Source organism: Monodelphis domestica, chromosome 3, assembly GCF_027887165.1.
Source record: "Monodelphis domestica isolate mMonDom1 chromosome 3, mMonDom1.pri, whole genome shotgun sequence".
Lineage (NCBI taxonomy): Eukaryota > Metazoa > Chordata > Mammalia > Didelphimorphia > Didelphidae > Monodelphis > Monodelphis domestica.
Genome location: NC_077229.1, coordinates 78,400,570 through 78,544,748, shown reverse-complemented (window position 1 = coordinate 78,544,748; position 144,179 = coordinate 78,400,570). Strand labels below are relative to the sequence as shown.

Below are 144,179 nucleotides of genomic sequence, written 5' to 3'. Positions count from 1 at the left end.
ATAACAGATTCCTCTTCCCAGACTTTAGAACTTACAAGGTAGCCTCCAACCTGAGCAAGCCCATCTCTTGAATTGAGTTTGACCTCCTACTCAGAAAAGGAAACCCACAGGCAGAGGCCAGCAGGGGCTGAGGCCCAGGCTCACCTAGTTGAGCCACTCATCCCAGGAAAGGGAGAGCCCAAACCAAGAGGATGCTACTTATGGCTAGGGGGGGAGGCTGAGCCTGGAGTTTTGTTTTAATGTGTACAGATGGGATTAACTGTCCCTTGCCCGTTTTTTAGATTTAATCACCAGAAGTGTATATACTCCACTTACACTTGAGTGGGGGAGGTCTGTTACCCAGTGTGCCATAGTGGGTGACAAATCAGAATTGATTGACTGCCCCCTGAGCAATCCTAAGCAAAGCTTTAGCTGTAATTGGCACATGTAAAATGGAAGGAAGTCACAGGAAGTGACAAAAAGGAATGGTCTTTAAAAATGCCAAGAACTTCCTGTGAAGGACTATCTTAGTCTTGGATTTGACTTTGGAGGAGCTTGGGCTTCAGATCTCAGACTGCTTCCCTCTGGACTAACACATGGTGAGTGAAAAGGCTGACTCCCTTTCCTTGGCTTTCTGGAGGCACTGGCCTCAGGAGAGACCTGCCCACTTGAGAGAGGCTCCCTGCATCCCCAGGTCCTCTGCTCAAGGCTAAGGCCCATCCAGCTAAGGACTAACTAGCCCTGCCTGGGTTAAGCCAGGGGCCTGAGCAAAATACTTAGTGTGACATAAATCTCTTATAATCAGAGAGATGCAAATCAAAACAACTCTGAGGTACCACCTCACACCTAGCAGACTGGCTAACATGACAGCAAAGGAAAGTAATGAATGCTGGAGGGGATGTGGCAAAGTTGGGACACTAATTCATTGCTGGTGGAGTTGTGAATTGATCCAACCATTCTGGAGGGCAATTTGGAACTATGTCCAAAGGGTGATAAAAGACTGTCTGCCCTTTGATACAGCCATAGCACTGCTGGGTTTGTATCCCAAAGAGATAATAAGGGAAAAGACTTGTACAAGAATATTCATAGCTGCGCTCTTTGTGGTTGCCAAAAATTAGAAAACGAGGGGATGCCCATCAATTGGGGAATGGCTGAACAAACTGTGGTATATGTTGGTGATGGAATACTATTGTGCTCAAAGGAATAATGAACTGGAGGAATCCCATGTGAACTGGAATGACCTCCAGGAAGTGATGCAGAGTGAAAGGAGCAGAACCAGGAGAACATTGTACACAGAGACTGAGACACTGTGGTACAATCGAACGTAATGGACTTCTCTACTGGCAGCAATGCAATGATCCAGGACAATTCAGAGGGATCTAGGAGAAAGATGCTATCCACATCCAGAGAAAGAAATGGAAGTAGAAACACAGAAGAAAAACAACTGCTTGATCACATGGGTTGATGGGGATATGATTGGGGATGTAGACTCTAAATGATCATCACCCTAGTACAAATATCAATAATAAGGAAATGCATTTTGATCAACGATTCATGTAAAACTCAGTGGAATTATGCATTAGCTATGGGGGGAGGGAAAGAACATGAAACTTGTAACCATGAAAAAAATTCTAAATTAATTAAATACAATTAAAAAAAAATTCTTAGTGTGTAGGTTAGATATCTTACCCTATCCTCTCTCTGATTTTTCTTACTCTCACTCTTTCTTTATTTTATAAATAAATTGCTAAAAAAATAATTTTGGAATTGATTAAATTCCTGGCAACCATATTCTTAAATAATCTAGTCTAATCTTTTATATTAACCCCTTACATTCTGGCCCTTACACACTGATGTAGCATCCTGTGCCTCTGCTGCCACGGCAGAGAAGGGAAGGACCAAGGGACCACACACAAACAGCCTGCTCAGCCAAGTCATGCTAAGACTCCAAACGCTTTTAGTGTTGGGCCAGAACCAGAAAGGGCATCTCTGAACATTTTCCATTGGGAGGGAAGAGAATGGAAATGACCATTCCTCTATGCTTATAAAAAAAGTAAATTAAGAAGCAGAAACTAAGGCAGTTAAGGTCTATGGAAGTAAGATAAGAGAAGATAAAATGAGAAAATAATATTTATATTGGTTAGGTAACATAATAATAGACCTGGAATCAGAAAGAAATTAGTTTAAGTCCTGCCTCAGGCGCTAACCATGTTACTCTGAGCAAGTCATGTCATCTCTCTGCCTCATCTTCTTACTTGTAAAATAGGGGTGATAATAGTACCTATTTCATGGGTTTGTTATGAAGATTAAATCAAATTAATTAGCATATGCAAACTGTGTTATAAATGACAAGGTACTTTTGTTATTATCATCGTGATCATTATATATTATATATATTACAGACAATATTATATATTTACATTGTTATATATGTAATGTGTCTATATTATTACATACCATATAATATACTATATTATATATTTATGTGCGTTTATATAATATATGTTTATATATAATATGTATATATAATATGTTTATATATAATATGTATATATAATATATGTTTATAGATATGTTTCTAGAATATATTATGTGTTTATATATAATATGCTTACATATAATATATATTTATATAATATGCTTACATAGAATATATTCTATGCTTATATCTAATATATATTTATATATTATATTATGTGTTTTTATGTACTAAATTATGTACTAAATTTTATAGAATAAGTTATTTTATGTAATAAATTTATATAATATATTATATAATAAAATATACTAAATTGCTTATATATAATATGTGTTTATATAGGATATATTATAATTTTTGTACCTTTATATGGAGATTCCTGGGAGCTGTCCAGGTTGAGCCACCCTCCATGGCTAAGGGGGGACTGAAGGGACTGAATGTCGGGGTGGGCTTTTTATCTACTGAGAAGCCCAAGTCAGCACAAATACCCTAATTATTTTATGGCCCCAAAGGAAGTCCATTTGACTGACTTCCATCATTGCAGCCCTGGCTTGGCTGGTCATTCCTGGGGACTCATACCCAGCCCTAATGTTAGATCAACTTGGGTGATGCAGGGTAAAGCAGGTCACTTCAATAATTCAGTGGCATTAAAAAAAAAAGTTGTTTCAAAGATCATTTGGGTTCAAAAATCAACTTTGCACCCTTAAGAGGGAGAAGGGGAAGTAAGATGGTCTCAGAAAGTCCTGGGGGTCTTAGTGGACTGCAAGCACACAGAAGCAGTGCTGCAACATGTGTGGCAGCCAAAATAGGTCATGCGATCTTGGGCAGCCTGAAGCTTGGCAGAACTTTGGAGAGTGAGAGCCCCATTGGATTCCGTGTGCCCTGGTTAAGCCACACCTGAAGTATTATATTCGGTTTGGGGCGCCACAGTTTAGCAAGGACACTGATAAGCTGGAGAGTGTCCAGGAAAGGGCAAGGAGGACAGGGCAGGGCCTGGAGTCCCTGATATTTACACAGCTCACATTTCTACAGCACACAGTTCTTCCCAGATGTCTCATTGGATCCTCCCAACAACCCTGGGAGGGAATTACCATTATTATCTCCATTTTACAGAGGAAGAAACTGAGGCAAGCAGAGTTTAAGCAGCTTTCTCAGGGTCACTCAGCTAGTATCTCAGGCGGGGTTCAAATTTAGGTCTTTCTGACTCCAAATCCTCCATTCTATCTACTGCAAAACTTCAATACCTCAGTTTTTGCTTTAATTAATTGTTTTTAAAAGCATGGAAGAGGGAGCAGCTGGGTGGCTCGGTGGATGGAGAGCCAGGCCAGGAGTCAGGGGATCTTGGGTTCAAATCTGACCTCAGACACTTCCTAGTTGTGTGACCCTGGGCAAGTCACTTAAACCCCATGGCCTAGCTCTTACTGCTCTTGGAACACAGTATTGATTCTAGGACAGAAGGTAAGGGTTAAAAAAAGAAAGAAAGCATATGGAGGAGTGGAAAGACAGAAAGGCCAGATTTAAAAGGACTTGAAAAGCTGAGCGGGTGATTTTCTTTTTGATCCTGGGGGTGATAGGGAGCCACAGGAGTTTAATAGGGGAGTAACATGGTCAGATCTGAACTTAAGGAAGATTATTTTGGCAGCTGGCCAGAGGATGGATCAGATATTGCAATAATTCAGGAGGGAGGTGATGATGGTGGTGGCAGTGTCAGAGGGGAAAAGGGTGCATATTGGAGAGATGTGGTGAAACTAGAATCAACAGCACTTGGCAATCAGTTGGATAAAGGGGCCTGAGTGCAAGTGAGGAGATGATGATGGCACTGAGCTAGTGAGCCTGGGGGACTGGAGGATGGAGGAATGTTGAGAAAAACAGGGATGTTCAGAGAGGCTGTCACCATGACTGCACCACACCTCCAGATCTTCTTATTATATAACCTGGCCATGATCTATAATAGAATCAAGGACTCATATCCCCTTACTTTTAAATATATTTTTTATTGATTTCATTAAAGATTTCTCATTACACTAAAAAGTTTTAACATAAATTTAAAATTTTTTGAAAGACCCACATCATTTATTTTGGTTTCATTAAATATTTCCCAATTACCTTTTTAAAAAATTTGCATTCATTTAAAAAAATTTCGGAAGACACATCTTTGTTTACTCTCTCAACAATAGAAGGAAAGGGGGAGAGTTTGAGACTCAACGTTCTTTTAAAAATGGTGGAGGGGCAGCTGGGTAGCTCAGTGGATTGAGAGCCAGGCCTAGAGATGGGAGGTCCTGGGTTCAAATTTGGCCTCAGACACTTCCCAGCTGTGTGACCCTGGGCAAGTCACTTGACTCCCATTGCCTAGCCCTTACCACTCTTCTACCTTGGAGCCAATACATAGCATTGACTCCAAGATGGGAGGTAAGGGTTTTAAATTTTTTTTAAAAAATGGTAGAAACTGTTTTTATATATAATTGGTAAAAATTAAATTAAATTAAAAATTAAAAAGACCAACATCCTCTTATTTTTAAAACATTTTACTTTATTTCATTAAATATTTCCCATTAGGAATAGAAATGCAGAAGAAAACTATATGATCAATTACATGGCTCAAAGAGAACATGATTGGGGTTTTGGCTTTAAAAGATCACTCTATTGCAAATATGAATAATATGTATAATGGTTAAATTGGGATTTTGACTAAATAAGAGAGTTATGAAAAAGTGGTCGCTGATTATTATCCCTTAAGTCAGGAAAACTATTAGCAGCTTTTAGCAATTTTGTTTAATTGGAATATTAGTAAAAAGAAGGAAATGTGGAAGGGAAAGAGGTAAGGAGACAGTCTAGCCTATCCTAAATGCTGATCTGGTGAAATGAAGCTTGCACCCAACAGAGTTCCAATCTCCACGTGGGAATCCTAGTCACTCACCAGCAAGCCAGGCAGGATCCCAGGCAAGGTCCCAATGCAGAAAAACCCTCGGCTCACAGAGGCAGCAGTGAACCCAACAAGAAAGTCCTTGACTCCAAGAAGCTCCAAAGCTTAAAGTCGTTAAGAAGTCCCAAAGCTGAAAGCTTCAGTCAAAAGTCCCAAAGCTCCAAAAGTCCCCAGAACCGCCCTCCAAAGAAGAAGTCCAAAGGAGAAGATCCAAGGAGATTTCTCAAGGAGAAGTCATCCACTTTAGCAAGTGACTTGTAAACTCTCATACTTAGTGACTGGCAAGGTACTAAGTAGGGGTACTCAAAGTTTTGATTCATTAACTTAAAAGTTGCTGATTGATGGACAAAGAGAGTTTGATTCACTCCACATATGGAAATTGGTTTTGAACAATAATACATATAAAACCCAGTGAAATTGCTTGTCAGCTTTGGGATGGGGGAGGGAAGAGGGAGGAAAAAGAACATGAATCATGTAACCATGGAAAATATTCTAAATTAATTAATTAAAAAAAGAAATCAGAAGGAAAAATATTTCCATTATTTTTTTTTAATTTAACGTTAGGGGGCAGCTGGGTAGCTCAGTGGATTGAGAGCCAGGACTAGAGATGGGAGGTTCTAGGTTCACATCTGGCCTCTGACACTTCCCAGCTGTGTGACCTTGAACAAGTCACGTTACCCCCATTGCCTAGCCCTTACCACTCTTCTGCCTTGGAACCAATACACAGTATTGACTCCAAGATAGAAGGTGAGGGTTTAAAAATTTTTTAAACTTTATTTAAAAAAAAACATTTAAGACATCATTTTATTTATATATTTTTTATTTATTTCATTAAATATTTCCCAATTACCTTTTTTAAAATTTACATTCATTTAAAATTTTTGAAAGACATCATCTTTTAATATATTTTATTTTATTAAATATTTCCCAAATATAATTTTACATTTTTAATATTCATTTAAAATTTTTTGAAAGACTCACATCATCTCAGAGTCAGAATAAACTCCAAAAGTCTAACCCCTTCCTAAACAGGAATCCCCTTTACAATATTCTTGACAAGTGGCCATCCATCTATCCATCTTCTGCTCTCCCTAGTAATAGGGAGCTCAGCACTTTCCAGAGCTCTCCATTGAACTTGTGAATAACTCAGTTCTCAGGAAGTGTTTCCTTCTGAAGTTGGAGATTAGCCAGGATCAGATGCTGATTGGAAGAGCCTGAGAGGGAAGAGATGAGGCTTTTGGCCATTGGGAGCTCAGATTCAAAAAGAGGCTGGGGAATTAAGAAGGACATAGAGGGCTGGAAGAGGCAAGATGGCAGGCAGAGAATGTCTGATTCAAGTTTTCTTTTGTGACTAATGCTCTAGGACCAGAGCTGGTTCTAGAGACTAGCAGGGAGGAAGGAGAAGCACGAGTAGAGCAGCCTACAAAAACCAGGGACCATAAGAACTCCTGTTTATGTCTGGAGTTCTCCTGAGTCCATGAGTCCAGCATTAGAAAAATCAATCAAATCTCAACCTAATGATGGATCCTTCTGGATGCTGTGAATCCAACTTCAACAGGGAAATGTGTTTGATTTCCTCCCTTCTTGTAGCAGTCCACCCCTAGATATGGGCAAGGGAAACAGTTAGTATGTACAGATTGTCTTAGAAGAGAGCATGCTCAGTCTTGCGCTTGGCTAGGAAAGCCTCTGACCCTTGACCCCAGTTTCCCCCAGGTTAGGCGGGAAAACAGGTTTCTTTGTGTTCACCTGGCTAAGAGAAACCACACCTATACCTTGTCATTAACCAATGATAATCATCCCTATGTATCGTGTATATTTGCATTTAGCAGCCACAGCAATCTCCGCCCTCTCTCTTCTCTCTCTTCCTCTTGGATCTCAGCTCCCACTGATGTCTGTCCTTGCTGGAGCTTGGCCAGAATCTTTAATTTGGTTCCTTCTCTATCATCTCTCCGACCTGTGTGGTATCAAGTTTGGATCTTTGGACGGGTACAAGCCTTCTGAGTAGTCCACTGATCGGAGTTTTGCTGTGGCTCATTGATAATTAATAAGGCCTGCATTTCTGACTCATTCCTGCCACCTCATATCTCTATTTTGGCTCTGCCACCCCCCTGGCAGTATCCAGAACCTCTATCCTTCCTCTGTCTTCCTACCTTAAAGCTTCTCTCTCCTCGAGAAGCTTTACTTCTTTTGATCAGTCCCAAGAAGAGCAACCATGGGGAGCAATGTGAGGGGGAAGACACTCTAGATTCTTACTTCTAAGGTTCACAGAATAGCTGGTTCCTAAAACTCCTGGGTTTCAGCCAGGGCCATAAATCGTTATTTGGGTAAATTTTTGTGCCTTCAGTATCAATCTGTTTTCTTTTTTTATTTCTTTCCTCCAGAACTCTCATTTCCTTTCTTATTCTTTACTATAGAGCTCTCATCTTATTAGTTTTTTTTTAAACTCTTATTTTCTGTCTTAAAGTAATAACTCTAAGGCAGAAGGGCAAGGGCTAAGCAAACAGAGTTAAGTGACTTGTTTAGGGTCACATAGTTAGGACGGGTCTATGGCCAGGTTTGAATTAGGTCTTCCTGATTCCAAGCTTGGTAATCTATCTACTGTGCTACCTAGCTACGCCTTCTTATGTCATTTATTTATTTATTTTTTAAACCCTTACATTCTGTTTTAGGGCTAATACTAAGTAGTGATTCCAAGGCAAAAGAGTGGCAAGGGATAGGCAATTGAGGTTAAATGACTTGCCCGGAGCCACATAGCTAGAAAGTGTCTGCGACCAGATTTGAAACCAGGACCTCCTATCTCCAGGCCTGGCTCTCTGCCCATTGTGCCATCTAGCTATCCCTTCTTATTTCATTTATTTTAAAACCCTTACCTTCTGTCTTACAACCAATATTAAGTATCAATTCCAAGGTAGAAGAACAGTAATGGCTAAGCAATTGGGGTTAAATGACTTGCCCAAGGTCACTCAACTAGGATATGTCTGAGGTCAGATTTGAAACCAGGACCTCTTGCCTCCAAGTCTGGCTCTCTATCCACTGAGGTAACTAGTTGTCCCTTCTCATTTCATTTAGATGATCACTTTTTAAAAATTCTTATTTCATTTCTTCCAGGGATTCCAGTAACGCTTGGGGTAGATATATGATTTTCTTTGAGGTTTTGTTAATATATAATATGGAATGATTCTCTTCTTCTAGATTTGTGCCTTTAGCTTCTCTGACTCCATAATATTTATCATTTGTATTTTCTTGGACCGCCTCATTTTTCTAGCCTTAATTCCTAAATTGGGGTTGTTTGTTTTTCTGGGTTAGGCTCAGTGCACTTCTGGAAGAAATGATGGGCCTCCCTTGACACCCTTCTGTGTACTTGGGGTCTGGGAAACATGTGCTGTCTTCCTTTTTTTTTTAAGCCCTTATTTCTATCTGAGAATCAATACCAAATCAGAACAGCAGTAGTCAAGTGGGGCTAAATGACTTGTCACACAGCTAGGAAATATGAGGTTAGATTTGAACCCAGGACCTCCTGTCTCTACATCTGGCTCTATTACCCAGCTGCCCCCATGTCCTGTCTTCTGAAAATACAGCCTTTGGAGTGGCTGGCCCATATTGTCAAGGTACAATGCTTGGAGAAGCCTATTTGGATGGTACACTTGGGTACACTTAGGGGATGTACCAGTGGTGGGCTGGGCTGGAGGTGGGGGAGTTCTAGATGAGATGTTCTACACTGAGGCAATCAGATCCACTCCCTCTCATCCCATGTTAGAGAACCATCCATCTCTTGTAACAAATGTGAAGATGGGATTAACTCTTCCCCTGACCATCTTTAGATCTAATCACCAGAAGTGTATACACCCCACTTATCCTTAAGTAGGGAAGGTCTGTGACCAACGTGTGTGAAAGTAGGTGACAAATCAGAATCCAGTGACTGCCCCCTGGGCAGTCCTAAGAAAATTTATAGACTATAATTGGTCCACATAAAGTGGAAGGAAGGTACAGGGAGTGATGAAAGGAAGGGTCTTTAAAAGAGGCAAGAACTTGACTTGAAGGAGCTTGGGAACCTTGGACAGCTCTTGAATTTCTCATTAGGACTACCATGTGGGGTGAGTGAAAAAGGCTGACTCCTTTTACTGGGTTTTCTGGAGATACTGACCTCCAGAGAGGCCCCTCGTCTTGGAGGAGGCCTCAGGGCTAGACCCCTTGCTCGATTTACCTCTGGGCCCCTTTTTCTGGGGCTCTGAAGCCCTGCCTGGTTGGGACCCTGCTGGAGTAAATATCTCCTCTCTCTGATTTTCTTTCACTCTTTCTCTTTTTGTAAATAAACTACCATAAAAAATCGTCTGGAATTGAGTAATAGTTCCTGGCAACCCCACTCTTAAATATCTTACCTAACCCTTTAATTTTAACCCCTTACATTCTGGCCCTTACACAAAGAATCAAAAAAAGAAAGAGGGGGGAAAGGTAGTTCAGCAAAACTAATCAACACTTTGATGAAGTCCTGTGCTATGAATAAATAAATGAATGAATGAGCATTTATTATTTACTATGTACCAACCAATGGGGATACAAATACAAAATTTAGACACTTCCTGTCCTTGAGGAGCTCCTAATGGGGACAATGCCTACATTGTGGCGTCCAGGGAGGATGGCAGAGTCACAGGGATGGCCAATGGAGCCATGGGAGAAAGGAGTGATGCCATTCCAGGAGCAGCAGCAAAACGGTTCCAGAGTGGAAAGAGGGGGTCAGGTGGTTGCGGGGTGAGGTATGCTTGCCTTTGGCAGAATCTGATGATTCAATGGATGGAGCAATGGGCCTCAACAACAAGTAACAGGCATTTATGAAGTGTTTACTATGTAAGCTCTGGAGATAGACAAAAAGCTGAAAAGGGGGAGGAAAGGAGGAGTAGTCCCTCAGGGGCAGAGCAAGGTGGGGAATAGGGGAGAAATAGAGAAGGTGCAGGAGAGTCTGGGGAATAGTCTGGTGATGAATGAAGGTGTAGATGGCTTGGGCCATCTCCTTCTTAAAACAGATTTCGGAAAGGACTAGACAATCAGAGGGAGAGGTGGTAGGGTTAGAGAGGGTAAGAGATACTCATCTACTCCAAACATTTTTTAAACTTTTACATTCAGTCTTAGAATATCAGTTCTAAGTATTGGTTCCAAGGCAGGAGAATGGTAAGGGCTAGGGCCATGTTGACAAGCATGCCAAAAGCGAGGAAACCCTTCCCCTTCTCCCCATGCACCTGAGGACACTTTTCCCATCACCTGCTCCTCTGCCCATTATCATGTCCTCGATTCCTCGATCCCCTCTCTGGGTCTGGGTGGGATGGGCTTACTCAGTCTCTAAAAGATTCAACATCATTGAGTTAGGCTAGACAATGGGATTAAGTGACTTGCCCAGGGTCACACATCTAGGAAGTATATATGGTCAAATTTGAACCCAGGACCTCCCAACTCTAAACTTGGTGTTCTATCCACTGAGCCATCAAGCTGCCCACCTACTGTATTCATTTTAAAGCCTTCTGAAAAGTGACTCTATCTGAGTTTTATCTTGGTGAACAGATTCAGTTCTATTCAGTTTGACAAACATGTGAAAGCCCCATCCCAAAGCCCATCAGTCTGAGACTTTCCTTACTATTGGAGAGCAGTGCCTGGTGCCTGTGTAATGGGCAGGTTGAATATGGAGAGAGACAGACAGACAGAGAAAGAGACAGAGACAGAGAGAGAAAGAGAAATAGACACAGAGAGAGGCAGAGACAGAGACAGAGACAGAGAGAGACAAAGAGAACATTTTCAGTTTTCTTTAGATCCTTTTCCAGTTATAGATTCAGGCACTTCTGGCTTCCAGCTTCAAGAAAGAAAATGGAAAATGTCAACCTAAGTTCCATTTGCTGAAGGAAGCACAAGACTCTGGAAGTAAGCTGACATGAGAGGAGACAATCATCTCCATCATGTCCTTGTCCCCAGATTGCTACATTAGACATTGGGGAGTTTTCCTTTGGGTGAGATCCAGGACTCTCTCTCTTGGCTGAGCTGACTTCCCTTGCTCCCAGTGGGAGAGCTCCTTCACTCTGTATTGTCTGGTATATATTCTCCTATGTATACCTTCTCTGATTTCTGTTATGCTATTGACTTGGATAAATGGGTTGCCAAGTGCTTTGTGTGTTCATTGAGGACCTGGTATTTGGTAGGATATAAAGCCGGGGGCCCCCAATAATGAGATAGTAATCAGAACTTGGACTGAATTAAAAAACCACATCCCCCAGACTAACAATATTTAAGGTGTGGATAGATACAGCTCTAGCTTGTACACCCTTTCTCTGGGGAGAGCAGAATGGCCTCCAGCCCCAACCTCCTGCTTTTCCTTTTGGCAGGAATGAAAGTCTCCTATGGAGAAGAATGGTGAGAAAAGAGTCTATAGGTACTTATTCTGCCTTCCACTAAGCCACAATGACACCGTCATACTACACGTGGAAGGACAGCACCTTTTTACACATGTATAATTACTAGTATTTTTGAAATCTTTACTTTCTATCTTAGAATTCTATTATTCTAAGAGCCTTTTCTTGCTCACATAGATAAGACATATTCAATTTTCCCATGGACACTGTATTTTTGGCAAATGTTTCCTCTGGGCTTTTGGGAGAATGTTGTATGCAGTCCGTTCTTATTAAACATTTTAGCTAGTTGTCTACTACCTGATTGTTCATGTTCAATGCTCAGAGTTCGAACTCACCATCATGAACACTGTGTTCAGAATGACGAACAAATATAAAACAACGTGGATGCACCCAAGATCAAAACAGTGGCATCTCATTGACTACATCATTGTATGCTGGCGAGACATCCAGGATGTACAGATCACCAGAGCCATGAGAGGAGCTGAATGCTGGACAGACCACTGATTGGTTACAGCGACTCTTCAAATGCACATTGCGCCTCACCATCCAAAACACGCCCAAACAGTTCGCGCATTTTACAACGTGACTCTTAGAGATCCACTTTATCTGCAAACATTCCAGTCCTGTCTGGACAACAAGCTGTCTGTCAAGGGACCACTCACTGGAAGCTCAACCGAGAGATGGAACCAGTTCAGAGACACAGTGAAGGAAACATCAAAGGCAGTCCTAGGCCCCAAACAATGCAACCACTGGGACTGGTTTGACGAGAACAACACTGCTATTGAAGACCTATTGAGCAAAAAGAACAAAGCCTTTATGGAGTGGCAAAATAAGACAAACTCTGCTCCTAAAAAGGACATATTCAAGTCTCTCCAAGCCACGGTGCAGTGTGAGATCAGGAAAATGCAAGAACGATGGTGGGGAAAAAAAGGCAGAAGAAATCCAGCGCTTTGCTGACATGAAAAACTACAAACAATTTTTCAGTCCCCTCAAGACTGTCTATGGGCCATTAAAACCCACCACCACTCCCTTGCTATCCTCTGACGGTAAAGGCATCAGCAACAGGTGGAAAGAACACTTCAGTCAGCTTCTCAACTGACCCTCTTCAGTCGACCAAAGCACCCTTGACCAGATCCCCCAAAACCGCACCATTGAACAACTTGACATCCCTCCTTCAATAGAGGAAGTCCAAAAACTCATTAAACAAATGAGTGCAGGCAAGGCACCCGGTAAAGATGGGATCCCAACTGAGGTGCACAAGGCCTTAAATGGAAAGGCACTTCAGGCATTCCGCATAGTGCTAACCAGCATATGGGAAGAGGAAGACATGCCCCCAGAACTCAGAGATGCCTCCATCATAGCCCTATACAAGAACAAAGGTGAATGAGCAGCCTGTGACAACTACAGAGGCATCTCACTACTCTCCACTGCTGGAAAGATCCTCGCCTGTGTTATACTCAACAGATTCCTATCATCTCTTTCAGAGCAGAATCTGCCTGAATCATAATGTGGCTTCTGACCAGATCACAGCACCATCGACATGGTCTTCACGGTGAGGCAAATGCAGGAAAAATGCCTTGAGCAGAACCTGAGTCTCTACATTGTCTTCATAGACCTGACGAAAGCGTTCGACACAGTGAACAGGGACGCATTGTGGGTGATCCTTAGCAAGCTCAGTTGCCCCGCAAAATTCGTCAAACTGATCCAGCTCTTTCATGTCGACATGACAGGGGAAGTCCTATCTGGTGGAGAGACTTCCGATCGCTTCAACATCTCCAATGGCGTGAAACAAGGCTATGTCCTTGCTCTGGTGCTATTCAACCTATCCTTCACCCAAGTATTACGACATGCTGTGATGGATCTAGACCTGGGTGTCTACATCAAATACTGACTGGATGGCTCACTATTCGACCTTCACTGCCTGACTGCAAAAACAAAGACAACAGAGAGACTCATCCTGGAAGCTCTCTTCGCAGATGACTGTGCTCTCATGGCCCACCAAGAAAATCATCTCCAAACCATTGTGGACAGGTTCTCTACTGCAACAAAACTGTTTGGCCTGACTATCAGCCTCAGCAAAACAGAGGTGCTGTTTCAACCTGCACCAGGGAGGCCAACTAACCAGCCATGCATTACAATCGATAGCACGCAGCTTTCTAACGTCAACACTTTCAAGTACCTGGGCAGCACCATCACCAACAACAGGTCCCTAGACCACGAGATTAATGCCAGGAACCAAAAGGCCAGCCAGGCACTCGGGCGGCTGCGCTCCAAAGTCCTCCAACACAGCGGTGTAAGCACTGCGACAAAACTCAAAGTGTTCAATGCAGTGGTCCTCAGCTCGCTCCTGTATGGTTGTGAGACATGGACACTGTACCGGAAGCACATGAAACAGCTGGAGCAATTCCACCAACGCTCTCTCCTGTCAATCATGAGGATCCGATGGCAGGACCGAATCACCAACCAGGAAGTCCTCGACAGAGCCAACTCCACCAGCATCAAAGTCCTGGTCCTCAAAACCCAGCTACAATGGTCTGGACACGTGATCCGCATGGACCCACAGCGAATACCAAGACAGGTATTCTACGCTGAACTGTCAGCTGGACTCAGAAACAAGGCCGACCAAAGAGAAGATTCAAGGATCAGCTAAAGTCCAACTTGAAGTGGGCTGGCATTACACCAAAGCAACTAGAACTCGCTGCCTCTGACAGAAGCAGCTGGCGAACCCACATTAACCATGCCGCCACCACCTTTGAAGATGAGCGACATCGACGTCTTGCCGCTGCACGTGAACGCCGACACCAGGCCACAACCACACCTCCTGTAACAACTGGAGTCCCATGCCCCAAGTGCCACAAACTCTGCGCCTCAGCCTTTGGACTCCAAAGCCACATGAGGGTACAGCAATAGATGAAAATGCACAAAGACAATTGTCATTCTCGGTCACCGAGAGACTACTACTAATTGATTGTTCATGTGATGCACCACTAGTGGGTCCCATGAGCTCTAAGCAGTAGGAGTAGCTATCCAAAAAGTGAACTCTGGAACCTGAGGATTGTTGTTGCCTTAGGGATCCAAACCAAGAAGTCAAGTGCAAGTGATGAGGAAATAATGTACAACCCTTTCCCATCCTTAAACATTAACAACAACAACAACAACTCAAGAGGAAGCAAGGTGGCTCAGTGGATAGAGAACCAGAACTGGAGATAGGAGGTTCTGGATTCAGATCTGGCCTCAGATATTACTTTGGGACCCTAGGCTAGTCACTTAACCTCAGTTGTCTGTCTCTTGACACTTTTCTGCCTTGCAACCAATACTTAATACTTATTCTAAGTCAGAAGGTAAGGGTTTAAAAAAACTAACTCAGTAGATTTCTCAGAGGGATGTAGTACCTTTACAAAAACTGATCATATATTAGGGCACGAGAACTATTGTTAAATGTAGAAATGTGGAAATGAAAAATGCATCCTTTTCAGATCAAAATACAATAAAATTATATTTAATAAGGGACCCTAGAAACACAGAGTAAAAATTATTTGGAGACTAACTTATCTTAAAGAATGAGTGGGCTAAAGAATACATGTAGAAACAAATCATTTTATTAAAGAGAATGATAATAATAATGAGATAACATACCAAAACCTATTCAATTCAGTGAAAGCAGTAATTAGAAGAAAATTTATATCTCTAAATACTATATTAATAAAATGGAGAAACAGATAATGAATATGGAATACAATTTAAAAAACTAGAAAACAACAAATTAAAAATTCCCAACTAAACATCAAATTGGAAATCCTAAAAATTAAAGATGAATAAAATTGTAAGAAAACCACTGAATTAATAAATAAAAGTAAGAGTTGGTTTTGTGAAGAAAAAAAAGCAACAAAATAGATAAGCCACTGGATAATATGATTTAGAAAGGAGGGAAGAAAACCAAATTACTAGCATCAAAAATGAGAAAGGTGAATATGCCACTAATGAAGATGAGAGCAAAACAATTATTAGGAGTTGTTTTGCCCAATATATACCAACAAAATTTAATAATTTAAGTAAAATGAATGAATACTTACAAAAATGTAAACTGCCTAGACTAACAGAGAAGGAAATAGAATATCTAAATAAGCTTATTTTAGAAAAGAAAATTGAGTCATAGCTAAATAGCACAGTGAGTAGAATGCCTGGCCTGGAATTGGGGACCTGAGTTCAAATCTATCTTAGACACTTCCTAGCTGTGTGACCCTGGGCATCTCATTTAACCCTATTTGCCTAGCCCTTATGCTTCTCTCTTAGAATTGTTACTGTCTTTAGAGTTGTTAAGGGTTAAAAAAAAAAGAAAAAGAAAAAAATTGAACAGGACTTAAATGAACTTCCTTAACAAAAAGCATCAGGACCAGATGGATTTACAAATGAATTCTACCAAACATTTAAAGACTGACAAAATCCAATATTAAATAAATTATTTGGAGTAATAGGTAAAGGAGTCCTACCAAATTCCTTTTATGAAACAAATATATTGCTGATAACTAAACCAGGAAAAGCAAAAACAGAAATAGAAAATTATAGACCAATTTCACTAACAAATATGGATGGAAAATTTCTAAATAAAATACTTGCTAGAAGATTGTACATTGTAACCAAACAAGATTCATACCAGGAATGCAGAGATACTGTGCCAGGATTTTGAAAGCCCAGGGTCCCTCTTGCCTAGGTGTGGCGGTTCAGGCAAATAATGAATGGGAGACAACTCAGTGCTCAGACCCTTGTGCTCAGGTGTCATCAAGCTGTTCTTTCTGGCTCAGGGTTCCTGTTTATTATATAGTTCAGTGAGTACAGGCTTTTCTGGCACACAGTCATTTTTCAACATATATGATCTTCTACAGATAACTGGATATGTCACACATTAACAAATTGCTTAATCAACATTCTATCATTATATACCATGTTGCTACAACAGAAAAATTACGTGATAGAGATAAATGACATAGACAAGGTAGCCAAGGGGTCAGTTCCCCCTGACCTGTGGGATCACCAGCTAAGAGAATCATTGTTGCTTTTGATCAGCTTTCACAATCAATCACAATTACTTAGGAGATGGGTAACAAAACATTTCATAGCTAGGAACAGGGTTAAAGGGTAATTTAATACAGACCAGAATCAGGTATCTTTTTTTCTTTATGTTTCACTCAGGTACTTAGTGATGTTGCTCTGGTTATTGTAAACATAACAAACTAGAGAAGTGTGTCAGTAGCTTGTGCTTCAGAGGAGTGATTGATGTGCCTGTGTATTTGGCTTGCAATGGGTGTGGGGCATCTAAGTGTAGCTCTGTTAAGAGGGAAAAGGGAGGGGTAGTGGGTAATGATCTTTGGGTTTTAATTTTGTGAATGTAATCTTTTTGGGATAATAATCTGGGGGGATTAAAGAGGGACATATGTTTGTTAACTCTATAAGTATTTGCTCTCATATTATTTCTCCTGTACTGGGGAGAGAACAATAGTCATAACAATTTCATTAGTAAGGGAAGTTAGTGGGAGAAGTCACATAGAGGGGGGCTGAATGGATGCCTCAACTTTTTCTGAAGGCTGCTCTGCAGCCTTCATTCCCCAAACTGCGACTCTGTCAGACACCGTGGGTATGATGACTCTCCTCAGAGAGATAGCTTAATGTAAGGAAAACTATTAGCATAATTGTTATTATAGCAAGAGTAACCAAAATCAATGATTATATCAATAGATGCTGAAAAAGCTTTTAACCAAATGCAACACTTATTCCTATTAAAAACACTTGAAAGCATAGGAATAAACAAATTTTTCCTTAAAATGATAAAAAGCATTATTCTAAAATGATCTAAAAGCATTAGCAAGCATTATTTGTAATAGTGATAAGCTAGAAGCCTTCCCAATGAGATGAAGAATGAAACAAGAATGTCCATTATAACCAATGTTATTCAATATTATGTTAGAAATGCTAATACTAGCAATGAGAAGAAAAAGAAATGGAAGGAATCTGAATAGGCAAAGATGTAATAAAACGATCTCTTTTTTGTAGACAACATGGTGGTATATGTAGAAAATCCTAGATATTCAACTAAAATTAATTCAACTAAGTAAAATGAAATTTTAAAAAATTTAAAAAGAAATTCAACTAAAAAGTTAGTTGAAACAATAATTTTAGCAAAGCAGCAGGATATAAAATAAATCCACATAAATCATCAACATTCCTATATATAACTAACAAAGTCCTCTAATAAAAGATAGAAAGAGATATCTCATTTAAAATAACCATAGACAGAATAAAATACCTGTGAATATAGATAAACTCAGTACTACATGACCATAATTATGAAACACTTTTTATACAAATAAATTCAGATTTAACTAACTGGAGAGATATTGATTGTTCATGGGTGGGCAGAGCCAAGATACTTAAAATTATAATCTTGCCTAACCTAATCTACTTATTCAATGCTATCCCAATTAAAATATCAAAAAAAAACTGTTTTACTGAGCTAAAAAATAATAACAAAGTCCATTTGGAAGAACAGAAGGTCAAGAATATTAAAGGAAATAATTTCTTAACTATTAAGGAAGGAGGCCTAGCAGTACCAGATTTCAAACTGTATTTTAAACTAAAACTGTACTTAACAAAACCATCTGGTACTGGCTGAGAAATAGTGGAACAGAACAGGAATGCAACAAATAGTAATAAAAGATTATAGTAACCTTGTGTTTGGCAAACATAAAGATAATAACCTTTTGGCATAATAATTCAGTATTCAGTAAAAATTGTTAGGAAAACTGGAAAGCAGTCTGGCAGAAATTAGGTATAGGTCAGTATCTTACACCATTTACCAAGATAAGATCAAAATACACATGACCCAGAATAAAGAGATATATCATAAGCAAATTAGAAGAACATGGGCTACATTACCTTTCAGATCTATAGCTATGAAAAGGATTTATGAATAAACAAGAGATAGCATTGTGGGATATAAAATGGATAATTTTGATTACATTAAGTTAAAAAGTGTTGTACAAATAAGACACATGTAACCAAGATTAGAAGGAAAGCAGAAAACTAGAAGGGAAAATTTAAAGACAGTTTCTCAGATAGAGATCTCTTCTAAAATATATAGAGAACTTTGTCAAATTTATAAGAATACAAGCCATTTCCCCATTGATAAATGATCAAAAGACATGAACAGATAGTTTCGGATAAAGAAATCAAAGCTAAAGATAGCCATATGAAAAAATAAATCCTTCCTGATTAGAGAAATGCAAATCAAAATAATTCTGAGATATCATCCCACACCCATCTGATTGGCTAAGACAATAAAAGGACAAAATGACAGATATTGGAAGGGATGTGGAAAAATGGGGACATTAATACACTGTGAACTGATCCAACCATTTTGGAGAGAAATTTGGAATCATGCCCAAAGAGTTAGAAAACTGTGTATACCTTTTGATACAGCGATATCACTATTAGGCTTGCCGTTCAAGGTGTTCAGGGGAAAAAGAGAAAGAACCTATATGGCTTAAAATATAGCAGCTCTCTTTGTGGAAGCAAAGAACTAGAAATTGAGAGGAGGCCCATCAGTTGGGGAATGACTAAACAAGTGGTGGCAGATGATTGTGATGGAATACTTACTAACTGTGCAGTAAGAAATGATAAACAGGTTAATTTTTTTTAATTTAAATAATTAAAAAATTAAAATTAGCAAATAATAAAATAATAAATGGAAATTAAATTAAGAATAATTTAATAATTAAATTTAAATTATCAAATAAGAAAATAAAAATAAAATAATAAATCAATGGAAATTAATTAATTAATTAAAATTAACAAATAATGAATAGTAAAATAAGATAAAATAAAATAAGAAAAGAAATCAACAGAAATTACATTCTGGGCCCTTTTCTCATCTCTCTCTCCTCTGGCTCCTCAGCTCCTGTGGATTTAATGATCATTTCCCTGTGCTTGCCTCTTTCTCAGTGATCTCATCATTTCCCCTGGGTTCAATTATCACGGATACGCAGATGATTCTCAGATCCATATATCCAGACCTAGTATTTCTCCTGAGCTCTAGAATATGATAACTATCACAGTGGAGCTTCTCTCCCCTCACCCCCAAATCCATTTCTCTTTTGCACTTCCCCGCTTCCATCCAGGGCACCGTTATCCTTCCTTTACTATCTTGAAGTCACTCTCATCCAATCGGTTGTTAAATCTTGTCTCATAGCCATCCTTTGACTCTACTCCAAAGACGCCCTAGTTTAAGCCTCCCCATCATCTCTGCCTGGACAGTCTCCTAATTGTTCTTCCTGTCTCAAGTTTCTTGTCTGTCCAGTCCATCTTTCACAGACCTGCCAAAATGATGATCCTAAATGCAAGGCTGACCCTGTCAGTCCCCCATTCAATAAGCTTCAGCAGCTCCCAGAGTCCTCTAGGATCAAATCCAAACTCCTCTGTTTAGTATTTGAGTCCTTCTCAAGCTGGCTCCTACCAGCCTTGCACATCGCTCTCCATGCATGCTCTGGACCAATAAACTGACCCTCTTCATGTGCCCTACCCAACCCTCTCTCTCCCACCTCCAGGTTTTTGGACTGGCTGTTCTCCGTGAATAGAATGCACTCCTCTCTCACTTCTGCCTCTTAAAATCTCTTTGTTGTTCTGTCATTTTTCAGTCATGTCCCGCTCTTGAGTTTCCTTGGCAAATGCTACTGGAGAGGTTTGCCATTTCCTTCTCCAGCTCATTTGACAAATGAGGCAAAAAGGGTTAAGTGACTTCTCCAGGGTCACACAGCTAGTATCTGAATCCAGATTTGAACGCAGGAAGATTGTCAGCGTGGCTGACGAGGGTTTGACCCAAGAGACAAATGAGTCCAGAGCAGGTCCATGGTCTGTCAAAGATGAGTCTTCCTGACTTCAGGTCCCCCACTCTCCACTGTTGATCAACCTCTATCAGCTTCACTTGCTGCCCTAGTTAGAATCCCTCGTTTCTTCCATCATTCAGCTCAAGGACCATCTTCCCCAGAAATCCCTCCCTATGCCTGTGCCTCCTTCTCCCATACCCATTACCTTGTGTGCATTTGCAAACTTCAAGGCCCCCAGGAACATAAGCTATTATTATTTTGTGTATAATTATATGTGCATGTTGTCCCCTTCATAGACTGTAAAGTCCTTGAGGTCAGGGACTCTTTTGTTTACGTCTTTTTATTGTTTATTTATTTATTTACCTTCTGTCTTAGAATCAATGCTATGTATTGGAGGAAAAAATTAATGATGCAGATTAAACTCAAAAGAGCATTGTAGGCTGTAGCTAGATAGCAGAGTGGATAGAGTGCCAAGCCTGGAGTCCCGGGGAACTGGCTTCAAATCAGACTTCAAACACTTCCTAGCTGTGTGACCTTGGGCAAGTCACTTAACCTCCATTGTCTAGTCCTTGCCCTTCTGTCTTAGAATTATTATGAGGACAGAAAGTGAGGGTTCATAATTTTTTTAAACCCTTAACTTCCATCTTAGAATCAATCCTATGTATTGGTTCCAAGACAGAAGAGTGGTAAGGGCGAGGCAATGAGGGTGAAGTGACTGGCCCAGGGTCACACAGCCAGGAAGTGTCTGAAGTCAAATTTGAACCCTGGACTTCCCATCTCTAGGCCTGGCTCACCATCCAGCTATCCCCTTTTTAGAGTGAAACAAACTCCTCACACCATGGCTGCCATATAGTAGTGGTTTAATAAATGCTTGGTGATTGCTTGAGCTGTGGGAGGATGAGGTAGAGGGAATGGTGTGAATATGTCAGCCATGGTAGAAATTTGGAGATGAGAAGGTTTGGAGTGAGAGGAAAGAGAGGATCTAATCCCATTATTTAGGCTTCCTGTTTGGCCCCAGAGAACAGGACAAGTTCAAAGGAGGAGTCTTCAGGGAAGCAAATTGTGGCTTAATCTGCAGAACTTTGTAACAAAAATGCCACCCCACAATGGCATTGATGGCCTTGGAAGATGGTGTGTTCCTGTGCGTTGGAAGTCTTCAAGGACAGGCTAAATGACTGATGCTGGGGGTTTCTCCTCCAGCACAGGCTCTACCAGATGACCTTTGAGACTCCTTCTGTAGCATCCCAAGCATATTCACATCTATGAAATATAGATGACTGTATTACTACTGTGTCTCCAAGCATGAGGCTTTACCGATAAGCTTTGTGAAGGTAACCTTGACCTGATCACGAGACCTATTGCCCAACACAAGTCCATTAACATGTTCGGAGACTTGCCCGGGAAAGTGTGGTTATGTCCTACACGCCCAAAGGTGTTCCCTCTACCTTGCCACCCAATCTTAATTGTCTATACTTTGTGATGTGGCTACTACGTGCTTGGGAGTACCGCCCAAGCAGGACATGAATAAATTCAGAGGCAAACCCATGAACTTCCTCTTGGCCTTTCTCTCTTCCATGGAGCTCCACTGGGCTCCTCAATGACTCTGTCTCTCTCTCTTCTTGACCTTCTCCTTCCCCGAGGCTGTAACCATCTCGGCCTGCATTCTCTATCTTAATCTCCTCAAACACCTTGTATTCCATTATCCTCATTTTCCGCCTTAAGGAAATTCATAGGGGTTGCCTGCCCTATCCAATCACTGATTTGTCCATGTCTTTCATTCTCCACCCTGGTTCTCGGTTCCTACCTCTCCTCGGGTCCCATCACAAAGGTGAGCCCCTTCCCTTGTGGACCCTGCTGGTCAGGGAAGTCCATTAAGGAAAACCCCACACCTTCCACCTCTGAGACTGTGGGATTGTCTAGACCGGACTGAAGAAGGCATAGAACTAGGAGCTTTCAGAGGCTTTCTTGCCTTCTCTGTTCCTTCCCTTCCCGCCTGAGCCTCTGCCCAGGGACCAGGGTGGGGACAGAGTCTGTGCAGCTCTTCCTAATTTAATTCCTCCCACCTTCTTCCAAGTGCCTCGGTTTCCCCTAACTCAGAGGAAAGAGAGAATTAAAGTGGACTGAGCACAGGACAAGTGGGTGGAATTGGCAAGGTAATGTTGGATCCCTGGCTGGGGCATTAGTGGCCTGGCCTTTCTTTCTCTTAGCCTATGGGCTCTTGGTCAATGAGCACGGATTGAGTGACTACTGTTTCCTCAGTCCTGCTATGGGGGAGGCAGGGGATATGAACAGAGGGAGAAAAAGGGGACTCACTGGAGGTGGAGGAGAGCCGGAAGTTTTCTGGTGGGCCAGGGGGGAGAGGACTGGTAATCAAACAGAGGACAGATGGACTGAGGGGCAGGACAGAGAAACAGACAGATGGAGGGGGAGGGATAGAACAGAAGAATAAGCAGCCAAGTAGGACAGACAGACAACTCCGGAGGATCAGGGCAGGATGCTCAGGGGGTGACAGACAAATGGACACAGGGAAGGGATCGCAAGATGAAACGGCTGCGAGCGGCGGAGGGAGCCAGGCTGAGGATAGTGGGAAACAGACAGACTGACAGACGCACTGATTGACAGAAGGGAGGGTCGGAGCAGAAGACCAGCCCATCGCAGGTTCGGGCTGATTCCTGGGGGGCCTTAAGGGGGCTTCTCCTGGCCTTGGTCCCGCCTTGGCCACCCTGGGGCTCAGCCGCTCCCTCCCTCTCCTGCCCTCTGGCGCCCCTGCGTACGCACGGCTGCACTGGGGGAGGCTGCGGCGGGGGAGGAGGAGCGCCTGGGCAGCCGGGCGGGCGGGCACGGCAGGCGCCGGAGGATGCGGTCTCCATGGGGCTGCTGTGGTTTCTCTCCTTCCTTCATTCTGCCTTCTTCGGGGACGAGGTAGGAATTGCTGAGGCTTGGGGTGGGTGATCACCAGATGGGGAGGGGATTTCCTGCCCTGCCCTGCAGGATCGGGAAGGGGGCAGGGAGGGGGAGAAAGGGAGGGGAGAGAGGCTTGGAGGCCCAGGGGATGGGGGCCAAGGATTAGAGGAGGGGGAGAGGGGAAGAGGATGGAGACGAAGGACTGAGGGGAAGGAAACAGGGACAGGAAGGGTGCGGAGGACCGGAATGGAGTCTAGGGCGGAGGCAGCCGGTGCCCTTCACACCTGACAGAGTACAGATTTGGGGGAGAACCTTCTTTGGGGGGCGCTGCGGTGAGAGTCCCATGGATCGAGGGCGAGGCCCAAGTGCTGAGAGATCTGGTGGGGAAGGAAGGGCTCATTCTGTGGGATGGTTCGGGGAAGAATGTGAGTGAGGGGGGCACTTGAGGTTCCAGGGCCAGAATGTGGGGGCAGAGTTTGAAGGGCTCTGCGGGAGAATGGGACATGGTTTCAGGGAATCGGACTTGGGCAGATCTTGGAGAGGATTCTAAGGGGAACAATGTGAAGGAGGGCAGAGGGGGGATTTTAGGGGGAAAGAGGGGGATATTTTCCAGGACTGGGTTAGAGAGGTCGAAGCTCAGTGTGTGTATTTCTTTTACAAAGAATTCTATGGCCTTTCCTGGTCCTTCCACATTGAGAGATTTGGGAGTGGTGGGTAGGAAGGAAAACAAGACTGCGGCAGAGGTGAGGCTTCACAGGAACTTGCCTCTAGGATGGAGCTGGAATGGACATCTGGCCCTCCCCACCCCCGAGCCAGAGGCTGGCACTAAAGGCTGGCCCCACGGCCTGGCACCGGCCATGGGAGAGTCTGTCCCCAGGAGGCCTGGTTCTCTATTACTCCTCTAACCATCCCCCTCCCTGCTTCTCAATCCCTGGTCCTGGCACTTCCCCAGCCAATTGGCAAGAGAGCCTTCATCCCCATGGTGACCGTTGCCAGGGAGCTGCTTCCTATGTCTTTTGATTCTAAGTCAAAGGCCCTTTGCCTTGTGAAAAGGAGATGTGGTAGGGGCTGATGCCCCCCCCCCCCCCACCAAGTGCTCCTTTCTCCCCAAACCCAGGCCAGACTGCAGAGCATCACTTTCTCAAAAACATCCTCCTGTATCCCTGAATCTTACTTAGCCATCCAGCTTCTTTCCCTCCTCCATCACATCCTTTACACTACTTTCTGAGTCCTGACTGCTCTCTGTACCCCTAGCACAGAGAGGCCAGAGCATTTCCCCAGAGTCACACAGCCCAGTTTGGGAAAAAGTCTCAGGAAGTTCCCAAGAGTGACCTTCTTATATTAATGGATCATTCCCTGGTGTGGAGGCCTCCTTGGGAGGGGCATGAAGTGGGCTGGGCTCCTAGGAGGAAATTCTGGGTCCCAGGGGAGGGGACAGCCAAGCACCTCTATGACTTCTCATCAGTTCCCTCCTTAAGGGAAGGATGAGTTGGAAAAGACATTTCACCTTAAAGAAGGCACCTGTAACAATCACATTTCTTCCCATGGTTACTGTGTGAGGTAGGGGAAGCACTGGGAAACCAGCTAGTCCAAACTCCATATTCTATGGAATATGGGGAAACTGGGACCCGGGAAGTCTGACAAGACTTCTGAATCACACGGGGAGTGAGGACTAGAATCTGACCTGCAGCCCAGCTTCTGTTGTATCTCTCTCTCTCTCCTCTCAGTCCTTCTAGTTCTTCATTTTTGCCTCTCCTGGAGCAATAATGATGACTTCTATGTGGCCTTTCAGGATTACAAAGTGCTTTGAATACATTATCTTATTGGATTATCAACATTCTTCTGAGATTTATATTGTGCAATTGTTATCATACCCATTTTACAGAAGAGAAAACTGACCCTAAACCACTTACCTAAGCCTACATAGATAAAAAATGGTGGAGTCAGGAAATGAACCCAGGTTGTTTGATTCCCAGGCCTGGGCTTTTTCCACAAGGGTTGTTGCGTGCCTTTATGATACTGTGTGGCTTTGCTTTCCCTATTTGGTTGTAATGTGAGCTCTGTTAGGGCAGGAACCTAAATTTTCTTCTCTGGATAATTATGTCATCAGACTAGATGATCTATCTTTAATATACTTTCCAGCTCTGACCTTCTGGGTTCTAAGGGCCCACTCATCTCTGATATTCCATGTTCTAAGGTCCCTCCCAGCCCTGATATTCTATGTTCTAAAGACCTTCTCAGCTCTGATATTCCCTGTTCTAAGGTCCCTCCCAGCTCTAACATTTCATGTTCTAAACTTTCCCAGCTCTGACATTCCATGTTCTAATGGCCCTACTAGTTCTGACATTTTGTGTTTTAAGGTCCCCCCTGATGCTAATGTTCTATATCCTCTCTGCAAGCAAGTTCATTATTTTTGTCTCAAAAATTGGGCAGAAAAACATCATCCTGAGTAGTCTTATAGCCAGCCTTAATCCCATCCTTTGGTAAAGCAGCTACAGATGAAACACCAGGAAGGGATTTTCCTCTTGTTTGGAGGCATCTCTCAGACTCTCCTCAGTCTATAACCTTGGGTCTAGAGACAAGGAGATGGACTAGACTCGTTGCCAGAGACCCTACTGCCTTGATCCTCTGAGTCCCCAATAACTTCTCTTTAAACTTCTGGGAGTAGGTGAGAAGGAAAGTCCAATAGTATATAAGCTCCTTGAGGGCAAAGATTTTTGTTTTATTTCTGTGCCTCCATCCCCTAGCACAGTACCCTGCACATAGTAGGTCTATATAATAGTTTTAAAACTGATTTGAAGACCAAATCATGGGTTCATAGACTTCCAAAAAAATCCCCCAAACAACCAAAAAAACCAACTCTTTTGTCTTAATATCATAAGAGAGAAGAGTGGTAAAGGCTAAGCAACTGGGGAGTAAGTGACTTGCATAGGGTCATACAGCTAGGAAGTGCCTGAGGTCAGATTTAAATGCCTGGAGGCCTGGCACTCTATCCATTGTGTTGACTAATTAACTACTGCTTGTTCCTAGACTTTTAACTAGAAGGAACCACAGAGATTACTCAATCCCAATTTTACAAATAGGGAAATCGAGGCCCTGAGAGATCTAAGTGTTTGTTCTCCATGATACAGTAGAGCTGGAAGAACTCAGATCTTCTAACTGGAGATCCAATACTTTTCCATTCAATCAGTCTGTTTGGAAGACTTAACCATCCTACCCCTGCCATTAAATGTGTTTAGTCCCATGCTTAGTCATCTACTCTGAACATGGGTGTCACTGCTCCCCCATGAATATAAACTACTCAAGTAGGAAAGGAATTATACATACATAATATATAGATGTGTGTGTGTGTGTATTTAGTCATTGTGTCACCAATGTCTTGCCCAGTATTTGGCACATGGGGGTGGGATGGGGAGAAGAAGGAAGAAAAGGGAAGGGAAGAAACATTTATATTGTGCCTACTATGTGTCAGGAACTGCACTGAATATTTAACAAATATTATCTCATTTGACATTCACAATGACCCTGAAAGGTAAGTGCTATTATTTTCTCCATTTTATAGCTGAGGAAACTGAGGCAGAGATTAAGTGACTTGCCCAAAGTCATACAACTAGTAAGTGTCCTCAGAGATACTTGAGTGCCACATCTTCACTTCACAAATTAGGAGACTGGAGCGTAGAAAAATTAATTGATTTGCTCAAGGTCACACAGGTAGTGACAAAAATGGGATCTGAATCAAGGATATCAAGGAAAATAAGGAAAAAATGCGAAGGAAGGTGGCCTAGTAGTACCAGATTTTAAACTATACTATAAAGCAGTGGTCATCAAAACAATATGGTACTGGCTAAGAGACAGGAAGGAGGATCAGTTGAATAAACTAGGGGTATATGACCTCAGTAAGATAGTGTACAATAAACCCAAAGATCCCAGCTTTTGGGACAAGAACCCATCATTTGACAAAAACTGCTAGGAAAATTGGAAAACAGTATGGAAGATATTAGGTTTAGATCAACATCTCACACCTTACACCAAGCTAAATTCAGAATGGGTAAATGACTTAAATAAAAAGGGAAACTAAGTAAATTAGGGGAATATAGAATAGTATATCTGTAGGATCTATAGAAAAGAAAGAACTTAAGACTAAGCAAGAGATGGAGAACATTACAAAAAATTAAATTAATAATTTTTATTACATTAAATTAAAAAGGTTTTGTACAAACAAAACTAATGCAACCAAAATTAGAGGGGAAACAACAAATTGGGAAAAAATCTTTATAACAAAAACCTCTGACAAAGTTCTCATTTCTCAGATTTACAAAAAATCAAGTCATTCCCCAATTGACAAATGGTCAAGGGACACGAATAGGAAATTTTTATATAAAGGAATAAAAACCATCAAAAAACACATGAAAAAAGTGTTCTAAATCTTTCATAATTAGAAAAACACAAATTCAAACAGCACTGAGGTACCACCTCACACCTAGAAGATTGGCCAATATGACAGTGAAGGAAAATAGATGTTGGAGGGGATGTAGCAAAATTGGGACACTAATGCATTTCTGGTGGAGTTGTGAATTGATCCAACCATTCTGAAAGGTAATTTGGAACTATGCTCAAAGGGCTTTAAAAGAATACCTACCCTTTGATCCAGAAATACCACTACTAGGTTTGTAACCTAAAGAGATAATAATGAAAAATATTTGTACAAAAATGGGATTTGAACTCAGGTTTTCCTGACTCTAGGCTCATTGCACTATATCCACTGTTCTACTTAGCTGCATTTATTTAACATCTCTTGAATTGAATTGAATTGTTTCTCAGTAGGAGGCACTGCCATACAGTGGAAAGAGTACTGGTTCTGGAGGCAGAAGACCTGGGTTCATATCCTACCTCTGTCTCTTTCTACCTGTGTAACCTTGGGCAAATCAGTTAACTTCTCTCTCTCTGTCACTTTCTGTCTCTCTCTGAATCCTTACTTACCTTGTTTCTTAGAATACTAAGTATTGGTATAAAAACAGAAGAGCAGTAAGGGCTAGGAAATTGGTGTCAAGTGACTTGCCCAGGGTCACACAGTTAGGAAGTATCTGAGGACAGATTTGAACCCAGGTCCACCTGACTCTAGACCTAGTGCTCTATCCACTGTGCTATCTAGCTGCTCCAAGCTAGCTAACTTTTCTAGACCTTAGTCACCTCCCCCATAAAATGAGGACATTGGACTCAAGGACCTCTGAGGACCCTTCCAGCTCTTAGTCTCTCTATAATACTACAGTCCTTTCCAGGCTCACAGTCTGGCTACAGAGAAAAGCCCCCACATGAATGACGGAGTGGGGAGACAAACAAACATTGAATCAGATGAAGAGGTGTGGGTGGACTGTTATTTGCACCCCTGAAGGGAGAACCCACATAGATGAGATAAAAAATCCATCAGAACTTGGAAATAACTGATATTTCTATAGTGTTTGATGGTTTCCCAAGTCCTCTCAACCCATTACCTTCTCTCTTAGAATCAATACTGTGTGGTGGTTCTAAGGCAGAAAAGCAGTAAGGGTTAGGCAATGGGGGTTAAGTGACTTGCCCAAAGTCACAGAGCTAAGAAGTGTCTGAGATCAGATTGGAACCCAGGCCTTCCCATGTCTAAACCTGGCTCTCAATCCACTGAGCCACCCAGCTGCCCCTCCAGAGTTGTATCTTATACCAAGTTGGCATTTATGAAATGTTTGTTTGTTGATCCTTACACCAAAAAATGATTGTCCCTATTTTTCAGAGGAAAAAACCGAGGCACTGAGTTATGAAGTGACCTATCCAAAGTCACACATGTAACAAAGCTCAAATGGAAGGCCAGAGGCTACAAATATGTTTCTGGGTCTGTGAAATCCAGCAGCTTTCCCCATATATGTGATAATGAGACATATGCTTTATCTTGAAAATTGCTCAAGATGGAGCTAGGATAGTTAAGGAGGGTTTTCTGGAAGAGGTCATGAACCATAAAGGTACTTCTGCTCATTCTAAGCCTCTCCTACCCTGACTCCTGCTGAAGGAAGGACAGGTCTGATTGCCATATTTCTGGGGTTGCCACATCTCTGGGATGTCATATCTCTGGGATTGCCACATCTCTGTGAGAAAGGAGGCTGGACTATGATGCTCTTTCAAGGACAGGGGCCCAGGGGTGCAGCTTGAGAGCAATAACCCCAAGAAGCAGGAATGGTCACCATTCTCACCACTCTTCTCCAGGATGCATGAATTTTAGATTAAAATGGACTTCTCCATAAGCGGGCACTGGGGACTGTAAAGGCTCTGTCCACGGTGCTGATCTCTTCCTATTTAGCTGGAATCCTGAAATCCTAGGCTATAGATTCTAGAATGGCAGAAGCGGAAGAGACCTCAGGACACAAATCACAGGTCTACAGAGGACCCTAGAAAATAGAATAGAGACTATCAGCATTAGAAAGGGCCCTTGGAATAGAGATCAGAGAGTATCACAAGTGGGAGTATCTTTAGAACACAAAATGTCAGAGGTGGCCAAGTCCTTAGGATATAAAGCAGACAATATCCATGCTGGAAAAGTCCATTAGACATAGAACATCACATGGAAAGAATAAGGAGAAGAAAGAACTTGGAACCAGAAAACCCAAGTTTAAATCCTATCTCTGCCACCTACTGGATGACCCTAGCTCTTCTCTGGGAAATCAAAATGGAGGAAATAATACTTCTCTTATCTACTTCATAAGATTATTATGGGGAAAACATTTAACACATTATAACTCACCACAGATATATGAATTAATATTATAACAGAAAAATCTCAGAACTGGAAGGGGTTGTAGCATTTAGAACATAGGTAGTCAGAGCCTGTCAAATAAATGAATGGACCTTAGTGCATGGAACTGGGATGTTGGATCTGGGAGGGATTTTAGAAGATGGAACTCCATGATTTAAAGGGATCACAGAAACAATTTGATCCAACCCTCATATTTTACAGAGGGGTAAATCAAGGTCCAGAGAGGAGGTAGGACTTAACTCCAAGATTGTAGAGTGATTTGTTGGCAGAGCTGGAAATAAAGCTCAAACCAGTTCTCTTTCTGCTTCCTCAGACTGCCCAGTCTGCCCATGGGGAAATCTGGGAAAAGGAACAGCAAGGAGGAAATCACACTGAGGCATCAAGGGCCCCTTAGGGAGGGCCTGGTCAAAATGTGTCATTCCCCTCACAGGCTGGAGTGAGAGGGTGACTGGTTTCAGATTCATTAATCCCTCAACCAGCCCCAGGTGGCCCATATCTGAGCCCCAGACATGATGGATTTGCTGGGAGGTGGCATCTGTCAGGAAATGTTTATTCCTCTCTATCCATCATTTTACTTATCAGAATGGGTTGGGGGCTGAGGTGAAGCTCCCAAGAAGGGGATGGATTTTAAAGCCTTTCCAATTCAGTTAGAGACAAAGGCCTCAGGAAGAGTCAATAAGAACTGATGTCATCTTTGAGGTCTGCCCTTGAGGAGAAATAGTATGGTGTGTTGGAATGAACCTAAAAGTCAGGAGACCTAGGTGCAGACTCCACTTCTCCTGCTCTAGGTCCTCACTTTCCCCATCTATAAAATGAAAGGAGGATGGATTTGAAAATATCTAAAGTCTCCTCCAGCTCTCATGGCCCTGATTATAGAATTCTGATTTCAAGTCTCCATAACTTCTTTTTTTTTTTTGGTGGCATTTTATTTTCCTCCAATTATCTAAATAACAATTTTGGACATTTGTTTTCCAAAATTATGAGTTCCAAAATCTTTCCCTCCCCTCCCTAAGAAATGTATGCACAATGCTTTAAAAAAAATTAAAGGGGGGCAGCTGGTTGGCTCAGTGGATTGAGAGCTAGACCCAGAGATGGGAGGTCCTGGGTTCAAATCTGACCTCAGACACTTCCTAACTGTGTGACCCTGGGCAAGTCACTTAACCCCCATTGCCTAACCCTTACTATTATTCTGCCTTGATGAAAGGGTAAGAGTTATAAAAAAAAAGAATAAAAACTCAGTTTCCCTCATCCATGGAGCACCATTGGTATTTCCTCTTGTTGTGATTTACAGATTCTCTCATCATCTAGCATATTCACTAGGAACCTGTGGAGATAATCCTAAATCTTCTGCCTTCCCTATCCAGCCTTAGAGAACCTGGATAGAGGCCCCGACTTATGAAATCTTAGAATTTTTATTTTCTTTTTCTAAGGTTCTGTGAATCGAAGATTTTTATGGCTCTAAGATCCTATAACTGCCTTCTCTGAATATTTTATTTAAAAAAATCTAAAATTTGATGATAGTAAGGTTCTATTCATCTTACATTTAGATTCTATGATTCTAAGAGTCTGATCCTCAAATCTATGATATGATCCTGTGCTTCTAAGATTCTCTGCCTCTAAGCTGAGAATCTAAGTTTTAACTGTATAATCTTGTGATTCTAAGATTTTGATTCTGAGATTTCTAAGATCTTATGATTCTAAGATTGCCATTCTGTGAATCCATTTTGCCAGGGACTCGAGTTTATCCTGGTCTCTGACCCCAGCAGTCTTACAAGGGGATATTTTATCTGCAAATGAATAATTTCAGCACTGCCCCTGTCCCTCCTCCCGCCCCCCACCCCCCACGCAGGTCTCAGGGCTGGTACCATCATCGGATTCACAGCGGTGGGGCCATAGTACCCAGAACAGAGGCAGCAGCGACTTCTCTCGATGATGGTGGGAGCGATGGGGTAGGTCCCCCCTCCCCAGAGCTACCATTGGCTGTTGCCATGGTTTCAGACAGTCTTCTCAGGTCTGCCATTGGCTAGGAGCAGCCAGCATCCCCGCATCCCTCCTCCTCCTCCCCCCTCTGCTGAGATTCCATCCAGCACTGGGGATGTGGCTGACAAGCTGATGGGCCCCAAACCCAGGCCCTGAGCAAGGCTTTGTTTCCGGGCTGAGCCTACAGCAGAGCAACTGGCCCCAGGGAACCCAGCATCCATCTCGGAGTTTTGTTGACTGGCCTCGGGCTCGGGGCTCGGAGCTTGGGCCCAGGACTTGGGATTTGGGGCCGCTCGTTGGGAGCTGGCTCTGGGCCTGGCTCTGCCCCTTCTTCGCCATCCTGGGGATGAGCTCAGGGAGACTGAGGCAGCCACAGGCGACCCGGCAAGTGAAGTAAGCGGAGACTCTTCATTTCTCTGTCTCTTGCTACTGTCTCTGTCTCTATTTCTATCTGTTTCTGTCTCTCTGCCTTTGTCGCTGTCCCTGCCTTTGTCAGTGTCTGTCTCTGTCATGCCTTTGTCACACATATAATCCATGCACAGCTTGATGGCTAGACATGCAGTCTATTGCACACCTGGACATAGATAGGCACCAAGACACAAACACAGAGATCGTGTACACATGGATGGACGTGGCCACACACACACACCCACCATCTCTATTTCTCCAGCACTTACTTTCAGATCAAAAGCCCTTTTTATCCATTGTGCTGATAAAGCAACTGAGGCATAAGAAGATGGGAATTTTTGCTTTCACAGAGCCATGAGGAAAGGACTTGTCTTACACACACACACACACACACACACACACACACGCACACACGCACACACGCACACACGCACATACACACACACACACACACATACCATCTCTATTTCTTCAGTACTTGCTTTCAGATCAAAAGCTTTTTTTATCCATTGTGCTGATGGAGAAACTGAGGTACAAGAAGATGGGAATTTTTGCTTTCACAGAGCCATGAGGAAAGGATTTTCTCTCTCTCTCTCTCTCTCTCTCTCTCTCTCTCTCTCTCTCACACACACACACACACACACACACACACACACACACACACCTTTTTAGAAGACACCACCAGCACTTTCTCAGATCCCACCTGGCCCATCCCAACTCCAACCTGTTTTCTTTTTCTGTCTTCTGCTGAGTTCAGATGTAAGTTCAGACTGAAAACTTGCCCTTCTTCTGTCTGTGTGTACGGGGGTAGGAATCTCTCTAGAGAGAGACCAGAACCTGGGATGGGCAGGATGAGGCCCATGGGGCTCTTGAGGCTGGGAACTGGCACTGGAAATGAAGGTTCTAAAGAGGACTGCCTTCTACATGGCTGCTTGCCTGGGCTGGACACTCAATGAATCGAGGCAAGCCATTAGCAATGGGAGTGGCTCTTATGGAGGAAAGGGATGAAGTAGCATGAAGCAAGCTGGTCCTTTCAGGTCCCTGTTGCAAGGCTGTGCCCAGGGAGGCCCAGGGGGCAGAACGGGCCCCTCTGGAAATTCTTAGGCATCCAGCCAGGAAGAAATAAGAAGCCCCTTGATATAAAAAAGAGGCTCCTGAATGTGATCTCTGCCCCGTGTGGGCTGTGAGCCATGCCCTGATCTTGGGACGTAGGCTGACCTGTCTGACTTTAGAAACTTGACTAGGGCTCCAGAATGAAGCCTAATGATCTTATCAAGGTACAGCCCAAGTGAGAAGGCACGGGTGACTCTGCACAGCCTACCCCAGCCAGGGGTGCTGGGAGGATGCCATGCCACCTCGGTGCCTGTGCCATGGTAGAGGGGCAGTGGGCACTGTGGCCTGGGGCTGGCCAAAGGGCAATGATCTGCTTTCTCACTGAGAGAGGCCCAAGTGGGCTCAGGGAGCACCTTGGGATCTGGGAGAAGGGAGAGCCCTGACCCCCCAGGCTGGACCTCACTTCTCTTCCCACCCACCTGACCCATTCTGGTCTCCAAGCTCTCCTACCTTCACCTGGACAATCCTCCCAAATAACAGCTAGTTTTTATAGAGTACCTGCCATGGACCATGGATCTCAGTTGATCCCCATAACAACCCTGGGAGATAGATTCTATTATCATCCTCATTTTATAGTTAAAGAAACTAAGGTAGGCAGAGGTTAAATGACTCACCCAGGGTCACACTAAGTGTCTGAGGCTGTATTTGAACTCACATCTTCCTGACTCTGGGTCCAGTGTTCTAGAAACAGATATCTGTCCCTAACATCCTCCTGCATGTTCTAGACTAGACTCAGGGGCCACCTCTTCCAGAAAGTCTCCCTGATTTCTACCAGCCCTCCTCTCTCTCTTTTTCCCCCTTCCCTCACTATCTTTCTCTCTCTCCTTCCTCCCAATTCTCCTTTCTGTCTCTCTTTGTCTTTCTGTCTTTGTCCTCGTCTATCTCTCTTTCTCCTCTTTGATCCCATCCCACCTAGCATTATATGATGTGTATGTACCCCCTTGTCTTCTCTTGTTCATCTGCCCAGTCCCCAATGTTTATACCTTTCTTGTGATATCAGGGCTTGGCATAGTGCCTGGAATGGGCTTAATAAGTGGTGACTGACCAACTGACCATGTCATAGCACTGGTGGGAGGGCCAAAGGAATGGGAGTCAATATTCATTTCAAATAGTAACAGCACCTAGCACCTAGCACCTCGGGTTTGGAAAGACCTTTCTGAACTGCACCCTGTAGGGTAGATGATACAAGCATGTGAATATTCTCATTTTACATCCAGGGAAACTGAGGCCAAGAGAGAGGGAGGGGTTTCCTCAAAGTAGTGCAGCTTGGAAGTGTCAGGGCCAGGACTTGAACCCGAGGTACCTGACTTCCTACGGGTTGGAGCTGCCCCAAGAGCGGCGAGGGCTGGCCCTTCATGGAGGGTTCCGGATGGAAGCGAGAGGACTTCTTGGTGGGGAAGGGGTTGGAGGAGATGTCCACTGAGGTCCTTTGTGATTCTGAGGCACCAGATCGAGGACACTTTGCCCTCTGCTGAGCTGCTTCTCATCCTCGTCCAACACCAGAGGCGTCACTCGCTGTCTGCTGGCTGACTGGCTGATGGATTCATGGGAGTGGGGCAGGGAAGGCCAGGGTCCCTGGGGCCCCAGAGGAGCCAAGGCTGAGGGAAGGCTCATGTGAACCGGTGGGTCATAGCATAGCCTGAGCTTAACTGGCTGGGGCAGGGCTGCCACTGGAGACTGGGACAGAGGCAGAGTTCTTGGAGTCAAAAACAAAGGCAGAGAGAGAGAAAGTCTGAGCAGGGAACAAAGAGGGAGATGGAGAGGGAGCCATGGAGGGAGGGAGGCAGGGAGGGAGGGAAAGAGGGAAGAAGAGAGGGAGGGAGGAGAAAGGAAGGAAGGAAGGAAGGAAAGAAGGAAGGAAGGAAGGAAGGAAGGAAGCAAGGAAGGAAGCAAGGAAGGAAGGAAGGAGAGGAGCTTGGAGGCTAGGGGGAGAAAAGCTCAAAGGGGAGATGAGAAGGCTGAGAGACAAGCAGGGAAGAAGCGACAGAAACAGAGAGGGAAAGTGGGGGGAGAAGCAGAGGGGTTCTGAGACCCACGGAGAGAGGGAGGCTGACTGAGACAGACACTGAGAAACAGAAGAATGGGGAGAGACAAAGAGATACTGAACCAGAGCTAAGGACAGACAGAGATGGGGGGGGGGCAGCTCTGGGAAATGAAAGAAACAGTGAGTGGGAGAATGAGGTCAGAGGGAACCAGGGAAGAAGGGAAGAGGACTGAGTGATGATTATCTAGAATGGAGAAGAGGGAATTAGGAATGAAAACAAAGAGAGCCAGGAGGAGAATCAAGAAATGAGGAACCTGAAGGAAACAAAGGCATCAGATGAGGTTGTGGGGGCAGGTGTAGGCAACCTGCAGTTGGGCCAGGATAACCAAGACAGCAAATTCTGGGCTTGAGGGGGCAGCTGGACAGCAACCCCACATCTCCCCCACAGGGATCTAGGACCATCTGTCTACCAATGCTATGGGTCTAGCTACCTGTCATATTATTGGTCCATATCTCTGTCAGGTTGCCCATCTCTGGCTGTCAAGCTGTTGGTCCCCGACTCTCTCCTTCCCTGTCATCCCAGGCAAGCTGCCTCTCCAGTGGGGGTCCTCAGAGGCTGCCAGCCTTGCATCCCAGATCCTGGGTCTTGCCTACACTCCCAGATCCCCTCCCAGGCCGGTGGCTATTATGAGAAGACCAAAGAATTTTAGAGTGGGAAGGGCCCATAGGAGCTATCTATTTCCAGCCCATATCTAAGGGCAATCCCACGATAATGCATCCATTTGAGACAGCTCAAATCACGAGGAAGTTTTCCCTTGGACCAGCCTTCCTCCAGCTTCCACTCATCTTCCCTAATTCTGTTCTCTAAAGCCAAATGAAACAAATCAAATCTCCTGTCACTTAATGGACCTTCAGACCCTTCAGTCAGCCAGGCAATTAGCCTACAAGCTTTTATTGAGTGATTGCTATGTGCAACATACTGGAGATAAAACAAATCCTGCCCTCAAAGAGCCTGAGCGGAGATAACATTGTGCAAATATATAAAACATATATACCAAAAGAAAATAAGGTAAGTGGTGTGGCAGCAGGAGAGGCTAGGGTATCAGGAGAAACTTCATGTAGGAAATGGCAATTGAGATGATTTTTTAAAAAAAATGCTTATCTTCTATAAGCACCAGTTCTAAGGCAGAAAAGCAGTAAGGATTAGACAACTAGGGTTAAGAGACTTGCCCAGGGTCATACAGGCAGGAAGTACCTGAGGTCAGATTTGAACCCATAACCTCTCTTATCCGGGCCTAGATCTCTATCACCCAACTACCCCTAACTGAGCTGATTTTTGATGGAATATAGGGATGTTAATGGGAAGGGGTGAAGAGACAGTGCATTGCAGGTATGGCAGACAGCCTAACCAAAGGTCCAGAGAGGTGGGAGATGCAATGCCATAAATAAGGAGCTACAAGAATGTCAGACTGACTAGACCATAGATGGTATGAGTGAGTAATGAGAAGCCTAGGAAGGTTGGATGGAGCCAGGTTGTGTAGGGCTTTATGTATCAGGTAGAGGAGTCCTTTTTAGTCCAAAATATAATGGGGAGTTACTGGAGTTTATTGATCGAGGAAGTAAGATGGTCATATTTATTATGCTTGGGAGATATTGCTTTGGTAGCTGAGTGGAGGATGGATGGAAAAGGGGAAAAGGTCAAGGCAAAGAGGACAGTTAGGAGGCTATTGCAATAGTCCAGGCAAGATGTAATAAGGGCCCAGGGAGTTTAAGTGATGGGACTTAAATCACAGATTGTATCAAAGCGGGGATTTGAACCCAGGTTTTTGACTCTAGACCCAATGCTCTTGCAACTCTACCAATCTTTCTCTCTTTCTCTCTCTCTCTCTTCCTCTCTCTTCTCTCTCCCTCTTTTTTCTCTCTTCTCTCTCCCTTCCTCTCTCTCTCTCTCTCTTCTCTCTCTCTCCCTCCCTCTCTTCTCTCTCTCCCCCTTCCTCTCTCTCTGTACCTCTGTCTCTGTGTCTCTCTGTGTCTCTCTGTCTCTCTCTGTCTCTGTCTCTCTCTGTCTCTGTCTCTGTCTCTGTCTCTCTGTCTCTCTCTCTCTGTCTCTCTCTCTCTTTCCCCCTCTCTCAGAGATCAATGTTATAAAAACTCAGAGAGGGGGAAGCTGGGTGGCATAGTTCATAAAGCTCCAGGCTTGGAGGTGGGAGGAAATAGGTTCAGATCTGACCTCAAGTACTTCCTAATTGTGTGGTTTTGGGCAAATCCCTTAACTTAGTTTGCCTAGCCCTTGTCCTTCTGTCTTAAAGTTGTTACTAGTATACAAAGTAATGATTGATGTTTCTTTAATTATTTTTATAATTTTATTCAAAGATACTTTATTTTCCCAATTACATGTAATAACAATTTTCAACATACATTTTCTGAAATTATATGATCCAAATTGTCTCCCTCACTCCCTTCTTTCTTTCTTCCCCTCTTGGAGCTGGTAAGCAATTTGATCTGGATTATACATGTATTATCATGCAAAACACACTTTCATGTTGGTCATTGTTATAAGAGAATATTCATATAAAACCAAAACTATAAGGGTTTTTTAAAAATAATATTTTATTTGATCATTTCCAAGCATTATTCATTAAAGGCAAAGATCATTTTCTTTTCCTCCCCCCCCCCCATAGCTGACACGCGATTCCACTGGGTATCACATGTGTTCTTGATTCGAACCCATTGTCATGTTGTTAGTATTTGCATTAGAGTGTTCGTTTAGAGTCTCTCCTCTGTCATGTCCTATAAGGGTTTTTTTTTAACTCTTACATAGAATCAGTACTGTGTATTGATTCCAAGACAGAAGAAGATTAAGGGCTCAGCAATGGGAGTTTAGTGACTTGCCCAGAATGGCAGTTAGGAGTGTCTGAAGCCACATTTGAACCCAGGACCTCCTGTCTCTAGGCTAGGCTCTCAATCAACTGAGCCATCAAACTGTCCCCAAAAGTAAGAGTTAAGAAAAAACCCTTAGAGAAAAGAAATAGTATCCAGAAGAAGCAGAAAAAAGCAGGTTCTGGTGATGTAAGTGTAGAGAAGGGAATAAATGGGAGAGATGCTTCTGAAGTAGAATGGATACATCTTGGCATCTGGTTGGATCTGGGAGGTGGGAAGTGTTGAGGCTGCCTCTGAGGTTGTGAATGGGGATGACTGGAAAGCTTCTGGTGCCCTGGACAAAAAAAGGAAAGTTCAGAAGAAAAGTGATCTTGAGAGGGAAAGAATACATTTTTGTTTTAGATGAAGTGGTCTGAGATGTCTGTAGGATGTCCAGTTGGAAATACCTAATAGACAGTGGTATGCTGGCAAATGTTTAACTATCAGTTCTCTGAAAAAAGAAAGTATACACAATGCTTTAAAAAAATTAAAGTGGGGGGGGCAGCTGGGTGGCTCAGTGGATTGAGATCCAGGCCTAGAGACAAGAGGTCTTAGGTTCCAATTTTGCCTCAGACACTTCCTGGCTGTGTGACCCTGGGCAAGTCACTTCACCCCCATTGCCCAGCCCTTATCACTCTTCTGTCTTGGAACCAATAAACAGTATTGATTCTAAGATGGAAGGTAAAGGTTTAAAAAAATTATGAACCCTACTTTCTGTCCTCATAATAATTCTAAGACAGAAGGGCAAGGGCTAGGCAATGGAGGTTAAGTGACTTGCCCAAGGTCACACAGCTTGGAAGTGTTTGAAGCCTGATTTGAACCTAGTTCCCCAGGGATTCCAGACTTGGCACTCTATCTACTCTGTTATCTAACTGCAGCCTATAATGCTCTTTTGAGTTTAATCTGCATCATTAATATTTTTTTCTCCTTGAGACTAGAAATAAAATTATATAGCAAGTCTTTATTTGTAGTTGTTTTGATGACTTCCAAGTGTAAATATTCATCCTGAAATTCTAACAATCGGGAGGTGGAGCCAAGATGGCAGCATAGTAGCAGGGAAATCCTAAAGCTCCTCTGAATATTCTTCCAAACCAATCTTTAAAAAGTGTCTCATGTGGCAATAAATATGGCAATCTAGGAGATATGGATGAATATCTACAAAAAATAAATTGCCTAGATTAACAGAACAAGAAATAGACTACCTAAACAACCCCATATCAGAAAAAGAAATTGAACAAGCCATCAAAGAACTCCCTAAGAAAAAATTCCCAGGACCTGATGGATCCACAAGTAAATTCTATCAAACATTCAAAGAACAACTAATCCCAATACTATACAAACTATTTGACAGAATAAGCAAAGAAGGAATTCTACCAAATTCCTTTTACGACACAAATATGGTTCTGATTCTAAAGCCAAGTAGATAAAAAACAGAGAAAGAAAACTACAAACCAATCTCCTTAATGAACATAGATGCAAAAATCTTAAATAGAATACTAGCAAAAAGACTCCAGCAAGTGATCACGAGGGTTATTCACTATGACCAGGTAGGATTTATACAAGGAATGCAAGGATGGTTCAATATTAGGAAAACCATCCACATAACTGACCATATCAACAAGCAAACCAACAAAAATCACATGATTATCTCAATAGATGCAGAAAAAGCCTTTGATAAAATACAACACTCATTCCTATTGAAAACACTAGAAAGCATAGGAATAGAAGGACCTTTCCTAAAAATAATAAACAGTATATATCTAAAACCATCAGCAAGTATCATCTGCAAAGGAGATAAATTAGAATCATTCCCAATAAGATCAGGAGTGAAACAAGGATGCCCATTATCACCTCTATTATTTAACACTGTACTAGAAACACTAGCAGTAACAATTAGAGAAGAAAAAGGAATTGAAGGTATTAAAACAGGCAATGAGGAGACAAAGCCATCACTCTTTGTGGATGACATGATGGTCTACTTAAAAAATCCTAGAGAATCAACCAAAAAGCTAGTGGAAATAATCAACAACTTTAGCAAAGTTGCAGGTAACAAAATAAACCCACACAAGTCATCAGCATTTCTATATATCTCCAACACATCTCAGCAGCAAGAATTAGAAAGAGAAATTCCATTTAAAATCACCCTAGACAATGTAAAATACTTAGGAATCTATCTTCTGAGACAAACACAGGAACTATATGAACACATCTACAAAACACTCTCCACACAATTAAAACTAGATCTAAACAATTAGAAAAACACTGATTGCTCATGGGTGGGATGAGCTAACATAATTAAAATGGCAATCCTACCTAAATTAATTTACTTATTTAGTGCCATACCCATCAAACTACCAAAAAACTTTTTTACTGAATTAGAAAAAACTCATAACAAAGTTTTTTTTGAGAAACAAAAAATCAAGGATATCCAGGGAAATAACAAAAAGCATCTCGAATGGACAGAAGTCAAATCAGGATGAAATTTTAATAATCAGCTCTCACAAGCTAGCCCAAGCTGGCTCCAGTATATAGACCATTGGTAATGAAGGGATGGAGCTCCCTAGAGAAACTAGGGATGGATATATAGATCCATGAGTTATTTGCATTGAGATGATAAATAAACCCAAGGGAGCTGATGAGGTTACCAATGAGGTAGAGAGAGGGAAGAGAGCCCAAGACAGAGCCTTGGGGTATATCCACAGTCAGGAGGCAGCATGATGGTCCAGTGAAGAAGAAGCCTGGGAAGGAGCTATCAGATTAGGTAGGAAGGGCCACCTAATTGAATCTCCTAATTTTACAGATGAAAAACTGAGGCCCAGGGAGATTAGGTGACAGATGTCAAATCACACAGATAGAGTCAAAAGTGACATTTGAACCCAGGCCCTTTGACTCCAGACCCAATGTTATTTCTTCTGCTCCACCTTCTCCTCTTAGGACAGCCAGGAGAGGTCATTGCCATAAAAACTCAGAGAGGAGATAGTATCTAGGAGAAGATGGTGATTAACAGTGTCCTGAGCTGCAAAGAGGTCAAGAAGAATGAATTTATGAGAGTCAGGTCTAGTGATGGGAGGCCCTAGGTTTAAATCTGCCCATAGACACTTCTTAGTTCTGTGACTTTGGGCAAGTCATTTAACCTCCATTGCCTAGCCCTTACCACTCTTCTTCAGTATTGATTCCAACACAGAAGGTAAGGGTTTAGAAAAGGAGGAAGAGGAAGAGGATGAGGATTGAGAAAAGGTCAATAGATTTGAGAATTAAGAGATCACAGATAACTTTGGAGGGAGCAATTTCAGTTGAGGAGTTCTGAAGTTAGTTGACTTCAGATAGCTTTTCTTCCCAATTCTTTTCTTTAGTTCTAATGAATTTTCTCTAATTTTCTCCAGTTCTTTCTTTCTTTCCCTTACTTTCTGTCTCAGTAATAACTCTAAGATGGCAAAAAGGGACCAAGTGACTTTGTCAAGGGTCACATAGTCAGAAAGTGCCTGAGGCAGATTTGAACCCAGAGCCTCCCAACTCCAGGCAAGATGGTCTATCCACAGTGCTACTTGGCTGCCCCAATGACCAGTTCTTGATCACATCTGGCTGGTTCTTCATAATCATGACTCCCCTTTTGATATTTTTGCCAACCATCTCTTTAACAATCCCTTTTCAGTATTTCCCAGGAATCAAAGTGCAACTGTCTGGCCTAGAGTTTGCTGACTCTGTTCTTTGCCTTTTTTTGCACATTGGGTCCACATCTGTCCTATTCCTGTGCTGAGGGACCATGCGCTCTCAGTGGTCACTGACAATGGGTCAGCTGTCACACCTGCCTGCTCTTTCAGGATCCAAGGATGTTGCTCATCTGGGTCAAGTAACTTGACCTCATGGACTGCACCTAGGTGCTCCCTTATCATTTCCTTCAATATTTGGGGGCACCAAAATGATGAGGTTGGACCCTATCAAGTCCAATGTCCCTGCTAGCTTGGATTCGATGATGCTGTGATAGTCATCAGGAGACACTGGCTGCTCCCCTCACTCCCAAACTCATCCTCAACCTGTATCTTCTCCCCCTCTTCCTGCCCCAGGTGCTGGAAGAACTAAAGATGTCGGGGCCAGGCCCAACTGCTTCCTATGAGCAGCTGGTTCGGCAGGTGGAGGCCCTGAGCAGGGAGAACACTCACCTGCGGAGAGAACTCCAGGATAACTCCAGTCACTTGTCGAAACTGGAGAATGAGACCTCAGACATGAAGGTATGCCTAGGACAAGAGCAGGGGTGTGAAACCTAGGGAAGCAGAGGCATTAGGATACAAGATAAGGGGGACACAAAGACCTAGAGGCAGGACATGGACCATCGAGATCCAGGAACACAGGGAGATGGGCTAGGGTTGGTGTGTGGGGACCAGACCACAGGACTGAAGGGCTTTAGAGACAGATTATGGCTGAGCGGTGGGAGGCAGAGAAGTGCAAGACTGGTGTTTGGGAAGAAGAAACTAGGGGAGGACATGGGGTGGATCTGTTGAGGCAGAAGGCCAGAGATGGAGGGGTAAGGAAATATAGGTTGAGCTGAGATAGAAAGAAGATGGTTCTGGGAGCTCAGCAATGGGAAGATGAAGTGGGGGAAAAGATAGGAGGATGGAATCCATTACTGTCCTGGCCCTGTAATCCCCAGCCATATTCCAAACTGCCGGAATCTCAGGCAATTGTGTTGGAAAGAATAAGCCATCCTTTCTTCTATTGGGCCTCAGTTTCCCCATATGTAAAATGGGGACGATCCTGAGTAGCAATCTTCCTTGCTTTCAGGGCCTGTGATGGTGGGAGGGCAGTGAGGACTAGAAGTGAGTCCTCATTCTGGAGGTTGGAACCCAATATAGCTGAGGTTTGCTTTCCTTCCTAGGAGGTGCTGAAGCATCTTCAGGGGAAGCTGGAGCAAGAAGCCCGAGCAATGGTATCTTCTGGGAGAACTGAGTTGTTGGAACAACTGAAAGGTAAGGGGGAGGGGGAGAGATCCCTGGGCTCCACATCTGGGGAAACAGCTACAACCAAGGCTTCTGCCACCCTGGAGCATCCATAAGGGCTCAAGACAGTGGACCAAGCTGGGAAGTGGGCACAAAATGGAGAGCTTCAGGTTGGCTTTAAGGACACACTGACTGACTGCTAATTCACCTACTTACCTTAGAGAAAACATTTCCCTCTGTGGGCCTCAGTTTCCCTATCTGTACAATGAGAGTTTGGAAATAGGTAGTGTCTAGTTCCAGTTCTAGAGTCTATGATTTTGTGACTATGAATAGACAGGGTGACCAATTAACAAACTTTGATTAAACACCTACTGTGTGCCAGGCACTGGGCTAGATACTGGGCACACAAAGACAAGAACAAAACAGTTTCTGTTCTCCAGAAGCCTACATTCTCCTCGAGGGAAACAGGTTCACATAGTTAGGTAAATATAAAATATATCCAAGCCAAATACAACCTGTTTTTTTTTGGAGGGAAGAGGCACCAGCCACTAGGAGGAGGGCAGGTTGGAAGTAGGAGGTGGTGGGTAAGCTGAGTTTTGAAGTAAGGGGAATTTTCAAAGTGGGGACAAGTAGATGGGAGGTTCATGCCAGGCATGGGAGATAACTTGGATGGAATGTTGTGTGACAAGGTGACCAAATTGGGCAGTGACGTGGCCAGAGGATAGAGAGCCAGGAGTTCAAATCTTGCCTCAAACACTTCCTAGCTGTGTGACCCTGAGCAAGTTACTTCACTCCAGTTGCCTAGCCTTTAGATCAGGGATCCCCAAACTTTTTACACAGGGGGCCAGTTCACTGTCCCTCAAACCGTTGAAGGGCCAGACTATAAAAAAACAACTATGAACAAATCTGTATACTGCTGTCTGGGATAGCGGAGGCTGCAGTGGTGGCAGTGATGGGCCTGTGCAAAGTATGACAGGCCCATCACCGCTACCACTATACTGGACAGCAGTATACATAGTGCGGAATCCCCTCCCCCCAGATCGCCACTCACCATGCTGAAGTCTTCCATTGTGCAGCCACATAATCCTTTGCATGGCACCTCGTTCTCATTCAGTTACTCTCAGAACAAGGTGCCATGCAAAGGATTATGTCACCAGAAGTAGTACTGTACGTGAGGGACGCTGTGCTTTGCAGCACCACCACATGAGGATGCATCCTGTGCTCCTCTCACTGACCACCAATGAAAGAGGTGCCCCTTTTGGAAGTGTGGTGGGGGCCAGATAAATGGCCTCAGGGGATGCATGTGGCCCCTGGGCCATAGTTTGGGGACCCCTGCTTTAAATCTTCTGCCTTAGAACTGATACTGCCCAGAGATGATAATTAAACCCAGAGATGCTGATGAGATCATTGAGAAAGGAAGTGCAAAGAGAGAAAAGGTCCTGGGAGAGCACTTGGGATATACCCACAGTTAGTGTGGATACAGATCCAGCAAAGGATCCTGAGAAGGAGCAGATAGACAGGTTAGGTAGGAAGAGAACCAAGTTGAGACAATGGTGTTTTAATAATCCAGAGAAGAGAGAGAATTCAGAAGAAGGTAGTCAACAGTGTCAAATGCCACATAGATCAAGAAGGAAGACTGAGATACAAGTGTAAGGGAGGGATCTGAAGACCTATAGGATGGGATAAATTCTGCTGGTGGCTTGGTATGGTTCCCCCAAGTGTAATGTCAGGGGATTTGGCAATTCCATCTTGAAGACATTGAATCTGAGTACTTTGGAGAGTAATTGTGCTGAGGTGAGGTGCTGCGTTTCCAGGGTTTGAGAAGTAAATATTATTGCACTAACAAAAACAATCCAACGAAGAGAAGTGAAGTTATGGACTGGGAAAAAGAAATATTTGTACTGAGTATCTCTCACAAAAGTCTGATATCCAATATGTCGGGAACAAAAGTGAATTTATGAGACTAAGAGCCATTCCCCAATAGATTCGAGGTTAAGTGCTTATTGGGTGCCAGTGCTGTGTTGGCAATACAATAGCTCTCAAAAGAAGTACAACTTTAGCAACTATATAAAACATTGCCCCAAATCCCTAATAATAAGAAACTTTCAAATCAAAAACTACTCTGAGTGAAATGAAACAAATCAGAAGTTGTAGAAACAATGAATGTAGACAGCTTTTTCTATGAACTAGACTATGTAAGGAAAAAGACATCTAGGACCATAACCTGAGGGTATGGTAGGGTCTATTGAAGGACTTTTAAGAATTGAGACGTCTGGCCATGGATGTAGACAACAGGGTGGCAAGAAGTAGACAGAAAGATATTAGAGAGATATTTGTGAGAACATTGGATAGAAAGATTTAGTTTTAGTCCTAGTCCTACTGTTTATTAGTCATTTAAGTTATCTAGAGCTCAATTTCTTCATATGTCAATTCAAAGCATTTGACTACATATCTAAAATTTCTTCCAGTTCTCAGTCCTGTGACACTTATTATGTGTCCCTGAACAAGTCCTTTTCTCCTCTGGGCCTCTGTTTTTCCATCTGTCCAATGGGGAGAATGATCCTTATTCTCCCTACTTCCTAGAGTTAAAATGAGTTTCAAGAAAGAAGTCACTACTTAGACCTTGGGTGCAAGAAGCTCACAATTCCTGCTTACCTGCTGTCCTGGCCTTTCTACCCTCTTCCTTTCCTTCCCAGCCTTGCAGATGGATATCACCAACCTGTACAACCTCAAGTTTCAGCCACCAGCTCTGGCTACAGAGCCGGTCAGTCAGAGCCACAGTCGGAGCAGGAGCCCTGAAGGGAGCCCCCTGCACTGTGTTGCCCCCACAGCCACTGCTGCAGGGCTATCCAAGAAGAGAGAAGAAGTGGGAGAATTGAGCAGGGCCACTGTCCGATTGCTGGAGGAACTAGACAAAGAGAGGTAAGAGGGAGCAAGTAACATGAGGTCTCTCAAGTCTTGACCCATCTGAATCAGGAGACCCAGGCATGAGTCCTGGCTCTTCAGGTAACTTGTTATACTACCTTGAGCAAATCCCTTCCTCTCTCTGAGCCTCTTTGCTGTGTGGCCTTGGATAGGTCACATACCTGTCTCTCCATTCAGACAATGGAGTGGGTAGCACCATCTTTGTCCCCTCTTAGTGTTGTCGTGGGCAAGTTCCAAGGCTCTGTGAACATGCCAGAGGTCTGGGAGAAAGATGAGTCAAGCTCCTGCTTTTTGTCTCTTCTTCCTCTGGCCTTAAACAGTAGGATGGGAATGAGTCAGGAACCTCTCTGGAATTTTGTAGAACTTCTGCATCGACCTAGAATATCACAGGGACTGTTTTTTTTTTTTCACTTTAATTCTTGGTTCCACCTCCTCCTTCCCTGTGTCTAACATCATTTACTCTGTGTCTTATTTTTTGTCTCTCTGCCCCATGAGTTTTTTGCCAAGTCAATTCAATTCAACCCTCCACCATTTCTTACATGTGTCTGCTAGTGCCCCAAAACTGGTGTGGGGGGAAGATATGTAAGCAAGGCAAGATCTCAGACCTTGAACATTGTGCAAGGAGCCCTAGGCTTAGAGCCAAAGATTCCACTCCTTTACTAGCTATATGATCTTGAGTAAGTGAAACTGAGCCTCAGTTTCTCTATCTGCTAAGTGGAGTTCAGGTCATTTAGACTAAAACTCACTTTCTCTGGTTTGTTAAAAGGAACACCCTTTGCAAACCATCATAGTGATAAAGAGAGCTAGGGTTGTTCCTGAGGTATTAGTGAGGGAGAGAATCCTGGTGGCACCCCCTGAACTCTGCCCCTTCCATCTCCCACCAGGTGCTTCCTGCTAGCAGAGATTGAGAAGGAGGAACAGGAGAAACTGTGGTATTATGGGCAGCTCCAGGGCTTGTCTCAGAGGCTGGATGAGCTGCCTCGATCAGAGACGGTGAGGGGGAATGGGGCAAGGTGGAGGGTCCAATGGTTTGAATCCCATCTCTGGGGAAATGGCAGGGGGGATTGGGGAGGCTTGTATGGCCTGGTACTGTTCACTTGTCCTCTCTGGGAGGGAGAGGGAGTCCCCTCCAACCCTGTGATTCACTCCTAAGCTCCATCCAGGTTTATTTAATTTTTTTTGGCACTTTTAATTCTATTTTATTTTATTATTCAGTTTCAAATTATCTTTCTTCCCCTATCTCCACCTCTATCCATTGAAAAGGCAAGAAAATTAAAACCCCTTGAATATGTAGTCATGTGGGGGGTTTTAAATTAATAATCAATAACTAAATATTATAATAACTAAAGCAAAAGAACTGCCTGACTTCAGTCCAGTCACAGGTCCAAAAGAGGAAGAGGGAGGAGTTACTGCCACTTAAATATAATCACACAAAATGTGGGGACACAGGAAAATGGAATTTTGAGAAATATTAAGGGATTTCTGGGGGATGAAGTCCAAAAGCTCAAAATCTCCATTTATACACATGCAAAATAAATTCCCATAGTATGATATCCAAAAATTAAAAAAGAAGAAAATTATGCTTCAATCTGACCTCTGAGTCCACCTCTGAGTCTGAGGTGGATAGCACATTTTATCATGTCCTTTGGAATTGTGGTTGGTCATTGTATCGATCAGTTACTGTCTATCACAGTTATTGACCTTTACAATATTGCTTTTGCTGTATAAATTGTTCTTCTGATTCTGCTCATTTCCTCTGCATCAGTTCATACAGGTATTCCTAGGTTTCTCTGAATTGTACCCTTCATTATTTCTTATAGCATAATAGTTTTCCATCATATTCATATAGCATAACTTATTCAGCTATTCTCCCATTGATAGACATTCCCTCAATTTCCATTTCCTACTAACAGAGCTGCTATAAATATCTTTGTACTTAGGAGTCCTTTCCCTCTTTCTTTAATCTCTTTGGGGTGTAGACCTAGCAAGAGAATTCTTGAGTCAAAAGGTATATATAGTTTAATAGCTTTGGGGGCATAGTTCCAAATTGCTTTTCCAAATGGTAGGACACAGCTCCACTTTTAAAAGTGCATTAAAACTATTGTGCTGAAAGGAATAATGAACTGGAGGGATTCCATGTGAACTGGAACGACCTCCAGGAATTGATGCAGAGTGAAAGGAGCAGAACCAGGAGAACTTTGTACACAGAGATGAATACACTGTGGCACAATTGAATGTAATGGACTTCTCTACTAGCAACAATGCAATGATCCAGGACAATTCTAAGGAACTTATGAGAAAGAACATTATCCCTATCCAGAGAAAGAATTGTGGGAGCGGAAATCCAGAAGAAAAACAACTGCTTGATCACATGACTCTATGGGGATATGATTGGGATTGTAGACTCTAAACAACCACCCTAGTACAAATATCAATAATAAGGAAATAGGTCTTGATCAATGACACTTATAAAATCCAGTGGAACTGCTCATTGGCTACAGGAGGTGGTTGGAGGGAGGGGAAGGAAAGAACATGAATCTTGTAACCATGGAAGAACTTAAATTCTTTTTAAAAAGTACATTAAAGAACCCATTTTCCCACAGACCCTCCAGCATTTGTCATTTTTCTTTTTGGATATATCCCTTCCAGTTTTCCATGCAGACAGACCTGATCCGGCAGCAGCTGGAGTTTGAAGGTCAGCACATTCGAGCCCTGATGGAAGAGCGATTCGGGACTTCAGATGAGATGGTGCAGAGGGCTCAGGTGAGAACAGGAGACCCTACATGGGAAAGACCTCCCTCTGCCACCAGGGCTGAGAGCAGAACTAAGGACTAGGACTAGAGGAGGAGTGGAGGCTAGGAGGGAAGACAAAGGGCAGAAAGGAGGACTGGGGCTAGACCAAGGGCTGTGATGGAGCTAGAAGTTGGGGCAGAGACTGTGCTTGAGGTCCTGGGCATCGCCTAGCTATGAGATGAGGGCTAGGCATAAAGCCAGGGAGGCAGAATCCAAGTGCAGGGTCTTCCTAGGGGGCAGCTGGGTGGCTCAGTGGATGGAGCACCGATCTTGAGATGGGAGATCCTGGGTTCAAATTTGACCACAGACACTTCCCAGCTGTGTGATCTTGGGCAAGTCACTTAACTCCCATTGCCTAGCCTTTAGTATTGATTCCAAGACAGAAGGTAAGGGTTTAGAAAAGAAGGAGGAAGAGGAGGAGGAGGAGGAGGAGGATTGAGAAAAGGTCAATAGATTTGAGAATTAAGAGATCACTGAAAAGAAGGTAAGGGGTCAAAAAAAAAAAGAATCCAGGTGGAGGGTCATCCTCATTTGGAGTCAAACTCTAGCCCAATCTTTTAATGTTGTAGATCCGAGCCTCTCGCCTGGAACAGATTGAAAAGGAGCTTGCTGAAGCTCAGGCTCAGACCCAGACCCGGGAGCGGGCTCAGCAGCCCCAGCCAGAGACCCAGGTACCTAGGGGTGGTGACGTTGGAGCTCAGGAGACCCCTGGCTCATCTCCCCACTCCATTGTGGTCATCAGTGTGCTCTGGGTGGTCCTGAGGCTGCGGGGGTGGGGGGGGTGGGGGGGGAGAGGAGGGGACATGGGCCAACCCCAGCATGACTACCTCCCAACTTCCCTAGAGGACAGGTCTAAGAGGGAGACACATATGGATGAACTCTAATGGTGGAACTGTTGGCATCATGGGGGCTGAAAGGAGAGGGGAGACCCTTTGGGGCAGGAACCATAGGCAGAGAGGACCACATCCAGTAAGTGGGACCTCCTCGCCCTGTGCAGGGGGTGGGTGGGTGTCCTCGGGGAGCTTACACTCTACTGGGGAGAAACAACAGAAACTCACCATGGAGGTAAATATGAAATAATATAGAGCGGTGTTTGGGGAAGCCAGTCCTAACCAGCGGGGAAATCGGCAACGGGAAGCCCACGGAGGTTTGAGGCAGGCTTTGAAGGGGGCTGGCGACTCCCAAAGAAAGCGCTCCTGAATCGGGGGCCAACCTGTGCAAAGGAACGGAGGAAGGAGGTGGCATGTACGGGGAGCCGCAAGTGGGTGAATCTGACGCCAGTGTTTATGAGGGGGAGTAATGTGAAATAAGGCTATAAATATAGCTTGAAACCAGACGCACTGGGCTTTAAATGCCAAACAGGAATTTGCATTTTCTCCCAGAACCTACCGGAAACCACTGAAGTTTCTGGAACAGGGCAGCGAGCGATAGGGTCGGGTATGCTTCTGCAGAGGTTGGCCAGGCGTCAGCTAGATCTTGAGAGCCGGTTGTTAAATTTTCAGTGCGAGCAAAAAATCAGCAACTCCCCCCCCCCCCCCCAATCAAGTCCTGCCCGATTGTGTTGTTGATTATCTAGACTTAAGAAAGAGTTGATAATTAAAGAATTAGACTTCAAATTCTGTCCGTAGGTCCATGGCTTTTCTTCTAGAGAGTGGTGAGCAAACTCCTGGCTTTAGGAACAAGTTTGGGCCAGCAGGGACGGCACATGCCTGTAATCTCTGCTAACAGGGGGAGGCTGAGGCTGGTCCATCACTTGGGAGTTCTGAGTGGCTACAGAAGGGGCTAAAGCCGATGGGGTATCACCCCCAAATTGTAGTATCAATTGAGCCAGCCACATGAGCACAGAGGGTTTGGGAGGGACAAATCTGTCTAGGTTAGAAGCAGAGCACATTGAAGCTTCCCTGCCAGCCAGTAGTAGGACTTTGGCTAGTCACTGTACTTCCAGCCTGGGTAAGAGAGGGAGACCGAATTAGAAATATGAATACAGATATATTATATATACACATACGTATATGTAATTAGAGACGACTAGATCTGCATCTGACTCCCATGGTTCTTCCTCTGGAGGTGGACAGCGTTCTTTGTCATAAATCCCTCAGAATTGTCCTGGATCATTGTATGCTGAGAGTAGCTAAATCTTTCTTAGTCAATCATCCCACAATATTGCTGTTACTGTGAACAGTGTTCTCCTAGTTCTGCTTATTTCACTCTGCATCAGTTCATGGAGGTCTTTTTAGCTCTTTTTAAATTTTAAAATATTTTTCCATGTTTCCATGATTCCTTTTCTTTCCCTCCCCCTTCCCTTCCTGCTCCCAGAGCCAATAAGCAATTTCACTGGGTTGTACAAATGTTGTCACTTGATACCTATTTCCATATTATTCATTTGTGCTATAGAGTGATTTTTTTAAGACCTAAACCTCAAATCACATACATATATGTGTGTGTGTGTGTGTGTGTGTGTGTGTGTGATCAGTGATGTCCTATGTTCTGCTTTTGCATTTCTATTCCCATAGTTCTTTCTCCCAATATGGTTAGCATTCTTTCCCATAAGTCCTTCAGGAGTGTCCTGGCTTGTTGCATTGCTACTAGTATCAAAGTTCATTACATTGGATTGTGCCACAGGGTATCAGTCTCTGTGTACAATGTTCTCCTGGTTCTGCTCATTTCATTCTGCATCATTTCATTGAGGTTCTTCCAGTTCACATGGAATTCCTCCAGATCATCAATCCTTACAGCACAATAGTATACCATCACTATCATATACTACAATTTGTTCAGCCATTCCCCAACTGAGGGACAACCCTTCATTTTCCAGTTTTTGTCACCACAAATAGTGTGGCTATGAGTATTTTTGTACAAGTATTTTTCCTTATTATCTCTTTGGGGTACAAACCTAGTGGTGGTATTGCTGGATCAAAGGATATGCATTCTTTTAAAGCCCTTTGAGCATAATTTCATATTGACTTCCAAGCTAGATTAATTCACAACTCCATCAGCAATGCATTAGTGTCCCAATTTTGCTACATCCCCTCCCAACATTTATTATGGTACCTCAGCATTGTTTTGATCTGCATTTCTCTAATTATGAGAGATTTAGAACACTTTTTCATTAGTTTTGATTTCTTTATCTGAAAACTGCCTAGTCATGTCCCTTGACCATTTGTCAATTAGAGAATGGCTTGATTTTTTGTACAATTGACTTAGCTCCTTATAAATTTGAGAAATAAGACCTTTGTTAGAGGTTTTTGTTAATATTTCCCCCCTAATTTGTTGCTTCCCTTCTAATTTTGGTTGCATTGGTTTTGTTTGTAAAGAAACTTTTTAATTTAATATAATCAAAAGTATTCATTTTACATTTTGTAGTGTTCTCTATCTCCTGCTTGGTCATAAATTCCTTCCTTTCCCATAGAATGTGGCAGGTATATTATTTTTTGTTTGCCTAATTTGTTTATGATTTCCCTCTTTATAATTAAGTCATTTACCCACTCTAAGTTAATCTTGGTACAGGTAGAAGATGTTATTCTAAACCTAATTTCTCTCATACTGTTTTCCAATTCTCCCAGCAGTTTTTGTCAAATAGTGGGTCCTTGTCCCAAAAGCTGGGATGTTTGGGTTTGTGTCAAGGAAGTTTATTCCCTACCCCTCCTGAGTAGTTTGACCTGTATGCCAGGTTTGTGTCCATGTACGTGTTGTACATCAATAAGAGTGAGGGGGGAAGTCCTGAAGGGGCTTCTTGCTTTGGGAACAAATATGGGGAGAGAGGAGGCAAGTAAGAAGGAAAGGGGAAGAGACTTTCAGGCTAGGCACCTCGTAGTCAGGTTACTTAGAAGAATGATTGTCTCCCCTTTCTAATAAACATTATAAAATATATATCTCGGTAGAAATATTAATTCAATCCTTACATGTTTATCAAACATTATCTTGCTGAGGTCATTTACCCCAAGTCAGTTATTCCATTCATCTACCCTTCTATCTAAGCCAGTACCATATAGTTTTGATGATCACTGCTTTATACTATAGTTTGAGATCTGATAATGCTAGGTCTCCCTCCTTCACATTTTTTTATTAGTTCCCTTGATATTCTTGATCTTTTGTTCTTCCAGATGAACTTTGTAATGATTTTTTCTAATTCTATAAAAAAGTATTTTGGTAGTTTGATATGGATATGACACTGAATAAGTAAATTAATTTAGGTAGGATTGTCACTTTTATTATATTAGCTCATCCTACCCATGAGCAATTAATGCTTTTCCAATTGTTTAGATCTAGTTTTATTTGTGTGAAGAGTGTTTTGTAGTTATGTTCATATAATTCCTGAATTTGTCTTGGAAAGTAGATTCCCAAGTATTTTGTCTTATCTAGAATGATTTTAAATGGAGTTTCTCTTTCTACCTCTTATTGCTGAGTTTTGTTGGAAACATATAGGAATGTTGATGATTTATGTGGGTTCATTTGTTACCCTGCAACTTTGCGAAAGTTATTGATTATTTACACTAGCTTTTTAGTTGATTTTCTTGGATTCTCTAGATATACCATCATGTCATCTGTAAAGAGTGATAGTTTATTTTCCTCATTGCCTACTCTGATCCCTTCAATTTTTTTTTCTTCTCCAATTGCTAAAGCTAGCATTTATAGTCGTGATAATGGGCATCCCAGCTTCACTCCTAATCTTACTGAGAAACTATCAAACTTAACCCCATTACAGATGGTACTTGCTCATGATTTTAAATAAATGCTGTTTATTATTTTGAAGAACGGCCCTTTAATTCCTATATTTTCTAGCGTTTTCTATAGGAATGGGTATTGTGTTTTATCAAAGGTTTTTTCTGCATCTATTTTTCAACTCTCCTGAAATCATCTTGTGCATTATTCCTTACAGCACAATAGTATTTCATCACCATCATATACCACAATTTGTTCAGCCATTCTTCAATTGATGGACAACCCTTTAATTTCCAATTCTTTGCCATCACTAAAAGAGCAGCTATAAATGTTTTTGTACAAGTAGGTCTCCCCCCACCCCTTTTTTAATCTCTTTGAGATATAGGCCTAATAGTTGTATTACTGGATCAAAGGGTATGCATTGATTTATAGCCCTTTGGGCATAGTTCCAAATTGTGATAACCCAGTCTAAAGGGATACCTTTTATGAGGGAAAAGGAGGGAATGGGAATTAGAAGTATTATAAAGGGAGAATTTGGCAACTGGTTGAATGTGAGGGCTGAGGGAGAGCTAGGAGTGTAAGATGATTCATAGGTTGCAAACCTGTGTGACTGGAGGGATAGAGGTGCCTTTGATAGAAACAAGGAAATTAAGAAGGGGAATGGGAGGTCCTGCGTTCAAATCAGGCTTCAAAAACTTACCAGCTATGTGACTCTGGGCAAGTCACTTAACCTCCATTGCATAGCCCTTACTGCTCTTCTACCTTGGAATCAATACATAGTTTTGATTCTAAGATAGAAGGTAAGGGAGGAGGAGGAGGAAGAAAAAGAAGGAGGAGGAGAATGAGAAGAAAGAGAAGAAGGAGGAGAAGAAGAAGGAAGAAAAAGAAGAAGAAGAAGAAGAAGAAGAAGAAGAAGAAGAAGAAGAAGAAGAAGAAGAAGAAGAAGGAGGAGGAGGAGGAGGAGGAGGAGGAGGAGGAGGAGGAGGAGGAGGAGGAGGAGGAGGAGGAGGAGGAGGAGGAGGAGGAGGAGGAGGAGGAGGAGGAGGAGGAGGAGGAGGAGGAGGAGGAGGAGGAGGAGGAGAAGGTTTAGTTTTTGATGGGGAGAGACAATGAATTCTCTTTCAGATAGGCTGTTTCAGATGCAATTGGGACATTGAGGTGGAGATGTCCATCAGGCAAATCTAGAACTCAGGAGAGGGATGAGAGCTGGGTATATGGGTTTGGTAGTCATCTGTGTAGAGGTGACAACTGAACCCATGAGACCTGATGTGATCACAGAGTATAAAGAGAGAGAAGAGACAAGGGCCCAGGAAAGAGCTCCATGGAATACTCACATGGTATCAGAGGGCAGAACAAGAAACATAAGGCCCCTTCTTCCCACAGACCCTCCTAGGGACAAAGTCAACAGGCTCAGAGGGTGATGGAGAGGCAGAAGCTCCCACACACCCAGAGGATGGGACCAGCCAACTCAGCAACAACAAGGTAATAATTGAAAAGTCCCAAGAGCTGGGACAAGTAGGGCCTGGGGGGCATTGTACTGTGTGGGTTGGTCTCAGGATGGTTCCCTCGGGAAGCAGGGGATGATTCCAGGCAGAATTGTCCCAAGATGGGGGACAGGATGGATTCTCAGAGGATCTGGAAGGGGTGCAGAGCAAGGTTTGGGCATCTAGTTGGGGATAGAGAACAAGAGTCATCCGGGAAGACTGAGCCTGTTTGTCACCCCTACAGGTGGAGGTGGTGTTCTGGTTACTGTCCATGCTGGCCACAAGGGATAAGGAGGACATGGCCCGGACACTATTGGCCATGTCGAGCTCCCAGGAGAGCTGTGTGGCCATGCGCCGCTCCGGCTGCCTGCCACTCCTGCTGCAGATCCTCCATGATGCTGACCGTGAGGCCGGCCCCTCTGAGGGGGCCAAGGATGCCCGCATGCGGGCCAATGCGGCCCTGCACAATATCATCTTCTCCCAGCCTGATGAGGGCCAGGCCAAGAAGGAAATGAGAGTCCTCCATGTGTTGGAGCAGATCCGCTCCTACTCTGAGACCTGCTGGGACTGGCTACGGATGCAGGCCCAAGATGGGGGCCAGGGCCCTGAGGGGGGTGCTGGTGAGTGAGTGGGGTGGGATAGGAAGGTTGTGGAGGACTGGGAAGGGGAAGTACCTGCTGGAAACAGCCAAGAGACCTGGGTGCCTTACCCTGACCTTGTCACTCACTTGTCCTACCTTAGACATGCCCTTGCTGGGGGACCATGGGCGAAAGCCTCTGTTTTCGCATCAATCAAATGGGAATAATGATACTTTCCCTTATCCTCCCGCCAGGATCACTTTGGAGAAAGCATTTTGCAAAGCTTCTTGTGCTTTAGAAATATCAGAAATTATCACAACTATTGCCCTGTATGACTTTGCAAGAGTCATCCCATCTCTGTAGGCCTCAGATTCCATACCTGCCTCTGGGCATTGAGTGACCTTCTCCTTTTCTCAGGGCCCGTCCCCATTGAACCACAGATCTGCCAGGCCACGTGTGCAGTGATGAAACTCTCTTTTGATGAGGAATACCGTCGGGCCATGAATGAACTCGGTAGGTATCTGTACTGAGGAGAGAGGGAGGGAGGAAAAAGGGGAAGATGGGAAGGAGGGATGAAGAGAGGGAAGGAAGAAAGAAAGGAGGGGAGGAGGGAGGAAAGAAGGGAAGGAGGGAGAGGGGGAAGAAGAGAGGATAGAAGGAAGGAAGGAGGGAGGGAGGAAGTCAGGGAGGGAAAGAGGGAAGAAAGAACAGATCCACTGTTGGGTGCTGTCAATTCTTCTTTGGAAGGGTCCTTGCTACCTGCTTGGTGGAAGGGAGGGAGATCACAGGAAAGGAAGGAAGGAAGGAAGGAAGGAAGGAAGGAAGGAAGGAAAAGAAAAGAAAACCAGGTCTAGAGATATATATGTATATATGTACCTATATCAATATAAATGTATGTCATTTGCATTAAGATTATAATAAATCCATAATCCATTGAGATTACCAAAAGGAACCATTTGATAGGGAAAAGTTGAAGATTAGAGAGACAGGGTTACTATGGAGAGACAGGTCTGATGGAGAAGTCCAGAGAAGAGAGGAGCCAGCACATTTGTGGAGGGACTGATCTTAGCTAAGAGAAGTCTTTGTTTGATACATACTAGGGGAAATGTTGTCAAGGGATCTGAAATGAAGAGAACAGGAGAAAAGGGAGCTCATGGTCAAATGATCTCAGTTATTTTTTCAGGAAAGCCAAAGCAAGGCCGTTAGCTAGATATGTGTCCAGGGGGAGGGTTTGAGGAGGGAAGAGAAGGGTTGGAATAGCTTCTGTGGAGAGGAAATAGATTATCAAATAGGGAGGAAGAAAAGAACTTCCTTGCGGAAATGAAGACTCAGCTGAAGTGGGCTAACAGGGATGTGCCCAGCTGGTACCGCTGTGAAGTTGTGTTCGGCTCAGCCTATGAGATCAGGGCAGTTTGGGAGGAAGGGCCGACTTGGGAGCCAGATGAGGACCAGTTTGGGCCGTGCTGACTGAGAGGGGAGCTGTCCAGCACACGATTCTGCTTTGCAGCTGAGTAGAGCCCAGAAATCCTATTGGCTGACTATGTGTCCATGCTTTGAGACTTGCCTTCTGCTCTGGGATTCTCTAGGGAGCACAGGTGTGAGGGGGAGTGGGGAGAAAAAGTGGCTTTGCCCCTGGCTGGCAGGCACCATTACTGGGATGTGCTGTGGGGTTGCCATTGACATCCTGAAAACATGCACCTGAGGGTGGTCCTTGTGAAGAAGGGGGGAGGGAAGCCTCGGAGGGCACAACTGTGTTGTTGTGCCACAGCATTTTGGGGGAGATCTTTAAATATAGGCTGGGGGTCAATGCTGAAAGCAAAGCTATTTCTACCTCAGCTTTGGACTGATGAAAAATGTGGGTTTCCCTTGAGGCAAGATATCTGTGAAAAGGAAGAATTTAGGTAGCCCAGGAATGCCATGATGGTAGCAGCAAAGACCAAAGGGGATGGTCCCTTATGCATCCAGTACGACCCTATGTAATGGTAGATTAAGGCAAAAAAGGTGGAATAATACAGGGGAAGCACACTAAGTTCAAGTCCCAATTTTATTACTAATTAGCTGTGTGACCTTAGACAAGAGGCTTAGTCTGAGCCTCAGTTTCCTGATTTGTAAAATGAGGATAATAGTTACAGAATGCTCTTGGAGTTCTAGGCCCTCAAAGACCTAGACTAAAGCCCAACTTTAGTCTAGATCCTAAGCTAGAACCCAAGCTCTGGTGTTGTTGTTTTTAAGTAATGATGATAGAAGATTGCAGACAGAATGGGACAGTGGAAATGGCCCTGAGTGGAGGAGTCAACCTGCCTGGGTCTCATCTCAGTTCTATGTGACCTCATTGAACAAGTCACTTTTCTGAGCCTCACCTTCCTGATCTATAAAATGGGAATAATAATGCATGTCTACCTCAGAATTCCATTAGGTTGTAAGCTCATAGAGGGCAGGGACTGCCATTTGCTTCTTTTTGTATCTCTAGCACCTAGCACAGTGCCTGGCACATAGAAGATGCTGAATAAATGTTTATCACTTGACTTTTTGGAGTCTCACCCTGATGTGGAGATGACTCTGGCCTCTCAGAGGCTGTCAGGAGAATTGGGTATATCTGCCTAAACTCCCACCTGAGTAAAGCATCTTTGTAGAGGGCAGCCCCTTGTTGTATGGGACCTGCTGCCATCTTTAGTGAGGAAAACTCCAGAGGAGGTTGGGGGGGGGTATCAGATGGGCTGCGATGGCTCTTGTCTCACAGGTGGGCTCCAGGCGGTGGCAGAGTTGCTGCAGGTGGATTATGAGATGCATAAGATGACCAACGACCCCCTGAACCTGGCCCTTCGGCGATACGCGGGCATGGCCCTCACCAATCTCACCTTTGGGGATGTCGTCAACAAGGTGTGTGTGTGCTGGGCTGGGAGGGGGATGCCTGACCTTCTTGTGCTTCCCCATCCTCAACCCAGGACAGGATCATTCATTTGGGAGAGGGTGAAGGGTCCAGTCCTGGCAGAGGTGAGGGGCACCCTTTGGGACTTCCTCATGGGTTAGCATTTGTCCTAAAAAGCCAACCAGCAAAGTGACTTTGGACGAGTCCCTTCCCCAGGATGAGCCTGTGTCCTCAGTAAAATGAAAAAAATGTTGCACACTGGATATTCTCTAATGTTTCTAAGGCATTCCACATACTTTGTGCATCCAGTAAAATGTAAGCTCCTGGAGGGCAAGGACTGGATTTTGTCTTTGATTTCCCAGCACCTAATGTGATACCCTGATTGGAGTAGACTCCCCAGGAATTTGCTCGCTGAATTCTACAGCTCTTCCTTCTAAGAAGGCAGCCATTGCCATACGGATTGGCAGTGGGGGGACCTTTCTGTGGCCCCTTTTCCCCATAACCTGAATTTTTTCCAAACTCTCTCATCTAGCCTCTATTCCATAGAGGACGAGAGGCTTCGACAGGGGAGGTGACCCATTCAGGGTCCTGTAGAGATCCATTACAGAGTCATGACTAGATCCCAGGGCACTCCTCAGGTGCCTCATGCTTGAGGGGGAATTCAGATCCCTGGGTGCACCTACATGGGATAGTAAAGGGAGATGCTCCAAGATGAGCCATTCTCTAACGTTGGAGTCCTCCATTTAATGTCCATCTCCTCTCCTTGGCAGGCCACACTGTGTGCCCGGAGGGGCTGTATGCAGGCCATCGTGGCCCAGTTGGCCTCAGATAGTGAAGAGCTCCACCAGGTAGGTTGGATAAAGTCTCAGAGAGAGAGCATGGGGTGGGCCCAGAGCCAGAACCCAACAGAAGGTGCAGACTTTGTCTGCCACCGGCAACAGGCAGCTGTGGAGACTGTAGGACAGGATTGGATGGCGTCCAGGTGTAGGAGGTGGGTGTCAGCCCCACACTAGGTCCTATCCTCATCCTTGGCACTCTTTGTTGGCCTGGTTTCCAGGTCCATTCTCTAGAGGTGCTACAGTTTGTCATGCTCATCCTTAAATTGGAGAGAGCCCCAGAACAGAACATAATACTGTCAATCCTTATCAAGACATTAGCTATCAACTCTCATTTATTCTGGACACGACTCTTATGCTTGCATTCACTTTTTTGACTGCTGCTTCATACTGTTGTAGTCTAAACTTGCAGTCCACCTAGATCCCCAAGTCTTCTTTTAGAAGAATTGTTTTCTAGGGGTCAGCTGGATAGCTCAATGGATAGAGAGTCAGGTCTGAAGTTGGAAGAAAGTGGATTCAAATCTGGCCTTCCACATTTCCTACCTATGTGGCCCTGGGCAAATCACTTCACCCTTTTTGCCTAACCCATGCCTTTCTGTCTTAGAGTAGTTACAAAGCAGAAAAGCAGGGTTTTATCTATAAATAATAAATAATAATTATTAATTTAATGATATAAAATATTATATTGGGAATAGAATAGAATTAAATCTAGTTTATATAATATATAAATAGAACTTAAATAGATTAATAATATAAAATATGATATAAACAAGTAAAAGCATAGGTCTTTTTATATTCTTTGGTTTATGATATAATTTTATATGATATTTTATAGTTTATATAAATTTTATATCATATTTATTTTATATAAATATATAATTTTATATATTAATATATTTTATAATATAATTGTTTTATATAAATTTTTATATGTTAATATATTTATATTTGTTTTATATAAAGCATATAACATGTTATATAATAATTTATTTATATTATTTATAATACATTTAAACAAAAATAAGTAAAAAAGATCAATATGCAGATTTTTTCCCCATGTAAACTAATCAGCCACAGATCCCCCATCCCGTTTTTTGCACTATGGATTCATTTTCCTTTAACACATGAGATTAAGATGTTACACTTTTCCCTCTCGAATCTCCATCGTTCTCTATCCCTCTCCTCTAGGTGGTGTCCAGCATCCTTCGGAACCTGTCCTGGAGGGCGGACATCAACAGCAAGAAGGTCCTTCGGGAGGTGGGCAGTATGACCGGGCTCATGCAGTGTGCCCTTCGAGCGACCAAGGTGAGCCCTGGGACAATGCTATCCAGGTGGTACACATGGAGTCAGGAGGACTCACATTCAAACCCAGCCTCAGACTCTTCTTGGTTGGGCAGCCCTCAGCAAATTGGTCCACTTCTGTTAGCCTCAGTTTCCTCCACTGCAAGATGGGGATAACAATGGTGTCTGCCTCCTAGGGTGATTTTGAGGCTCAGACGAGATATTTATAAAGCACAGAGCACAGTGACTGGCCTGTAGCAGGTGCTCTAGTGTGCCTCTGCCCTCTGGGTCCTGAGCTGGGCTAGGGATGGTCTATCCTGGTCTCTCCCCCTCCCCAGATTAAAGAGGAAGACCTGAGGAGGAGAACCCCTTTGGAATGACAAAAATGTCATTCTTCACCCCACATATACTCCCACGAGAGGAGCTATAGGATGAGTGTCCGGTGACTGATAAAATAATGCTTTGGGGGGTCCCAACCACATCTCTCTCCATTTGAAAAAGTCCTTCTTTATGGATGAGAGAAAGAGAGATGGAAGCCCACCAGGCCCTGAAGAAAATGGCTTGATTTCCAGCCTGATCTCGCTCCTCAGCCCATCAAGCATGGAGTTTTCTGAGGGCCGGAGGGTACACTGACTGATGGAGTGTCCTGGGGAGCAGGAGGGGGCAGTGGGTCACTGAGGGTCATTGGCTCTCAGGAAGCTTCGGGCTTCCAGGAAGTCAGACCAGAAAAGGGCTTGGGGGGGGGGAGGGAAGCTTCAGAGATCAGAGGATCGGCCCATCTTGGGCCTAAGATGAGAAGAAACTTTTGAGACCCTCCAGGCGAGCTGGCTGGTGATGATGGACCTCTGTGAGCTTGGCAGAGATTCTGTGAAAACTTTTTGAGAAAGAGGACCTCTTTTTACTGAGAAAAATAGTGCTCTTTTCTGTGGATAGAGTATCAGGTTTGGACTCTAGAAAATAGAAGAAAGACCTCAAAGAAATAAACCTTCCATTTTACAGAAAGGAAAACCAAGTCCAAAAAAAGCAAAAGAATGGGGGCAACTGGGTGGCTCAGTAGTTGGAGAGCCAGCCCTAGAGACTGGAGGTCCTGGGTTCAAATCTGCCCTCAGACACTTCCTAGCTGGGTGACCCTGGACAAGTCACTTAACTCCCATGGCCTAGCCCTTACCACTCTTCTGCCTTGGAACAGATACACAGTATTGATTCCAAGATGGAAGGTAAGGGTTTGAAAAAGAAGAGAAAAATACACGATGACAAAAAACTACTGCACATTCTGTAATGCTTTTGGACAGATGCATATTTTGTTAGACACAACAGCATCTGCATACATTTGAGAAATAGGAATGCTCTGAGATGTGTGAGACTCACTATTTATTCAGTCTGCAGAAGAAATGCATGCTTGTTTTTTTATACGATGACGCTGAATATTTTCCTGCTGCTAATTAAAAGTCAAAAAAGAGTCTGACACATATGTGGATAAGCTTACATACATATATATATATATATATATATATATATAGAGAGAGAGAGAGAGAGAGAGAGAGAGATGTAGATATAGATATGCAAATACATATGCACACCCCTTGCAATAAAGAGGGGATCCTTAGTTTGGGAGCTACCAATCAAGCCAAAATTCCTTATCTCAGTTCTTTATTTGTAAACTCTTTTCTTCCATCTTAGATTCAATATTGTCTATCGGTTCCAAGGCAGAAAAGTGGTAAGGGATAGGCAAAGGGGATAGTGACTTGCCCAGGGTCACAGAGCTAGGAAGTGTCTGAGGCCACATTTGAACCCAGGACCTCCCATTTTTGGGTCTGGCTTTCAATTCACTGACCTACTCAGTCATCCCCCAAACTTCCTTATTTTACAGATTAGTAATCTAAGATTCAGAGAAAGCAAAAAGAACTTGTCCAGGGTCACCCAGCTAGTTTGGGGCAGAATGAGACTGGAACCTGGATCTTTGCCTTTCCTGTCCCCAGTTCCTACTACTGCATCACTCTGACCTTATGGTCCTCCTCTAATTCTCTCAATCCACAAACATTTCCCAAACACTTACTGTGCCTTGGGTGCTAAGGGACATTTATAAAATCCCTATTTATCCTGAGTGTGTCTTGTATATCCATACGTGCTTAGATATTGTGTCCCTTCCTCCCCCCTCCATTAAACAATGAGCTCCTTAAGGATGGGTGCCATATTGTTTTCCTCTTTCTATCCCTAGTCCTTAGCCCAGTGCCTAGCACATAGTGAATGCTTGCTAAAAATCTTTCTTGATGAAGATGATGAAGGGGAGGACCACAGGTTGTGCCCTCAAGGAACTTCTACAATCTTCTTCCCTGTTTCTGCCATTTCTAACCACTTCTTCTAACCTCATCTTGAATATTGTCTGGGGTTAGAGAAGACCCAGAGTCACATAGAGCAGGAGAGAAAGGAATGGGCCAAGGAAAAGGATAAGGAGAAATTGGTTTCAGGGAAGCTTGGAGAGGCAGGTAGAAGGGAGGACTGGGAGGGAAGGAGAGAGGAAGCTATCAGCCCTTGGGAGCAGGATCCTTTCTCTCCAGAAGCCAAGCAGGGAGGAAGACTGGAGGTTGGTGTGGCTGGAAGGGGATGGGCTTGGGTATGACCAGGCTGGTGGAGTCTCAAAGGTCGGAGACCATGGCCCCAGATGAACAAGGAATGACTTCAATTTTCCCTCTCTCATGTCTGCCCAGGAGTCCACCCTAAAGAGCGTCCTCAGTGCCCTATGGAACTTGTCGGCCCACAGCACGGAGAACAAGGCCGCCATATGCTTAGTGGATGGAGCCCTGGGCTTCCTGGTCAGCACGCTCACTTATAAGTGCCAGAGTAACTCACTGGCCATCATTGAGAGCGGAGGGGGCATCCTCCGGAACGTGTCCAGCCTCATTGCCACCCGAGAGGACTACAGGTCAGCCGAGTCTCTCCCTCTACTCTTGCTCTCCCCTAGACCCTAAAATTCTAGGAAAGTAAGCTGCTGTTCATTTGGAAACAAATGCTGACCTTGCTTAGAAACAGTTTTTATTCTCTTAAGTGGAAAAGAACCCTTTTCCGTGTTCAATCTGGTTCCCATTTCACCAGGTGAGCTGCTGATAGCTGGCCCAGTCCATCCCCAGGCAGTGTCCCCTTTAACAGTATCCTCCATAAAGGAACATCTACCTTCTGGCCTCTGCTTGGAGAGCTCCAGTGAAGGGAGTGATCATGACCTCCTGGCCTTCAGTGATTAATCTGCCTTCCTCTAAATTCTGTCCCCATTGCTCTACCTCCCTGGGGCTCAGCAGAGAAAGTCAGGCTCCTCTTACTCCTCCAATCTCTGCTGGTTTGCATTAAAATAAAAAAAATTGAGTTAAAAAACCCCTTTACATTCTATCTCAGAACCAATTGGTTCTAAGACAGAAGAGCAGTAAGGGTCAGGCAATGAGGGGTTAAATGACTCGCCCAGGGTCACCCAGAGAGGAAGTGTCTAAAGCCAGACTGGAACCCAGGACTGCTCAGGAGTCTCCAGAGCCTCCTGGCTCTATCCACTGAGCCACCTCACTGCCCCCTACTTCACATTTAAAGAAACCCCTCTTTCTGGAGCCATCCCAATGGGCATGGACTCATGGCATTTGGAGATCATCAGGTCGAGCCTAAACTTTAAATAGAATATGTTTATTTATAGTCTAGGATAATGTGCCCTCCCTTACAGGCAGACTAACTATAAATGCCCAGCACTGTAGAATCTGCATCCGGGATATCAAAATTGAAAATTTTTACATTAAAGTGCATTAGAAAATTGAAAAAGAAGGGGGGGGGATGAAGGCCTTTGGAGAGCCCCCTTGCCCTCCCCACAAGCCTGAAGCAGGGGAGCTCTGATTTAACGGAGGTCCCCTCCCCTCTCTCCCTTCTAGGCAGGTGCTGCGGGACCATAACTGCCTTCAGACCCTCCTGCAGCACCTGCGGTCCCACAGCCTGACCATCGTGAGCAACGCCTGCGGGACCCTGTGGAACCTCTCAGCCCGCAGCCCCCGGGACCAGGAGCTGCTCTGGGATCTGGGCGCTGTGAGCATGCTGCGAAACCTCATCCACTCTAAGCACAAGATGATCGCCATGGGCAGCGCTGCCGCCCTGCGCAACCTGCTCACCCACCGGCCCCTCAAGTACAAGGACACTGCGGCCGTGGTCTCCCCGGGCTCCTGCATGCCCAGCCTCTACGTCCGCAAGCAGAAGGCCCTGGAGGCTGAGCTGGACGCCAGGCACCTGGCCGAAGCACTGGACACCATGGAGAAGCAGAGCCTGAAGGGCCAGGTGGCCAAGAAGCCACCGCTCCGCCACCTGGACAGCCTAGTCAAGGACTATGCATCGGACTCGGGCTGTTTCGATGACGAGGATGTGCCGACCCTGGCCCCAGGCGTGGAGGTGGGGAATCCCTCGGTCCTGTCCATGTTCCTCAACAGCTCCTTCCTGCAGGGCCAGGCCCTGCCCCGCACGCCGGCCTCACGGCGGGGCCTTGAAGCAGAGAAGGAAGATGGCAGCAGCGGCAGGGGCAGCATGGACGTCAAGAAGGGGGCTATGGAAGGGACAGCGGCAGCGGCCGAGAAGCTGGCCACCAAACTGTCTGTGGCCGTGGCCAAGATCGACAAACTGGTGGAGGACATCTCGGCCCTGCACACGTCCTCCGAGGACAGCTTCAGCCTAAGCTCCGGCGATCACGGGCTAGACTGGCCGTCGGGGCCCGGGGAGGCCCGCGAGGCCAGGGCCCAGTCTTGCTCGCCATGCAGGCTGCCAGAGGCAGGGAGGAGGGAAGGGGCAGGAAGAGCCCACCCACTCCTGAGGCTGAAGGCAGCCTACACCAGCCTGTCCAATGACAGCCTCAACAGCAGCAGCACCAGCGACGGCTACTGCCCCCGAGAGCACATGAAGCCCTCCCCTCGGGCCTCCTTTGCGGATTACCGGGAGGAGCTGCAAAGGTACCAGCAGCGCCCCAGCCGGCTGGACCTCAAGAACATCCTGGCGGCCCAACCGGACAGGGCAGAGCCGCTGGCTCAGGGGTCCGCCGTCCTGCCCGGGCCAGACCCCCAGGACGGGCTGCAGAGGTCCTCGGCCTTCCCTGGGGAGTGGCCCCATGAGCGGGAGGGCAAGCTTGCCGCAGATGCCCACGTGCATACCATTAAGCTGTCGCCCTCGTATCAGCACGTGCCCCTGCTGGAGGGCATGGCCAAGGTGGCCGCAGTGCCCTTCCCCAGCGGCGGGACGGGTCTGACAGCCAGGAAGCAGGCTTGGCTGCCCACCGGGGAGGGCCTGAGCAAGATCCCGGAGAAGCTCTCGGCCTCGGCCCCGCCAGCTCCGGCAGCGGAAACACTGCAGAAGTACTCGGTGGAAGACACCCCCATCTGCTTCTCCCGCTGCAGCTCCCTCTCCTCCCTGTCCTCCGCCGACCACGGCTTAGACGCCAGAAGCCGCAGTGAAGATCACGAGCTGGACAGCGACTCTTCCCTGGAGATCCTGGAGGAGCCTGGGCCCGGGGAGGCCGAAGAGGAGGACTGGAGGCCCAGGGGCACCGCCTCGCTCCCGGTGGCCATCCCTGCCCCGCGGTGTGACCAGACCTTCCTGCCCCAGACCCGGGAGGAAGAGGGCGCCTCTCCCTCCCGGCAGGAAGACATGACCCCCTCCAGCTCTTCGGAGAATTACATCCAGGAGACGCCCCTGGTCATGAGCCGCTGCAGCTCGGTCAGCTCCCTGGGCAGCTTTGAGAGCCCCTCCATCGCCAGCTCCATCCAGAGCGACCCCTGCAGCGAGATGGTGAGCGGCACGGTGAGCCCCAGCGAGCTCCCCGACAGCCCTGGGCAGACCATGCCCCCCAGCCGGAGCAAGACGCCCCTCCCCGAGCGGGAGACCAGCCAGTTCAACTTGCAGTGGGAGAACAACGTCAAAAAGTTCATGGACATCACGGACTTCAAGGAGCGCTTCCAGCTGCCCCCCGACCTCGACAGCACCATCTACTTCACCGTGGAGAAGCCCGATGAGAACTTCTCGTGCGCCTCCAGCCTCAGCGCCCTCCCCCTCCACGAACACTACGTCCAGAAGGACGTGGAGCTCAAGCTCCTGCCCCCCTTCCCCGAGCGTGGAGGCGGACTCCACTTTGTGGGACACGAAAAGCGGGAGGAGCCCAGGAGGGAGGAGCGAGTGGACGGAACCCACGGAGGCCGGCCCCGGCTGGAGACCCACTCGGAGGATGACCTGGAGATCTTGAAAGAGTGCATCAGCTCGGCGATGCCCTCTCGCTTCCGAAAGGTCAAGACAGCCCTGGTGCCAGGCTTGCCCACAGGAAAGAAGGCCCTACACGTGCCCGTCTATATGCTGGTGCCTGCCCATGCCCATCCCAGCATGGCGGCCAGGACCCCACGGCCTTCCCGCAGCCCGTATAAAGAGGAAGATTCCTTTACGGATTCGGCGGAGGGGACGCCAGTCAACTTCTCCAGCGCCACGTCACTCAGCGATGAAACCCTTCAGTATCCGTCCAAGGATGGTCAGGGGCAGCGGGCCGAGAAGAGGGAGCCGATCCCTCGGCGGGTCACCTCCAGCCACTCTACTCCCACCAAGATGGCGGCTACCTCCAAGCACAAAGCAGGAGGGGCGTGCCGGGGCACCGAGCCCCTCAGAGGCTCTCTCAAGAACCTGCCCAACCTGAACCTGCCCATCAGCCGGCCCAGGAGCGCCCACTCTGAGAGGGACGGCTCGCATCCAAACGGGGGTCACGGGGATGTCGCTTTCCAGTCATTCTGTCACACTACGCCCACCGAAGAGGCAGTTTACTGCTTTTACGAGAACGATTCCGATGATGCCCCCGAAGCGCCAGCCCGGAAGGCACCAGCAGGAGCCCGGGCTCCAAAGAAGGAGCATCGAGGGGGCAAGAAAGAGGCGGAGCCCAAGCCCAAAGTGGTGCCATCATCTACCATGAGGTCCCGAATGCCCACCAAATCCCAGCATAAACTGATCGCGGATGAGACCCCACCGTGTTACTCCCTGAGCTCCTCTGTGAGCTCCCTCAGTGATCTAGACCTTTCCGATAAAGACGGTGGGCAGCTGCACGGCAAAGGGGGCCTGCCCCACGCGCAGGCTCGCAAGCCTGGACTGACCAAGCCCCCTCCACCAGCTCCTGGTCGGGACAGTTCTCCTAGTTCCCCCAGCCTCAACTCGGATGAAGACCTACTGCAAAGGTGTATTGGGTCGGCCATGCCCAAGAGACAGCGCCACACAGCCCGGCACCGGAAGGTCGAGCGCAAGCCCAAGCAAGGAGTCCCCAAGGCAGCTGGCAGCAAAGAGCGAAAGGCAGAGTTACGGAGGGAGCTGGGGGAGGAGGTGGGCTCAGACCGAGCTTCAGACCTGGACAGCGTGGAGTGGCAGGCTATTCAAGACGGCGCCAATTCCATCGTGACCTGGCTGCACCAGGCGGCAGCGGCGGCAACATCCTTCTCCAGGGAACCCTCCTCTGAGTCTGACTCCATCCTCTCCTTTATGTCTGGCCTGTCAGTGGGGTCCACCCTACCGCTAACCCTTGGAAGAGGAGAGCAGAAGCGACGGGGAAAGGATGCTGGAGGAGAGGTAGAAAAGAAGGAACAAAATAAGACCGCGGATGAGTGCAAAAAAGGAGGGGAGGCCCGGACCCTCAACCGCCGGATGTCCCGGGGGCCAGAAAAGCCAAACAGTGCCCAGAAGCCCGTGTCCAACCTGCCAGCCGTGTTCCGTGGCCGGACAGTCATCTACATGCCCACCCTGGCCAAGGGCACCCCCAAGCCTCGATCTCCCCCAAAGAAAACCGTTCCCAAGACGGAGCCCCCTGCCAAACCCCTCACTCTCAGTCAGCAGAGGTCCCGGAGCCTCCACCGGCCGGGGAAGATCTCTGAGATGGCCGAGTTGACACTACCCAAGAGGAGTGCCACACCCCCTGCCCGAATGGCCAAGACCCCCTCCTCAGGCTCTTCCCAAACCTCCACCCCATCCCAGACATCCTCCAAGAAGTCCCCACCTTCTTCCCAGCTAAGTAAGCCAGTGCCGGCCATTGGGGGTAAAGCAGGCACCAGCAGCCCCCAGGTCAAGGCCCCAGTGAAGGCTCTGATCTCCAGACAGCACAAAACGCAGAAATCTCCCGTCCGGATCCCGTTCATGCAGAAGCCCGCGAAGAAGACGTTCCCGGCGAGGAACGGCATGCCTGTCCCCGAGGAGCCGGGTGCTGGAGTCAAGGCGGGCGGCAGGCTCAATCTGGTCCGTGTGGCGTCCACCCGATCCAGCGGCAGCGAGTCAGACCGGTCTGGCTTCCTGCGACAGCTGACCTTCATCAAGGAGTCTTCCAACCTCCTCCTCCGGCACCGCTCTGATTCCGCCGCTCCCCTGTCCCAGAGCAACTCTCCCCGCCGAAGTCGGCCAGGCGTCCCTGCCGTCTTCCTCTGTTCCTCTCGTTGTGAAGAGCTCAAAGCAGACAAAGGCAGGCCCCAGCCTGGCCCCAGAGCCTCCTCAGGGGAGCGTCTCCCCCGCCGGACCAGCTCAGAGAGTCCATCCCGCTTGCCTGTCAAGATAGCTACGCCCCCACCGGAACCCTTCAAACGCTATTCCTCCTCCCCCCACATCAATGTGGTCAAGCGGTCCGGCAGTCCCGCCCCCAGTCTTCCCCCCGGAGCTGAGGCCGGAGGTGGGAGGAGAAGGAGTGATGGAGAAGCCAAGCCCCTCCCCCAGATAGGTGCCGGGGAGGGCCAGGACGCGCAACTGACAGCTGCCAAGGGCACATGGCGGAGGATTCGAGATGAAGACATTCCGCACATCCTGAAGAGCACGCTCCCCTCCACGGCCCTGCCCCTTGTTGGCACAGTCCAGCAGGACAGTCCAAGTCCCCAGAGGAAGACCAGTGATGCTGTGGTCCAGACAGAAGACTTCTCAACCTCTAAAACCAACTCCAGCACCTCGCCAACCCTGGAGAATCGGGAGCCCCCCAAGAACACAGCCAGTGGCCCTGCCAGTGGTACATCGGCCCCCTACTTTGGCAGTGACGTGGACGGACCGAGCTCCAAGGTGGCTGCCGCTATCTCCTTTGCCCATGAGGGGCTGACGGCCCCAGCAGGGGCCTTCCCTTCTAGCCGCCATAGCTCTCCCAGCCGGGCTGCCCGAGTTACCCCCTTCAATTATATCCCCAGTCCCATGGTGGTGCCAGCCATGACCGACAAAGCTGTGGAGAAAGCTGCCGGCCTCCTGGGTGAATAGAACCTTGTCCTCCGGTCTCTCTCCACCTCTCCCCGTCTCTACCCTCCAACTGCAGCCCGCCTGGCCTGCTTGGGCCTCCCTCCACTAATACCCTCATGGCAGCAAGCTGCAGTCTTATCCAAGATGCCCCGTGTACAAAAGACCGAAGTTCGAGAAGCTGCTTTCTTATTTCATACTCAGCCAAGTACAAGAGAAAACTAGCTTTCAAAGATCGGTGGCTCAGACCTGGGCTCTGGGGGGGGGGAGGAAGAGAGAGACTGGCTGAGGGTTCACTAACCATAACCTCAGACCTGGAACTGGTCATCTCCTTCCTGATGAGAGTTTCCTCCTCCCTCTCCATCTCTGATCAGAGCTCATGGCCAGAAAATTGTCCTTCCTGAAGGTGGAAGTAATGAATGGCATTTGTTTTTGACCCACAAGGCCTAGGGCACTATGAAGAAGAGTCCAAAGTTGGGTATGGGAGGGCTCCCTTTCTCCATATAATGATGTCATTGGGAGTCCTCCCCCCACCACGAGGAGAGAGACATAGGCAGGGAAAAAGAGACCAGTTCTTTGGAACCCAGGAAAGAGCGAGGAGAGAAGGGCAGTTGGGTCTAGAGCCAATAGGTTCAGGGAGAGGGGAGAGAGAGAGAGAGAGAGAGAGAGAGAGAGAGAGAGAGAGAGAGAGAGAGAGAGAGAGAGAGAGAGGTCTCTGAGGAAACATGGAGCTTGCGGAAGGGCCTTCCTCTGGGGGACTGTTCACTGGCTGCCCTCTAGCACCTCAATGCCCCAAACAGAGTCATCCTGGCTGAGACAGCTGCTTTCCTATGCCCAAGTGAAAAGCCACCTTCTAGCCAAGCCTTAATGCAGATTTCTCTGCTGCATGCTTTCTCTCACATATCCAGCACTAATAACCAGTTATAAACATCATATAGATGAATTACAGCTTGTCAACACCACAGGAAGCCCAGGAAGGAGACTTCCAGTTAGGGGGAAGCCCTGGGGAGGGCAGCAGACAGGGCAGGCATCGAGCCCACCAGATGCAGAAGAGCTGTTAGTGGCAGGGCCAAATGCCTGTAATTAATGCAACCCAGTAATTCAGTAATGACTAATTTGCTGAGCTTTGTCTGCGTTATGTAAACCAGCTTGGGGGTGGAGGTAAGAGGGATGGGAGACAGAAAGAGAACTGCACCTTATTTCTTAGGGAAGTGAGGCTGTTAGTCCAGAAGCCCAGGGCCGACAGTGACGCCACTTCCTTGATGGCCCCCCCCCACCCAGGACTGACCGGTGGGAGCCAAAGGGGTTGCCAGGATAGGAAGGAAGACAGATCCGTATTCGTTTTGGCATTCTGGCTTTGATCTCTTTTTACCTGGGCAGCTGCTTTTAGACCAAGAAACCACAGGCAGCTCTTTTCCCTTAGCTGGCATGGGGGGGCTCACCTCCAGGGTGAGGTGGTGACTGTCCTCATTGAAGGCTCACATTGTCCTTGGCAGGAAGACTTTGAGAAACACCCAGAATAACACTGACTGTCCTCGTAGCAGGTGGATGATGCTACAATTCACCTGTCGTTGGAATAGTTTGTTGGCACTTTTCAGGGGGCAATAGGTTTATACTGAGCCATTCATCATCTCTTGCCTAGTCCCCGACATGGCCTGTTGCTGAGATATCTAGCTGTGTAGACAACAACTAGCAAGACGGTCAAGCTTTCTCCTTGGCAACTGCCACATGCTAACTGGGCAACTAACCAGCCGATGGATCCTCTCAGAAACTGAGCTGCAGAAGGGACCAAAGAATGCCAGAGTGTATGACAGAAAACAGAGAAACAGAGAGGAGAGGGACTGGAAAGTGAGGGTCTCTTGAGCTGTTTTAAAGGCAAGCTCTTTCTGTTATGAAACCGCACTTTAAAAGGACTGTACAGAGCAGAGCCAATGCTCTTATGTGATAGTTTGGGGGATATGTGGGGTATGGAACCATCTGTTTGGGGTTTTTTTTTATGATTTTTTGGTGAAAAATGCAAAATGGCAGGAGTCTCCCAGCAGGTATCTTTAGGGGAGGAAGCAACCCTCCTTGAGGTGATCCACTGTTTTCTCTAGAAAGTCAAATTGGAGTGTCACAGGCAGAAGGAGACAAACTGCCCCCTGGACTTTGGCCAAGCCAAGACTCTGGGAAGAACATACTGGTGAGGCTGGAGAATAATTGGTTTCCATTTGGCCCTTGAAGGTAGGTTTAAGAGACTCTGGAAGGTACATTAGAACTGCCTACAAGAGGAATGGCCTACCTCAGAAGGTGGAGTCTATCACTGCAATCTTTGAAGAGGGTGGATGACCATCTATCAGGGAAGCAATTGAGATTCCTTTTTAGTGATGGTTTAGATCCTAGCTGAGATTCTGTGAAGGAATTTGAAGGGCCAAACAATTAGCAGAACTCCTGAGGGAGTCATCTCCTCCTGTGGCTAGTGTCAGTTTGCTATTGGGCTGAAGGTCCACAGAGGGGGAAAGAAATCAGTATCAGAAAACAGTATCGACCTATACTGTGCCATATGGTGGGTGTGGGAAGGGTCAGATGCAAGAACGGGAAGAAGGGAAAGAACCAAAGTAACCGGAGACATTAGCCTGATTCTGCTAACTGAACTGTGGCTTTGTAGGGTAGTGACTCATCCATCAGGAACTGGACTGAGGTCACAACTTACTTCCTACAGAAGCCCTGGAACAGCTAACTGCCCACATTAACCAGGGTTGGATTCTTCTTGAGCCAGGGTGTATCCTATTTGTCCCTCTCTGCATCTCTCTCCTCCTTTGCTTTGAAAAAGCTTGCTCTATCTGCTCATTGTGTATTCCAGAGGTAGGGCTCCTGGAAGAGACACTTTCAAATATTTCAGATCGAAAGCCCTCAGGAAGGACAGTGTGTCCTTAGACACTCATTTAGTCTCTGAACTAGAATGTTTCCCGTCCAAGTATTTCCATTGCAAAGAGCCAGTAACCTCTTTCCCTGTGGAATCTTGGGCTCAAGAAACAGCTGCCCTTTGCAAACTCTTTTCCAGCTGTTTTTGCAAAGAATCACTCTTGGTGGGTAGAGAGGCTTAATCTATGTGAGACCCCTAGCTTCAGTTTTCTCAGTACAATGAGGTGGCTGGACTAGATCATTTCTAGGGCTCCTTCTAGTCTGAATGTTTTGTGATTCCAGGAAGAAAAGAATACATAGAGCACATAGAGCAGTACAAATTGGGCCAGTAGTAGGGCAAATGGATTCAATTCATTCTATTAACCCTGATCCCCTGGGGGAAGGAAAGCAGCCTCCCATTGGATTTGATCGGTTTAGGGTCTTTTCTTGCCAAGTCTACAAAAGGAAAATTTAAATTCGGAAGCTGGGAAACTCACCCCACTCCTCTTTCTAGCTGACACCTCTTCAGTCTTCCCATGCTCAGCCACCTAGCCAAATTCACCCATGGCCACCATTTTGAGGGACCATATAGAAGAGTCAATTGCCAGGAGTCTTGGGAATGTACCTGAAAAGCCATCTCCCAACCTGGAGTTTATTTATTGGGAGGATGCATCTCCAACATCTCAGATGGGGAGTCGAGTCGATGTTCTCTTTTGCCAGGAAGGCCCTTGTTCAGTGAGGAGCCTACTAAAAAGGCTCTAACACAGATGATGGGTTGACCCAATTCCAATGGCTTTGTGGGGTCCCTCCCACTGGAGATTTCTACCCCTTCCATGCCAATATTGCAGGAGATGTAACCTGTATGTCTGCCACCAACGTCTGGAATTGGAACCCAAACCCAAGGACTGATTTCATCCTCATTTCCCTTTCACACAATACTGGATGCTTCAGCCTCAGAGAAATAAAAGGGGAGGATTCTTCCACTGGGATCCTCCAAGCCTGACCCATGAAATTAGACTGTCCTCCAAAGACACTCCAATTCTGTCTCCACTTTAACAGAGAATATGGCGAAGGGACAGGCTTGTTTCTCATTTTTCAACATGGCCAAATCAGCTGGGTGTGTAGAACCCGTCCTGTAGCCAACGATTAAAGAGAAGGTGATGAGCAAGTCTGGTGGAGAGAGGATGCCTGATCTTAGTGAATGTTAGAGCTTATATCTGCCTATTATTGGAAGTAACAGTCAAAGAGAAGATGTGACTGAGAGCAAGTTTGCAGACTGAAAAAGGTGGAGAGACAGTTAGATTTTCATCAGTCTAACAGGTAAACTAGATGGGAAAGAGCTAGAGTCTCAGGTGCTCACCGCAGGCAGTTAGCCCAACCCACAACCTTTTGTCCTCCTAGGAAAGCCATTTAGAGGTTACTGAAGGAGGGGCCTCAGCTCAGAGATCAGAGCTGTGCCTGGCCCCCCGCCACCAACTCGCTGGGTGAACTGGGCAAGTTGCTTCACCTCTCTGTGCCTGTTTCCCCCACCTGTGAAATGGGGAGAATCTCTGCTAGATCTACCTCCCAAGGGAGTGAGGGTTGGCTGATCCGATGGACACACGCTGGAGCGTAGGGAGATTTACACAAGAATGGTATTATATAGCGTACCTGGTGCTACACTTAAGGACATGCGTTCGGTTCTAACCTCTTTTGAGCAAAGGCTAAGGAACCTTCTGCTCCACACCACTTGCCCTAGGAGCTGCACTGAAGCCAGCCAGGGCACGGTCCCTCCCTTCCCAGCCTCTGGGGAAGGCGACCAGCCTGAAACTCCAGGCCATCCTGGAAGCCATCAGGAGTGAATCAGGCCAATTCAACGTGGTCTTTGGAGGGAGCGTGTGGATATGTAAGAGTTGGCCGCTGCTCCCTCGCAGGGGCCGAGGGGATAGTTTCCTTCATCTCTGGGCCGGATCAAGAGCACCCAGATATTTGGGCTCTTTTTTCCTATGTGATCTACAGAGGCCGGTGCCAAAAGCAGGGGCTGAAGCTCTGAGAGTAGCGAGACAGCCAGGCCTCCCAAGCTAGCGGCCAGCCCCGTGGCTTCTCCAGCTGCCTCCCCTTCACAGCCCTCATCCTCACACTCATCAGCTTTGTTCACGCCATTCCCACCTCCATCCCCAAACCAGAGGGGAAAGGGGGAGGGCAGGAAGTGTCACAGGTAGAGAAGGGGGCAGTTTGTGTGGTCACTGAACAGTGGACATCCATACACTGGTCAGCTGGGTCAGAGGAACCAAATTGTCATATACCAAACATAACTATCACTTAAAGCCTTTATCCCACCATAGGGATGCTACCAGTACCACTCAGCTGTTAACCTGGTTCGCTGCTTTGTGCTCTCAGTGCCAGTGGATATGTGTGTGTGTTCCTGCTTATGCACCGCCGTCACCAAATGATCCGGGCTGGGGACTCGGAGGGGCAGGAAGCCTGCCTCCTCACAAGGGATTGATTCCATCAGGCAAGTCTTCTCCAGAGTTCAGCCCGTCTATGATCTTCCTTCTGGGTTCATCTGTTGGTGGAACAAACAACCCAAAGGGGGAGGACTTAACCTTTGGGAGAAATGACCCCTCGGGCAGCCAGGATGCCCGCTATCTCCCAGCTGCTCAGGAGCTGGTGTGTCATACCTGGTAGAACTGTGTGCTCGGCAAAGTTCAAAGAAAAGACAGCCCTGCCCCATCCATCCACAGCAAGGTCCTGGATGTAGGGCAACACACACGTTCCTGAAGCAACAGGAGCGGACAGCATTACCTCACACCTCTGATCTGTCACCATGTCCATTAAACACATGCCACCCCGGTTCTTCTCCCCAGACCCTGGCTCTGTTCTCATCCGGTTTGTGTGATGCTCACTTTCAGCCCCAAGAAGGAAGCTGCCTTCGCCCATCTCATCCAACTGCTTTCCAGTCCATCCTCTCTAGACTATTCACTTCCTGCTCTCCCTCACCTCCCTACCATCAGTACTGAGGGTCATTTTACTGGGACTCTGGACAGTATTAAAATGAAGTGTGTAAATATTAAATGTTCTCCCCCCACCTTCCTTTTTTTTTTCCACTAAAATAAAACAGAGCCATTTGTCTGATTGAAAGGGGAAATGGGAAGATCAGGCAATTGACTTGTAGGGCACCTTTAGCATCTTCACTTAATAAACTAAGCTGTTGAATTGCCCTCTGGGACTGGCCCAGACTTTGTTTCTTTTCTTTCCATTTGGGTGGGCAGTCTCAATTCCTGGGAAAATTGGTGCAATCTGCAACAAAGGGCGAGATCTCTGAACACACGCAATCATAACCCTATCCTCCAAGGGACATTGGACTTGTTCTACCGGAGCAGAGAGATCAATTAAGTGGACAAAGGGGAAACCAGATGATGTCATTTAGCTGTCATTAGCAGAGGACGGCAGAAAAGAACACTGGATTTAAAATCAGGAAAAATCCAATTCAGTTCCAGCTCTGACACCTTCTAGCTCATTTTCCTCATCTTTAAAATGAGCACTTACTTACACTGCCAACCTCAGAGTTGTTTTGGAAGGTGCTACACTTTGTCTTCATGTAGTTTCCCACTCAGAAAAGTTCCAATAAATTCACAGATCCAAAATGACTACTAAAGAGCATAGGATATTCACTCAACGAATATTTGTCTGTTTACATGACTTATAAGGTACTACAATCCATAAATTTGTGATAATAACATTATAGAGCCAACAATTCCCTTCCATATCTTGGCCATGAAGCCCTCTCTCCCAGGCTGGACCCAGCACTCTAAGCCCATCTAAAGAGAAAAAGCTGGTGGTCACAGTACTTAATACTGGAAGGGACTCCAAAAACCAACTGGCTGTTAGTCCTAGAAAGTTCTGATACCTTGTACAAAGTCAGAAATATCTGCTGTATAAAGCTTAACTGCTGGGGAAGACCTCTTAACACTAGGAATAAAATTTTAGAGCCAGAAGGGTAACCTTAGGAAGGAAAGAAGCATTCATTAAGTGCCTACTAGGGCACACCATGTATTCAGGGAACAGTAGCACCTCTGGGGTGAGGGCTCACCAAGACCTCCTTGATGTCTGTCTACCTGCAGATGGGATAAACTAGGTTGAGGGCAGCCAACAGGTCTCAAACGTGTTGGTGACTTAAAGGGGTAAAGGAGTAGATGAGAACAAGGTGTTCCAACAGCCATGGATGCCATGAAGCAGGCAACATGGAGTGCCCAGGACCTGGGCAGATCAAAAATGCCAAGGCCATCCATGGCACCCAGAACCATCATTAGATATCCTGACTTTTGTCATACCATTGGACTTCAATGACTCCAGAAGAGTGTGTGAGGTTTTTGTGCAATGATTTTGTGCAAATCTGCCTCACTTAAATCCCATTTATACTGGAGTCAAAAGACATTACACTGATGTAATTTTGGTCTTCTTTGAGTATGAAGGACAACAACCAACCAACCATGGTCCAAGTACTCTGCTAAGCCCTTTATAAATATCATCTCCTTTGCTCTTCACAACCATCCTGGAAGGTAGGTGCCTGCCCCACTCCAATCCATCCTTCATTCAACCCAAAGGAATTTTTCCTCAAGCACAGGTCTGAGCATGTCTCCTCCACTCAATGATTAACTCCAGGGGCTCTCTCCCAATTGCCTCATGGATCAAATATGAAATGCTTTGTTTGACATTCCAGTCTCTTTCACCTTACTCCCTAACATTTACTCCAGTGACACTGGCCTCCTTGCTTCTCCCCAACACTCCAATCTTTTGCCTCTGGGCATTTTCTCTGGTTGTCTCCCTAGGTCTAGAACTCTTTCCTTCCTCTTTTCTAACCACTAACCCCACTCCCGGCTTTCTTTAAGTCTCAATTAAAAATCTTCCCTTCTACAGGAAGCCTTTCCTGAACCCTCTCAATTCCACGGCCTGTCCTCTTTGTATCTGTTTGTCTGCATGTTGTCTCTTCCACTAGATTGTGAGCTCCTCACAAGTAGTAATCATAACTTTGAATGTGAATGTGATGAACTCACATGTAAAGCGGAAGCAAATAGCAGAGTGGATCAGAAACCAAAGTCCTACCATATGTTGTCTACAAGAAACACACATGAGGAAGGTAGATATGCATAGGGTAAAAGCAAGCAGATGGCAAAAAATCTATTGGGCATCAACTGATAAAAAGAAGGCAGGAGTTGCAATCGTGATATCTGACAAAGTCAAAGTAAAAATAGATCTAGTTAAAAGAGACAGGGAAGGTAATTACATCCTGATAAAAGGCAGTATAGATTATGAGGAAATATCAGCACTCAACATGTATTCACCAAATGATATAGCATCCAAATTTTTAAAGGAGAAACTAGTGAAGCTTAAGGATGAAATAGATAGAAAAACTATACTAGTGGGAGACCTGAACCTTCCTCCATCAGAACTAGATAAATTGAACCAAAAAATAAATAAGAAGTAAGAGAAGTGAATGAGATCTTAGAAAAATTAGAGTTAGTAGATTTGTGGAGGAAAATAAATAGGGTTTATTAAAATAAATAGGACAAAAAAGAATACACCTTCTTTTCAGCAGCACATTCAGCAGTACATTCACAAAGATTGGCCATGTACTAGGGCATAAAAACATTGCAAACAAGTGCAAAAGAGCAGAAATAATAAATGCAACCTTTTCATACCACAATGCAATAAAAATAATAATTAGTAAGGGTATAGGGAGAGGCTAATAAAAAATTAATTGGAAATTAAATAATACAATTCTCCAAAATCAGTTAAAGAACAAATCATAGAAACAATTAATAATTTCACTGAATTAAATGATAGGGAAGATACATCCTTTCAAAATCTATGGGATGCAGCTAAAGCAGTACTTAGGGGGAAATTTATATCCTTGAGTTCAAATATTAATAAATTAGAGAGGGCAGAGGTCAATGAATTGGGCATGCAAATTAAAAAATTAAAAAGTGAACAAATTAAAAATTCCCAGATGAAAACTAAATTAGAGAGATCCTAAAAATTAAAGGAGAAATTAATAAAATTGAAAGTAAAAGAACTATTGAATTAATAAACAACACTAGAAGCTGGTACTCTGAAAAAACAAATAAAATGGACAAAGTACTGATTAGTCTAATAGATTGTGAGCTCCTTGGGGCAGGGACTACAGTCCCTGATAAATAGTAGGTCCTTCATGTTTATGTTAGCAGACCCACTTTATAGTTGAGGAAAATGAGGCAGAGGTTAACTGACCAGCCTAGGACCACACAGCTGTTAAGTGTCTGAGGACAAATTTGAATTCAGGTCTTCCTGATCCTATGCCCAGTGGTCTATCTACTTTGCTACCTAGCTCAGCTCTACTTCCCTATTTTACCAAGGGAATTGAGGCCCATAGAAATTAAGTGATTAGCCTAAGAATTTGAACATAGGTCTTCTGAGGTGGCTAGTTGGGAACAATGGACACTCGCTGTATGACCCTGGACAAGTCACATAACTTCTTTTGGCCTGAATTTCCTCAATGAGAATCATAATAGCAACTCCCTCCCAAGTAAAATGAGAATCATAATAGCACCTCCCTCCCAAGATTGTGTGAAGATAAAATGAGAGGATCTTTGTAAAGTGCTGACACATAATAGGGCTTCATAAATGCTTGTTCCCTCCCCAATCCAGCCTCTTCACTACTCATGCATTCCCAGGCTCTGTTCTTTTCAAACTGAGGAGCTTGCTGTCTCCTTGTCCTTGGGAGGCTCTGACCTCATTTCTGTCCCTTTAGAAAGTCCTCCCTGAGTCCAGATCCCTGTCCCTCGGGCTGGAAATGGTCTTGGCCTATCTCATCCTGACGCTTCAGACTCCTCAGGGGCACTTGGGAAGGCAGCACAGCCTCCTGGCAATTATAGCAGTAGGACTCGAATCCTGGCTTGGTTGCTTATCCCCTGTGCAATGATGAATGAGTCACACATCATTTTCTCCAGAGGTTTGTGCCAGAAATCACTTTGTAAGCCTTAACTCACTACAAAGCTCTGAGTTATTGTATTGACTATGCATGAATTTATCCATACCCCTACAAAACCAGTTACATTTATCCTGTATCCCACCCCCTTTCCATCAGAGTTAACAAATGGTTGTTGAATGACTACCAAATACAAGACAGAATTTTGCACTAGAGCTGGAGCAAGATGCCTCCCCTCCTGGTCCAACAAGATTCAGAGTACTTCTTTTCACTTATTAATTTGCAGGTCAATTCATCGCTCAGCTCCTAAGGGACTACAGTTTCAGGCAAAACATTCCTTTGAATTGAATTAATTCAGTTTCAAAGAAACAACTAAGAAGTGCCAGTTACAAAGAAAAGGGTTTTATCTATGTGGAGCTCTCTGAGCTCTAAATGATAGGCATCAAAATGGCCCTGGGGCTCTGGATTACCTCTTCACAGCCATTTTATTATCATTTATTTTAAAGAAGATGAAAAGGAATTTTCAGGTGTACCCTACAAAAAAGGGCAAGATGAAGCAAAGAGAGGTGGTGAGTTTTTAACTATTTGCCAGATCTGAGGTTATATGTGAGAGAAATCTCTGATGTTTTAGCTGTTAAAGTTGATCCCAAGTTCCAGCTGCTGCCTTCCTGAAAGAGAAGCAAGCAATGAACTCCAAGCTACATTCCAGACCTTCAAAGAGGGGAGAAAAGCATTCATTGGATCTGAGATCAGAAACTCCAGGTTAGAAGCCAGCCCCAACACTTGGGGACTCTGTGAACTACGAATAATTCATTTAACCTTACTTTCCTCATCTATAAAATGGGGATGAAAATACTTAACTACTTAGCTCAGAGCTGTTTTAAGCAGTGTGCATTGTGTATAGGAGGCATTTTTAAAATGTTTGTTGAGGAAGACAGCTAGGTGGCTTGGTGGATTGAAAGTCAGGCCTAGAAATGGGAAATCCTGGGCTCAAATCTGGCCTCAGACACTTCCTAGCTGTGTGACCCTGGGCAAGTCACTTAATTGCCTAGCCCCTACCATTCTTCTGCCTTGGAACCAATATTCAGTATAGATTCTAAGACAGAAGGTGAGGGTTTAAAAAATGTTTCTTAAATCAATGTTTGGTTGAATATATGCTGAGGCATTGTGGTGTAAGTAAAGACGACTTAACTTGGAGTCACAAATCTGAATTCAGATCTTAATTCTCATTTGTAAAATGAAGAGGATTGGATGAGGTGGCTTCCAAAACACCTCCTCATTCTAGGTCTGTGATCCTTTGAATTGAATGTCTAAGTAGTAAGGAAATTTTAACATAGAGAAGCTAGTAAAAGCAGGAGATTCTGGGTCAATTGGCAATGAAATGGTCTAACACAGAGAAGAGTCAGAATAAAAATCCTCCTCAAACTCCTCCTGGCCTTTAGGGGGTAGGGCCCAAGATAAAGGATGGGCCAAGCCAGTGTTTGGACAATTTTGATTTAATGAGGGCAACAAAATCAACAAGACCACCAGAGGCAGCATGCATAAACATGACCAACTTTTGAAAAGTAAAAGGCATGGATATAATAGGACTTAGAGGCCTGCATATAGAGAACAGGAAGACACTGTGCTGGAAGCACGAGATAATCCTTCTGGGAGCTATGACAATGAAATGAATGTGTTCCTGGAGTCAGCATTCTTCTCTGGTGATCGAGCAGTGTCTCTCGGAAGATTCATCCTTGGAGATAGCAGCTAATGACTTGGTTTCCAAGTTCCATGGTCTGGTTTAGATTCTGTTCTGGATACCATGAAGCACTCAAACTGGCCCAGGTCAGTCCTGACCTCCCCGGGTGACTCCAAGGCGGGGGTAATGACTGTCTTCAGATCCTGACACTAGCATCCGTGCCCTCTTTATAGGGCCAGGAGTAGATGTCCTGCTACGATATTTCTCTGTCCCTCCCCCAGCCAGGAATGTACTCTGAAAGGGATGTTGGACTGAAGAATAGAAAAGCATGGAGGAAAATCAACCCACTAAGCTTTGGAAAAGCCATTTCCAGAAAAGCTTTTTTGTCTCTGTAGACACTGAAGTCCTGAATTTCACTTCCAAAAATAAATCCAAAAGCATGACATCAACCTGAGGAATCCATACTGGGAAGACAGCTGGAACCTTGTGCACCCAAGAGGGCCCTCTGCTTCATCTCTAAGATGTCCTGCTCAAGGTTGTCCCCAGCCTGCCGCAGCTCCTCACACTTCTGTTTCAGCAGGCCACAGGCCAACTGGAGCCGATGGTTCATGGCCACATAGGAACGACTTTGCTGGTACTGCCGTTCCCTTTCTGCCTCTGGGTCCTCAATCTCCTGAGGGGCCGAAATCTCTGAGAAGAGAAAGGGAAAGGGGCAGAAAAGAGCACAAGTCTAGTTTTATCTTGGTTACCTGCATACTGAAAATGGGCACAGGATGACAAAAACTCTTCCTGTGTTTAACCCTGGAATATGTCATGGAAGGGAGGCCCTGAGGACTCAGGACGTCAGAGGTGGGAGGACCTTTATGACACAGAATGTGAAAGCTAAGAGGGACCTTATAACAAAGACTAGTATAGCAGAAAAGACCTAAGAACACTGAATGACAGAGCTGGAGACTTTGGAGATCAGTCCATCCTCCTTTTACAAACAGAGAAATTAAGTTCCTCAACCTTAAAGAGATCAGCCTGATATGATGAATAAGATATACTCAACTATAGTAGTAGTAGGCCCAATGTGATATCAGCCATAAAGCAATGTGGGACAGTCAACAGAACAATAAAGTGTGAGTCAGAGCTGGATTCAAATTCTACCCCAACAGACTGATTTTGTGTAAATTATTTCCCTTCTCTGAGATGTTTCCTCATTTATGCAAAGATGATATTTGTAGTCCCTATATCATTAGTGCTCTGAGGAAAGTGCTCTGGAAATGGGAACAGATTATTATCTTCAAAATCATAGATTTTACCTCCCCATAAGTATTTAAAGTGAAGTTAATGTTAAATTGAGTCAGTGTTCTGAAGTGAGTGAGCAGGAAGAAACTAGCATGGGATCAATAAAGAAATACATATATGTAAATATAAATGTATACTTATACATGCATAGAAATGGGCAAATCACAAAGTGGATAATTGGACTAACAAAGTGATACTAGTCAATTTGGAATGTTCAGACACTCCTGGGATCAAGCCAGGCTGCAAAGAACTGGGTTGTGAGAGTAATAGAGACTTACCTTCCAGGGATTGTGGAGTAAAGGAGGTGAAAACTGGATCAGAGGGCAGAGCACCTTGAACATCCTCAAGGATTTGTTCAACTGTGGGTGGAGCTGGTCTTGTGGGAAGGACCACTCGCTTTCTGGCCTTAGAGGTCATCAGGCAGAGAAGGCTGAAGTAGGAATAGAGATAAGAAATTAGGGGAAGCTATACAAGGAGTAAGAAAGTAAACAGGGTAAGGGGACAGGATGGGAGGGAAGGACCATGATCCAGAGCCTCAGTGGGCCCCTCACGCTGGTGTCAGGCAGCATGCAATCTTTTTTCCCATTTGGACTTCCTATGAGGCAATATTAAATATTAAATGATAGAAAAAGCCCTGGGCTTGAAATCGGAAGACCTGGGAGATTTCACTTTCTTAAACGGATTTAATTGAAGCTGATATTCAACAATGCATTCTTTAATCTGTGCCCAAGTTTGGTGACATTCTTTTTTGCCAAAGACAAGCCTCTATATATGTTCTATCCATGTCCCCTCCAATTTCCCTCTCCACTCCCTTCTCTTCCTTCTACTCACAAATATGTTCAAATATACCCAATTTTAAATAGAAAAAAATCCACTTCCCTATTCTATTTCCTCCAGCTACCATCCCTTTTCTTCATCTTGACTACAATAAAGTATCCCAGCAGGTCTGCGCAAGGTTTTTACCATCATTCTCCTAAGGCCCAGCTCTTGTCTACTCAATCACTTGCTTGTACTTTCAGTGAATTTCAGTGCCAAAAGTCCAGCTTCAGACTAACATTGAGGATGTCCACAGTCTAAACCCAAGCTACCTTTCCCATGTCACCTTCCATTGTTCCTACTAACCAGTATCTACCAAACATGACTGCTGCAATTTAGCTAAAACCAAGCATTTATTAAGCACTTATCATATGCTCAGCCCTATACACTCATTCACATTATTCCTGACCAGATGACCTTTTCTAATCTCTTCACTTCTATTCATTTTGTTCCAGGTCTGCAATTCCTTCATATATCCCCATCTAGCAGGTAACTAATCTAAAAGTAATTTTATAAGATTATTCACTTACAAAAATGAATATGGACATTTTTTGCATGATATTATGTGTATAACCCAGGAAAAAGAAATTAAAACAAACAACTTGGCCAGGAGGGAAGGGGGTAGGGGGTGGGGCAGCAGCTAGGTGGCTCAGTGGATTGAGAGCCAACTCTGGAGATGGGAGGTCCTGGGTTCAAATTTGACCTCAGACACTTCTTAGCTGCATGTCCCTGAGCAAATCATGTAAACCCATAGCCTAGCCCTTATCACTTTTCTACCTTGGAACTAATACTTCATATTTATTCTAAATCAGAAGGTAAGGGTTTAAAAAAAAAAAGACCAAAAAAAGTCTTAATCAGCGAACTTAATGCCAAACAAAAAGAGCTATACATGAAACTGCAAATCTCCATTATATGCCACTTGCTTTTCTTTCAAAATACATGATGTCACACATCATTTGCAAAGTTCTCATACCTAAGCTGATAAGGCCTACCCTGGCTCTACATTTAGTGCTCTTTCCATCATTCCAGTCAGGTTCTCCAATTCCCTTATTTCACAGAAAAGGAAACCTGCCCAACCCACCTGTATTTCTACAATAGCTTAGTCTCACAAAGGATCCTGCACATGGAATATCCTCAATAAATGTTAGCTGAATGAAAATGAGGTAGATAAGAAAAGTAGGGGAAAGTGGCAGATGGGAAGACAGGGAAAATGTGGGAATTGGTCAGAGGAAGAAAAATATGGGGAAATGAGGGAAGTCAAAGTGCCACCAACCTACTAGTAGGAGCTTATTAAATGCTTTTTGGATTAGACTGGGACTTGAAGTGTTCCCTACTGTCTACCCAGTCTCCCTAAGCTGTCCTACACACTGCTCCCTAAACAATATGACTTGTGTATAGGCAGGGGTGTGTCATTACTCCCCTGAAAAATCTTCAGTGGCTCCTGAATAAAGTTTAAATTACTCTGTCTCAAATTCAAAATCTGGCACCACTAGACCTTTCCAGTTTTATCCTATCAAGAGCGATTTATTTCACGATTATCTTATGTACCCAGCACTTAATACAATGTCAGGCAGTCACCTATTATTTATTAAGTAAACACCTACTATGTGCCAGGCACTGAGTTTCATGCTGGGGATATAAGGAAAGGTAAAAAGGAGTATTTGCTCACCAGGAACTCAAAAACAAGATACATACAGGGTAAATTGGAAGGAAAAGCACGATTCTAACATTCAGAACTAGGAAAGGATCCTTGCAAAAGGGAAGATTTTAACTGGGATTTAAAGAAAGCCAGGACAGATGAGAATCAGGGTTTGAATACCTTGAGGCAGGGACTCTATCTTATATAAACTTCTCTTATATATAAACCCTAAGTCTCTGCACACAGTAGGGAAAAGACTGGATCTGCATTAGTTGGGGATGAGCCCCGGAAAGCTCTGCTAGGGGGAGGGGAAAGATGGAGGTATACCGGTGAGGAAGGTGGAAGAGGAAGGGTCTCCCACACCACGCCTCACTTCACTAACATTATTGAGGTGACGTTAAATGCAGTTCATCCTCCTCCCTATTCCAGCAGCTGATCTACAGGAGCCCACCCCAAGACCCGGGGAAGGTCTAAGGAGGCCATTTCCCTCCCCTCATTCTGATATTATGAAGGAGAGACCTAAGACAGAGCTAACCGAGTGCCTCACCTGAAGCTTGCGCTACAGTGACAAGGAAACTGTCAGAGCAATTGCCACGACGACTGCTTCCGCTTCCGTTTCCACCCCCTTCTCCCTCCTCCCCGATCCTGCCCACTGCTGCGCAGGCGGCCTTCTCCTTCCTTTCCAGGCCCGCCCACCGCCGCGCACGCGTCCTTTACCTCCTCTCTGGCCTCTCCCACCACCGAGCACGCGTCCTTTTCCCTCCTTTCCGGTCCCGCCCACCGCCGAGCACGAGTCTCTGGGCGCAGGGTACGAGCTCGTTCGTTCTGGCCCCGCCTCTTCTTCTCTTCGCCTCTCCTCTAACAAGCTGCAGATATGGGCCTAAAGGCCTTCTGACCTCGCCGCCTCCTTTTTCCTCCTCTAACCCCTCCCTTCGGGGCGGGGGTGGTGGTGTGTGAATCACGTGATAGTAAGGGGTGGGGCAGAGTAGAAGGTAAGCTTCTTGAGGATAGGAACCTCGAAGTAGATTCCTAGGATTATAAAACTGGAAAAAAGGACGCTATCTCAGGAATCATAAGCCAAGGCCTGTATTTTACAGGTTAAGGGAGACCTAGCCCCAAAGAAGGTGCCACTTAATAAATTCCAACCTCCCAGCCTCAGTTTCCTCATCTGCAAAATCAGGACAATAATAGCATATGCTATGGTGCTCAGTTGTATTAACATGTAAAGCACTTTGCAACCCATAAAGTGATATAGAAAGATTGTTATTGCTACATTATTAATCCTTTTTCATTATTAATTATTCATGAAAGGTGGCGTGTGTGATAGTGAGCAATACAGAATAAGTTTGTCTTTTTTCTTAATTTAAGGACAAGCTAGAATCAGTTTATGAAGCAAGAGTTTGTATTTTATCTAGGGACAATAGAGAGTCTCTGAAGACCTGGAATAGGGGAGTGACATGAATAAATAAAAAAGCAGAACATGGACTTGGAACAGAAGCAGGAAGACAGCAGTTATTCTGCTCTGGCCATTATGAACCAGCTTCAGAAGAAACACCCAACCTTCTCAGCAACCTCCCTCTGAGTGACTATGGCTGGAAGTTCAGACTAAGTGAGAACCTGTACTGTCACTGAAGGGCCTTCTATGGAGCAGGGGCTAAATGAAGTCTACTGGAATTGCCAACAGAAGCAAGACCACAGTGTTATTGCCCAGGTCAGGTCCTTGCAAAGAGTGAGCAGACTCCTAACTGTGGATGAACTGAAAGCTTGCAGATCACCATTCTGAAACTGCTCCTGAAATCCTTCAACACAACCCTCCGGAAGAAAGCTGAAGCAGGACCCTAGAGGATACAAAATGGGACCAAACAATCCCTGTAAAAGTATACAGACCCATGCTCTAACACAAAGTCTCAATTTGGAAAGTAAGGCTGGGGGGCAGTTAGGTGGCTTCGATGATTGAAAGCCAGGCATGGAGACAGGGAATCCTGGATTCAAATTTGAATTTAGAGACACTTCCTAGGTATGTGACCCGGGGCAAGTCACTTAACCCTAATTGCCTAGTCTTTACTGCTCTTTTGCCTTGAAACTGACACTTAGTATTGATTGGAAGATGGAAAGTAAGGGGTTAAAAAATATGGCTGAAAGAATGAGTAAACACAAACAAAAAAGGAATCACCCTATAAAAATATTGACAGACACCCAAGATACAAATCTAGAAGAGAATGATTGAAACACAAAAGCTCAAAGAGAAACAAATTAAACTAGAAATCCTGGGAGAAATAAAGCTAAAGTTTTTGTTTTTTTTTTTTAATTAAGAAATCACTTAATTCCTTTATCTCACAAATTGGCGAACAGATCCAGGAGGGGAATAACTCTTCCTAGTAGCCAGTCAGTAACAGAGCCAAAACAAAAACTCAGGTATCTTGACTCTTAGTCCTGAGCTTTCTCCCATTTGGATCCCTTCTGCTTTCATAAAGATTTCACCTTCTAAATGCCTCCTCCCTGCACACACACACACACACACACACACACCCAGCTGCAAACTCTTTAAATAATCCCCAGTACTTGATTAAGGATGAGGTGCTGAGCTGAGTTTTCAAGGACTTTCCAGTCAAATCTGCAAAGGAGGTTTCTTCTTTCTTGTTTTATAACTAGCTACTATGACTGTCCCTATCTCTTCTTCCTCTCCCATTCTTCCTTGGCTAAAATCTGAATGCTGGGGACAGGGCTAGCCTGCAGTGAGTATTAGAATAGCCTGTTTAGGATACCTAGTTCTCCTTTCCCTGGGTTCTGGTATCTAGCTGAGGCTGCCTCCTAGAAACAAATTGCCCCCAAGAGATGGATAATGATAGTTATTTAAATGATATAGTGCATAAATTACCAGAAGAAAAGGCAGGACTTCTACCACCCAGTCTTGACTTTGCTATTAAGTGGCAATGTTTTCCCATCTATAAAATAAGGGTGGGGGGATGAATTCCAGCTCTCTAATGATCTTCCTCTTCTGCCACTTTATTTTAAGGTTTCTTCTTGCTTTAAGAGTCTGTCAAACATCCTTGGAGCCAAGGGGCTCCCGCTCTTCTAGACCCTTCAAGTCCCCTCTAATTGCCCTTCTGCTACTAGGACCACCTGACTAATCCAGACCCATGATTCTGCGTTCTGGGAAAGTAACACTCATGTCACCCCAACCATTGGGAGACTCTGATGTCCTGGGGGAAGATAGATGGCCCTATGTCAGTCCATGCTGTCAACTCCAAAAGACAACGGAAGCTTCAAGGCTGCTAGAGAGAAGCTGGACATATGAGGACAATACACAAGCGGCCAGAAATAAGGTCCAGCTCTCCAGACCGGGGCAGTGCCAGGCATTGAGTTTGGCCCAGGAGTCATTAAGCAGGAAAAAGTGGGCAAAAGCATTTGAAGAAGGTAAGGAGTCAGTTTGGAGATGAGGTAGAGGAATGGGGGTTTTGACTAAAAGTCGGGACTCCTGGAGAGGGAGGCTGGATTATCAAAGAAAAGGTACACTCTGGGCTCCCCCTTCCTTTTCCACAAAGGCCTCCTTTCCCTTTAGAGCCCCAAGTCTCTTGCAGTCGGCCTACAACCCCAACCTCCTATTTCTCTGCTCTACCTTTGGATGAGACCTTCTCCTACCCACTGTGAGTACGCTACACACCACCTCAGACCTGAGCTGGGCATGGAATGGAAGAAGGGATTGCTTATGTCCCCTAGACCAGAACAAATGGAAGGAATGTAACCTAGGATGTCTTTTCATTTAACTTTTATTCATGTGGTTTTTTACTTTATTGATACATTTTGTTGTGACAACAGATTTCTCTACAAATGGCCTTACAAAGGACTTTCCCCGAGTGATAGTTTCTCAGTTAACAGAAAAGAGCTGTATTCTTTCACTGTGAGCATGATGCTAACACTGACCATTGGAACTGACAAGGGTTTTGTTTTCTGCTTTTTTCTCTTTGCGGAAACATCACTTACTTTTCTGAATTTATTGTGTGAGTGTATTGTTCTTTCAGCCCTACTTTTCCATCCCATGCTTCTATTCTTAGGATAGAGACAAAGATTGGGCCTGTGATGTAGGGAGCTCCCGGGTGAGGTAACTCCTTCCACCAATATCAGTCGTCACCGTCTCTGCAACTTATGATCTTAGAGAATTGCCTACAGCCCTAAGAGATTAGAATTAGGGTTAGTTACTTATCCAGGGTCACATAGCCAGTGTGATTCAGCACTAAGATTTGAATTCAGGTCTTCCTAGATCCAAGGCCCATTCTCTATCCACTACATAACCTCTCTAGTCATTCCTTTCTACACATTCATAGCCCAATTAATGTTCATCTTCTATATGGAAGATGCTGGGCTTAGAAGCAAGAAGTCCTTCCTCTGCTACATACTAGCTGTATGACCTTGGGTAAGTCACTTAAACACCATATGCCTCCCTAGGAAAATTCTTTAGGACTTAGGAAGTCATTTGTAATGATGTAGGAATTCCCATGTCAAGGAATGCCCAATGATTCCTAAATCATAGGTCATTAGCTTTTCCACGCACTATAATTTATACAGATATTCCCCAGTCATTGAGCACACAATTTATTCCCAGTTTTTTCACCATAAAGCCATTATGAGACTTGGATCATGGAAATTTAATTACTGACAGCTGACTTAATGTGTGATGCCTATAATTTGTATTCTAATAGGTTATTGTTTTAACCTAAATAATAATAGGGCCCTAATGGTGGAATTTCAGTCAGAGTGACTTGATCATTAAAGAAGGCATTTTGGAATTGGATGGTCTTCCCAGCACAAAAGCACTGCCCAGCCTTTCTAAGGCTAGAACTAGAAGAGACTCACTGAACTTCTGTCTCTCCCCTAGCAGCAACCTCACCCCCTGTCCCCTATACCGAAGGAGACTCTGGCCTCGGAGGCTAAAACTCCCTCCAAAGACTCGGAGCATGCCAGATAGCACATTGGTCCTGGAGTTGGTATGTGAACCAGGGCCTCTTCTCTTCCCCTTGACCCTATCCTAGCCAACTGTTGTCTCTTCCTTGTCACTGGCTAGAGCTTAGGGGGACCCGTTGGGGTGAGGGGGAGAAGGGCAGACTTCATTCCCTTCCTCCAGCCCAGTTCCCTCCTCAGGATGGTATCCTGGTCTCTTGTTCCCTTCGGGCCCAGTCCGGGGCCCATTTCTCCTTCCCTGTGAGATTCCAAGGTATGTATTATAAGGTGAGTAGTTTAATCCCAGAGTGATGGTTAGGGGAGAGTTGGAGAAAAACTCTTTGGTTGTTGATCCCTGAAACCTAGACTGTCTGAGCTAGAAGGGACCTGAGGGCTTCTATTAGGTGACATGTGGCTAGCTGAGCTTAGCCACTATCTTTGTTTGGCAAGACACCCTAACCCCATGGTGGCGAACCTATGACACGTGTGCCAAAGATGGCTCAAAGACTCTCTTTGGGCACCCATGCCCAGCCTTGTCTCTGAACACAGGGTCTCTGAGCCACCTCCCTACCTAGGCTTCCCTCACTTTCCCTGCTGGACTTGGGCAGCAGTCCCCTAATTCTGCCCACTCCTGGGGTAGCTGGGTGCAGAGGCAAGGGTCCCCATGGCTATAGGAGGTGGCTCTCCCCAAAGCTGGCTGGGAGCCAGGCCCTACCCTCAGGCATGGCACACAATCTGGGAGGGCAGGGCATGGTACACAGTGAGGGAGGGACATGGGAAAATGGGGTCTCCAAAAGGTTCCAAAGGGTTTGCCATCCCTGTTCTAGCCATTGCTTCCAATGGGCACCTGCTGTCCATCCCCAGGTGCAAAGCTGGCTGCGGCCCCATGCCTTGGAGTTCCTGGAGATCCTAAGTCAGTCCTTCCAGGTACCATCTTTCTTTTTGTTCCCCTCTCCGCTCACACCCTGTGGGTCACACAGCTCTACCTAGAGCCCAGTTTGACAGCTAGAGGGAGAGTGGAGTGGGACTGGTCAGTGGATTCTGCCTTCTCCTGGAAGGGAAAATCTGAAGGATCACTGTACCTTCCTAAGGATTACATCTCCTTGTGCATTTCTAGCCCATCCCCCTCATAATTCCTGATCCCCCCCCACTCTAGATCATCATCTTCACCACAGCTAAAAGGGATTTTGCAGAACCAATGGCAGATCTCCTGGATCCCCACAAGAAGTGGATTAGGTGAAACTTCCATTTCCCCACCCTATTCTTTGACCCTTTACCCACATAGTCCAGAAATGATACCAGACAAGGAATTCAGGCAGGAGACTAAGGCTCTTAGCTTGGCCACTGACTGACTGGCTATGTGACCTAGAGCAAGTGACCGCCCTATTCTGACCCTCCATTTCCCCCATTTGTAATAGGGGAACAATCATGTCCCCTCTCCCTGCCCAGGGTGAGGTTGTCAGAGATCTTATGCTTGCTCAGTAAGAAAAGCTTAGGAAGGAATAAAGAGGTATCCAGACAGAGGGACCTTTGAAAGGAAAAGGGGCATGATAAGGGTTTGTTTGGATCCCAGGGGCCGCCTTTTCCAGGAGGACTGCATCTGCCTCTGGGGTCACTACGTGAGGGATCTGAGAGTGCTGGGGCAGGACCTTGCCCGAACGGTGGTCTTGACTGATTCCCCCGAGGCCTTCCCCTACCAGGTAACAGCAACCTTTACCCCTCTCCACTGTGGGTACCTCACATGTAGAGCAATGAACGGCAGAGGAAAGAACCCTGGATTTGGAACAAATCACAGGATTTTAGAGTTAGGAGGGCCCTCAGGTTATTATTTCACTCGTAAAGAAATAGATCCACAGAGGAAGAGTGGCCTCTGGATTTAAACCCGGCTCTTCACACTAAAGTCAGTGTTCTTACTACTATCCAAAAGAAATGAATTGGAATGCTGGCTTAGCCACTTGTCCCTGTTATCACCTTGAATAAATCAATTCCTCTCCTTGGGACTCAGTTTCCTTTTTTAAAACAAGCAGGCTGATAGGAGGTCAATGACAAGGGGAAAGAGTGGTTTCATACTAAATGATTCAGTATCAGTATAATAAGAAGTCATCTGTAGAGGGCCCCAGGGATCTGGGCTGGGCCCTGAGTCCTATCAATCAGGAAGCATTTATTTTTTTTTTTAAGGTTTTTAACCCTTACCTTCTGTCTTATTACTAATTCTAAGTCAGAAAAGCAGCAAGGGTTAAACAACTGAGGTTAAGTGACTTGCCCAAGTTCACAAAGCTAGGAGGTGTCTAAGGTCAGATTTGAACCCAGCTCTTCCCAACCCCAGGCCTGACTCTACTGAGCTGTCCCTCAGGAAGTATTTTGTATTGTGCTAATCACTAGGGAATTAAAAAAGAAGGCATGCTAGCCCTAGAGACGGGAGGTCCTAGGTTCAAATGTGGCCTCAGACACTTCCCAGCTGTGTGACCCTGGGCAAGTCACTTGACCCCCATTGCCTAGCCCTTACCACTCTTCTGCCTTGAAGCCAATACACAGTATTGACTCCAAGACGGAAGGTAAGGGTTTAAAAAAAAAAGGCAAAAGCCAGTCAAAGGAAGAAACAAAAGGCAACTAGGTATGTACAAAAAGATACACAACCCCCAGGCCGTTTGACAGTTTTTTATCAGTGATTTGCATAAAGGCCTACATGGCATCTGTCAAAGTTTAGATGATGTAAAATTGGGAGGGATCCCATCACATTGGAAGATAGAGTAAGGCTCCAAAAAGACTTTTTGCAGTTGAATCTAATACAACAACATTCAGTAGGAATAAATATAAAGTCTAACACACTGGTACAAGATAGAGGAGGCCTGCCCAAGCAGCACTGGCTAAGCAAAGGATCTGGAGGGGTTTAGTGGGCTGTCAGTCATGCAATTATTAAGTACCTACGACAAGTCAGGCACTATGCTAAGTAATAGGGCTACAAAGCGAGGCAAAAGACAGTGTCTGCCTTTGAGGAACTCACCATCTAATGGAAACTCACTAAGAGGCAACAGCGTGATATGTGGCAGCCAAATAAATTCCTGTCACTTTGAACTATATATTCTGCCTTAATCAGAGCTCATCTGCAGTATTGCGTTCAGTTCTGGGCGCCACAAGTTAAGCTGGAGAGAGTCTAGAGGAGGACAGACAGAGAATGAGAAAGAGTATTAAAGTAATCTCTTAACAGTTGAAGAAACTGGGTGTATATCGTGTGTAATTAGAATCTGCTCCCCAGGACTTCAGTTCCCCGCATCCCACTTTCCTTCTCCCATTATATCCTTATGTTTTGGAGATAAAGTTTCTGTGTGACCCCACCTCTTGCTCTTCTCCACCTAATGCAGTTGGGAAAACTTCTCTTTTGTCTTTTTATTTCTCCTACTTCAAGTGATTATTAATAAATATTATAAAATATAATACTTGGAGTTATTGGATATTAATTTTAATCTTACAATAGCCTGGAGAATAGAAGATTGAAAAGGCACAGAGGAATTGTCTTCAAGTATTTGGAGGCTGTCATGTAAAGGAAGGACTAGCTTTGTCCTATTTGTCCCCAGAGGGTATAATCAGGAAGAATGAACAGAAATTGCAAAGAGAACAATTAAGTCTTGATATCACTGGGAGGTGTCTGAAATGGAAGGTGACCTGGCTCCTCCTTGAAGGTCTGCAATGTGCCTTTAGTAGGTGAGTCAGACTGCACAACTGCAGACATCCCTCCCAACTCTCAAATTCTGTGATTCTATGATAGACAGAAGCTGTCCCCAAAGGGCAGTTGTTCTAAGACTTTAGACCATCATGGAAAAACTCCAGAAAACAAATATTCCCTGCAAAACAGTGCAGTAGCAAAAAACAACAACAACAACAACAACAAACAAACTGGAAACAGAGAAAATGTCCATCAAAAGGGAGATGAGTGAACAAACGACAATATAAATGTCAACGGAATATCAAGATGCTATAAGAAACTACAAATATAAGGAATTCAGAGAAACATGAGAAGACCTAAATGAACCAATGTCAAGGGAAGGAAGAAGAACCAGAAGAACAATGCTCATGATGCTGATGCTAATGAAAACACTAAAACACTGTCGAATTCAAATTAATTTCAGTGACCAATCTTTGTCCCAAAGAAAAGATGGGAAAGCATACCTCTGGCCTCTTGGCAGAAGGGTGGGAGGCATAGACTGTTAGCCTTTTCACGGGAAGGATCTCTCTTGCCATCATTGACCCATCCACCTCCATGCAGAGGGTAGAGCTTGGCCTTTGCTGTCCTCTAGTGGTCATAAGGGAAACTCAGTAAGCTAGGAGATTCTTCCCCTGAACAGTGGGAATTATTAGATGGGAGAAAGAGGTTCCATCCTTTGTGTGTCTTCCAGATAGACAATCAGCTCCTGATCCCCCCGTGGCAAGGGCACACTGAGGACCAGGAGTTGTCTAAGCTTCTGCCTCTCCTGGAACATCTAAGTCACTTGGTAAGGAAATAGTGGAGAATGGGACAGAAAGGCCCCATTCCTCAGATCCACTCCTCTAATCTAATTGTCCTCTCACTTATTCCCCAGCCCTCTGGGGGGGGGGGGAGCACTCTGCCATGACCCCCCCCCCCAGTCCTTCCCCTCCATTATCACTGTCTCTCCTCTCTTCTCTGTCACGTAGGATGATGTCCGACCAGAGCTTCGGAACCTCTGCTCTACCCTGAGCCCAGAGGAGAAAAGCAGGCCTCCCCTCCCTGAGAAGCCAGATGTTCCTCTGAAGACCCCCCAGCCCCCCACTCCCAGCACATCTATGCTGAGGAGGTAGAGAGAAAACAACTTTCTCCAAGGTCTTATTGAGCTCAGCCTAGCTTCGGGTCCAGGGTTCCAGTGCAGGCAGGTGTTGAGACTAAAGGAAATCAGACACCTGGGCTAAAAACTGGACTATAGTGCCTTACCTTCTGTCTTCCTCCTTGTATTTTCTTAGGGGAACAAAGACTGAGGCAAAGGAGGCCTGGTGCATGGTGGTGGGGGCTGAGCCAATGCTGGGATTTTCACAGGATCGGGAGTATTCCTCTACTAACCATTTTACCTAATCTAGCAAATGGGGAGAGTAAGGGGCTCTTGGACAGCCAGGTAGCACAGCGGATAGAGCACCAAGCTTGAAGTTGAGAGGACCTGGGCTCAAATCTGGTCTCAGACCCTGAGCAAGTCACTTAATTCCAATTGTCTAGCCTTTGCTATTCTTCTACATTCGAATTAATACTAAGACAGACGGTAAGGCTTTTTAGAGAGAGAAAGAGAGGAGAGAGCATCCTTACTCTCGGCCTTTCCTTTCAGTTGGCTGTGGGCCATAGGATATATTACTGGGGCCAAGTTATGCCCCTTCTGGTGAGACAGGAATTCTCCGAATGGAAGGGCCTATAGAAATGTAGAACAGTATCAGAGGTGAAAGGGAACTTAGTTTAACCAAAAAGCACTGTCCAGTGTCACCAAGCTCGTCCGTGAAGAAGCTAGGATCTGAGCTCAGGTCTTCAAAGTCCCAGGCCAGGGTTTTCTCAAGGGACACATTTTCTCAGACAGGGTTGGGGAACGACACCTGAACCAGTCTTGGCCTCTGACCTCAGCCATGGTTTGTGTTGTCCACTGCAGGTAGATGCTGAGCCCTTGGGGCTTTCAGTGCTTGGAGAGAGCAACAGGATCTCCCTGAGAGAAGGCGTCTGCTGCATTTCATGTGTGAAGAGACTGCGAAACTTTAATAAAGTGATTTTACCCCACCAATGGCCAAGGTGGACCAGGGGCTGATGGCAAAAGAGAGCATTCGCTGGCCTTTCTGGGTGCAGAGAGGCAGTAAGAATCATCATAACAGATAGTTCACATGCACGATCTCATCTAAGTCAATCCCCACCAGAAGCTCTCCATTGACGACCCATTTTATTGAGGAGGACACCAGAGAACGGAGAACTCCTGCCTTGCCCCTTCAGGTGTCCAAGAGGATTTGAACTGATGTCTTCCTGACTCCCAAGCTACTTTGGGAGGGCAGGTGCCTTAGAGCCAAGTCAATAAAAATATATTTCAAGGGGCAGCTAGGTAGCTGTGAATAGAGAGCTGGGCCTGGAGCCAGAAGGACCTGTGCGCATTTTGGCAGGGGCAAGGTAATGGAGAGCTACCTGGAAGAGGTAGCATTAGCGCCCAGTTCCAAAGGGACAAGTGGGCTTTGACAAACCAGGAGGCGTGGGGTAAGAGGCCCAGAGAATATCACAAAGGAATTAAGATGCCGGTGGTTCATTCTGACTGAAGCACAGGCTGCTAGAAGGCAGGTCATAACTAGTGCAAGGTGACTCGGACCTTGTCCTGCAGGATGAAATGTAGAGGGCTTGGGCAGCTGCTAAAAGGGTGCAGTAGAGTTTAGCACTGAAGTAGCAAGAATAATTAGTTAAAGTAGATGGAGAGCCCACTGCTGGGCAGTCCCATTCCCGGAGAGTACCGGCTTTGTCCTTCATACTTCTTCCCCGAGATGCATCAGAATAGTCTCTGCTCATGGCTGTTAGTGCCTTGGTCTCTCTCTTTACCTGCCCCTCCTCCCCTCCAATAAGACACTGTACCCTGAAATCTAAGGCCTCTCTAACAATCACAAAATTTGTCATTGGGATGGAGCCTCAGCAGCCCAACCTATACATAAAAACAATCCCCACTAACGGCCACTCAGCATCTACTTGAAGCCCTCTGGGAAGGGGAACGCACCACCTGTCAGGGAAGCGTGTTCTTTTGGAGAGACCTATAAAGGGCTAGAAGTTTGTTAGGGCATCAAGCCTCAGTTGCAGCTTCTGCCCACTGTTCCTGGTTCTGCCTTCTTGGGCCTAGAACAAGTCCACTTCTTTCTCCACATAACAACTCTTCAAATAATCAAAGACGACCTAGATGGACAACTCACTCATTCCGGAAGCCAGGGTATTTCCAGAAATGGGACATGGGACATCTGATATTAACCCCCTTTTCAAGAGCCCAAGAAGGTGATCTCTCTGCTTCCCTGACCTGGATGCCTTATGGATTTAACTATATTCCCGCCTAAGAGTTCCAGAGCTGCCTTTTTGGCTCCTCCAGGAGAGAGAAGAGTCTTGGAGTTGGTAATAGTGGGTTTGGGGAGGTAGGATCAGATGGGAGAGCAATGATTTGCTTTGGGCAGTAACAGGGTTTCCAACTGTAGGTTAGAGCCTGACCTGGGACCAGCACACAGATTTACTCAGTCACCAAAAATGGAAGGCGGAATTTATTTCCAGAGAGAGAGGGGGTTGAAGGGTTAGGGGAATCCCTGTCACTAAATCACTAGCTGTAAAACCCAGATCTAAACCTCTTCACAGAGGGGCCTCATAGATTTAATAGACTACACTTATCACCTTCTCTCTAATCTACAAACCCGGTCCCCGTTCTAAATAACCTGCACTAAACCCTGTGACAGATTTGGTAGGTCCCTGGTCCAAATGGCCCCAGACCTCAGCTTACTGACAGTGCAGGATCCAAGTTCTTTTCTCAAGGAAACACAGCAACAAGATAACAAGAAAGATAGGAAAAGCAGGATAGGATCAGCAACCTCAGGACAGGCAGCCACACTCCTCATGTTACACCCAGAGAGACACAGGCAACCCCTCTGAGTTCCAACATTCCAGAATCTTTCTCTGCAGGTCTCATGCATCTGTCATCTGCAAACCATCATTTTCCTACTAAACTTATCTTTTCCTCATAACGAGTCCAATAAATGATAGTCCCAGTGGGACTAGGCAAGAGGCAGAAAAGCAATTGGATATAGAGAAGCTTTGAGCTCACTCAGTCAATAAAGCTCCTATGATGTGCCAAACACTATGCTAAGTGCTGGAGATACAAAGAAAGGGGAAAAGCTTTCAAAGAGCTTACAATAGAGTGGGGTACTGAGAAGAAGGGAATTCCAGAGCTGATGTGATTGGCCAGGATAAAGACATTATAGTAGCATTCTGGAGAAGTCCAGAGGAGTGCCTTGGGGTTGGATTTGAAGAGTTATCCTTTTGCTAAAAGTAGTCTCTAAGCTTTAGCCCACTTTCCCCTGTACTCTACTCTATGTGTATTTGTAGGAGAGTGTGCCCAGTGTTTTAGAGGGATGCTTTTACTACCTTAGTAAATTCTCCTTTCAAAAAATCCACTTAAGGCTGGCTGCTAAGTGATTCTCAGCTGATAATCTTTAGAAAGGAAGCATGTCAGTGGGGGCTCAAGTTAATGTCTAAAGACTAAAATAATTCCCCACAGCTCCTCATGGGTACCTCCAAAACCCCTGATGGGGAGACATAGCTAAAATCTGGGAATTGGAGACTCATCTGTGAGCGTGGGAGTCAGGATGAAGCTCTTCAGAGCTTTTACTGGCTACAGCAGTAATAATAGTTACAAGAGCTGAAAATTATGTAGCACTCACTTCAGGGTTTCTGGAGTCCATTACCTACTTTGTTCTTCAAAGCAGCCCTGGAAAGCAGGTTGTCCTGTAGGTATTATCAGCCCAATTTTGTAGTTTAGGAAACTAAGGCTTAATCAAATTAAAAAAATAAAAAAATCAAGGTCAGAGAATCACAGAATCTCAGATATAGGAGAGTCTTAGAGAAGTTATATGGTCCTACCTATATTTGTACAGGAATCTCTTCTACAACACATCCCACAGGTGTTCTAGGCTGTGATCCAAGAACTTTAGTGAGAGGGAACTCGTTACTCCCAAGGTGTCCATTTCACCTTGATATACTTATAATTATTAGGAAGTTTTTCCTTTACATCAAACCTGAATCTGTCTCTGAAACTTTCCCCCTCTGTTTTCATTTCTGCTCCCTTCTCCTGAAGCCATTCAGAACAAGACTAATCTTTCTTTCACATGTTAGCCCATCCAAATACATGGGCCGCTGTCATGTTCCACCCCACCCCACATCCCAAATCTTCTCCTAAATAAACATCCCCAGTCCCTACAACTGCTCTTTGTAAAGCATAGTCCCCAGGTACTTCACCATCCTAATTATCTTCTGACTGCTTTCCAGCTGGTCAATATCCTTCCTAAAATATGGCCTTCAGAACTGAACAAAAATAGTTTAGTCAGACAGAAACTGAGGACTATCAAGGCTTTCATTGTGGCCATGAGGGACCCTCTCAATGTAGCCTAAAACCACAGCAGTCTTTTTGGCCCCTACATTGCTCAGTTCATCACAATGAGCTTGTAGGTTACTAACGTAGTCAGATCTTTTTCTTTGAAAGGTTTTCTTATTATTCACTTAATAGTCATCAATAAAATTTTGAGCAGCTCTTTTGGTGGTGGCAAAGAATTGGAAATTGAAGGGATGCCCATCACTTGGGGAATGGCTGAACAAGTTGTGGTATATAAAGTGATGGAATACTATTGTACTTTAAGATGATGAGCAGGATGCTTTCAGAAAAACCTAAAAAGACTTACATGATTGCTACAAAGGGAAGCGAACAGAACCAGGAAAACATTGTACAAGTAACAATAATCTTGTGTGATGATCAACTGTGAATCACTTAGCTATTCTCAGCAATTCAAAATCCAACAATTCTTTTTTTGTTTTATCCTTATTTTATTTTAATAACAAATTTACACATAAGTTTTCCAAATTTGTATGATTCATGCTTTCTCCTTCCCTTCTTTTCTCGCTCCTCCTAAAGTTGATAAGCAATTCAATCTAAGTTGCACATATATTATCAGACAAAACATATTTCCATTTTACTCATTTTTGTAAACGAATAATCTTATGAAACCAAAGCCCCCAGATCATATACCCAAATAAAGAAGTGATAAATGTTTTCATCTACATTTCTATTCCAATGGTTCTTTCTCTGGAGGTGGCTAGCATTCTTTTCTTTTTTCACTTTATTTATTTTTAACCCTTACTTTCCATCTTAGAATCAATACTATGTGTTTGTTCTAAGACAGAAGAGTGGTAAGGGCTAGGCAATGGGGATCAAATGACTTGCCCAGGGTCACACAGCTAGGAAGTGTCTGAGGCCAGATATGAACCTAGGTCCTCCCATCTCTAGGCCTGGCTAACAACCCACTAAGCCACCCAGCTGCCCCTGGCTAGGATTTTTTAAAAATTTTATTTAATTGGTTAATTAAGAGAATTTTTCAATGGTTACATGATTTATGTTCTTTCCCTCCCTTTTTCTCACCCCAAACCCCTCCCATAGCCAACACACAATTCCACTGGATTTTATATGTGGCATTGATCAAGACCTATTTCCATATTATTGATATTTGCACTAGGGTGATTATTTATAGAGTCTACATCCCCAATCATATCCCCATCCACCCATGTGATCAAGCAGTTATTTTTCTTCTATGTTTCTACTCCCACAGTTCTTTCTCTGGATATGGATAGCAATCTTTCTCATAAGTCCCTCAGAAATGTCCTGGGTCATTGCATTGCTGCTAGTAGAGAAGTCCATTACATTTGATTATACCACAGTGTATCCATCTCTGTGTACAACATTCTCCTGGTTCTTGTGAATTTTAGATTTGCTCCACCTTGCTTAGTCTTTAGGATTTTAGCAACCAAGGAATGTATACACCCCCACTTAAGGATTGTTTGGGAGGATGGCTTATGACTAACATGTGCTAGCAAGTGAAAATCAGAAACAACTGACTGATCCCCTGCCTATGTATTTCGCATCACTTCCTGTGAGTGCTCTCTTGGCAGCATTGGGAGCTTTTGGTGGTGTTTGGTATTTTGCAGCTTGGCAGTGAGATTACTGGGCGTAGCTCTGTAGCATGGTTTAGGGAATGCGTCGTCCCTGAATTGGCCTTGGTGAGCGATAAGGCTGACTCCCCCTTTCCTTCTTTTCCTTCTTCATAATTTCTTCCTTCTATTGTAATTAAACCACCATAAAATCACAAACTGACTTGAGTATTTCATTGGGAATGAATTTTAATCCCTGGCGGCCACTAATATTATATATTCAGTCAACAACCCCTAATTTTACCCTTAACAGTCTGCTCCTTTCACTCTGCATTAATTCCTGGGGGTCATTCCAGTTCACATGGGATTTCTCCAGTTCATTATTCTTTTTAGCACAATAGTATTCTATCACCAACAGATACCACAATTTGTTCAGCCATTCCCCAATCGAAGGGCATCCCCTCATTTTCCAATTTTTTGCCACCAGAAAGAATGTGGCTATAAATGTTTTTGTACAAGTCTTTTTCCTTATTATCTCTTTGGGGTATAAACCCAGCAATGGTAGGGTTGCATAAATAAGAATTAATAAAGCAAAGTCAAAAGAATGACAAAATAGAAGGAAACATGAAATATCTCACTGAGAAAATGGTGGACCTAGAAAACCAATCTAGAAGAGACAATTTGAGAATCATTGGTCTACCTGAAAACCCAGAAATAAACAGAAACTTTGACTTCATACTACAAGAAATTATCCAAGAAAACTTCCCTGATGTTCTTCAACAAGAGGGCAAAAAAGACATTGAAAGAATCCATAGATCATCCTCTACATTAAATCTTCAAAAGACAACTCCAAGGAATGTAATTGCCAAATTCAAGAGCTTCCAAGCTAAGGAGAAAATATTACAAGAAGCCAGAAAAAGACAATTCAGATATCAAGGAGCACCAATAAGGATCTATCAGCCTTCATACTAAAGGACCTCAAGACTTGGAATATGATATTCAGAAAGGCAAGAAAATTGGGTCTACAACCAAGGATCACCTACCCATCAAAATTGACTATATACTTCCTGGGGAAAGTATGGGAATTCAACAAAATAGAAATTCCCAAATGTTTGTAAAGAAAAGACCAGAACTAAATGGAAAAATTGATATCTAGATATAAAAATCAAGAGAAACATGAAAAGTCAAATAAGAGAGGGGGTAAATTTTTATTTTTATTTTTAAGGGCTTCAATAAGGTCAACTTGTTTATATTCCTATATGGAAAAATGCTATTTGTAACTATCAAAAATTATATTCACTATTATAGTAGTTAGAAGAATTATTCATAGGTAGAGGTTGGGATACTAAGTGGTTTAAGATGATATGCAAAAAAAGAAAATGGAGGGGATAGAAGATGGCACCAAGAGAAACTTAAAGGAATAAAAAAAATAGGATAACCTATACCTATACCACACGAAGAGTTGCATGGGACAGGGAGGGGGAAAATACTATTATAAGAAATAGAGGAAGAGAGTACTAATAGGTAATACTCAAACCTTACTCTCAGTGGAATCAGTTCTGAGAGGGAAGATCATCTAGATCCATTGGGACTTCAAATTCTATCTTACCCTACAGGGAAGTTGAGAGGGAAAAACCAAGTGGGGAGTTGGATGGGGAGTACAAAAAGGGAGGGAAAGGGAGGGGGGAATTTAATAGACCCTAAAAAATAAGAGGGGAATAAAAAGGGAGGAGTGGAAAGAGAAGTAAAATCAGGGTGGGGATTAGTGGGACTGATTAAAAGCAAACCACTGGTGTAGAAGGAAATAGCGAAAGAAGAAAGGGCAGAACTAGGAAAGGAAATCAAAATGTTGGGGAATACACAGGTGGTAATCATAACTCTGAATGTGAATGGGATGAACTCACCCATAAAATGGAAGCAAATAGAAGAGTGGATTAGAAACCAAAATCCTACCATATGTTGTCTACAAGAAATACTCATGAGTCAGGTAGACACATAGAGGGTAAAGATAAAAGGCTGGAGCAAAATCTATTAGGCATCAACTGAGAAAAAGAAGGTAAGAGTCAAAATCATATCTGACAAAGCCAAAGTAAAAATAGATCTGATTAAAAGAGCTAGGGAAGGTAATTACATCCTGATAAAAGGCAGTATTGACAATGAGAAAATATAAGTACTCAACATGTATGCACCAAATGGCATAGCATCCAAATTTCTAAAGGAGAAACTAGTATTCTTTTTCATAGGTTTCTCTGAATTATCCTAAATCAATATGACAGTAAAGAAAAATAAATGTTGGAGGGGATGTGGCAAAATTGGGACACTAATGCATTATTGGTTGTGAGTTGTGAATTGATCCAACCATTCTGAAAGGCAATTATGGAATTATGCCCAAAGGGCTTTATAAGAATGCATACCCTTCAATTTGGAACTATGCCCAAAGGGTGACAAAAGAATATCTACCCTTTGATCCAGCCATAGCACTGCTGGGTCTGTACCCCAAAGAGATAATGGACAAAAAGACTTGTACAAAAATATTCATAGCTGCGCTCTTTGTGGTGGCCAAAAACTGGAAAACGAGGGGATGCCCATCAATTGGGGAATGGCTGAGCAAATTGTGGTATATGTTGGTGATGGAATACTATTGTGCTCAAAGGAATAATAAAGTGGAGGAGTTCCATGGAGACTGGAACAACCTCCAGGAAGTGATGCAGAGCGAGAGGAGCAGAACCAGGAGAACATTGTACACAGAGACTAATACACTGTGGTATAATCGAACGTAATGGACTTCTCCATTAATGGCGGGGAACCGAGGAAACACCGAGGAAAAGCAACTGCCTGAATACAGCGGTTGAGGGGACATGACAGAGGAGAGACTCTAAATGAACACTCTAATGCAAATATTATCAACAAAGCAATGGGTTCAAATCATTATTATCCTTGGACCAGCCTTTAGATTTGAGATGGAAATAGAGATGCACCTCCAGGCTATACCTTGATACCATTGGGCTGTATCTCAGACATCCATCTGTCCCCTAAACTGTGAGGGGGTCACCAGGAGGACACTGGCCAGATAACCAACCCCCCCCCACTACCAAATGCCTGAGTGTTTACCACTCTAGAATCAGGTCCTCACCATAATACACCATATCCTCACTGTTGTAAAGAGTATATAATCCCCAGAATTGATGGATTCTGGGAAAAGACTTTCATCTTGCTATTCCACCTATACTATCCTCCTGGCCAGATTCAACATTATTTTCTAAATTAATAAATTTCTCTTTTTATTTATTTTTTAAACCCTTACCTTCTGTATATTGGCTCCAAGGCAGAAGAGCAGTAAGGGCTAGGCAATGGGTTAAGTGACTTGCCCAGGGTCACACAGCTGGGAAGTGTCTGAGGCCAGATTTGAACCTATGACCTCCCATCTCTAGGCCTGATTCTCAATCCACTGAGCCACCCAGCTGCCCTTTCTCTTTTTATTTTTAAGCTAAGCTTTGGAGTCTTTCATTCTTGCAAAAGGTACTCTTCCTGAACTCCAGGGGTTCACCTCAAGCCCCCCCCCAATAATTTCTTATCTGTATGACCCTGGGCAAGTCACTTAACCTCTATTGCCTAGTCAATACCACTCTTTCTGCTTTGAAACCAAAATATAGTATTTATTCTTAATTTTCTTTAATCTCTCTTAATTGTTTTTTGAATTGTGTTTTGAGTTCTTCCAGTGTCTGGGTCCAATTTGCTGGAGTTCCTGAGTTTCTGCTTGGTGTTCCTTGGTCTTCCTCTGTTCCATTTGTTCTTTGTTCATTACCTGAATAGAAGCTATGGATTGTAATTTCTTTTTCTATTGTTTACTCATATTTTTTCCTTCTTTCCCCCTCCTTATTGGCTGTATTCTTATTCCTCTGTTTATCTGCTGGATCTGTGAATTTGGGCTTTTCTACCCTGAAGGGGCTTCTTCTGACTCAGTTGATTAACTGGATTAGGTTGATGGAGCTGACCAGTTGTATTAATGTGCCCTGAGGAGAGATCTTCCCCAGCTACCAGCAGAGGGTGAAGGTGAAGGTGAAGGTAAAGGTGTGGAGACTGAAGGTAGTTATCCTACTCCTCTTCTCTTCTCCTTTGTCAGCCACCTCCCTGCCAGCTGCCCAGTCAGAGCCCCAAACTTCCTGGGGAGGTAGTGGTACCAAGGTACTTTGTCACAATTGCATTCTTTGCCCTGGGATCCCAGTCAGCCAGATTCCTACCAAAGTAGGTGGGGAAGGGGTGTTGGATCTTTCCCTTATACCCCATTATTCAACTTTATCTGGGTACATTTCAGGTTGGCTCAAGCAGGAGAGACCTGTGGCTCTGTCCCACTGGTGAGTCTGGTTCTCTGTCCACTCTGCACCCTTGGCTCCTCTGGTTTTCTGCCAGCCCCAATGAGTCTGAGCCCCTCTTCCCTTTACAGGCTTCTTCTCTGAACTATTGATAAACTGAATTAAACCAGTTGAGCTGATCTGCAGAGCTGAAAAACATTAATTGCTCATGGCTAGGATGAGCTAACATAAAAATGACAATCCTATCCAAATTAATTTACTTATTCAGTGCCATACCTATCAAACTACCAAGAAACTTTTTTACTGAATTAGAAAAAAAAAAGTATAACAAAGTCCATTTGGAAGAACAAAAGATCAAGAATATCAAGGGAAATAATGGAAAAAAATGTGGAGAGGGGTCTAGCATACCAGATCTTAAACTGTACTATAAAGCAGTGGTCATCAAAACAATATGGTACTGGTTAAGAGACAGAAGGGAGGATCAGTGGAATAGACTTGGGGGTAAATGACCTAAATGACCTCAGCAAGACAATGTATGATAAACCCAAAGGTCCCAACTTTTGGGACCAAAATCCACTATTTGACTGGGAAAATTAGAAAACAGTATGGGAGAGATTGGGTTTAGCTCAACATCTCACTCCCTACACCAAGATAAATTCAGAATGGGTGAATCACTTGAATATAAAGAAGAAAACTATGAGTAAATTAGGTGAATACAGAATAAGTCAGATCTTTGGGAAAGGAAAGATTTCAAGACAAAGCAAGAGTTAGAAAAAATTACAAAATGTAAAATAAATAATTTTGACTACATTAAATTAAAAAGGTTTGTACAAACAAAATCAATGCAACTGAAATTAGAAGGGAAGCAACAAATTGGGGGGAAATCTTTAAAACAAAAACCTCTATCTTTGTCTCCAATGAATAATGTTCAGAAATGACCAAATAAAATAATGTTTTAAAAAAAAAGCCTCTGACAAAGGTCTAATTACTCAAACATATAAGGAGCTAAATCAATTGTATAAAAAAAAAAATCAAGCCATTCCCCAGTTGATAAATGGGCAAGGGACATGAATAGGCAATTTTCAGATAAATAAATCAAAACTATCAACAAGCACATGAAAAAGTGGTCTAAATCTCTTACAATTAGAAAAATGCAAATCAAAACAGCTCTGAGGTACCATATAACACCTAGCAGATTGGCTAAAATGACAGCAAAGGAAAGTAATAAATGTTGGAGGGGATATGGCAAAATTGGAACACTAATGCATTGCTGGTGGAGTTATGAATTGGTCCAACCATTCTGGATTGCAGTTTGGAACTATGCCCAAAAGGCTTTAAAAGACTGTCAGCCCTTTGATCCAGCTATAACACTGCTAGGTTTATACCACAAAGAGATAAGGAAAGAGACTTGTACCAAAATATTAATATCTGTGCTCTTTGTGGTGGCAAAAAACTGGAAAATGAGGGGATGCCCTTCAATTGGGGAATGGCTGAACAAATTGTGGTATATATTGGTGACGGAATATTATTCTGCACAAAGTAATAATAAACTGGAGGAATTCCATGTGAACCTGGATGACCTCCAGGAATTGATGCAGGGTGAAAAGAGCAGAACCAGGAGAACATTGTACACAGAGACGGATACACTATGGCACAATTGAATGTAATAGACTTCTCTATTAGCAGTAATTCAATGATCCAGGACAATTCTGAGGGACTCATGAGGAAGAATGCTATCCACATCCAGAGAAAGAACTGTGGGAATAGAAACACAGAAGAAAAACAACTGCTTGATCACATGGTTCAATGGGGATATGATTGGGGATGTAGAATCTAAATGATCATCCTAGTGCAAATATCAATAATATGGAAATAGGTCTTGATCAATGTTACATGTAAAACCCAGTAGAATTGCATGTTGGCTATTTGAGGGGGTAGCAGGAGGGGAGAGAAAGAGCATGAATCATATAACCATGGAAAATTTTTCTTAATCAATTAAATAAAAAATAAAAAAGATTGTGGGACTTCCGAGTAAACATGGCTGCCTAGACGTGAATTGCTTCCTCTCCCCCAACACCCACTGAAATAGACTACCTCAAAAGAGCATAAAAATCATCTTTGGAAGAACAGAGGGACTCTAAAGTAGGGCACAGCAATGAAGGTATGCGGGGTTTGAGCACTTCCACACTATAAGAAGGAAAAAAAACTCGCACCCAAACGTGAGCTGAACTACCCTCTCCCACCTAACCTACGGAACCAGAGTAGGGATCAATGAGCTCACCAGAGACAGTGAGTAAGTGAGGAATGTCTGTAGTGACTGGGGGGGGGGCACACCAGGGTCCTTGGTATCTAACAAGGACTCCCAGGGAACTACCCCTCAGAGTGGTTTCATAGGAGACCCCAGCACACTGGAGAGCTCACAGACCGCAGGGGTTCTTGCAAACTACAAATGCCGTGGAGACTCTAGAAACTGCCTGAGGCAAAAGCTCTGCTCCTCACGGTAGTGAGGGCGGGGCACACCAGGGTCCTTGGGAACTGACAAGGTCTACCAGGGAATTACTCCTCAGAGCGGTTTCACAGGAGACTCCTGCACAAGGGAGAGAAGAGACCACAGACCATGCGGGCGGGCGCAACTGCGGAGGCTGCTGCAGAAGAACCAGCCTGAGGCAAAAGCACCAAAACCCTCCCATCTCACTAAAACCTCTGACTAAAAAGGAAAGGGAAAACCACCAAAGGGATGGCTCATAGTGTCCAAGATCAACTCTCCAAGAAGATAGGGGGAAAAGTGACTATTGAAAACTTTTATGGAGGGAAAACCCAGGCTACAAGAGGGAAAAGAGGATGAAATTCAAACAAAATCAAAACATGCCCCCCAAAATGGAAATTGTCCACAAACTCTGGAAGAACTCAAAATTGAGCTTATCCAAAAGATGGAAACCTCCTGGCAAGAAAAATGGTAAAAAATTTCAGAAAGAGGTCAATAGTCTGAGAGACAAAAACTCTCAATTGGAGAAACAGCTGGAAGCCTCAAACAGAAGGGCAGACCAAACTGAAAACCAAAACCAGTCCTTAAAGACCAGAATTAAGCAACTGGAAGACAATGATCTGTCAAAACAGCAAGAATTAATAAAGCAAAGTAAAAAAATTAATAAATTAGAAGAAAACATAAAATATCTCACTGACAAGTTGACTCACCAGGAAAATAGAGGAAGGAGAGACAATTTGAGAATTATTGGTCTACCTGAAAAACCAGAGATTAACAAAAATCTCGATGCCATACTACAAGAAATTATCGAAGAGAATTGCTCTGATATTCTCAAACAAGGGTGGGGGGGGGATAGAAATAGAAAGGGTTCATAGAACACCCTCTATACTAAATCCCCAAAAGACATCCCCCAGGAATGTAATCACCAAATTTAAGAGCTTCTAAGCTAAGGAGAAAATCTTACAAGAAGCTAAAAAGAGAAACTTTAGATACAGAGGAGCACCAATAAGGATTACACAAGACCTAGCAGCAGCCATGCGAAAAGACCGCAAAGCCTTGAACACGATCAAGAGAACTGGGTCTTCAACCAAGAATCAGCTACCCATCAAAACTGACTATATACTTCCAAGGGAAAGTATGGGAATTCAACAAAACAGAAGATTTCCAAGTATTTGTAAAGAAAATACCAGAACTCAGTGGAAAGTTTGACATCCAAACAGAAAGAGCAAGAGAAACATGAAAAGGTAAATATGAAAGAAAGGAAAAAGGGGGAAAGTGTTTTTTCCCTTTTATTCAAATTCTCTTCTATAAGTGCTACAATTAGATCAAATTTTATATAATAACACATGGGGGAAATGTTATGTTTAACTCAAAAATTGTATGCATTAATAGAATAATCACAAGAATCACTCATAGGGAAAGATTGGGGCATTAGCATGATTTGGAGGGAAAAAAACAAAAAGAAAGAAAAAGGGAGGGGGGAATCAATGATGGTACTAAGATATACTTGAAGAAGTAGAAATAAATTAAATAAAATAATCTTTGCACACAAAGGTACACACGGGAAGGGGAAGGGAAGAATTCTCTTATAAGAAGGATAGGAAAATAGTGCTAATTGGTATTACTTAAACCTTACTCTCAGTGAAATCAACTCTGAGAGGGAAGAGCATCTAGATCCATTGGGATCTTGAATTCTATCTTATCCAACAGGGTAAGGGAGAAGGGAAAACTAAAGGGGGCTGGGGGTAAGGGAGTACAAAAAGGAAGGGAAGGAGGGGAGGGGAAGAGAACAAAAAGGGAGGGGCCAGAAAGGGAAGCATAACAAGGGAGGGGACTAGGGGGACTGATTTAAAGTAAACCACTGGTTTAAAGGGTTATAGCAAAAGAAGAAAGGTCAGAATTAGGGGAGGATATCAAAATGCTGGGAAATTCACAAATGATAATCATAACATTGAATGTGAATGGGATGAACTCACCTATAAAACATAGACAAATAGCAGAATGGATTAGAATCCAAAACCCTACCATATGTTGTCTTCAAGAAACACACATGAGGTGGGTAGATATTCACAAGGTCAGAATTAAAGGTTGGAGTAAGACCTATTGGGTCTCAACTGACAGAAAGAAGGCAGGAGTAGCAATCATGATATCTGACAAAGCCAAAGCAAAAATAGACTGGATTAAAAGGGATAGGGAAGGTAAATACATCCTGATAAAAGGGAGTATAGACAACGAGGAAATATCACTAATCAACATGTATGCACCAAATGGTATAGCACCCAAATTTCTTTTTTTTTAAATAATATTTTATTTGATCATTTCCAAGTATTATTCATTAAAGACAAAGATTATATTCTTTCCCTCCCCCCCAACCCCCATAGCCGACGCGTGATTCCACTGGGTGTCACATGTGTTCTTGATTTGAACCCATTGCCATGTTGTTAATATTTGCATTAGAGTTTCATTTAGAGTCTCTCCTCTGTCATGTCCCCTCAACTGCTGTAGTCAGGCAATTGCTTTTCCTCGGTGTTTCTACTCCCACAGTTTATCCTCTGCTTATGAATGGTGTTTTTTCTCCTAGTTCCCTGCAGATTGTTCAGGGACATTACACCGCCACTAATGGAGAAGTCCATTACATTCAATTATACCACAGTGTATCAGTCTCTGTGTACAATGTTCTCCTGGTTCTGCTCCTCTCACTCTGCATCACTTCCTGGAGGTTGTTCCAGTCTCCATGGAACTCCTCCACTTTATTATTCCTTTTAGCACAATAGTATTCCATCACCAACATATACCACAATTTGCTCAGCCATTCCCCAATTGATGGGCATCCCCTCGTTTTCCAGTTTTTGGCCACCACAAAGAGTGCAGCTATGAATATTCTTGTACAAGTCTTTTTCCTTATTATCTCTTTGGGGTACAGACCTAGCAGTGCTATGGCTGGATCAAAGGGTAGATATTCTTTTGTCGCCCTTTGGGCATAGTTCCAAATTGCCCTCCAGAATGGTTGGATCAGTTCACAACTCCACCAACAATGAATTAATGTCCCTACTTTTCCACATCCCCTCCAGCATTCATTACTTTCCTTTGCTGTCATGCTAGCTAATCTGCTTGGTGTGAGGTGATACCTCAGAGTTGTTTTGATTTGCATCTCTCTGATTATAAGAGATTTAGAACACTTCTTCATGTGCTTATTAATAGTTTTGATTTCTTTATCTGAGAACTGCCTATTCATGTACCTTGCCCATTTATAAATTGGAGAATGGCTTGATTTTTTGTACAATTGATTTAGCTCTTTATAAATTTGAGTAATTAAACCTTTGTCAGAGGTTTCTATGAAGATTTTTCCCCAATTTGTTGTTTCCCTTCTGATTTTAGTTACATTGGTTTTGTTTGTACAAAAGCTTTTTAATTTGATGTAGTCAAAATTATTTATTTTACATTTTGTAACTCTTTCTATGTCTTGCTTGGTTTTAAAGTCTTTCCCTTCCCAAAGGTCTGACATGTATATTATTCTGTGTTCACCTAATTTACTTATAGCTTCCTTCTTTATATTCAGGTCATTCACCAATTCTGAGTTTATCTTGGTGTAGGGTGTGAGGTGTTGATCTATTCCTAATCTCTCCCACACTGTCTTCCAATTTTCCCAGCAGTTTTTATCGAATAGTGGATTTTTGTCCTCAAAGCTGGGATCTTTGGGTTTATCATATACTGTCTTGCTGAGGTCACTTTCCCCAGTCTATTCCACTGATCTTCCTTTCTGTCTCTTAGCCAGTACCAAATTGTTTTGATGACTGCTGCTTTGTAATATAGTTTAAGGTCTGGGACTGCAAGGCCCCCATCATATGTGGTTTTTTTCATTATTTCCCTGGATATCCTTGATCTTTTGTTATTCCAAATGAATTTTGTTATGTTTTTTTCTAAATCAGTAAAGAAATATTCTGGGAGTTCAATGGGTATGGCACTAAATAGATAAATAAGTTTGGGTAAGATGGTCATTTTTATTATATTGGCTCATCCTATCCATGAGCAGTTAATGTTTTTCCAATTGTGCAAGTCTAGTTTTAGTTGTGTGGAGAGTGTTTTGTAGTTGTGTTCATATAGTTCCTGTGTTTGTCTCGGGAGATAGATTCCTAGGTATTTTATTTTGTCTAAGGTGGTTTTGAATCACCCAAATTTCTAATGGAGAAACTAGGAGAATTAAAGGAGGAAATAGATAATAAAACTATACTAGTGGGAGATATGAACCAACCACTATCAAATTTAGATAAATCAAATCAAAAAATAAATTAAAAAGAGGTAAAAGAGGTGAAATCTTAGAAAATTAGAGTTAATAGAAATATGGAGAAAATAAATAGGGACAAAAAGAAATACACCTTTTCAGTAGCACATGGCACATTAACAAAGATTGACCATACAATAGGTCATAAAAACGTGGCATACAAATGCAGAAAAGCAGAAAAAATTAATGCAACTTTTTCAGATCATAAGGCAATAAAAATAATGATCAGTAAGGGTACATGGAGAGCAAAATCAAAAATCAATTGGAAATTAAATAATATGATGCTCCAAAATCGGTTAGAGAACAAATCATAGAAACAATTAATAATTTCATTGAAGAAAATGACAATGGTGAGACATCCTTTCAAATCTTATGGGATGAAGCCAAAGCAGTACTCAGGGAAAATTCATATCCCTGAGTACATATATTAACAAATTAGGGAGAGCAGAGATCAATGAATTGGACATGCAAATCAAAAAACTTGAAAGTGAACAAATTAAAAAACCCCTGAAGAAAACCAAATTAGAAATCCTAAAAATTAAGGGAGAAATTAATAAAATTGAAAATTATAGAACTATTGAACTAATAAATAAGACAAGAAGCTGGTACTTTGAAAAAACAAACAAAATAGACAAAGTACTGGTCAATCTAATTAAAAAAAGGAGAGAAGAAAAGCAAATTAAGAGTATCATAGATGAAAAGGGGGACCTTACCTCCAATGAAGAGGAAATCAAGGCAATCATTAAAAACTTCTTTGCCCAATTATATGGCGATAAATATGCCAATCTAGGTGATATGGACGAATATTTACAAAAATATAAATTGCCTAGACTAACAGAAGAAGAAATAGAATTCTTAAATAATCCCATATCAGAAAAAGAAATCTAACAGGCCATCAAAGAACTCTCTAAGAAAAAAATCCCCAGGGCCTGATGGATTCACAAGTGAATTCTATCAAACATTCAAAGAACAGCTAATCTCAATACTATACAAACTATTTGACATAATAAGCAAAGAGGGAGTTCCACCAAATTCCTTTTATGACACAAACATGGTACTGATTCCAACGCCAGGCAGGTAAAAAACAGAGAAAGAAAACTACAGACCAATCTCCCTAATGAACATAAATACAAAAATCTTAAACATGATACTAGCAAAAAGACTTCAGCAAGTGATCAGGAGGGTCATTCACTATGATCAAGTAGGATTTATATTAGGAATGCAGGTCTGGTTCAATATTAGGAAAACCATCCACATAATTGACCATATCAACAAGCAAACCAACAAAAATCACATGATAATCTCAATAGACACAGAAAAAGCCTTTGATAAAATACAACACCCATTCCTATTAAAAACACTAGAAAGCATAGGAATAGAAGGGTCTTTCCTAAAAATAATAAACAGTATATATCCAAAACCATCAGCAAACATCATCTGCAATGGGAATAAACTAAATGCATTTGCAATAAGAACAGGAGTGAAACAAAGATGCCCATTATCACCTCTATTATCAAGGAGGGTAATATCTCTGATATGGAGGGCTTGTCGTGCCCTTCTAGGGCAGCTCTCCAGCCACTGACCCTCACCTGACACCCAGCTCTCACTTGTGGCTCCTAGTAGCTGCTAGCATGCGGCAGCAGCCACACGCTGGGCAACGGCTTCGACAGGCCGGCTAAACCTTGTGAGGGTAGCCATTGGGTCGACGTCGACCCCTGGTGAACTAGGGCTTTGCTCACCCAGCATGTAAAGACTGCTTCGGCGGAACAGGCGGAAGAAACCAACAAGAAGGTTCAACAGCTGAGATGGTGATGCAGCAAGGCACTGTGGAGTGCTTAGGGAGTGATGGAGCACAAAAGACAACACGGCCATCCAATGCAGCTGAGGAAGTCTCCAGGTGTAACGACTTTTCTTGCCAATGGACCCAGGCTTCCAATGCCGAGAGAGTGGGACTGTCTCTGTGCATCGACTTTTCCACTTAAATCTTCATGCACAGGTGTGTCTTTGTGCACAAAAATGCACAAAGACAATCGTCATCCTCAGTTCGAGAGACAACCAACAAAAAACATTTAACATTGTACTAGAAACATTAGCAGTAGCAATTAGAGAAGAAAAAGAAATTGAAGGCATTAAAATAGGCAATGAGGAGACCAAATTATCACTCTTTGCGGATGATATGATGGTCTACTTAAAGAATCCTAGAGAATCAACCAAAAAGCTAGTGGAAATAATCAACAATAGCAAAGTTGCAGGATACAAAATAAACCCACATAAGTCATCAGCATTTCTATATATTTCCAACACATCTCAGCAGCAAGAATTAGAAAGAGAAATCTCATTTAAAATCACCTTAGACAAAATAAAATACTTAGGAATCTATCTCCTGAGACAAACACAGGAACTATATGAACACAACTACAAAACACTCTCCACACAACACAACTAAAACTAGACTTGAACAATTGGAAAAACATTAACGGCTCATGGGTAGGACAAGCCAATATAATAAAAATGACCATTCTACCCAAACTTATCTATCTATTTAGTGCTATACCCATTGAACTTCCAAGTTTTTTTTTTTACTGAATTAGAAAAAAAATAACAAAGTTCATTTGGAAGAACAAAGGATCAAGGATATCCAGGGAAATAATGAAAAACAATGCAAAGGAAGGTGGCCTTGCAGTCCCAGATCTCAAACTATATTATAAAGCAGTGGTCATCAAAACAATCTGGTACTGGCTAAGAGACAGAAAGGAGGATCAGTGGAATAGACTTGGGCTAAGTAACCTCAGCAAGACAGTCTATGATAAACCCAAAGACCCCAGCTTTTGGGACAAAAATCCACTATTTGACAAAAACTGCTGGGAAAACTGGAAGGCAATGTGGGAGAGATTAAGTTTGGATCAACACCTCACACCCTACACCAAGATAAACTCATAATGGGTGAATGACTTGAACATAAAGAAGGAAACTATAAATAAATTAGGTGAGCATAGAATAGTATACATGTTAGACCTTTGGGAAGGGAAAGACTTTAAAACCAAGCAAGGCATAGAAAGAGTCACAAATCAATAATTTTGATTACACCAAATTAAAAAGGTTTTGTACAAACAAAACCAATGTAACCAAAATTAGAAGGGAAGCAACAAATTGGGAAACAATCTTCATAACAAAAACCTCTGACAAAGGTCTAATTACTCAAATTTATAAAGAGCTAAATCAATTGTACAAAAAATCAAGCCATTCTCCAATTTATAAATGGGCAAGGGACATGAATAGGCAGTTTTCAGCCAAAGAAATCAAGACTATTAATAAGCACATGAAAAAGTGTTCTAAATCTCTTATAATCAGAGAGATGCAAATCAAAACAACTCTGAGGTATCACCTCACACCTAACAGATTGGCTAACATGACAGCAAAGGAAAGTAATGAATGTTGGAGGGGATGTGGCAAAGTTGGGACATTAATTCATTGTTGGTGGAGTTGTGAATTGATCCAACCATTCTGGAGGGCAATTTGGAACTTTGCCCAAAAGGCTTTAAAAGACTATCTGCCCTTTGATCCAGCTATAACACTGCTGGGTCTGTACCCCCAAAGAGATAAGTAAAAAGACATGTACAAGAATACTCATAGCTGCATTCTTTGTGGTGGCAAAAAACTGGAAAATGAGGGGATGCCCTTCAATTGGGGAATGGCTGAACAAATTGTGGTATATGTTGGTGATGGAATACTATTGTGCTAAAAGGAATAATAAAGTGGAGGGATTCCATGGAGACTGGAACAATCTCCAGGAAGTGATGCAGAGCCAGGAGAACATTGTACACAGAGACTGATACACTGTGGTATAATTGAATGTAATAGACTTTTCCATTAGTGTCAATGCAATATCCCTGAACAACCTGCAAGGATCAAGGAGAAAAAAACACTACCCTTAAGCAGAGTACAAATGGTGGGAGTAAAAACACTGAGAAAAGGCAACAGCTTGACTACAGGGATGGAGGGGACATGATTAAGGAAAGACTCTAAATGAACACCCTAATGCAAAAACCAATAACATGGAAATGAGTTCGGATCAAGGACACATGTGATACCCAGAGGAATCATGCATCACCAATGGGGGGTTGGGGTGGGGGGAAGAAAATAATCTTTGTTTCTAATGAATAATGTTTGAAAATGACCAAATAAAATAATGTTTAAAAGGGGAAAAAAAATTTGTGGTCACCGTCTATAAAATTAACTGTCAAGTCATGAGTTTGTTAGTAGCTCTTAGCAATTAAGTTTGAATCAAAATGGAGATAAAGCAAAAAGAGGGAAATGTAGGAAGGAGACAGAAAATATCACCTAGCTAAAATACCCTAAGCTGAATCAGGAATAAGGTACTTGTGTATGTAAATGTTAAAAACTGTAAATTCCAAAACTCTGTAAAGGTTTTGGCCAGACTCTGAAGGATAATTTTAATGTTTTGACTTAAAATCTAAATAAGTGGTCTCCATGGGAAATTCCCAAATATGAAAAATACCCAAGTCAGCTGGAGATTTATGGAGATTTTAATTAATATAAATGAAGGAATTAAGGGAAGGAGAGAGAAAGAGAAAAAAAAGAGAGGGAGAGAATAGCCAAGCAGTAGAAAAGGGCCTAGGCCAAAATGGCCTAGGCCTAAGCCTAAGAGAGAGCAAGTCAGTCTTTATCACTCACCACAAGATCATCTTCAAGCAAGCTCCAGTCCTCCACTGAATCTCCTGAACTGAGTTCAGGAGTCTAACTCCACACTGAATTCAATTGAGAACTCCATTCAAAATCCATCACTTCAACTCTGAACTACAACTACTCCCAAATTACCTTTTACCCCTTCCTGTTAAAGAAATTTTCTCTTATGTCACCCCTAAATTTTCACATCTACCAATCACAGTAGACACCTTTTCCCAGGACTGCCCATTCTTAGTTCTCATCTTCTTTGGTTCTCACCTTCTCTGGTTAGATTAAATCCTCTGAGTAATTCACACCTCTTTTGTTAAGCCTGCCTTTTGGAAGTTGCTTGACCTTTTAGGTACTAATTTAACTTTTATAGGTACTTAGCACCCTTTTGTATTAGATCTAAAAATAGACCTAGCTTAAGGTTTTAGCTTTACTATAAGTATGAGTTAGGGACTTTTCATTGTTCAATCAGGAGTTTTCAACTTTATCTTCCCCTAAGGCACTATCTGAGTAGGGTGGAGTAATTTTAAAAGTTCTCAATATATTCCTGATCAAGTGTCTCCATTGTTAAAAATGGGGAATAGCTTAATCAAATCTTCTAAAGTAGAGTCTGAGTAGTTTTAAGATTCACATGTATCAAGGCACCCCTGTACTACAAAGTGTGATAATATACATAAAGATCTTTCGACATGTTAAGGGACTATAGAAGTGTTACCTTTTATCATTATTTTTGGTTTGGAAGGGCTTGACAAGATGACAGTGCTATAAGAAATGGCACAAACAATGAGTATGGAGAAGCATGGAAGGCTTCTATGAACTAAAGCAGAATTAAGCAAGCAGAGCCAGGAAAACAATGATTACCACAATGTAAATGTAAATAAGAACAACAAAAACCTGAAAGCTTTGAAGTTCTCATAGCCAAGCTTTCCCTGAAGGAGAAATCCAAGAAATTTTCTCCCTTGCTTCTATACGAGAGGGGATTATGGGTGTGGACACTGCACATGTTGTCAGATACACACACACTGTAGAAAGGAAACAAGAACAAGTTCCGAACTTTCTGCCACTGTGTTGGAATAAGCAACAGTGGGAATATCCATAGAAAGGAAATTGTCGAGACTGACAGTTGGTGAGGAAAGGGGCAACTGGGAGTGGCAGCTGGGTCTTGTGACTAGCACTTCCTTCCTGCCAGGTTTACTTCCTTCCTGGTGTTGGAGGTGGGAAGAGGGTTGGCTTCCCAGTCTGTATTAGGAGTGCCTCTACTTGGTTCAACCCGAAGACACAGGCCTAACCAGCTCTGAAGCTTAGAACTGTTCTTGTTGCTTTCTGTCTACTGCTAAGATGCTGAAAGTGACAAAACTAGCACAGATATAGCATAGACAGGAGGGAGAGAAACCCTCCACCAGCCTGTGAGGCCTGGCCTCAGCTCCAAAGCTGAGAAAGACTCCAACCTTATTTAGGGACCTCCCTCTTCCCTTTTTCCCTGATATCTCTGCAATCCTGGTTATTGCAGGTTATTAAACTGCTGGTTTAATTATTAAAACTGGTTTATTAAAATTTCTCTTATTAGAATATCGCAGTCAGATAAGTGGACTATCTTTTCTGGGCATAGAGGGAGCTGAACATCAGTTCAGACATTCAATGACAAACAGTCCTTATCGGACCCCTGCCGCTGCCTCTCGGCAGGGGGCATCTCTCACCTTTGCCTTACCAGCAGCAATATTCCCTCTCTCCCTTAAACTCCTTCATTCCCTGCTACAAATCTTCCTTATCCCCTGTTTTTCCAATCCCCCATCTTTCTCTATAAATATTACCACACACACACACACACATACACACGTAGGTTAATTTTGCTGAGCTATTTTCCCCCTTCTTTTTTGTTCTTTGTCATGAGGGATGTCCAGGGATCAGAGAGAGGTACCTTGATGGGGGAACAGGTAATGTAAAAACAAAAGATCTCTATAAAAATTGATTTTTTAAAAAGTGCTTTGTATTCCTGAAAGTACTAGAGCTTTAAATATCACTACCTTTCTAATCTTAATACTGATCTGGAAGAACTTTATTTTAAATCCCTTCCCCTTTTTCTATTTAATAAATAGAATTTATCCACAAGTAGTCCTATCCCTTATCTACCTTCCATGAATCATGGAAGGCATCATCCAGGCGACAGACATGTTCATACAAATGAAGTCTTTCATGTTCTTACCTTTTAGTTCTCTGTGGAGTTAACATTCACAATTTATTCTTCTGGTAAGAATTCTGTAGCTGCATATGATGTTCTCTTGGTTCTACTCATTTCACTGTTCATTTTCCCACTTAGTTCTTTCCCATTTTTTTCCTAAATCATCCTGCTCATCATTTCTTCTCACAGATCACAATCGTATATCCCGCAATTTGTTTAGCCATTCCCCAGTTGAAGGGCATCCTTTCAATTTCCAATTCTTTGCTATCACCAAGAGAACTGCTATAAATATTTTGGAATGTATGGGTTCTTTTCCTTTTTCTCTGATCTCTGGGAAAGATCCAACAATGGATCTAAGAGTATACAGTTTTTTGTTTGTTTCCATTTATAATACTTTTATTTTTATTAAAGGTTTTATTTTCCTAATTACATATAATTTTTGAAATGTTTCCCAAAATTATAAGATCCCTCCCTGCTCTCAAAGATGGTAAGCAATTTGATCTGGGTTATACATATATTATCATGTGTAAATGCCCCTCTGGGGGGGGGGGGAAAGACTGGGGCCAGAGTTCCCCAGGTAAGGGTGAGGGAAAATAACAAGAGAATACAAAGTTTGAAGAACCTCACCTGTAGGCAAGGGTGAGGGGAGAAGATAAGAATCAAAAGGCGCAGTGTGAGGTCAGAAGGGTCACACTTGCTGGTGACAAGTGCGTACAAGTTTATTACAAACTGGTTATATCTTTTAAAGGTACAGATTACAGAAAGTGAAAGCAATCCTCTGAGAAAAGTCCTTGGGAAAGTGCAACAAGAATTATAGATATGGCACCTGAGGTAGAATAATGGTTCCAGGAATTGGGGTAAGCTAATGGTTTCAGGAATTGGGGTAAGAGTGATTCCAAGCACCATCTGGGTTCATGGAATGGTCAGCTACATGTCTTGCCAGTAAGGTCATGAATTGATATGTTGAGAACAAAGAAGGGGGAGGGGAGGGCATTCAGACCCGTTCTCAGACAGACTCCGAGTTATCAACCTCTTGATGATGGCATTCAGATCTTTATCTTAGGATGGGCTCTGAGTTATCAACCTCTGACAATTATGAGCTGTACATGGTTTTTTAACTCTCTGGGTGTAATTCCAAATTGTTCTCCAAAATGGTTGGATCAGTTCATAGCTCTACTAACAGTGTGCCAGTATCCCCATTTTTCCACATCCCCTCCATCTGCCATGTTAGCCAACCTGATAGGTGTGAGATGGTATCTCAGAACTGTTTGTTTGCATTTCTCTAATAAGTAGTGATTTAGAGCATTCATATACCTATATGAGTTTGAGTTCTTCCTCTGAAAATTCTCTTCATCATATCCTTTGCCCATTTATCAACCGGGGAATGGCTCTACCTTTTGTCTTTGTATCAATCCTAAGATGGAAGAGTGGCAAGACAAACAATTGGGGTTGTTACTTGCCCAGGGTCATCTGGCTGGGAAGTGTCTGAGGCCACATTTGAACCTGGGTCCTCCTGACTCCAAGCCTGGCAATCCATCCACTGTGCTTCCTAGCTACCCCTTGGAAGCACTTTAGACCATGCCAATGGTGGTGTTACAAGTCTGAAGAACACTGCTGCTTGTTGGCATACATTTTATTTTCCACTGTAGCCCTTGGAGTCTTCAACCGTAGACCAAGGGACAACACCACCCCTAACATACATATAAACATACACACAGACACACACATTTACATTCACCCTTCCTCCTCCACACCCCAGGAGGAAGAAGAAAGACAAAAAGCTTTGTGTTAACCTTTATTGGCAAATATGGAACCCAGCCCTCGGTGACCCTCACACTAGACCCCAAGGGTCCCAGTTCCTGTGGGGCCCCTTCCCTTTTACCCTCCCCAAGCCAGGGGAAAAGAACTCACCCCAAAGGACAGTTCCACCTTGGCAAAGAGGGGCTCCTGGGACCCAGGCAGGAAGAAGCACATTAGGTTCCTCAGCCCAGAACATTCTGACCCTTGGGCTTAGATGGCATGAGGAGGACCCCACCAGCCCAGGCAATCTGTGTTGTGGCTACCTAGCAATGGTGAGGCGATGTCTAGTAAGATGAGGAACTATCGCTGTCTAGGTCCGAGACTGGGTCAGAAGGCATTGCCATGCTGGGGCTGCTCACCCGGGAGGGCTGGTAGATGGGGCTGAAGTGATGACGGCGGCTGTCCAGGCTTGTGCACAGCAGATGATAGCCAAAGTAGATAACACAGAAGAAAAGAGGAATACCGCAGGCCACAGCCAGAATCGCCATGGCCTTCTTCTTGAACTGCTCGGGCCGGGTCGGGGGTAAAGAGCTGGTGATCTTGGATAGGGTCAGCGACAGCAAGGAGGGGGTGGGCAGTGGGGAGCACGCGTGCGTCTGCTTGTTCAGAGTGTAGTGGAGTCGGCAGCCTGTGCAGGAATGGGGCGAGTGGCCTTGGCACGTGTAGCAGGAAGGGTGGCAGCTGGCACAGATCTGGACCTTGGTGGCTGGATGTCCAGCTTCGGGGGTCGAGAAGCGAGTCCAGTTGAAATAGCCGGGAGGGCAATAAGAAAGGCAGAGATGGCCCAGGATGTAGTAGGGATGGATGCACTCTGGAGGAAAAGTAGAATTCAGAGACGCAGGAGAACCAGACACACCAATGGAGGGACCAATGGGGTAGACAAGGGGATAAATCTGAGGGATCCAGGGAGTTATTTTTCTGTATTATTGAGGGAGGCCAAGTCATAGAATGGTAGGATCCCAGATTTAGAGCTGGAAGGGACCCTAAAGGTCTGTCCACTACACTCCCGTTTTATAAATGAAGAGAATGAGGTACAAAAACCTTCAGGGACTTCAAATCTAAAATCCGGTCTTTGCCACTTCATATAATCCAGCGCTCTCTGCAATCCACCACACTGGACCTTCGTAGCCCGTCCCCCAAATCTCTCCCGGGGCCAGAGGTGCCCAGGTGAGAGTCTGGGGCCGTCACTCACCTTGGCACAGGCCGTTGGTGTCCTGGCGCAAGCAGTCGCTGGTCACTTCTGTGTTCAGCTTTCGGGATGTCATATTCTCCTCCGTCCCATACAGAATCAGAGTGTAGCTCTGGAGGTTCCCTGGGCAGTGGGGAGGCAGCAGAGAGGATGACCGTCAGAGCTGGGGGGAGGGGGGGAGACTCGAGGTGGGGGCTCTGGATTAAGTGCACAACTCCCTCCCCACCCACCTCAGGGCCTCACCGAAGTTATAATAGTAGCCTTTGTTCTCTAACTCCAGCGCCCAAGTGCCCTTCGGGTTCTCATCCCAGAAGTGGGTGGACATGAAGATCCAATCCTTATACCCCTGGCTGCTGGCATCAAAGGGCCTGGAGGAGGGAGAATGAGCTGCTTTGGGAAGAGCAAAGATGGAGGACGTCAAGGTCAGAGAATGAGGTTGCCCAATGGCTAGCGCTTTGGCCTTGGAGAAAAATCTGGTCTCAGACATGTTAGCTGTGTGACCTTAAGCAAGTCATTTAACCTCTGCCTCAGTTTCCTTTTCTGTAAAATGGAGACAGTAATAGTACCTATCTTCTAGGGTTATTATAAAAGATAAAATAACACTGGGGTGGCTAGGTAGCATGGTGGATAAAGAGCCAGATCTGGACCTGTGAGGATCTGGGTTCAAATTTGGCCTCAGACACTTCCTAGTTATATGATCCTGGGCAAATCTGTTAACCCAATTGGCTAGCCCTGGTTGCTTTTCTGTCTTAGAATTGATGCCAAAACAGAAAGTAATGGTTTCAGAAAGTGACAAAATAACACTTATAAAACTGTTTGCAAACCTTAAAACACTATTATTACCAGAGAGTGGCTCAGGCAATGGGGAGAGAAGGCCAGGGAAGTTCAAAGCTGCAAGTCAGGCCCTTACCATCTTGCCTGAATTATTGTAAGCTAAGTGGCAAAGAACAGTTAGAATTGCCCCTAGAATCTCCCCATCTCCCCAGGCTGCCTGAAGAAGCTTCCCAGTGTGACATTCATGCTGTGACTTTAACACACAGTTAGTTCCATAATTAAGCATAATTCTGATCCTGGCATTCAAGGCCCTTCCCAATATGACTCCAACTTCTCTGGTCTCATCTCCTCCCCTTCCTGTACTTCACAAACTCAGGCTCAGGCCCTCCTCCATTCTCTTCCTTTTTTCTCTCCTCCCTGGGCTCCCCCCCCCCACTTTTGGGATTGGCTTCCCTCCACCCCCATTCCCCACCTGCCCAAGGGCTTCCCTTCCTTCAAGTGCTAACTCAGGTGTCTGCCATGAAGCAACCCCTCATTCCTCCAGGGGAAGCCACCAAATCCCAGAATGTCCAAAGAGGCCACCATGTGACTCCACGCGAAGGCCCAGGCCTTGGAGTCAGAACTGGGCTCTGTCCTGGGGAATTTAGGAAAGGGAAAGGTTTATACAAAGGGGAAAAACACACTTAAATAAATGAGTTTATTAACAAAGAAAGGGATGATGGGAAAGGAAAAGGGGAAAGGTTTGCGTCTGACTGCGCAAGATATTTAACCCTCTATAGTTCATTTCCTAAACTTAACCTGTCTAACTCACTCAGCGAAAGATTACTAAGGATAAGCCCGACAGGGAACCCAGAATCTCGCACACAGAGTCCTTGGGGGGTCAGGTAACAGGCATCCAGCTGTTGAGTCCTCAGATGCCCCCGGAAAGAGAGAGAAGCTCTTCCAAAATCACTGTCCACCAGAGCGAATGGGGAACTTCCTCTCAACCTCTGCTCGGTGGCATTATAAGGCAGACAGCTGGTAGATGGATTTGTCCAGGGAGAGTCTCAGATCCACACCTCCAGGCTTGAACTCCAGCACCAGACTCTCCTTCAACAGCTGAGAACTCGGACCCAGCCAGCTCTTGGAGATTCTAGGCTTGAGGGCTGTCGCTCAGACTCTGCAGCTTCTGTGCACTTTGTAACTTCTCCCGCTACAACTCACATTCTGCCTTAAACTGATTGGCTCTGTGAGCCTGGACAAAGTTCCTCTCTCTTTCTCTCTGTCTCTTGCCCTCTCTCTCCCTCTCTTGCTCTCTCTTGCTCTCTCACTCCCACTTCATCTTCTCACTCTCTTCTCTCTCCCTCTCTTCTCTCTCTTGCTCTCTCTTCCTCTCTCACTCCCACTTCATCTTCTCCCTCTCTTCTCTCCCCCTCTCTTCTCTCTTTCTCTCTCTTCTCTCTCTTCCTCTCTCACTCCCTCTTTACCTCTCCTCTCTTGCTCTCTCCCTCTTCTCTCTCTCCCTCTCTTTTCACTCTTTCTCTCTCCCTCTCTTCTCTCTCTTCCTCCTCTCTCTCTCTCTCTCTCTCTCCCTCTCTTCTCTCTCTTCCTCTCTCTTTCTCTTTCTCTCTTCCTCTCTTCTTCTTTCTCTTCCTCTCTCTCTCTCTTTCTCTCTCCCTCTCTTCTTCTCTATCTTCCTCCTCTCTCTTCCTCTCTTCTCTCTCTCTCTTTCTCTCTCCCTCACTTCTCTCTCTTCCTCTCTCTTTCTCCCTCTCTTCTTCTCTCTCTCTCTCTCTCTCTCTCTCTCTCTCTCTCTCTCTCTCTCTCTCTCTCTTCTTCTCTCTCTTCCTCTCTCTTTTAAACTTTCCTTGCAACTTAGAATCAATACTGGGTATTGGGTATAAAGGCTAAGCAAGTGTCTGAGGTTATATTTGAACCCAGAACCTCCTATCTCTAAGTCTGGCACTCTATCCACTGAGCTACTTTGCTGTCCCCATTGCCCCAAATATCTCAGACTCAGTTTCCTCCCCACATAGTTGCCAGAATAATCTTCCCAAATCAGAGCTCCAAGCCAGCCACTGCCCGCTGAAAAACCTCCATGAGTTCCCCAGGACCAATTCCTCATGCAGAGCTTGGATCTGACTCTGACCATTCCTTCCAGACTGATGCCACATCTCTCCCTTTTACCCAGTCCAATCTCCAGTCTGGGCGGACTTGCCCGCTTGCTGTTCCTTGTACGCGCTATTCCATCTCCTCTCTCCATGCCTTTGAGGCAGGCTGTGCCCATATGCCTGGCATGTCTAATGCTCTTCTGAGCTCACCCCAAGGACCACCCCACACAGGGAGGCCATTCCTGAGCCTTCTCCCACCTGCTACTGTCAATAGCCCCGACAGCGGCAGCGAGGGCCTCCCCAGACCCTGAAATCACCTTGTTTTCACTTTGTACGTGTTCCTATTTCATACATGTGCCTGCGTCCATGCCTCCCTCCTCAGGATTGTGTGAGGATAAAATGAAGCAATATGTGTGAAGCACTTTGTAGACCTTTAAGTGCTAGAGAAATGCTGGCCGATGGCAATGGGTGCGGATGGGTCATCTCCCCCAGTGGAATGGATGTTGTTCCCTTTCTGCACTGTTTGTCTTTATCTTTCCGATGCCCAGCACCCAATCGGTGCCGATAAATGCTTGTTGATTCGTCAAACAGCTTTTGCTTAAAGAACTCACACAAAGGAGAGCAGAACCGAATACAGGCCTCCAGATGTCGTCTGTCCCACTATTACATCTCCCCTTGCTATGTCTCCTAGTGCAATTTATTTATGTGTTTTTTTAACCCTCACCTTCTGCCTTAGAATCAATACTGTGTATTGGCTCCAAGGCAGAAGAATGTTAAGGGCTAGGCAATGGGGTTAAGTGACTTGCTCAGGGTCACACAGTTGGGAAGTATCTGAGGTCAGATTTGAACCCAGGACCTCCCATCTCTAGGCCTGGCTCTCCATCCACTGAGCTACCTAGCTGCCCCCCCCCCCCACAATGTAATTTAAGGTCACATCTACTCTCTCAGCTTCTAAATGTTGATCCGATGTTATGTTTGCCGTCCGCTAAAGCTCCCGGATTTTTTTCTCAGATGAATTTCTGTCAAAGCATCCCGGGGTTTTCATGAGAAAGGCCTTCCACACTGACTCTTCCCCTTAAATATAATGTCCTAAAATCTGGCCACATTCCTGACTGTCTCCCACCAGAATCTTTCAAAGGTCCCTGGCAGTGACTTGGCAATCAGATCTTCTGGTTCATTCTGCTCCCTGCCAAGGATGCAGCTGGCCTGGGCCAGGGGAGTCGCTTGCATTTTCTCTACATTCTGTCTTTTAAGAAGTTGATCATATTAACATTTGTACAACCCAGTATTATTGCTTATTGGCTCTTGGAGAGGGGAGGGAAGAGAGGAGAAAAAGAAAATGAATCATGAAAACATGGAAAAATATTTTAAAAGAAAAAGAAAAAAGAAAATGCAATTAAAATTTTAAAAAAAGAAGTTGATCATAGAGGCAGCTGGGTACCTCAGTGGATTGAGAGGCAGGGCTAGAGAAGGGGGGGGTCCTGAGTTCAAATCTGACCTCAGACACTTCCTAGCTGTGTGACCCTGGGCAAGTCACTTCACCCCCATAGCCCAGACCTTACTGCTCTCCTGCCTTCGAACCAATACCCAGTACTGACTCAAAGTAGAAGGTAAAGGTTTAAAAAAAAAGTTGATTAGTCAATTACTTTGTACAGACCCCAAAAGATCGCTTCATAGATCCTAGAGGACCTTTTCATACCCCCACCTCCCCTTTCGCACTGATCTCACTCCCCTAACCCCAACTCCCTTTAACCCTGGTTAGAGTAGAAGCTCTTTGCAGGCAGGGTCTTGGTCCTATTTATTGTCCTGTCTCAATTTTTTTTTTCACAAGGCCTATGAAAAAGAATTTAATTAAACTAAGGTTTAGCTCACCTGACTGCCACCAGGGTGGAGCGTGTGCCCCTGGGGCTGGTGAGTGTGATCTCCAGGTCCCCTCGTCGAGAGTAGGTGAGTGACAACTGGACCTGGACGTGCTCCAGCGAGCGGATCTGAGAGCCTTCCCCATGACAGGCTGACACATTATGGCTCACCCGTGTCTTTGGTTTAATGGGACTAACCAGAGTAGGGTTGGGGAACGAGAACACAAGTTACACTCTTAGTAGCTGAGACCCTCTTCACCCTGGGGTAGAATCAGGAACAGAGGAGAACCCAGGAAAGTAACTAGGACCCTGGGAGAGACTCAGACAACATCAGAGCTGAGGGGGATCTTAAGAGCATTGAATGTCAGAGCTGGGGGGACCCTTAGAACAGAGAATGTCAGAGCTGGGAGAGTCCTTAGAACAGAGAATGTCAGAGCTGGGAGAGTCCTTAGAACAGAGAATGTCAGAGCTGGGAGAGTCCTTAGAACAGAGAATGTCAGAGCTGGGAGAGTCCTTAGAACAGAGAATGTCAGAGCTGGGAGAGACCTCAGAACAGAGAATGTCAGAGCTGGGGGGAGTCTTAGAACAGAGAATGTCAGAGCTGGGAGGGAGCTTAGAACAGAGAATGTCAGAGCTGGGAGGGAGCTTAGAACAGAGAATGTCAGAGCTGGGAGGGAGCTTAGAACAGAGAATGTCAGAGCTGGGAGAGACCTTAGAACAGAGAATGTCAGAGCTGGGAGGGCCCTTAGAACAGAGAATGTCAGAGCTGGGAGAGACCTTAGAACAGAGAATGTCAGAGCTGGGAGGGCCCTTAGAACAGAGAATGTCAGGGCTGGGAGAGACTTTAGAAGAGATCATGTCAGAGCTGGTGGGGGAGATTGCTTAAAAGATATTGATTCCAACCTTGGCACTACCAAGGTAATACAGCAAGTCAGTGATAGTGCTAGGTGCGAGCCGAGGCCTCCTGACTCCCAAATTTTCCACCATGCTTCTTATGCTAGGCTTTGATTTTAATGGGGTAAATAAGAAAGGCCTGAGGGAAGATGGGGGAGAACTGAAGGGAGTCAGTAAATGAGAGAAGGAAGAGGCAGGGCACAACATCATGAGAGGAGGGGAGAGATGTGAAGGAGGAGGCAAAGGCTACAGACTGCCAGCATCCTGTACTAAGATGGCATAATGGAAAGAATCTAGATCATTAGTCCAGAGATGTGAGTTGGATCTCCAGCCCTGTTCTTTCCTTGATGTTATGCTTGGACAATCCCCGACTTCTTCCAAGCTTTAGTTCCTTCATCTACACAATGAGGGTATTAGACTAGAAGATTGCCAAAGCCCTCTTCTAGCCAATGCCAGGAAGAAGCTCAGGGGTGACGGGGCTTCATGGGGGAGGGAGGGTGCAGGAAGGGTGGGGACCCTCACATGGAAGTGGAGATGACCTTGACAGAACATTTCAGCTGGGGCCGGGTCATGGTCCACTTCTTGGCCAAATCCACCAGAAGGCCACCATCCAGCAATCCATAGCCATAATGGTGGCTTACTGTGGGGAGACAAGCACATGGCGAGCTCTTTCTTGGCCCTGGACTCCAGGGTCCAGGGTTGGGCTGAGGCTGAATTCCTCCCTTCTCCACACACCTCACCTTTGCGTCCCACTCCATTGGTGGCCCAGTCCTCTGCCTGCAGTTGGGCTGGCCTGGATGCCCTCACCACTAGATGCTGCATGTCCCGCCAAGTGAGGAAAGGGCTAGGGATGAGAGAAGAGAGTCTGTGATGGCGGAGAGGGAAAGAGAAGAGCTCAGGCTCTGGAAGGAGAGCCAGGGACGGGAGGAGACAGGGCCAAAAGGAAGAAACTCCAAGAATATAGACTAGTTTAGGTGGGAGAAACACAGCCATGTTTGTAGCAGCGTCTCTCCCCAAGAATGGGAGGTTCAAATGCTTCAATCCAGAAGTAGGAAAAGAATTTTTTTTAACCCTCACCTTCAGTCTTAGAATCAATATTGGGTATTGGTTCCAAGGCAGAAGAGTGGTCAGGGCTGGGCCATGGGCGTCGAGTGACTTGCCCCAGAAGTGTCTGAGCTCAAATTGGAAAGAAAAGAATTTGATCGGAAGAAGGAGAGGTTTTTAAAGCCACTAGAATAGTCTGGGCTGGCCCTTAGAACAGAGTCAGAGCTGGGAGGGATTCACCTACTTGGCCTCCAGGGCAAGGGCGATCATGCCAGCAGCCAGCGGGGCAGAGGCCGAGGTTCCCGTGTGCTTGTCTGTGCACTCGGAGTGCAGGTCTGTGGTCACCTGGAGGAAGGGGGTTGCCGGTGAGGAGTGGGGGGCAGCGTGTGGCCAGAAGCGGGGCCGGGGCTGGCAGGGACACTCACAATCTGCTTCTCGTTGGTGAGGCCGCTGCTGAAGGTGGTGGTGAGGGTGGAGGCGCAGGCTTCGCTGTACCAGGGGACAAGACCGTGCTGCGTCGTGCTGCCCACAGACAGCGTGTGGATGCTGTTGGTGTAGCCGTCACAATTGCAGTTGTCAAAGTGGAGGCCACCATTGCCCGAAGCCCAGACAAAGAGCGTGCCCAGGTTGCTGCGGCCCTGGAAAAGAGGCGTCCCAGGTGAAGGCGGAGAATCTTCGGAAGGAGGAAATCCACCTAGGATTTAGAGCTGGAAGGACCTCAGCTTAGAAATCCAGCTCAACTCCCTCCTCCTCCTCACTGACAATGAATGGATAAAAGAATGATGACAATAACGGTTCTGAGAGGTTCAAGGTTGACCAAGTGCTTTCTTCACAGCCACCTGGGGAGGCCAGTAGGCACTTATTAGCTGCACCATCTTGAACATGTACCTTGGAGAATAAGAACCTCGGTTTCCACAAGGAGGAAATTTGTTGTTCAGTCATTTTAGTGGTGGCTAACTCTTCATGACCCTTTTTGGGATTTTCTAGGCAAAGAGCCTGGAGTGGTTTGCTATTTCTTGCTCCAGCTCATTTTACAGATGGTGAAACTGAGGCAAACAAGGTTAAGTGACTTGCTCAGGGTCACACAATTAGAAAGCATCAGAAACCACATTTGAACTCGGGTCCTCTGACTCCAAATCCAGTCCTCTTTCTATGACCCTAAAGAGTTCTAAAAATATGAAAGTGGTTACAATAATGTCCCATATTTCTCTAGAGTTTTACAGTTTACAAAGTGCTTTTATATGTGTTTGTATGTAGTTTACAAAGCACCGTGCTATGAGGTAGGAAGTATTAATATTATGATCTCTATTTTACAGATGAGAAAACTGAGCCTCGGAGGGAAGACTTGGTCGAGTGCCATGGCTTATAAATAACTGAGAAAGAACTAGTCGGGAACTCCTCTCTGAGCACTGGTTCCTTTACAAGTAAGATGGGGGCATTATCCACAAGGGTACTGGGAAGACAACACTGCGCGTCTTGAAGAATGATAGAAATGTGAGCTTTTGGGAAAAAAACACCATCATCTATAAGGGCATCTATTGGGGCAGCTGAGTGGCTCAGTGGATTGAGAGCCAGGTCTGCATACAGGAGGTCCTGGGTTCCAATTTGGCCTCAGACACTTCCTAGCTGTGTGACCCTGGACAAGTTACTTGACCCCCATTGCCCAGCCCTTACCACTCTTCTGCCTCAGAACCAAAACACAGTATTGGTCTAAGGCAAAAGGTACAGGTTTAAAAAAAAATAAAAAATTGTAAAAAAAAAGTTTTTAATCCTGGGTTCAAATCTGACCTCAGACACTTCCCAGCTGTGTGACCCTGGGCAAGTCACTTAACCCCCATTGCCTAGCCCTTGCCACTCTTCTGCCTTGAAACCAATAGTTAATATTGATAAAAGATAAAGGTTTAAAAAATTATTACTATAGGGGCAGCTGGGTGGCTCTCAGGAACAATCATTTTTTGGTGTGAGGAGCAACAAACATTTCATAAATGCCAACTTGGTATAAGATACAATTCTGGAGGGGCAGCTGGGTAGCTCAGTGGATTAAGAGCCAGGTCTGCAGTCAGGAAGTCCTGGGTTCAAATCTGATCTCAGAGACTTCCCAGCTGTGTGACCCTGGGCAAGTCACTTGACCCCCATTGCCTAGCCCTTACCACTCTTCTGCCTTGGAGCCAATACACAGTATTGACTCCAAGACGGAAGGTGGGGGTTTAAAAAAAAAAGAAAAGAAATAAGAAAACTCCTTACACTTCTTCCCTTGCTCCTTTGCAGAAATTGGTAGGAGGAGCCTCCCCAAAGGTGTAGAACATTGTAAATATTGTCAGATTCTTTCTACAACTTTTCTGGATTTTGGGGGGAGACAGGAGAGAGATACGGGGGGACATTTAGAAGATGTAAAAATAAAAGATAGCCACAAAAATACGATTAATTAAAAAAAAACTTTATCTTCTGTTTTAGATTAGATACTAGATATCAGTTCCAAGGCAAAAGGGTGGTAAGGTCTAGGCAATAGGAATTAAGTGACTTGTCCAGGGTCACACAGTAAGAAGTATCTGAGGTCAGATTTTAACCCAGGACCTCCCATCTCTAGGTCTGGCTCTCAATCCACTGATCCATGTAGCCACCCCCAAAATCTAGTTAATTTTTAAAATCATCATCATCATTGCCCACCTTGCAGCCCATAGGCTTTAAGTAAAACTTTGTTGAATCAAATCTGACCTTTCCTCTGAGTCTAGACTTAGCTGTAGATTAGGGCAGGCTCTAACTTGCAAATGGAAAGCTTAGGCTTAGGGAGGGGAGGTGGAAAAGTATCTCTAGGATGCATGCTCATAGCTCCCACTCACAGTGTTGACCCCCTCAAAGAAGGCCTCTTGAGTCAGCAACCCAGGACCATCCACTGTGCGCCCATCATCCTCAGGACCCCAGCTGGCACTGTAGATTTGGATGTGTTGAGGTTGAAGGCTCAGGGACTGGGCCTCTACGATGTCAGTGATGGAACCATCTAGCATCCTCACACCTAAAGATGAGGGCAGAGAAGTAGGGGTGGTGAGAATGGGGGCTTCCCACCCACTTCCCTGGATTTTCTCCATCCCCAACCCAGGCCAGGATTTGTATTCAAGACTCAGGGGTCCACAGGACTCAGCATCCCCCAACCCCTACCCAGCCTCAACTCTAGAGTGGCAAGGGCCCCTACGTAGACACAGAAGACCAAAGTGGAGAAGAACCTCATATGACTCAGAACATGCTTCTCAAACTGTTTTTGTTCCTGACACAAGGAATATTCTCTACTGAGAAGAATCTGGCCATATCTAGAAGAGTTGGAAAATGGATTGTACATTCCCTTTCCTTTCGTTTCCTTCCCTTCACTTCCCTTCCATTCCCTTCCCTTCCATCTTGTAATCAATACTGTGTATTGGTTCCAAGGCAGAAGAGTGGTAAGGGCTAGGCAATGGGGGGGTTCAGTGACTTGCCCGGGGTCACACCACTAGGAAGTATCTGAGGCCAGATTTGAACCCAGGACCTCCCATGGGCCTGGCTCCACTGAGCCACTTAGCTGGCCCCTGTACATATTTCCTCAAGTGTACAATTTGGGTCACATTTAGCTAAAACTCAAGTATCTCCTGGTAAACCCTTTGAGAATTACTGATCTAAAACATCAGAGCTGGAATGGACCTCAGAATCAACTAAATTAGAAAGACCCTCAAAGCTTAGATCATTTGAGGCAAATCAGGCCTCAGAGCCTGGAATATCCAGAAGGGACCTCAGGGACCATTTCATGGATCCCCTTTTCCTCTTTTTACAGATGAGGAATCTAAGACCAGAGGTTAAGTGACTTGTCTAAAGTCACAAAGAAAATAGTAGAACTAGATTCAACTCCAGTTCCTTAAGACTCCAAAATGAGTATTCTTTCTATGGTACCTTTGTGAGAAACCAGAAGACTGATGTCATTGTAAGGACCCTTAGAACAGATGTCAGTGGAAAAGACTTTAACACATAGGAAGTCAAAGTTAGAAGGAGCTTTATTTATCTAGTTCTAGGTCATTTAGTTTAACCTCTCACAGATGAAGATGCTGAGGCCCAGGCAGGAGAAGGTATTTGCCTTAAATCACTAGGAGAGTGGAGCAGCTAAGAAGCTCAGTGGATAGGAAAAGTCAGGCCTAGAGATGGGAGGTCCTGGATTCAAATCTGACCTCAGATGCTTTCTAGCTGTGTGACCCTGGGCAAATCACTTAAACCCCACTGCCTAGCCCTTCTCACTCTTCTGCCTTAGAACCAATACTTATCAATTCTAAAGCAGAAAGTAAAGGTTCAAAAAAAGTCACTCAGGGAGTTGGTAGCAGAGCTGGGATTTGAGCCCCAACCAATAGATTCCTCAATTCCAGGCTCTTTCCAAGTTTCCTAATCTCCACTAAGGGAAATGACAACATTGAGAAGCCCAGTCGAATTGGGGAGATAAGATAAAGAGGCAGCAAGAATCCAGAGACAGACTGTGTGGTCCATACTAGAAAGGGTTACAGAAGGCAAGATCAGCATGGTCTAGATTGGTCAAGGCAGGCTCCTTGGAGGAGGTGAGGTAGAAGCTGAGCTTTAAGGGATAGAAAGAGTTTGAAAAAACAAGGGGGATGGGGCCATATTCTCAATGCAAAGGAACAGTGTGAATGAACTCTTAGGTGGTAGGAATAAATCTAGCACATTCATAGTTTTTTGTTTGTTTATTTGAACCCTCACCTTCCATCTGAGAATCAATTCTGTGTATTGGTACCAAGGCAGAAGTGACATGAGGGCTAGGCAATGGGTGTCAAGTGACTTGCCCAGGGTGACACAACTAAGAAGTGTCTAAATCCAAATTTGAACCCAGGATCTCCTGTCTCTAGACCTGGCTTTCAATCCACTGGGCTACCCAGCTGCCCCCTTATTCATAGTCTTGATAGGATGGCAAGGGTGAAAGAGAGGAGCTTCTGATGAGCTCCACTCCACTCCACAGAGAGAGTGGAAATATGGTGGTATCACCAATGGAGGCAAAGATGTCTAAAGCATGGAGTTGAAATCAAGAGAATGTTTAGAAGGGGACTAAGCTGGGGAAGAGATTCATGTGGTGGTGGTGTTTGACCTTTGTTTTATTTATTTGTTTATTTTAAGCCCTTTATCTTCTGTCTTGGAATCAATACTATGTATTGGTTCCATGGCAGAAGAGTGGGCTAGGCAATGGGGGTTAAGTGACTTGTCCAAGGTCACACAATTAGGAAGTGTATGAGGCCACACTGGAACCCATGATCTCCCATCTCTGGGCCTAACTCTCAATCCACTGAGCTACCTAGCTGCCCCCTTATCCTTTGTTTGTTTTTTTTCCCCCCATTTGAATTAGTTTATTTAGTCAATTTAGAACATTATTCCTTGGTTACAATAATCACATTATTTCCTCCCTCCCCTCCACCTACCCTTCCCACAGCCAATGCCCAATTTCATTGGGTTTTACATGTGTCCTTGATCAGAACCTATTTCCATGTTGTTGTTTACACTAGGATGTTCATTCAGAGTCTACATCCCCAATCATATCCCTTAGATCCATGTATTCAAGCAGTTGTTTTTCTTCTGTGTTTCTACTCCCAGAGTTTTTCCTCTGGATGTGGATAGTGTTCTTTCTTATAGATACCTCCAAGTTGTTCAGGATCATTGCATTGCTACTAATAGAGAAGTCCATTACATTCAATTGTACCACAGTGTATCAGTCTCTGTGTACATTGTTCTCCTGGTTTTGCTCCTTTCACTCTGCATCAATTCCTGGAGGTCATTCCAGTTCACATGGAATTCCTCCACTTTATTATTCCTTTGAGCACAATAGTATTCCATCACCAATATATACCACAATTTGTTTAGCCATTCCCCAATTGAAGGGCATCCCCTCATTTTCCAATTTTTTGCCACCACAAAGAGCATAGCTATGAATATTCTTGTACATGTCTTTTTCCTTATTATATCTTTGGGGTACAAACCCAGCAGTGCTATGGCTGGATCAAAGGGAAGACAGTCTTTTATCGCCCTTTGGGCATAGTTCCAAATTGCTCTCCAGAATGGTTGGATCAATTCACAACTCCACCAGCAATGAATTAATGTCGGCTTTGCCACATCCCCTCCAGCATTCACTACTTTCCTTTGCTGTCATGTTAGCCAATCTGCTAGGTGTGATACCTCAGAGTTGTTTTGATTTGCATCTCTCTGATTATAAGAGATTTAGAACACTTTTTCATGTGCTTATTAATAGTCTTGATTTCTTTGGCTGAAAACTGCCTATTCATGTCCCTTGCCCATTTATCAATTGGAGAATGGCTTGATTTTTTGTACAATTGGTTTAGCTCTTTATAAATTTGAGTAATTAAACCTTTGTCAGAGGTTTTTGTAATGAAGATTGTTTCCCAATTTGTTGCTTCCCTTTTATCCTTTGTTTAAAGAGGATCAATGACATCGATTGCTTGTGAACTGGATTTTGGTGAGGCAGAGTTGCAGAGTCATCAGTCTCATCTCTTTCCAGAGTCACCAAAGTCCAGTGGCAAGTCAGGTTGACTGGAGATGGCCCCAGGATGCAGTGGATGACCTTGACATCTCTAACACCAAGCTCTAAGTGCTCCACAGTACCTGCTTCAGCCACCTTCACAGCCATTGGAATACATTGTTCTTATCCACCTCTTTCACCAGGGGAAGTTCTCACATGCTTAAGGTATACATCCCCCTAAGTCATCAAAGGGTTTGAGGCCTTTCCGTGACCCTCAATCTGGGTAAGTGGAGATGGTGTTACTAGAATATGGCCACTGGGCATGCTACAGCTTCTTGGAGCCCCAGGTGAGAGTTGGGTGAAAGGCAGAGACCAAGGATGGAGGAGCAGCCTTAAAAAGGGCTCAGCAAGCCCTCACCTCAGAGGTGCTACTCCTCCCTGAACATCTCATACACCTCTCATATATTGTATCAGGCTGTATGTACAAAGATCATTTGAAGGAGTCACAGACATTTATCTTTAGGGAAGAGAAGGTTTAGGGAAAAGTCCTCCTGGGAGGTCTTCAAGCAGAGGTTGGAAGGCCATTTGTAGGGTAAGTCAATAGTCAATAAACTTTATATAGTGCTTGCTATAAACGGGGCACTATGCTAAGCTCTGGGAATGCAAATACAAAAAAAAATAAAGTTAGGTGGCTCAGTGGACTGTGAAGGATTGATTAAGGCTAAGGAAAATCTTGTAAAGCAGACGCAATGAATGGAAGCTTGAAGATCTGTCCATCAAGGAAAATTCCAAAGGAGAATGTGACCAGGGGGAAGGCAGTTTGAACAAACTGGCACAAAAACTGTTTCTTGCTCACTCTTTTTCCTTGAACCTTGGAGAAGGAGTTATAGAGAGAAATCTCTGCCTTTCTGGTTATTGGTTTCTCCCTGAAAGATTTGGGGCTTGGCTCTAAAGATCTTGGAAAGTTGCTAATAATATCCCTCTTAAAGACTATACAACTGTACTTTTATATTGAGATGATATTAGATTAGGGAAATCCTAAATTCCCTCTCTCCCATCTAAATTTCCTTATCCTTCCCACCTTCCTTTAAAATAAATCCTTGTTTCCAGTATTATAGAGAGTGATTTGTTTGTTAAAAGTTTTAGTCAACTTACCAGTTCTGAATCCCTGCTTGACTCCAACTGAAAAGATACCAGAATTGGGTGGGGGAAGGAGAGGAAAGAATTCTGTGTTTCCTATTACCTTATTTCTCAGTGTGTTTGCCCAGCACTTTCAGTTACCTTAAAAAAAAAAAAACCCAGGAAAAGGAACCCCCAATACAATTTGGCACCTCAGAAAAGGTCTTACCCTTCCCCAAAAAACAGTGACAGAAAATAAAAGGAAAAAAAAAGATGTTTCTACAAATAATCTGTGGACTGGTGGTACTTTCAATCATTGCCTATTACTGGATATATAATCTAATGTACAGTGCAGTGACTACCATTTTGGTGGATACTATAGGCCTTATATCAAATTCTACTTCATTTATAATGAACGTACCCTTCACTACTGACACCATGATATGGCAAATCCTTACCCAGATGTATGTTTTCACCATGGCTGCCATACAGACCTTCATTTATTATCTAAGGAATATCATCAAGTTCATAACACCAAAGAAAGCAGCTCAGATCATGGTTGTAGATACAAATCTGGAATAGCTAGTGAAAAAAATGTGTGAGGAGTTTCTGAAAAAACAGGAATTAGACCAGGCTAAGGATGGAAGTGGGCAAGAAGATACTAGGCTTAAGGACAAAGATAAGAAAGCAAAGGGAAAGAATAAGACAGGAGTTCAAGAAAATGGCAAAAAGGGGGTGGGGGGGGGACAAGGACATCAACAATGAGACTGAAAAAAATTTTCCACTCAGGGACATTGCAAAAATATCAGACACTGCAGGCATAGTTCATTCCAAAGTGCACAAACAGTTTTCTACCCAAGAACTCGAATCTATACACAGTAGATTTCAAAAATTTGTCTCTGAGCCCTACCATGCTCTCAAGGAATTAAAAAGAGCATTTAAAATCTTTGAACCCAATTTTGAGGATGTAGAGTTCCTCCTTTCAGAATTATTTAGCCCCTACCAGCATAGGCAATTTATTGAGAGGACAAGGAATGATAGCACCCTGACGAGCTGGCCTACTGAAGAACAGAGAGAAGATTTTGATTTTTCCAATCCAGCATGCATGACATATTTAAGAAAATGGAGAGAAGATCTCCAAGCCATAAAATCTTTCTGTTCAAAACCCAATGCATGGAGAAAATTTGATAAGTTGGTTCAAGAAAGTACGGAACATCCTGCTAGCTTCATGGATCACTTGTCTGAAACAGCAGAGTCTATCATGGGTATTGAGAAAGATTCAGAAGAGTCTGTGGCTCATGTAAGGAGACAGTTTCTTCAGGGTTGCACCTCACACCTGAAAAACTTCAAAAACTATTTCCCCAAATATGACACTGTAAATCTGCCTGAACTCCAAGAGGCTTCACCTTACTTATGGGAGAATCATAATGAACAATGGGCAGAAATGCAGGAACTAAAACAAAAACTGCAAAGCACAGAGGAATCATTGAAACAAAAAGAGATAGAGGAAATTAAGAACTTGCATACCATAAAGAAATACTCTAGACCACCAGAGCAGGGGACAGAGAGAAACCAGAAAGTGTTTCCTGTGTCACAAGGTTGGATACCTAATTAAGGACTTTTATTTAAAGAAAAAAATATGAGGTAAATAATAATAAAGGCACACAGGGAAAAACATATTATAAATCAAAAGCAAACTCGTGCTGTCAGCATTTCAGACTATAGACAGACCAAGAAGCATCAAACATTGAATCCATGTGATTAGCTATAAAATCAGGAGCTAAACCTAAATATGCAGAGGTTGTATTGCATAGCAGAAAGAATTTATGAAGCCAGGACTATAAAATACTTAAGTGTTGTACAAGGGGATAGAAAAAAGGTATTGTAGGATGGGACAAGCAATGAGGGACTTGCTGGAGTGAAACAAAAGCAAACACAAAGAAAAGAAAATACAAGAGTAGTGAAACAGGAAACTGAATTTATTGGGTCTGTGAGAAGTTATGGTGACAAATCAAACCAAATATTGAGTGAAAAGCAGAGACAAGTACATGAGTTAGATAAAGAGCGTATAAATCTAATTGTACAGATGCAAGCTGATATTAAAGACTCAGATAGAAGAGGCATAGTAACCAGTCATGAAAAAAGCAGAGAACAAATAAAAAAAATTTAGAAAACTTTTTTTTCAGTGTAAATTTGGGCACAGGGATTGAATTTAAGACAAAAAGGATTCATAAAAACTCACAAACATGATCAGGAGTTGTTGAAAGAAACAGTGAAACAAAATTTCAATTCCCTACAACAAAATGACTATAGGAAAACACAGACTAAAGTTATTATTGTAGAAAATGTTGCAGGAGCTATACAAAACAAGATACAAAAGCTCACAGACAACCAGAAAACCCCACTTGAACCTAGTAAAACTTCAAAAAGTTATATGGTACAGACTTCCTTAGAAAAAATATATAGCTTGAACCCAGACGCTGAAAATTTTCATCCTACAGTAAATAACTTAGAAATTTCAAATCTAAAAGAAGATAGGGCTGAAAATACAGTTGATATAATTGATCATAGTCAATGTATTGAAAGTGAAACAGCAGTTAGATTTGAAAATATAAATAGAATGGAAGGCATAACAAACTGCCAGGATAGGCAAGGGTTCAAGTGACTTCCATGAAGCCAACATTCTAAATGGAGGGGGAGGTCTGGCCAAGTAAAACTATATGAAATTACAGATAGCTATGGTTTAAATTCCTATTCCAGTGAAGTAGAAAACATGATACAATCAAATTTAAATGAAGATCACTTAAGAAATGATTTAAGCCAAGAAGATGTAACCATACAAATGGCAGAAGATAATAGTGCAATGCAAAATGAATCATTAACAGTTAACTCAATAGCAACACAAAAACCAGAAACATATGTATGGAGTACAGTGGGGAAGAATGAATACAAACATCCCAGTGATAGAGGGGAAAATGCAGCTGTACTAAACTCATTCCCAGAGAATTACATCATAGAGGGAAAGGATTATACCTCTACGCAGTCAAAAGAGAGGCCAGATGAACAAAAACTTGAGGCTGAAGAAAGTGTAGAACCTCTGAATTTTAGTAACAGCATTGCATATCTGCAAGAAGCAGTTAACCCCATAACATCAAGTTTTATCACCACAGAGCACAACTCTAGAGCTTATTAATGAGGAACAACTAGAAACAGATTTGTGAAAGATAAAAGCCGTTGACACAGGATTAGATCAACACATAAAATCTGAGTTAACAACATCTGACACAAGTTTACATAACACTGAACAAAATTCAATGAAAAACATAAGGATTACAGAATTCAATGATCAAGAATCAGACTTAGACCAAGATGATTCAATACCAAATGGTGAAATAATAATGGACTAAAATACTAATGAAGAACAAGAACCACAAGAATTTTTAAAGCTTTTAGATTGGGATATACTAGTAGTCTCTTGGTATCCGAGGATGATGATTGTCTTTGTGCACTTTCATCTGTGATGTAGATGAGTGTGCACAAAAACACTTGTGCAGGAAGGAGATTTAAGTGGAAAAGTTGATGCACAGAGACAGTCCCACTCTCTTGGCATTAGAAGCCTGGGTCCATTGGCACAAAAAGTCGTTACACCTGGATACTTCCTCAGCTGCATTGGATGGCTGTGTTGTCTTGTGCTCCAACACACCCTGAGCACTCCACAGTGCTTTGCTGCATTGCCCTCTCAGCCGTTGAACCTTCTTATTGGTTTCTTCCATCTGTTCAGCCAAAGCAGTCTTCACATGCTGGGTGAGCAAAGCCCTGGTTCACCAGGGGTCTACGACCTGATGGCTACCCTCACAAGGTTTAGCCAGCCTGTCGAAGCCGTTGCCCAGCATGTGGCCACTGCCACATGCTAGCAGCTACTAGGAGCCACAAGTGAGAGCTGAGTGTCAGGTGAGGGTCAGAGGTTGGAGAGCTGCCCTAGGAGGGCACGACAAGCCCTCCATACCCATTGGGATTGGGATATGTGGGACACAAATGAGCAAAGTGAATACCTAGACCCAGAACAAACAAAACCTTATGTAGATAATGATGATGATGACATCATGGAGGACAGAAGAAGCTATGAGGAAGTAGAGAAATTATTTGCCATTTCTGGTGTTAATTGTTATGAAGAATTGTTAGATAAATTACTCTGAGACTAACAATGATGATGATGAAGTATGTCTATACAGATGGTGATTATGAATGGGAAGAAACATATTAAAGAACAAATTGAAGGAGAGATAGATAGACAATTTCACATCTATTCTCTAACTTTATCAACATAACATGACAAATACCATCTGTGGAGAAAGACTGTAACCAGGATTAGTTGAGTTCCATAGGGTAATATACAACACAAAACCTTGTGAGAACAAAGACTAGTCCTAGGTATAAAATCTGACAAAAGAACAATTAAGGAATTGAATCACATCAAGAAAATCCCTAAGTTTCTAGTAACAAACTCTAACTTCGTGACTATGACAAGTATAAGCATCCCAGTAATGGAACATGGGAAACACCTAGGATGCTATTGAAGCATCTACCCATATTGGATGAACCTGTTATCAAAGACTTTAAATACCAATTTATAGATGAGAACTGAAACAGGTTCCCCCTATCTTTCAACCTTCATCCTAAAACCAGATCTCTACTGGGGGGCGGGGGGAGGGGGAAGAGAGGGAGGGTATACCATGAAGATATTATCTCATAGTTTCAGACATCTCACAAGAAACAACAATGTAGTCACATTCAAATCTAAAGCTACATTATACCCATAACCTTACCAGCAATGAAGATGATTAAAATAATAACAATAGCCCTAGAAATAGTTCACAATAGTCCCTGTACATGAAAAGCTATGAATGAGAAAACAAAGAACACATATGAAAGCATCGCATATAATAATATAAAGGAAACACACAAGACTACAAATTACAACAGAAACAAGCACTGCAAAAGCAAAGATGAAATAGCTCCAGACATACATACATAACTCCAATGAAAAATAATCTCTGCTTGCAACAGCAATGGAAATGAAACAAAGTTACTTGACTAAGAAGACATGACTCTATAAAATACATTATATCATGTATCATTCTATCTATACTAACAGGAACCCACAAGCTAAAAGCAAAATTCTATCTCCAAGAAAACCTCAAAAGTTAAGAGAATCTCTTAATATAAATATCTTAGAGAAGCAATCTATACAAAGGAAATCCCCTTGTGATATCAAACATCAAATAATACAAGATAATATCATTATTTCAAAACCATAACATACATTCTGAAAAATGTATACAGTACAACATATTACATACACCCACACATGAAGATTATCGTATGGAAAAGGATACTTCCACACATGAAGAATTAATTCATAAACACTGACATGCACACATTAAGAACTCAAACTTACTTCCATGCCCAAGGAAACAGAAATCAATCTTACATACATGCATATGAAAAGCTTACATGTAGGCATGTTCCTGTGTGTTCCCATATGTTAAAGAACACAGAACTTCACTCAAGGTGAGACGACAGACAACATGTATATGCTGCACAGAGGAAAAACCCAAGACATGTATGTTTCTACAATCAACACCAAAGACCTGGAAAGACTTTGAAATCTTGAACTGATGGTCATGAGGTCTTGTAAGGATGCAACATACATGTTAACTTCACATATAGGTACATGCACATATACAACTACACATAAGCACAACGTGGATAGGAATCTCATGGACTAGGTAAGTATACAAGACATTTCATAGTAATACACATACACAAAATTCATACTGATATACTTGTGAGTTTCTGTGGAAAATTCAAACAAAAACAATTTTCTCATCTGCAAGATTTTACACAGAAATCACAAACAGAATTGTATTATAACTGTACATATGTGAAATCTGTATAGATAAAAACTATGTACATTTGTAAATACTAATGGACTAACAGACTAAAGAGATTAGGGCAATTTATTAATATTCTAATTACTAACAGAAATAGGGAAGGCTTAGGGAATTTGTTCAAAATCCTAGATGATTTAGGGACAGATGTATAGCATTATTAATGTAAGTTAAGCTACATAATAATGTTGTTAACAGTTGTTGCTCATAGAAACTTTTACTTAGAACAAATTATAGTCATTGGGATATGACAGTTACATTGTAAAAAAATTGTTGCATTGTTTGCTATTATGTTCAAAAACATATTTCTGTATTGAATTTTATGACCTACACCACTTTCCGACTCCCAAAACTTATAATAGGAATATTTAGTCAGAATACTTAAGATAGAGTAGGATTTTTTTTTATTTTGGGGGGTAGTGGAATAGTTTAACATAGTATAGGTTAAAGCTTAGACAGTTGGGAATTCTTCAAGATAAAATTAATAGGTGAGTATTGTTGATTCAGAATACCGGTTGTATTCTGTCCAAGAAATTAAAAGGGGATTTGTGAAGGATTGATTTAGGCTAAAGAAAACCTTGCAAAGCAGATGCAATGAATGGAAGCTTGAAGATCTGTCCATCAAAGAAAATTCCAAAGGAGAATGTGACCAGGGGGAAGGCAGTTTGAACAAACTGGCACAAAAACTGTTTCTTACTCACTCTTTTTCCTTGAGCCTTGGAGAAGGAGGTATAGAGAGAAATCTCTGCCTTTCTGGTTATTGGTTTCTCCCTGAAAGATTTGGGGCTTGGCTCTGAAGATCTTGGAAAGTTGCTAATAATATCCCTCTTAAAGACTGTACAACTGTACTTATTTATATGGAGATGATATTAGATTAGGGAAATCCTAAATTCCCTCTCTCCCATCTACTTCCCTTACCCTTCCTTCCTTTAAAATAAATCCCTGTCTCCAGTATTATAGAGAGTGATTTGTTTGTTAAAAGCTTTAATCAACTTACCAGTTCTGAATCCCTGCTTGACTCCAACAGAAAAGATACCAGAATTGGGTGGGGGAAGGAAAGGAAAGAATTCTGTATTTCCTATTACCTTATTTCTCAGTGTGTTTGCCCAGCACTTTCAGTTACCTTAAACAACCCAGGAAAAGGAACCCCCTAATACAGGATAGAACCAGGCTTGGAGCCAGGAGAGCCTGGGTTCAAATCTGGCCTCAGACATTTCCTAGCTCTGTGACCCTGGGCAAGTCACTTAACCCAGCCCTTACTGCTCTACTTTGGAACCAATATATAGTATTGATTCTAAAGGAAAGAAAGCTAGTCCCTGCCTGAAAGGAACATTACAATCTATTGAAGGATGGGGATAATACCCAAAAAAGTTGAAAAGTTGGAGGCAGGACAGTGAGGGGAGGCACTCAACATGGGGACAGGGTAGAGAAGACAGTCAGACAAGTCTCAAAGTAGAGTAGCCAGGAGGAACAAGGGACATGTCTGAGTTGAGCTGGATCCTCAAATAGTGGCTTGTAGTTCATGGCCCCACCTTCCAATCAGAGGGACAGGGAGTGATGATGAGATCTTACAGAGGAGGAGATTATCTCAACAATGAGCTTCTTGGGAACAGAACCAGGAGAACACTGTACACAGAGATGGACGCACTGTGGCACAATTGAATGTAATTGGCTTCTCTACTAGCAGCAATGCAATGACCCAGGACAATTCTGAGGGACTTATGAGAAAGAATGCTATCCACATCCAGAGAAAGAACTGTGGGAGCAGAAACCCAGAAGAAAAACAATTGTTTGATCACATGGATCAATGGGTACATAATTAGGG

General features: G+C 44.0%; 3 protein-coding genes across 8 annotated transcripts in view; 1 reads left to right on the top strand and 2 right to left on the bottom strand.

Moving 5' to 3' along the window:
- The first annotated feature begins 22,975 nt into the window (after nt 1-22,975).
- On the top strand, nt 22,976-76,402 carry APC2 (APC regulator of WNT signaling pathway 2). Of its 2 annotated transcripts, none has more exons than XM_007489346.3 (15): nt 22,976-23,571; nt 42,800-42,964; nt 43,609-43,699; nt 46,366-46,591; nt 47,479-47,587; nt 49,244-49,357; nt 49,957-50,058; nt 55,433-55,531; nt 55,778-56,153; nt 56,529-56,624; nt 58,852-58,991; nt 59,751-59,828; nt 61,005-61,121; nt 63,806-64,020; nt 65,000-76,402. In XM_007489346.3, the coding sequence occupies exons 1-15, from the start codon at nt 23,518-23,520 to the stop codon at nt 70,341-70,343; spliced, it is 7,326 nt and encodes a 2,441-aa protein (XP_007489408.2). In that variant the 5' UTR covers nt 22,976-23,517; the 3' UTR covers nt 70,344-76,402. The 2 variants fall into 2 exon arrangements, with proteins under 2 accessions (XP_007489408.2, XP_056678218.1); XM_056822240.1 differs by lacking the exon at nt 22,976-23,571 and adding an exon at nt 32,218-32,704.
- Nucleotides 76,403-81,628: 5,226 nt separating this feature from the next.
- Nucleotides 81,629-87,129, bottom strand: C3H19orf25 (chromosome 3 C19orf25 homolog). 2 transcript variants are annotated; one of them, XM_056822241.1, is made up of 3 exons: nt 86,292-87,129; nt 83,398-83,549; nt 81,629-82,519 (listed from the first exon to the last, which is right to left on the bottom strand). In XM_056822241.1, exons 2-3 carry the CDS (start codon nt 83,534-83,536, stop codon nt 82,275-82,277), a joined length of 384 nt encoding a protein of 127 aa, XP_056678219.1. In that variant the 5' UTR covers nt 83,537-83,549; nt 86,292-87,129; the 3' UTR covers nt 81,629-82,274. The 2 variants fall into 2 exon arrangements, with proteins under 2 accessions (XP_056678219.1, XP_001373138.2); XM_001373101.4 differs by having other exon boundaries at nt 86,122-86,310.
- Nucleotides 87,130-120,929: 33,800 nt separating this feature from the next.
- The window catches only part of PCSK4 (proprotein convertase subtilisin/kexin type 4), a 44,969-nt gene continuing 21,719 nt past the window's right edge, over nt 120,930-144,179 (bottom strand). For 2 of the 4 annotated variants that reach the window (XM_056822233.1, XM_056822234.1), the window contains 9 exons: nt 131,638-131,810; nt 129,223-129,435; nt 129,042-129,142; nt 128,494-128,597; nt 128,276-128,393; nt 126,873-127,052; nt 122,380-122,504; nt 122,140-122,259; nt 120,930-121,758 (listed from right to left, as the gene is read on the bottom strand). In XM_056822233.1, the coding sequence (XP_056678211.1) occupies nt 121,232-121,758; nt 122,140-122,259; nt 122,380-122,504; nt 126,873-127,052; nt 128,276-128,393; nt 128,494-128,597; nt 129,042-129,142; nt 129,223-129,435; nt 131,638-131,810 (1,661 nt within the window). In that variant the 3' untranslated portion in view covers nt 120,930-121,231. Of the gene's footprint in view, nt 121,759-122,139; nt 122,260-122,379; nt 122,527-126,872; nt 127,053-128,275; nt 128,394-128,493; nt 128,598-129,041; nt 129,143-129,222; nt 129,436-131,637; nt 131,811-144,179 lie in introns of those variants that run through there. The other 2 variants (XM_056822235.1, XR_008917368.1) reach the window with 2 other exon arrangements.

Excerpts from the sequence above, each read along its gene's own strand:
- APC2 (XM_007489346.3), top strand. The coding sequence starts at position 23,518 with ATGGGGCTGCTGTGGTTTCTCTCCTTCCTTCATTCTGCCTTCTTCGGG. Across the intron at positions 42,965-43,608 it reads ATGAGACCTCAGACATGAAG|GAGGTGCTGAAGCATCTTCA; the intron begins GTATGCCTAGGA and ends TTTCCTTCCTAG. Across the intron at positions 47,588-49,243 it reads AGCTGCCTCGATCAGAGACG|TTTTCCATGCAGACAGACCT; the intron begins GTGAGGGGGAAT and ends TATCCCTTCCAG.
- C3H19orf25 (XM_056822241.1), bottom strand. The coding sequence starts at position 83,536 with ATGACCTCTAAGGCCAGAAAGCGAGTGGTCCTTCCCACAAGACCAGCT. Across the intron at positions 82,520-83,397 it reads TACTCCACAATCCCTGGAAG|AGATTTCGGCCCCTCAGGAG; the intron begins GTAAGTCTCTAT and ends TTCTCTTCTCAG.